Source organism: Electrona antarctica (assembly GCF_951216825.1).
Source record: "Electrona antarctica genome assembly, chromosome: 3".
Taxonomy (NCBI): Eukaryota; Metazoa; Chordata; class Actinopteri; order Myctophiformes; family Myctophidae; genus Electrona; species Electrona antarctica.
Window position 1 is genome coordinate 1,390,291 of NC_136808.1, and position 144,179 is coordinate 1,534,469.

General features: G+C 43.4%; 4 protein-coding genes and 2 pseudogenes across 13 annotated transcripts; 2 read left to right on the plus strand and 4 right to left on the minus strand.

The window, feature by feature from the left end:
* Window positions 1-1,397: 1,397 nt before the first annotated feature.
* On the plus strand, window positions 1,398-9,106 carry LOC306920612 (serine/threonine-protein kinase ULK3-like; the record flags this gene model as incomplete). Its single annotated transcript, XM_079497422.1, has 4 exons — window positions 1,398-1,460; window positions 2,410-2,488; window positions 5,521-5,561; window positions 8,921-9,106. 4 exons carry the CDS (start codon window positions 1,398-1,400, stop codon window positions 9,104-9,106), a joined length of 369 nt encoding a protein of 122 aa, XP_079353548.1.
* Window positions 9,107-10,468: 1,362 nt separating this feature from the next.
* LOC306920177 (ectoderm-neural cortex protein 1-like) lies at window positions 10,469-34,551 on the minus strand. Of its 6 annotated transcripts, none has more exons than XM_079496840.1 (16): window positions 34,385-34,551; window positions 34,151-34,273; window positions 26,548-26,617; window positions 23,977-24,193; window positions 23,661-23,795; window positions 23,212-23,403; window positions 21,022-21,165; window positions 20,342-20,510; window positions 19,665-19,817; window positions 19,081-19,158; window positions 16,270-16,356; window positions 15,802-15,969; window positions 14,766-14,837; window positions 12,394-12,570; window positions 11,306-11,483; window positions 10,469-11,216 (listed from the first exon to the last, which is right to left on the minus strand). In XM_079496840.1, exons 2-16 carry the CDS (start codon window positions 34,257-34,259, stop codon window positions 10,988-10,990), a joined length of 2,178 nt encoding a protein of 725 aa, XP_079352966.1. In that variant the 5' UTR covers window positions 34,260-34,273; window positions 34,385-34,551; the 3' UTR covers window positions 10,469-10,987. The 6 variants fall into 6 exon arrangements, with proteins under 6 accessions (XP_079352966.1, XP_079352963.1, XP_079352965.1 ...); XM_079496837.1 differs by having other exon boundaries at window positions 19,626-19,817; XM_079496839.1 differs by lacking the exon at window positions 34,385-34,551 and adding an exon at window positions 31,065-31,307 and having other exon boundaries at window positions 19,626-19,817; window positions 34,151-34,218.
* Window positions 34,552-35,205: 654 nt separating this feature from the next.
* Window positions 35,206-58,424, minus strand: LOC306920185 (threonine--tRNA ligase 1, cytoplasmic-like; annotated as a pseudogene). The gene is made up of 17 exons: window positions 58,132-58,424; window positions 55,267-55,374; window positions 54,903-55,090; window positions 53,909-54,028; window positions 53,145-53,269; window positions 52,145-52,262; window positions 51,631-51,695; window positions 51,437-51,515; window positions 48,710-48,856; window positions 46,706-46,804; window positions 41,932-42,098; window positions 41,237-41,399; window positions 40,836-40,973; window positions 39,693-39,770; window positions 39,492-39,592; window positions 38,738-38,852; window positions 35,206-36,532 (listed from the first exon to the last, which is right to left on the minus strand). The product of its transcript is annotated as a threonine--tRNA ligase 1, cytoplasmic-like (transcript).
* Window positions 58,425-94,418: 35,994 nt separating this feature from the next.
* Window positions 94,419-102,186, plus strand: LOC306920613 (serine/threonine-protein kinase ULK3-like; the record flags this gene model as incomplete). The annotated part of the gene is made up of 4 exons (XM_079497423.1): window positions 94,419-94,481; window positions 95,435-95,513; window positions 98,497-98,537; window positions 102,001-102,186. 4 exons carry the CDS (start codon window positions 94,419-94,421, stop codon window positions 102,184-102,186), a joined length of 369 nt encoding a protein of 122 aa, XP_079353549.1.
* A 1,351-nt stretch (window positions 102,187-103,537) lies between these two features.
* LOC306920179 (ectoderm-neural cortex protein 1-like) lies at window positions 103,538-119,826 on the minus strand. Of its 3 annotated transcripts, none has more exons than XM_079496846.1 (15): window positions 119,663-119,826; window positions 118,343-118,412; window positions 115,784-116,000; window positions 115,468-115,602; window positions 114,961-115,152; window positions 112,770-112,913; window positions 112,090-112,258; window positions 111,414-111,566; window positions 110,855-110,911; window positions 109,338-109,424; window positions 108,870-109,037; window positions 107,839-107,910; window positions 105,460-105,636; window positions 104,375-104,549; window positions 103,538-104,285 (listed from the first exon to the last, which is right to left on the minus strand). In XM_079496846.1, exons 2-15 carry the CDS (start codon window positions 118,375-118,377, stop codon window positions 104,057-104,059), a joined length of 2,010 nt encoding a protein of 669 aa, XP_079352972.1. In that variant the 5' UTR covers window positions 118,378-118,412; window positions 119,663-119,826; the 3' UTR covers window positions 103,538-104,056. The 3 variants fall into 3 exon arrangements, with proteins under 3 accessions (XP_079352972.1, XP_079352970.1, XP_079352971.1); XM_079496844.1 differs by having other exon boundaries at window positions 111,375-111,566; XM_079496845.1 differs by having other exon boundaries at window positions 111,375-111,566; window positions 118,343-118,429.
* Window positions 119,827-120,483: 657 nt separating this feature from the next.
* Window positions 120,484-142,262, minus strand: LOC306920186 (threonine--tRNA ligase 1, cytoplasmic-like; annotated as a pseudogene). The gene is made up of 15 exons: window positions 141,885-142,262; window positions 139,020-139,127; window positions 138,656-138,843; window positions 137,450-137,779; window positions 136,934-136,998; window positions 136,740-136,818; window positions 134,041-134,187; window positions 132,044-132,142; window positions 127,185-127,351; window positions 126,495-126,657; window positions 126,106-126,243; window positions 124,964-125,041; window positions 124,763-124,863; window positions 124,004-124,118; window positions 120,484-121,799 (listed from the first exon to the last, which is right to left on the minus strand). The product of its transcript is annotated as a threonine--tRNA ligase 1, cytoplasmic-like (transcript).
* Window positions 142,263-144,179: the final 1,917 nt, after the last annotated feature.

Consider the following 144,179-nt stretch of genomic DNA (forward strand, 5'->3'; position numbering starts at 1 on the left):
GCTAAAAGCTGGTTAGCTTCCCGCTCGAGCGGCAAGTTACCTGTGGAGAAAACTAGTTTCCGAAGCACATCAAACTAATAACTTGCTAGGGAAAAAAGCGTGTAAAAGTTTTTCTTTCTGTTATTCTGTACTTAAGTTCAGTATCCAGGGATGTCGGAGAGTCTCACGGAGCTCGAGGCCTTCTCTTGCCCGATTTTCGAGGCGTTAATCACTCCAAACAAACTTGGCTAAAAGTTCTTGCGGTACCTCTTGGCAGAAGGAAAGCGAATGAGAGCCGGTGACGTAGACGCCCCTTTTAAGCCCTCAGGGTATTGGCGTCTGACGTCACACATCTCCTAAACCCACAGGGCTCATTAAAATGAAGTTCTGCACCTCGGTTTTGCAAGGAAAACCTAGAGCGAAATATTTCGCGAACACAACTTAAAAGAACCACAGGTGTGAGTGCTTGTCACTGATTTGTATCAGCCCACTTATACCTCTATATATGCGTTGCTATATCTAATATACCTGACGAAGGCAACAGAGGCCGAAATGTTGTGTTTTTACCCCGCCTTGGTAAATAAAGTTTTTGGGGAGATTTAAAAACGGTGTGCAGACTTATTCTTCGTTTTTTAATTACAGTAACTGTAATTAGAATGCTGAATCATGATGATCAGGGTGTTTTCAATCTTATTTGGTTATGTTTTATATATACATAAGTTCTGTTTAAGTGGTTATATTCAATATAATATTTTGGTTCATCCATTTGGGGTCTTATTTGATCTTATCTTGAGACATGACAACATCATCAGAATCTGAATACCATACTTTACCGTAAATCACTAATACTATGTGAATTCTTTGTGATGAAAACGGTGTGAACTCTAGCTTCCCTATTCTAGGGTAGAATGTTCAGCGAAAATAGCTGATCTACAAGCTCACAACAGGTACCAACGGGGGGACCGCTGTAAGCTTGCGAATCGGTTATTTTCCGCCAAAATATTTTGTATGGACGAAAAACAGGAGGGGGCCGAGTATATAGAGACCCCTGAGATCTAGTATATACGATGGCCAACTAAGTATATAGGGTTTAAGTGGTTAAGCCTGATTTATACTTAGTCATATAAGCTGACATGGCATCGCATTGTGAGCTTGTAAATCCTGCTACCTTCGGCATGGGACATCGTCGTATAGCGGCGTATATCGTCTCTGTTGGATGGAAACCTTTCAGGATTCAACTAAAAAAAGATGGCACAACTATATTGTACTATACTATACTATTGATACTATATAGTATCAGATGGACAACTTTTGTGTGACACTGTAGTTGTATGACCAAGTAGGGCATTCATTTACAGGAAATTTGCCTGCTTGACAAATGATAAATTAGGCATTATTCTGTCTTGCTGTTTCCAGAAATGTCTGCTGATCATCCACGTCTTCGGGTTGCCCTCCAACTGGCCTCCACCGCCATAGCTAAGGTTAGATTATATGATTATCGCTGGGTGCCACTGGGATACGCACGCACGCGCGTGCGTGCGCACACACACACACACACACACACACACACACACACACACACACACACACACACACACACACACACACACACACACACACACACACACAGGTTTGTATTACTATGATTGTGAGGACATCAACATTTTAGGACACAGTTTTATCAACAATACTTTTACATGATATATTCTTTTGCCATTTTTAACCATGCCCTAAAGCCGGAAAATAGCAGATCTACGTTGTGAGCAGCTTGTAGATCAGCTATTTTCCGGTGGAGTTAAGCGCACAACTTAGAAGTATAAATCAGGCATAAATGTTCAACCATAAAACGTGAGTTTCTTGTGAGGACCAGGAAAATAGTTCTCACAACAACGTGTTTCCCATATTCTACTATACTTGTGGGGACATTTGCTCCCCACAAGTACAGTAACACACATGCGCAAGCACACATACGCACACACGTCAGAGGCAGGGCTAAGATTAAAAAGAAAAACAGCACAAGAAGACACATACCAGGACACAAAAACGCATCCCCTGCTTGTAGTTTCCCATCTGAACTGCATATTTTTAGATGGCTGGTGAACCAAATGTAAACATATAGTTTGTGTGTTGTTTGGTTGCTCTGTTATTATGTTGGCCATGTTCTCTTTCACATAACTCACTGCATCCGCTGTCAACACACTTTATTGCACAGATAGAAATAATATTTGCATTAGTGTCAGAAAAATAAAAACGTCAGCCAATACAAATGCATTTAGATTTTTATCAGTTTCAATTATATATGTGTAATGATTAAATATTGTTTAGTGCAAAATCAGGATCCTGGTGGCTAATAATCAGTTGAGAAACACTCTGTTGCGTGTGGTTGAATTTCAGCATGTTTTTCCCTAACGTTCCTGTGTTTCATTCCAGGAGCAAAGTGGACTGGATGAGAATGATGCACTGGACCTCTACCAGCAGTGTCTAGGAGAACTATTGCTAGCCCTCGCAGGTACAAAGACTAAAATTATTATTATGTTTAAGTTAATTATTTGACTGATTTCAGTCATTTGGATTCCATAGAAGTCAGCATGGGTCTTCTATCTATGGAAGTATGTCACACACCGAAAATAGGCTATCTACAAGCTTACAGTATAAGTCGTAAGAAAAAACCCTAATAGATGGATATTTCATAAAAGCAGAGCCTCAATCTGCAATTTCTTCAACTGGTTGACTGCATGGCTGCCAAAACAGTGTGTGATGAGTTTCACATTCATATTAACCACTGAACAACTCCAATGAATCACAACTTAATTCCTAATTACCTTATTGCACAACAATTATATATAAATAGCCGATATGACCCCCTGTGAGCTTGTAGATCTGTCATTTTCACAATTACTTTTACTACAATTACTACAATTTATGCCTATAATGACATCCCCAAAATAGGCACATCATGTTGAAAGTTGTTAAGTGCCTGATTAAAGGTCACATCGGAACTAGTCGCTGACGGAGGAAGCTGCGTCTAGCATGATTTATCCCATCACACGATGGCGTCCGTAGAATACATGCAAAGACCAATATCGCCCTGCCCTCCTGGCTTCCCTCCCCCGAACACGGTCCGATTGTGTTCGCATAGACGCCCGACAAAGCCAGATGCATCGTGGTGGATTCGAAGTCGAACCCACAACCTCAGTGGTGGTGGCCTGGGCAGGGACATTTACCACTGCGTCACCCGAACACTTTTGGGGTTATTTTAATGTCTACCGTACTCAGTGTCTTTTGTGAGAACCCCAGACAGTTTGTAAGTTGCTTTATTCAGTATTTAGATATTTGATATTCATTTTATCAGACCCTTCCTTATCCTTCCTATACAAACCCATTGTAACTTCACACAAATGTAACCATGATAGATTCGTCAAAAATACTCATCCTTCCTTGGTTCTGACTGATATTGTGCTTCTAATGCAATTACTTTTTTCAGTTATTTTTGAGTGGTGCAACCACTCCCTTACGGAGCTATGTGTGTGGCTGGGTGGCTGGCTGGGTGGGTGCCTGGGTATGAGCACGAAAATAGCATGGTTGTTTTTCACCGCCTGTGCGCAACCTAACACACACACAAACACACACGCACATATTAACTGTATATACAGTATGATGATTTTGGGTGTGCCAGTACAGTACAGTGTACAGTAGAGGGGGGGTCTGGGTGTTTTGGGGACCCCCCCGCGGACCCCCAGAGACCCCCACATGGTAACTCTCTCATTTCTCTACCGGTTCGGACGTGGGGCGGCTCGCCGGAACCGGGCCGGAACCCTGGCTGTGGTCCTGTGGGCCTGGAACTTCCGGGACCCCCACACAGAGTTGCACCACTCACTTCACACGGTGTGATTTTTTTATAATTTGTTGGGAAATTCTTAAACATTAAAATACAGTAAAAACATTCAAATAATGAAATAAGTCATAAAAACAAACATGGCAGATGGCAGTATGAGACACCAGAACCAAGGTACCATGGTTACACTATCATGTATAGTAGGGGACCGTGATAAAATGTATCAAGCAACTTAAAGTAGACTAACCCCATACAAAATATTGCAGACTGCAGTCCGCAATAAATTAATATAAATTGGGAGTTACACATAGGACCACAATGGAAACAAGTTCCCAGAACCTTTTTGTCCATTTAACTTTAATGCCTTACTGTACCACGTGCGGTTTTAATTTCGAACTAATTAAGTATTCAATAGATCAAAAACACCTTCTGGTTCAACTTTCCTGCATTTGGAATCTGCCATTACTGTGTGTGTGTGTGTGTGTGTGTGTGTGTGTGTGTGTGTGTGTGTGTGTGTGTGTGTGTGTGTGTGTGTGTGTGTGTGTGTGTGTGTGTGTGTGTGTGTGTGATTTTACACTGACTATGAGATGGGAGTTGAATGTATGTGTGCTTGTATTAGAGAGAGCCTGGCCAATGGCTGTCATTGTTATTAGAGATGGTGATGATGTTTAAATGATGGTTCCCTCTCTCCTCTCAGTCAGTCAGTCTGTCTGTCTGGTTGTTGTTTTTTTGGAGGGGGGGTTAGAAAAAGAGAGACCGAGAGTGGGATGGTATGAGAGTGAGTCTCTTCAAGAATGACAGAGCGTGAAAGAATGAGGGAGAGAAGACTGAAAGATACATACAGTGACAGGCAGACTCAAAGTCATGTGAGAGAGAGAGAGCGAGAGAGCATTCTCTTGACTGCACTGCAGCCTGGCGCCTATTAGCTCCGGCTCCGTCATGACCTCATGCGGGAGAGATGGTCCTAATGGAAGACGTTCGCTGGAGCCATCCATCCAGATGTGGCTCAGAGCCTGTGGATGAGTCCTTGTGCCAGCAGCCTGTGTGTGGTATCAAGAGCCCTGCCATCTGGTTCCCATTCACGGAGCACAGTTCATTTCTCTGTTATTACACACTGGAAACAAATAAAAACTATTATCTCTGTAGAGAAGTGCTCCAATCATTCTGCATTCCCTGTGCGACCCCCCCCCCCCCCCCCCCCCCACGATCAGGGGGCCGAGTCTATCTCTGTTCGGGACAGCACACAACACCGGAGTGTGTGTGTGTGGGGGAGTTGGGGGCTTTGTTTGGCCACCGGTGGGTCTTTTGTTGCGTGGCTTCCCAACATGCTTTGCTTTGCTACAAGAAAACCCCCACCTCTCTCTCTCTCTCTCTCTCTCTCTCTCGCTCTCTCGCTCTCTCTCTCTCTCTCTCTGCTCCAGGATGGCAGCCTAATTGATAAAAGACTGGCCCAGTTTAGAGCGATTTCCTCTCCCTCACGGAGCCCCCTGGTCGACTCGACACGCTAGCAAAACCCCAAACCCAGCTCTGTAAATTACCTCTCCTTGTGCAAACACAATGATTGGGTAGCCCAATGATCCATCTCTGTTTCTCTCTCTCTCTGTTCTCTCCCCTCCCCTCTCCTCCCCCTCCCCTCCAATCTCTCTCTGTCTGCGTCCCCTCATTATTCTCCATACCCTTGTTCTGTCTGTGTGTCTGTGCGCCAGCCGAGCCGCAGGGCCGCAGGAGAGAGCTGCTCCATGGCGAGGTGAGTGGGCGGGTGAGGGTGGGTGGGGAGGCCTTCTGCCTGAGTGCCCACTGTACCAAGAACGTCCATGTAATTTATGTCCTTGTCCTCCAAGCCCCCGGGAGCAGTGGTGGAAGAACTACTCACATTTCTATAGAAATACTCTGTTCCAAGTAAAAGTGCTGCGTTCTGAATTTACTTGAGTAAAAAGTACAAAGGTACTGGCATCAAAACTTGGAAGTACCAAACGTGAAAGTTCTCATTATGCAGAATGTCCCATTTCAAGTTTTCAAATGTATAAAATGTTTAACTCTTTGAGAGTTTCAAGGATTTCTATATAGTTTGTAGACTTCTCTATGGCAGAATGGCGTTTTTGAATGATGTTGATCTTGTGTTGGAAGCCATTTAAAAGAGCCTGCATTTACACTGTTTTCCGTTTCTAGGACAACCAAAAAAAGTTATGCCCGGTTGAAGTTTTATTTTCTAAATAACTTTTTTTCTGCTGGGCGTACATAGCCATGCAATATCTCATTTTAAAGGGTGAGTTGTCTAGTTCAATTAAAATAAAATGTTTCTCACATGTACCACTGTAGATATTTTGCCATCTATAAATAGCATGGTCAGTCATGATCAATCTGACCTATCCAGCTAAAAGTCCCCATAGCTCTGAAATTGGAACATCATATAAACTCAATTCTTTTTTGGGGTAAAATTAGACATTCTAACGCACATTTTGATATATACCATGTTTACATAGTCTTACCAGTACCTTGTCTATTCATGCATGTATCTCAAAAACCTGTTATGAAGAAACACAGTTTTGATAAAAAACACATCCAAGGACATTGTTTTGATATGACTTGGTGCCCATGATATGTATCAAAATATAGACTTGAATGTATACTGTATTATAAAAAAGAAATTGAGTTATTACCATCTACCGTTACAGAGTAAATCACAGTTGAAACTTGCTTAGTCATATACAATAAACCTCACAATAGTGAACAAAATAGTCATGACAGGTCTAACTCATTGTAAAAGCGTCTTTTATTTTTTACGACTACTAACATAATAAAATGATAAATATTACAGAAAATAAATAGGCCTACATACAAAACAGTTACTCCTCCCCTAGCTCTGATCCATAGCTCTAAATGCGCATTTAGAGCTATGGATCAGAGCTACTCCTCCCAAATGTCCCCAAACCCAGTCCTTGACGGTGTGTGTGTGTGTGTGTGAGTTAACCTGACTCCGCCAGATGGGGCAGCAGAGAGTACACTGTGTTCCCCCCTCCTGCTCCCATCTGGGAACTCTGAGGCAGACTTGATGCCCGGCCACAAAACGGCCTGGCCAATCAGCAGCAGCTTCTAGCAACTTCTAGCAGCAGCTTCTAGCTTCTAGCTGCTGCTGATTGGCCAGGCCGTTTTGTGGCCGGGCATCAAGTCTGCCTGAGAGTTCCCAGATGGGAGCAGGAGGGGGGAACCCAGTGTACTCTCTGCTGCCCCATCTGGCGGAGTCAGGTTATGTGTGAGTAGGCTAAATAAAAAAAACACCCAAAAACTGCCCCCCCCTGAAATGAATGAATGAATGAATCCGGTTCAGTGTCGGAGAACGCCATCGCAGTCTTGACTCTTCATCCTCCTCCTCCTCCTCCTCATCTGATGCCAGTTCTAAATATATAAAAAGAAATAAACATTTTAGCTGTAGTCAGTGCACGCTACTATTACATGGCGTTTTACCCGGCTGCTGGCGATCAAATGATTTTATTGTGCAGTGTCTTTGTGGGCCGAGTCGTGGCATGAAAAATACAAATAGATGCTTGTATAAGTAGTATCACGATAAAATAATATGGCGACGTTAGAATGAAACACCAATGAGTGATCGCTGGTAATGTAGCTAGCTGCCCAGGGTATATCCAGCACCATTGCGTCGCAATCATCCAGCAACATTGGTACTGGCTATTGCCCGGGCTTGTGGCCCGGCCAATAGCCAGTACCATTTGTGCAGCGTTTGTTAGCAACTACTACTAGCCAACAGCCAGTGGAATGTGGTGACGCGATGGTGCTGGATATACGCTGGGCAGCTACATTACGCACGATCACTCATTGTCATTCTAACGTCGCCATATTATTTTATCGTGATACTAATTATACAAAGATCTATTTGTATGCCACGATGCCACGATTCGGCCCACAAAGACACAGTACAATACATTCATTTGATCAGATGTTTTTGTTAGCTACGTCGATCACCTATAGTACCGACCCTTGTTATATATTCTCCGACTATGCCTGTCACGATGACTAAACCAGTTAGATCTATCCATATATGGTTCTACCACATCTATCTGATATCAGCACTAGGTCGGCTCGGGCCAAATATAGGGATCGTCTTACTAGACATGTCATATTAGGGCATTTTCGAATACAATAAAATTACCTTTTAGCGAAGGCATCAGCCTTGGTGGTAACTCCGGTGGGGAGAAGAAAAAACATTGCACACGTGTAATCCGCGAGGGTGGATGTTGCAGCCCGGCCAACGGTCTGGGACTGGAGAATGCCACTGGACACGGATGGATCATTTTTCAGATTGTTTTTTTTGCGGCGACTGCAAACCTGGCTGAAAAACTCTTCCTCCAGTTCCCACCTCGGAGGAGTCAACCAACGCCCCTGTTCACTGTTGGCTGGGCGTCAGTTTCCAATAGGAAAGCATACACGTGTGTCACGTGACACGGGAATTCTGGGAAATGTAGTTGATATTTATGCTCGATACTCTATACAGAGGTGCGGACCGAATTAATTTATTGGTATTAATAAAAAAAGAGAACTACGGAAAATCACGTACAAGTCAGACAGAACTAATGCAAAACTCCACGTGTTTTCCAGTAGTAATCTGTCTAAGGGTTAAAATAAAACACAAAATTAGCAGATCTGTTGCGACTTGCAACGCGTCATGAGCTTGTAGATCATCTATTTTCAAATAGTATATATGGGCTGACGTGGTTAATCAGTTTGGAGAATTACAGTACATTTCAAGCACAACTCAATACAAAACTGTTAACTGTGGACGACACCATAAAGCACTAGACTTGTTTACAATAGGGTCCACCATTTTCAATCCACCATAACATTTAGAGACGTACGTTACGGATAGCCTTAGATTAAGACTCTCGAGTCGTAGCTTATAACATAATAAGTATAATAACAAGTGTTTTCCTTTTTGGAAAGGGATGTAAATACGTTTCCCTTATAGACGTGTAATAATTGCCAATTTAGCCTTGGAGCCAGACTATCATATATGTATTTAGCCAAAGGCAAGGCTAAATTTACTATGTAATAATGTGATGCAATCAGTAAAGAAGATCTACCCTTTTCCGACAGCGATTTTGCCTTAACCTCGCGTCACCAGGCTTTCCACCTCGGAGGAAAATGCTGCCTGAATTACGAGTCACAACAACCGATAGGTCACAGATGTCAGCGTGCCACCGCTTGCCAGGAAGGCCCATGATAGTACTACCCCAGTCAGTCACTCTCACCTGCGTTCCTCGGCTTCTCCCTCGGCTGTGATCTCCATGGATGTGTCCTAAAGGTCCTACTCCTAATCCTTCCTTCCTTCCTTCAGCTCGGGGGGGAACCGAACAACGATCTCCAGCTATCAGCTTCCCCCCTGACGAAGATATGATCCAATTGTATTAGCGTCAGGACGATGGACTCGGGTCCCAAAAAACAATGAGCTCCATGAGACTCACTCCACAGCTCACACTGTTACGCCGACATGATGATATCTCTTCTGTCACATTCAAAACAGTGGAGGAGGAGGAGGAGGAGGAGGAGGGGCTATGGGGGGCGTACTACCCATGTACTACCGCATGACTTGGCCTGCATCAGCTAAATGGGCGGGGCTGACGCTCTAAATCACTGGGTCTCAAACAGTGGGCCGGGACCCCATTTGTGGGTCGCGGACAAATAAATAAATCATGAATTAAAAACAAATGCAATGATTTCAAGTAATTTCATGAATAAAAAAAGAAAAATCTAAGAAATTCGATACTTTTGAAAACAAATGGTAGTAGAAATAGAAGTAGTGAAAGTAGCCTAAATAGCCATCTACAAGCTGCAGTGCGAACTGCAAAGCACGCATTGTGAGCTTACATTTTATGAATTTATGAACAGTAGCGAAAGTAGCAGATCTATAATGCTCACAATGCTGCTAGAAGTTACTCGTTGTGCACTTGGGTCTCTTGGCTCTTTTGGGTCTTGACTCTTGAGCTAAAAAGTAACTGGGTTAGAATGCCCATGCGTCTTGTTGTGTTTATGTGAGACTTGAATGGGAAACTAATGAGTTTAAAACCCCAGACACAAATACCTTGGATGATGCTGCCATCTGCTGTTCCAAATATGATTCTGCACCACACCACACCACACTAGCTAATATCTTGTATAGCCTACTATTATACATGCATTATTACATTACATTATTAATATTTTATTTGTATTATTAATATTATTACCACCACCCTTTAATGCTGGAGCTGGCGAAAACTTCTGATTAAAAAGTGAGGATAAAAAATAAAAATTGAGGACAGAACAGTGAGGACGCCAAAAGTGATTGGCCGCAATGTGATGATGTATGATGAATGGAGGCTCTCACCATAATGGACTATGTATGAACTGTGTGAAAAGTATAATTGCTCTTCACCTGCCATCGTCTACAGTTCATCAGTGTCTGCCCAGATTGTAATCATTGATATACATAGATAGGCTATGTCATAATGTTTCAATAATGTGCCGACAAGCTGCTAGATCTTTTTTGTTCACCATTGTGGTGAGTGTTGTTTTACCGTCACAATATCATAGCACATGTTCTGTAGTTGCCAGAGAGACAGATGATATACCATCACTGAAATTGATTCATTGAGATGAGTTTTTGTTTTATTTTTGTATTTCTTTAAAACGTAACAACATTTTAACCAATAAACTCTATGAAGGTTGCACTGGTACATGCACATTGTGTGCTATATATCATTACAAAAATGTTATCAAAAGACACCTTTTTTATTTTATAAATCCTGTACCCCATAACTACCATGAGCAACATGGTATATCAAGTATACACAATACTTAACACATTGTACTTATACTCCTGTGCGTGTGTATAATAATAGACAAAAATAAAACACCCTCGGTAGCTAATTACCGTAATACACATTTTTACACACATAACGTGTGTCCCTCGATGTCTCAAAACATAAATATAAGTTCACAGCTAGACAAAAGAAACAAACAGGAAAGCATGTATTATCTATACAGTGCATAACCTACAAAGACATCACATTAGGCATGTGAAGCTATTGTGCAAGACACTTCCAGGGTTTGATTTGCTACAGTGCTCACCTCATATACACAGTATATGGCATCTTTTGCACCCATGAACGCATTTACTGGTCATTAATCGGAGTAGTAGGAACCGGAATCGTCTTCGTCAGACTCATGTGGATTAGGGTAAGGTACGTCATTTACATCTGTACTCCGCCAGAGAGAGACACAGCTGAAAAAGCTGCGACCTTTAGGTTCCGGCCCTCTTCTTTTATATGGGTAACTGGACCGTTGGGTGCGATAGTCGGGGAGCTCCCATGTGTCCGTCTGGTCACAGTACTCTTGGACGGCAAGGAGATCGCTAAACAAAGACAGAACCAATAGCAATGAGAGAAATGTTTGGTGGTGAACAGACACTTTATTTCCAGGTTATAGTAAATTGTCTCTTACTCGGCATAATCACCCAACCCGCCTAGTACGTAGATCTTTCCAGCCATCGCAACCACACCAGAATAGCAGCATGAACGCCACATCGACGCACACATGGTCCACTGGTTTGTCGTTGGGTCATAGCACTCCACCTTGTTCGTGATCTGAACACCAACTGATGTATCTAACAGCTTACCACCTGTTAGATAAAGAGGAATTAACACCCCGAACGCCCAGGGTTATTTAATCCATTAAATCATAGCGCCCGCAGCCCAGCCATTTATAGCAGCGGAGCACATTTAGCGACGGACCGGATGCTATCACGGATGTGGCTGAAGTAGCTTGATGTAACCAAAACCCTCTCGATCCGATCGACAACAACTGGAGGTATGATCAATTCTAACGTGACTAGCGATGGGACCGCGATGGGCCGTCTAACACATACGTTTTTCTTAGAATTGGACGGAATGATTTAGATCAAGAGTTATTCACGTTTTAAGATTTTCGATCTCGTCGGCTAAAATGAGGGGGAACATTTTCGATGACGTCCCACCGGAAAATAACATTGAATGTTGCGCAACAGACGCTCCCAGCCTGTGGAGCGATGCGATCGGTTTTGATATCAATAATCTCCGTCCTTTTGATCAATCTCCGTCCTGAGTGCTGGGCGTTACTAATCGATTGAACGGAGAACTCTGTCCTTCCCGCTCAGGGTATTAACCAGATATAGTCAGGGAATATAATACGCAAAACGTCCACAAACGGCCATGATTGATGATTGATTGAAAATTGTATTAACAGTCTGTAGATCAACATATCAACGAAAGTACAGGTCAATACAAAAACAGCGGTTTTGAGAGGCCAAGTAGTAGCCTAGCCAGTTTGTTTTGGGATGTATGGAGCCCTTTGAGGTGCTGTGGTACCATGAGTCAAAAAGAAAACTTGTAAGAAAAACTCCTGTTAGAGTCTTCAAATTATTTTTGCTGACCAGTGAGTAGATCATGTACAGCCACTTGTGATGACCTCATCACATTTGTGATGACGGCTATGGCCACTGCTGTGGCCTAAACAGAGAGTTTAAGACAAGTGGTTAAGAACAGGTATGATACCTATAACGTAGATCTTTCCATTGAGGGTGCAGGCAGCTGAAGCAGAACGTGGAACCTGCATAGCAGCCACTTCTGTCCATTCTGCTGTTTTGGGGTTGTACTTGTAGGCAGGGACGTATGTGGCACAGGGGACCTGTGCCACATACGACCTACGACCTAAATACGTCCACATACGACCTAAAAAAAAAAAAAAATACAAGATGTGTTTCACCATGTTAATGATTTTTTTCAGACCTCTAGTTCTAGGAAACACAGAATGGGGGGGTGCTTTATTATTTCCACACAACAGCTCTAAGGTATATTAATGACATAGTAAAATGTTGAAAATGAGTGGAATGCCCCTTTAAGTAGCAGCTCACAGTTATTCTGTCGCTCCTGTCCCATATGCCATGCAGCCTTTCAAGACCTTTTCATATTCCAGTGTGGTTCAGTCACTCCTCTTGCCCAGGTATGACATGAGGGCATCTCCAAACTCCTGTGCTGTATTCATCCTCCTCTTCCCACTGGGCAGTGCCATCTGGATTCGGAAGATAGGCAAACTGAACCTCCAACTTCATCCTCTGCCACTTTGCATTGTTGATCATCCACAAAGAACTACTCAACCTCCCCACTGTCAGTGAAGGGGCCACCTCTGGACTTCAGTGTGTCCAGCTTGTCTAGTCTCTTCCTATCCTTTCTTTGAGCCATCTCTTGTTTCTCAAATGTAGTCTTCATGAGTTTACTCCAGTTTAGTTCGACCTCCCTTTTTGCTTGGGCTGCTGCCTTGAAACCTCTGAAGGACGGAATCTGTCCAGCCCTAAACCCCTGGCTCTTCTGCAAAATGAATGACCTGCTGACTGCGTTTAATGTGCATAGCTTCTTCAGTCTGTAGTCCACCTTGCCACATTGTCTCTCCATTCCAATGTTGTGCACAGGGGTTTCATCTATCTTGCATGCCTGTTCGCTGACAGGATAGTCCATTGGGAAGGTCTCCTCATCAATGCCATAGTCCCTCCTCTGCCTGGCCAGGACAGTCTGCAGGTGGGGCTGCATGAGATTGGTCAGCTTCTTCACTTCCTCCAAGTGTTCAGCAGCCATGTCTGACACCGAGTTCAGGACCTCCTCTGTGTATGTCTTCTTTACAATACTGACAAGCTAGTAGAACTCCCTGAGCTGAGTATGGGTAGCATATTTCTCTATGGTTCTGCCATAGAAGGGCTGGCAGGCAAACACCACAAGGACCACCTTGAGGTAGAGAGCTCCATCACTTCTCTGACGAGGCAGGCCAGGCGGTTGTTTATGAGTGTTTATGTAAAGGTTCTGGAACAGGACCTCTGTCAGATGGCCAAAGTGGTAGGTTAGGACTGCTGCTGCCCTGGAGAGCCACCCAAACCTGCTGTCTTTGTAGGCAAACACACACTATACCTGCCTTTGCTCAAAGAAGCGGTTCCAGGGTTTGTGGGCATACTCAGGAGCCACCAACTTGAGGCACAGGTCCAGTGCCTGTCCAGCCACACTGGCATTCTTGCTGTCTACATCCAGATCCACCATGAAACTCTTTAGCACTTGCTCCACCTTCATATTACCTTATTCATGGCACTGCTAAAGCCCAGTGTAGGTGCCACAAAAGATCTGCCCTGCTGATGTTTCCAAGTTGTACATCTCTGCCAGCAGCTTTGAAAACCCTTTGTTGTGCTCTGTACTCAGTCATAATGTGTATCTACAATCTATCTCTATACACATCCTCTACACTGACTCCTCTGACCGACACCAGTATTTTGAACGCATATACACTTGCATTGCTATATATCTCCATGGATTGGTAAGATAGGCAGAGGAAATGGGTTCTCCTGTCCTGACCCACATGTAGCTCTTGCACCATAAACTGGCCTACACCTTTATCCTTTCTAAGATTTCATTTTATTTTTTAATAAAAGCATTTCATGCTAGGTACCAACTCCCAATACAAAATATCTCCCAAATGACCCAATGCACCATCACTGAAATGGGTGTAATCATTTTCCAATATTTGTATTTTTAGGCCATTTATCCCTGTGTGTTTTCATCATCATCTACTAGACCTGTGCCCATCTGCCACCGGCCTACTTGGGAACGATGCAAGTTGAGAACAATGGAAATCAGGAATGCATACCCCACCCCAATATGCAATACCGTTGTCATGGCACCCAATTTTAACTCTCCGTCTTTAAACTTTATGGAATAATATCAATAATGCATTTGAAGAGCCTAGGCAAGGCACCATCAGAAATGCTTTGTTTTTTAGAGAAAGTATTATATTATTGTTGTAGGTAGGTCCAGTTTTTGGAAAAAGCTAAAAACGAAAGAAAAAAAAACGTGGTGTAGAAGGAACCCACAAAAAAAGGTCACCCCACCTTGGTTGTCACCAATACGTCTCTGCTTGTAGCATTGCAATTTGGCCGTGTCTGTGTCAGGGGAACCAGCACCTAGGAACCAGGAGGACACAGGCCAAATCATTATGCATTGTCAACAGGAGAACTATGAATATGTAATAATAACAATAATCATTGTCAACAGGGATGTCACAATTACAAATTTAAGTGGATGATTAATTATTGTCACACAAATAATTGCAATTAACAATTGAATTGTGAATGTCAAATGACCGACAAATCTTTTTTTTTTAATGATTTATCTTCCCCCCAAGCTTTTTTATTTAACTACATTGCAAAAGTAGCATTACTTTTCATGTAAAATTACTTAATTTCTGTGCAACAACTGTAAACATGCTTTCATGTTTAAACCTAGCTCGAGTTAACATTTCTTATTTTCTTTGATGGCATCTTAGGATAGATGTAGACCTATTTGACAGTGCAGAAACATAATTGCCTTCCTTGATGTATTAACGACCATCACCTGTGTCACAGACACATACAGCTCCCCTCTGCAGGCCTCTACTACTGAAAGTGACTGCATAGAGTAATTTCTCTCCAAAAGCACGTGAATATGATGGAATATAATTACAGCTCACATTTCATTTATTTATTTATAATGTCCGTGCCATTTCTGCCTGGCTTCAGCTGTTCTGTAGAGCCCATTGACAATTGAATGGTGGTCGTAGCAAAAGTGGAAAGAGAAATATTCTCAAAGTGGATGGGAGGCGATTATTGCGACCATGTAGTTTTCTTGCTCTTGGCTTCACTGGGAGTTGAACGGTGGATCACAGGTTAGCCAAGAGGGCCATCTAATGTAAAAACCTGAAATAGCTCAAACTTGCCGTCCATGGCAGTGAATGTCTGAGTTTTTTAACATATTCTGTGCCAATCACAGATGTACGTGTTTTTTTCTGTTTTCCATTTTTAGATGGCACTCCTTGTTAACCTATGACACACCGTTCGAGTCCCAATTAAAAACAGGTGAACCTGCAAGGTGCATAAATGTGTCCCATACCAAAAACGTAGATCAGTCCATCCAGTGCGACCACAACAGGGTTGGAACAGCGTGGCATGTCCTGATTGAGCTGCCAGGTGTTGGTGCGGGGGTCGTAGCGCTCCGCAAAGCACCCACTGCAGCCCTGGCCACCCACTGCCCACAGATAGCCATCCAGCACCACCAGGCCTATGGACCATAGGGCTAGGTTAACATTACTCAGAAATTAATCTTGAATATTGTCTATAAAATTGGCCCCGATATCGAATATATCTGATGATGATGATGAATCCCCACAGAAAATGACTCATTGTACGTATTGTATTGTGGAAGAGGCTGCTTGAATCCAATAAAATGTTTTGTTTGTTTGTTTTTACAACTTGATACATTGGTTTTCGTACTTTATCGAAGATAAGTTATCCCGTATATTCAAGGAATATTCAATAATCAAATATTCATTTACGAGCCCTAATGGACAATCAGTCTTACCGAAGTCACAGCGTTTCTCATTCATGGAAGCCATCATGGTCCATGAGTCATCATGTGAAGGGTCGTAGCGCCACAACTTCTTACTGACTAGATAGATAGATAGATAGAATACTTTATTGGCAGTTTAAGAAAATTACAGAAAATGACATCATTTTAAAAAACGCCAAATGGACTTAGACACAAAAAAGCCTTCGCTTGTTTCCATTGTGGTCCACTTTGAAACATGAAACTATACACAAACATACTGTACAAACAAAAACAACCATGGAACATATAATAAATAATCCTTATATATAAGGCTGGGAGCTATATACATAGGACAAGAGGTACCCTGAGAGAATAGTCCAGAGCATGGGAGATGGGCTATCCAGGGTCGGAAGCTAACTATGACCAGTTAGTGTGTAGATGGAGCCATGATTTCAGGTCTTTCCTAAATCTTGCAATAGAATTTAGGGATTTCAGGGCTGGAGGGAGTGCATTCCACAGAGTAGTGGCTGCGTAGTAAAAAGCATTTTTTCCCTTGAGTGTCCTGAAACTGGGGGGAACTAGATCATATGGACTTCCTCTGGTTGAGTACCTGTGAGCATCCCTCACTCTGGGCAGGTAGCCCAGCAGGTACTTAGGAACAGAGGCATCTAGGATCTTGAAGACCAGACACAATGAGAGCTGAGATACTCTCTCCTCCACTCTTAGCCATCCCAGGCTACTAAAGTGGGCAGAGGTAAGATGAGACCTGGGGTTCAATTTTAGTAGTAACCTCACAAGCTTGTTTTGGGAGGTCTGCAGCTTTGTTTTCAATAGCTTGGAGATACCTCTGTACCATGAAGTACAAGCATAGTCAAAGTGGCACTGGATGAGGGCACCGGCCAAGATCCTCATAGCACTGCTGTTGACATAAGGGGATATCCTGCCCAAGAAACGAGTTCTCTGGTTGACCTTTGAGATCACTTTCATTGCCATTTTTTCACCCGTGAGTTTGTTATCTAGTATACAACCCAAGTAAGTGACCTCTTCCCTATTTGTGACCACACTGTCACCCACTCTAACTGTGAAGCCCGGGGACTTGTTGAGGTTATGACTTGAACCAAACAGAATAGACTCAGTTTTCCCAAGGTGCAGTGACAATTTGTTGTCGGAGAGCCAAAGACAGATGCTACCGAGCTCTGTGCTGAGTACTCTCTCGACCTGCGACTTATCTTTGTCCGAGACCAGGAGAGCTGAGTCGTCTGCGAACAAGAACAGATTGCATTTACATGCCGAGTTCATGTCGTTTACATAAATTAGAAACAGTAGAGGCCCTAGGATGCTCCCTTGGGGGACCCCACACTCTACTGGGAGGGAAGTAGACAGGGTACCATTCACATCGACCACCTGTTTCCTTCCCTCAAGGTAAGATCTCACCCAGTTTAACGATGGGCCATCAAAACCGATTGCCTTCAGCTTGTTTAGCAGTATGGAGTGGTTCACAGTGTCAAAAGCCTTTTGAAGGTCCAGCATGACCATGCCGCAGTACTTGCCTGAGTCAACCTCACGTCTGATGCTATCAGTCAAGTATAACAGACATGTATCAGTGGAGTGAGATTTTCTGAAGCCTGACTGGAATTCAAAAAGAAGCTTGTTATTAAGCAGATATGAATTTATCTGTTCATATACTAGTCTCTCTATGACCTTTGAGATGGAACAAAGGATGGACACAGGGCGGTAGTTCCCAGGGTCCAACTTGCTACCCTTTTTATAGAGGGGAACTACTCTTGCAAGTTTGAATTCCTGTGGGACATGGCCCTGTCTGATGGACAGGTTTGTAATGTGAGCCACAACGGGGGCAATAGAAACCGCTGCATCTCTGAGGAACCTAGTGGGGATACCATCATGGCCAGTAGCCTTAGTTGGCTGTAAGGCGCTGAGTTTTAGTAACACGTCCTCTGTCGATACGGACGAGATTTTGAAGCTGTCCTCAACAGCACCAAGACTTTTGTAAAAAGATCTTATATGCTGCTCTCCATAAAGGCCTGAATGGGAGGGCAACTTGTCCACCAGTGTGGAAGCTATGGTTGTGAAGAAACCATTTAGGCAGTTAGCCACGTTCAGCTTATCAGAGATGAGCGAGCCATTTATTTTAATGTTGAGATTTGTGATCTTTGTTTTGAGCCTGTTGTTACAGCCCAGTTCCTTAAGGGACTTCCAAAGTTTTTGGGGCTTTTTCTTGTTTTCTTCAATTTTCTCATTGAAGTAGGTTTGTTTGGCTGTCTTGATCATGCCATTGACCTTGTTACGCAATTGTTTGCAATTGTCGAACAGCTGCTCATCTCTGTTTTTTCGGAACTTGGCATAACTCTCATTTCTTATTTTCATGGCCATTAGGATGTCGGCATTCATCCATGGTTGAGTTCTCGCTTTCGCCCTAATGACTTTCATGGGAGCCAGGCTGTCAACCACTGATAGAAAGGCAGATTTAAAACGAGACCAGGCCTCTTCTGTAGATGTACAGTTAAGGACGTTTGACCAGTCCAGATTCTCCAGAGCTGTATTTAATGCTTCACAGGTGTAGTTTTTTAATGATCTGAATCTGATTGTGTTATGACAATTGACTGCAGATTTGTGAAGTTTGCGAGTACAATAAATGATATCATGATCACTTATACTGCACTGTATGACACCGCTTCTGGAGATCTTGGTCAGGTCATTTGTCAAGATGAGGTCTAAGATGGTTTGAGAGTCAGGGCATACCCTTGTATATTGAGAAATCAACTGAACCAGGTTATGCAGGCTACAGTAATTTCGGAAGGACTTGTAGATTGCTGTGTCTTTTACCAAAATGTTGGCGTTGACGTCGCCAATCAAGATTGACTGAAGGAAGTAGTTGTCCCCCGGCCACATACAAAGCAGTGCCTATGGTGGGAGAAGAGCAAAATTAACACGGCTTATGCCTTGATTGTTAAAGAAATGCACATTTTCAGACCTCAAGATAGATTGCCATTAAAGATAATATGCAGACCAGGGCTCACTTGAAAAACTTTGAATGCGTTCGTGCCCCCCCCCCCCCCCCCCCCCCCCATCTGACAGCGTATCTTACCGATTGCACTGTGAACAATGTCACAATTCTTTGCATTGCACTGATAGTACTGGTTACTCTGTTTGACAATGGCACTTTTCTGTTTTGTGAGGACAAACATGTTTTGTCTGCATCGTGCAGGAGGATATTTGTGTAGGTGTAAACCTTTGTAAACTGTTCCGTATCGAGGGTAGCCTTGGCCTCAGCCCTGAATCGCTAGCCACGCCCATTCAAAATGAAGTGAAATGAAATGAAAATGCAGTGTCGGGCTATATCGAGGGTGCTTCTTATTGTCATTTCTTACCGTTGTATTGCTGTATCTGACCCTGATGATCCTCCTCACCTAACACAGCCAGACCATGCATTTTCACTTTGAATCGCAGACTGGTCAGACTCTTGTAGATTGGTGCATTGGTGTCGCAATGCCCGGGATCCAAACACTCAACGCGGTCAAGCAGCTTGCCGACCCTCTGACCTCCCACCATCACAATCACCTCTTGAAATACAGAGAGAGTGAACATAGACACAACATGTTGTAATACAGAGAGAGTGAACATAGACACAACATGTTTTAATACAGAGAGAGAGAGAGAACATACAGTAGACACATCTTTTAATTCAGAGAAGAGGGGGGGGAGAGAGAATAAAAACTTTTTGTATGTACACATGACATGTTACTGTAGGGCAGCAGTGTACAGTTGGAGGCCATCGATATTGTCCTTTTCTTTTTGCTGAGGTTTGCGTGATCTGCGCAAAAGGACAGTTAACCCATTTTGGGCGGGAACCCCTTTTGGTGTTTTAAACATTGTTATAATTTAGCTATTGGAAAATAGCAGATCTACAAGCTCATAGCGCGCCACTCGGTGGCGCGCTACGAGCTTGTAGGTCTGCTATTTTTGAAAAATCGTGAAAATATTTATTTCAGAAAACTGGAGGATTTAGAAGGATTTTAAAAAATGTTGAGGTCAGGCCTAAATGGGTCAAATGATAAGGGACAATATCGGTGGCACCCAACTGTACCTTTGGTCCTACGTGGGTGTACTGCTTCACTGTAGGGCAGGTGATGCTGCTCCATGGCCTCAGAGATGAGCCTCTGGCAGCACGGGGATTCTTTCACCACCTCCAGAGACTCCATCGCATCGTGGAGGTACGAGGGACTGATCAGAGGAAGACGGATCAGCTCTAGGAACTTCAAGAACAAAAACTCATTTTTATACTAGTGTAAAAACTGGACATTGGGCGAAGACAACATTTCAAATCTCTACATCTGCCTCAAGACAGAGTCTTTACGTCTGTACGTACATAAACGTACACCTATTTTTGGAGGAACGTACGTACGGCAACATCGTGAACGTGATATCTCAGGTATGCCTTGAGGGAATTCCATGACATCTGGCAGGTTATTTATTAATTATTTATAATTTAATTTATTTACTTTACACATGCATATGGGTATAACGATATATTTGAACTGCATCGGAGAATGTTGTTTTGATCACATTCCAAAGCCAATAACTTGATGACAGACTCAATGGCCTACTGGAGACTCCGCTGGTCAAATTATTTAGGCTTAGGAATGCGTCAACAACTAAACACATCTCCACAAATTCAAGGCTTCACGCCGTGGGGTGTGTAATTGATAGAAAATAAGTCACTTAGTCTTTGCAGTAAATCAGGTGAAACATTGAGAAGTGACTGACCTTCTCAAAGTGCTGACTGCGTGTAGGACACTTATTGATCCACAACATGGCCGCCTCAAATACGGCCTCCTCTTTAGGAACGTTGAGATCTTCATCGGAGAGAATCTTTGTCACCTTATCCACCGGGAGAGAGGGGAACTCCTCCTAGAAACAGAAACACACACTAGATTAGTTTACAGTGCACTGTTGCGATGAAAACAGAGCTGTGCCAGAAGGAAAAGCTCTCGGTCTACTGAGCAATCTTCGTTCCTACTCTCACAATCTCTTGAGAAAACTAGTGTTGACTCATCTTTACAAGTTGCTCTTATTTTGAAGAGGAAGTCAGTTTCACTTGTAACAAAGCTGCGGATGTGGATTAAACACTTTTTGCCAAAGTTAATATATTCAGTTATTTACGATATGAAAACGATACATCTGTGACTTATAAAATGTACACTTTGAAAATGTGTTAATTCTTTCTTTCCCAAGTCTGTATATATACGTACGTCGACGCTAGGTGGCGTCATATCCCAAGTCCGTATATATACGTACCCCAACGTGGACTCTGTCTATATAATGGTTGATGCCTACAGAGGCCTTTAACATTGGTCCGGTTCCCATAACAACACCCCACCGTTCCAACTATGGGATTGCATATATATTCTCAGTGGAGAGCAGTGGAAGGGAAGATTTTCAAACATTCATAACTCTTCTTCTAAAATCGCTGTCCATGGTGGATTTTCTGCCATCCACATTTCGGATTTAATTTATGCCTTTTTTACCGCGATGCTGGCGCCATGTCAAAGCTTCTGACGAGAGGTAAGGAGCTTGCGTGTGTTCCAATGCTGCGGTGCTGTCTGTAGTGAGTGTGTGTGTGTGGGGGGGGGGGAGGGGCGGGCAAACACCGTCTATTTAAAGTGAATGTATGCTCTGGCGTATGGAGCTGGTGTTTATGCTAACAGCTAGTAGCAAAAAAATGAGTTAAACATGGAAAATCCACAGCATTGGTTGAGTAGTTCATTTTATCTGCACTGAGAGTTCATGTGCAATCAATCGCATGCTGGCTAAAGTAACGTTGTGGCAGAGTAGAGACTATCGCTGCAGAATTCATTGAGGAAAAGATCGAGATCTTGATTCAGTACCTACGCAATCTCATTTCTGAATTTGAGCAAGAATCATGCTAGCCTGGCTAATAAGCCAGACTCAAATCACACTGTCGTGTGGTATTTGAGTCTGGAGATGCTGTGTATGGATCTTGTTTCCCGGGGGGGCGGGTTCAAACATTTTCTCTTTGACGCAATTGGTCAGAGCTACTGTCAGTCAAAGGTCTCAAGCATTGAACGTCACTGACTGTACCAAAGCCCGCCCATATTGCATACCGTGTCCCCATTGGCCACACCAGTTCTCTGGTGTAGGAAATGGGCGTACAATTGAGCCTCTCCAGACCGTAATCCGCCGGCAGGCAATTTGTTTTTGCCAACGGCTGATTCGGTCTGGCTTATTAGCCCGGCTAGAATCATGCAGCACTAGTTGGCTGTCCAATTCATTGCAGTTGCTCTTTATGTTTTTGCTACAAGAGAGAGACTTTAAGAGAGGTATAAGTCAAGTACTCTTTGATGTTGTCTGTCTAAAGCCACAGTAGTTTGCTACATTTGGAATGTAGTAATATTTTCATGGGGGGAAAAAAGGGAATGTTGCAGTGTATAGTTTTAGTCGACTAAATAGGCCTATGTGGGCTCAACTGGGGAAATCTCGAAAGAACGGCTAAAAACCGAGTGAAATGTCAACGGCCTATGCACCCTAGAGGAGCAAAGGGCTTAAGTCAAGTAAGTCAAATAGGCCTATGAGATTTTAGTCGACTAAATCTACAGTTGCTTTCGTAGACTGAAATGTATTTTGACGGGCCTTGATGCCGTCGTAATGGAAGATTTTACACTGAAAATAGCTGATCTACAAGCTCACAACGCGCTGCAGTGGGGCGCATTGTGAGCTTGTAGATCTGCTATTTCCAGCATGCAACCAAGTGTAAAATGGCTTGTGTCTTTTACTTATACTGGATCTCTTGACGAAATTGTCAATATGTATAGTCTTCGTTTGAAGTCATCATAGATTAGTTTTCATTTAGTTTCCATTTATTTTGTCAGTGATAAAAGGTAGTCGACGGAAGAAAAAACAAATCATATCAACACTGCAACAAACAACTTCTCTGACCTGCATGTAGACATCTCCGAAGTGGTGGATGATGTAATGCATGCTGGATGTCTCCAAGTCCTCTAAGGAATGGGCCTCAGCAAAGCTGTTAATGCCTAAACAGTTGTTGTTGTCTATGTGACGTCGCATGTAATAACAGCACCGCTCTTGGACAGCCTTCACATCCAGCATGTGTGCTGCTGCTAGCACGTCCTAGATAAAAGAAACAACTTCATTAGATAGAGAGAGAGAGAGAGAGAGAGAGAGATAGATAGATAGATAGATAGATAGATAGATAAAATGGTAAATGGTGCATTTATATAGTGCCTTTATCCAAGGTGCTTTACATTCACCCATTCACACACACATTCATACACTGATAGCGGCGGAAGCCATGCAAGGTACCAACCAGCACATCGGGAGCATGTGTGTGTGTGTGTGTGTGTGTGTGTGTGTGTTCATTACTTCACCTGCACATGTTCTTTGGGGATGGCCACCTCTGATGTGTATGCATAGGTCAGCAACAGGTCCAGGATGTGAGCTTCTACTCCATGGACGTTAACCCTGTCCTGTCTGGACTCCAACATGCCACATGTAAACATGGCCTGTGGAGGACGAAAAGGTGAACGCCGGGTTGTCTTACAGTAGGTCTCTAAATGTACATTGTGTCAATAATAAATTAATTGATGAGTTGTTATAGCACGGTCTTCAGTTCACATGAAAGCCAAAGTCATTCCATTAACAGCACCAGGTCATTAAATGTTCACATGGAACGTTGAGGTTTACCTGAAAGTAGGAGCTAAATGATGCGAGCACAGCTCTATGACAGGGGAACTCCTGTCCCCCACAGCACAGAACCACATCACACAACTCTCTATTGAGCCGAAGACGGTTCAGGCCTTTTAGGACCGTGTCGGGATGCTTCTTGGTCTCCTCCACAAGCACACAGCTCTCCTTGACTCTCTCTCTCTCCCACTGTCTCTCTCGCTCCTCCTCAGACTGCCTGTACGTGTACGAGCAGATGGAATAAATGATTACACAGTGTTTGTGTGTTATTCCTATGAATTGAATATGACTATGGAAACAATAGGCTTTCTTGGGTTTTAGATAATCTTAGTGGACCTGGTATTGAACTGTACTTTCCTGTGCTTTTCTCTGCAAACTGTTAAAAAAAGTAATTGATTTATTTATTGATTGATTGATTGATTGATTGATTTGATTCATTATTCTTTTAGATAATCGCAATGGAAGTGGGGAAATAAAGAACATGGTTCCAGGGGGGTCACCAGCAAAATGTGTAAATATAGCATCAAAATCAGTTTAACCCTGTAGTGTACATTGACCATTTGATATAGAATCGAAGAACAAGCTCACAATGCGTTGTTGTGAGCTTCTAGATAAGATTGTTTTTCTGAAAACAAATTTGAATGCTTATGGAATATTGCTTATGTAATATTGTCCCTGGCAAAAACCTATTTTCAGATGGGGGTCCGTGGGGGTCCTTGATATGAAAATATTTGAGAACCACTAGTTTAAATGTATTTACTATCTTGCTGAAACTTAATGTATTGCCAAAATGTAAATCTACTTTACATTTCAAATTAAGATTCATGATAACCTTTGATTTATTGAATACTTTATTAACTCTTTTCCCCAAGTCCGTACGTACGTCGACGCTAGGTGGCGTCATATCCCAGGTCCCAGGTATATACATACCCCAACGTATACTCCATCTATATAATGGTCCTACGGAAGCTTTTAACATTGGTCCGGTTCCTATAGCAACGCCCCACCGTTCCAACTATGGGATTGAAAATATATTCACAGTGCAAAGCAGTTGAAAGGAGGATTTTCAAGCCTCCATGAATCGGATTCTAGGATCGCTGTCCTTGGTGGATTTTCTGCCATCCACATTTTGGATTTAATTTGTACCACGGTCCGCGGCGCTGCCGCCATGTAAAAGCTTCTGACGAAAGCTAAAGACTGTGTGCGTGTTCCAATGATACTAGAGTGTGTGTAGCGAGTGTGTGGTGGGTGGGGGGGGGGGGGGGGGGGGGGGGCGTGCAAACTCAGACAAGTGAACGCGTATGCTGGCACTGGGAACTGGGGTTTATGCTAACAGCTAGCGGTAGATATAGAGTTAACAGTTTGCAAAAGGAAAAAAAGCACAGGAAAGTCACTTCAATACAAGGTCTGATAATGCCGATGAGACATTTTGGCCGTTATCGATATCCGATATAATTAATTGCTGTTATGGCCGATGATAACCGGTATTACCAATGTCGATATGATCTCATTCTGTATTAAAAATATATACTAATTTTGTCCATGTAACAGGTTATCTGCAATGCAGGCTTAGGCAAGTCAGATGTAACTTTAATACCGTATATTTAATATTGTGAGCTTGTAGATCTGTTCAAGCTGTTACTTTGGGCTTGTTTATCTGTAAAGACAATCGATTGATTAATCGAACCGATGCCGATTAATCAAATAACTAGAATCGGCCGATACCGACGTGTTTGCCGATTAATCTCCCATCACTAATTAAAACCATATTGGTTAATTGCCGATCTGGTCCCACCTGGGTCCAGACTCCAGCCCTATAGAGCGTCGCAGTCCCACCCCCTCGAGAGACCCGGAAATTAAATCCCTGTTCATTTTCCTCAGACTTTTCAGAAAGTATTTATTTAAAGACGTTCACGCCGCGGACAAAGCCAACTCTTGCCGTGACAAATCATGACAACAAACACAATTTTTCGGGCTGAACAAATAATTAGAAAGAAGAAGAAAACGGCAGGTTACAACACTTTTTTTGTTGTTTTTCTTCTTAGTAATTATTTGTTTGGTCCAAAATATTGTGTTTGTTGTCATGATTTGTCACGACAAGAGTTGGCTTTGTACGACGCTTATAAGGTCTTTAAATAAATACGTTTTGAAATGTCTATGGGAAAAATGCATTGGGAATCATTTCCTGGGCCTGGCGTCGTCATGAAAGGGGGCGGGACTGCGACGCTCTATATATAATGAGTTTGTTGTTTAGTGTCTTGTTAGCCCTGATGGAAACATGATGGTTTAATAAAGATTCTTCTCCTCATTTAAATATTGAGTGCCCAGATCACCGGTTTCCATTGGGGTTATATATTAACCTGACAAATTAAAAGAAAAATAAATCTGTCTCCGCCGGTAATCAAATTAATGGCTGTGGAATGCCACAAAAACCAAATTGGAATTTCAAATTTCCATACTTTTTTCCAGACACATTTTGGACCCATTGGGTCGATCATCGGGCAAGCTGCGGACGACAAAACGAGGTGTCAGAGCGAAAAAGTGATCGGTTCTGTGTCTAGAGGGACTTACAGGAGCTGCATGCGTGAGGAGCTGCATGACGTCATGTTGTAGTTTCCGGTTGTCACCTTATCACCTAAAACTGGAGCATGAATAAGCCTTAAGGGGACAGCATAAGAAGGTATCACTGACTGCCGACCGGGCAGGGACCAGGAGCCTCCCCCTGAGCCTCCTGCCCAGGAAAACAGAACAGCAGTAATAGTTTTGGAAACAAAAAATATCCATACAATATTTTTCATTCCCCATACTTTAAGACCTGGAAAAGTATGAAATGAAATTGCATACTTTTCCATACTTAACATACAGTAGCATACGCACTTTGAAAAAAAAATCACACCCATGTGAAGTTTGATTGATTGATTGATTGAACAGTTTGCAGAATTACAGTACATTTCAAGCACAAACTCAATACAAAGGCTGTTAACTGTGAGTGGACGACCCAATTAAGCATTACACTTGTTTACAAGAGGGTCCACCATGTTCAATTCATCAAAACATTTAGAGACGTACAAATAGACACTTCTATATAGTCATAGAACAGAACAGATCATGAATTCATCATAAAGGAGGTAAAAAGGGAAAAGAAACATATAGTGAGGGGAAAAGGGGGGGGGGCGGTGGGGGGCGATTCAGATTTTACGGGGCCAGTTTCGAATTGCAGCCGTCCGTAGGTGCCCTTTGAGAGCGGTTTTGAAGGAGTCAAGGGATTCGCATGTCTTAATGACAGTTGGTAGGGCGTTCCACATTTTGGTGGCATAGGAGCGAAAAGAATTTAGTCCCTTGTTTGTGCCGAATCTGGGTTGTACATGGTTCGTTGCACTCCCTCTGGTGTTGTGGGTGTGGACTTCGTTAACATTAAGGAAGTATCTAGACAGGTACATGGGTATCTGGGTGGTGTATCGAATCTTGTGGACCAGACCCATTGCAAGTTGCTGTACTCTGTCGTCGACCCTAAGCCATTCCAGCCTGTCGAAGTGGGCAGGGGTGAGGTGGGTTCGGGGGGCTAGATCAAGTAGGAGCCTGACCAGTTTGTTTTGGGAAGTCTGGAGCCTGGTTTTAAGGGCCTTTGAGGTGCTGTGGTACCAGGAGGTGCATGCATAGTCAAAGAAACCCTGTACAAGGGCTCCTGTTAAGGTCTTCAAGGTGTTTTTGTTGACCAGTGAGGAGATCCTGTAGAGGAATCTTGTTCTATGGTTGACTTTTTTGATTACGTTGGTGGCCATTTTATCACCGGAAAGATTAGCCTCCAGGATGGAACCTAGGTAGGTAATTTCATCTTTACGTGTGATAACATTGTCACCCACTCTAACCAAGAAGCCATTTGCCTTGCTGAGATTACTAATAGAGCCAAAGAGAATGGATTCAGTTTTTCCCAGGTGTAAAGATAGTTTGTTATCAGCGAGCCAGGTGCAGATTCTACCGAGTTCAGAGCTGAGGGCATTTTCAACCTGCAGTTTGTCCCTGTCCGAGACCAGCAGTGCTGAGTCATCTGCGAACAGGAACAAGTTGCAGTCACAGGCTGAAGTCATGTCGTTTACATATATTAGGAACAGTAGAGACCCTAGTATGCTTCCTTGTGGAACGCCACAGCTCACTGGGAGGGGGGGGGACAGTGTTCCGTTCACTTCCACCATCTGTTCTCTCCCCTCCAGGTAGGATTGCATCCAGCTCACTGATGTGCTATCGAAACCAATTGCTTTTAGCTTGTTAACCAGTATGGAGTGGTTCACGGTGTCAAAAGCCTTTTGGAGGTCCAGCATGACCATGCCGCAGTATTTGCCAGCGTCCACCTCTTGTTTGATGTGGTCGCTTAAATAGAGAAGGCATGTGTCAGTGGAGTGGGATGTTCTGAAGCCAGATTGGAACTCGTACAATAATTTGTTAGTGGCAAGATACTTTTCAACCTGTTCATAGACTATTTTTTCCATCACTTTCGAGATGGAACTAAGAATAGAAATAGGGCGGTAGTTGCCGGGGTCTAATTTACTCCCTTTCTTGTGCAAGGGGGTTACTTTGGCCAGTTTGAAATCTTGGGGGACCTGTCCCTGTTTGATGGAGAGGTTTACTATGTGGGTGATGATTGGAGCTATAGAGATGGCTGAGTCTCTGAGAAATTTGGAGGGAATGTTGTCATGGCCTGTGGCCTTGTGGGGTTGGAGGGCACTCAGTTTCTTAATTATCTCATCAGTTGTTACCATAACTAGTTTAAAATCGTCTTTACAAACACCTAGGTTTTTGTAGAAGGTTGTAATGTGCTCTACACCAAAGAGCCCAGAGTGGGAGGGCAGTTTGTTAACCAGAGTTGTTGCTATGTTTGTAAAGAAGATATTCAAGTAGTTGGCCACATCAAGGTTGTCAGTGATGAGAGTGTTGTCAGATTTGATGTTTATGTTCGAAAATCTGGTTTTTAGTTTCTGACCATAGCTTAGTTGATTGTTTAGTAGCTTCCAGAGCTCATGAGGATTGTTTTTGTTTTCCTGAGCTTTATCATTAATGAAGTTACTTTTAGCTGATTTGGTCATGGCAGTTACACTGTTTCGTAGTTTGATTCGTTGTGTATTAAGGTTGTTCAAACGAGCTTGGCGAACACTGTCGAAGCGCTTGGCTAGCTTTGACTTGCATTTTAGAACTTCAGAGCATTTTTTGTCTCTGGCTTTCATTGCAGCCAGTATGTCCGAATTCATCCATGGTTCCGAGCGGGTTTTGCCCCTGGTGGTTCTCAAAGGAGCCATGTTGTTCAGTACTGATGTAAATTTGGTTTTGAAGCCAAGCCAAGCTTCTTCGACAAGTGTGCTTTTAAGCTCATCGGACCAATCCAGACTCTCCAATACTTGGTTAAAGACCTCACTAGAGTAGGTTTTGAGGTCCCTTGATATGACTGTTTTGTGGCAGCCGGTCTTAAGTTTTTGTATTTTGCGGGTACAGAATATCATAAAATGATCACTAAGCCCACATACAATAACCCCTTTCTTGGAGATTCTGGATTTGTCCGAGGACAGAATGAGATCAATGACAGTTTGAGTAGAATCACACACTCTAGTGGGTTGGGTAATTAGCTGACTGACACTATGGCAGTGATGTAAATAGGTTTTCAATGTAATGAGTCCCGGGATGCAGGGGTGGTCTTTTAGATGAGTCCCAGGGACATTTGATGAGTCCCACTTCAGCGACGTTTAAGAGTCATATTTTGCCATTTTTACAAATTGCAGCATTTAACTCCCATTTCATCTTATATGGTTATAATGTGGTTATATTCATGTAGAAAACGAAGAAGAAATTATTATTATAACTAAAGCTAGCAAAATAAATTATAATTAAAAAAAAACATTCATACTACATACATATTTCATATGATTTTGGCTATATGAAATCTATAATAATTCTGCCAGTTTTAACTGTTAATAAATCTTTATGTTTTCATGACACATTACACAATACATACAAAATAAAAATGAATGCTACAAAACTAACCTGGAGATTAAGTAGAAGCAGTCATGGAGGAGGTAGGCTGTGCACAGCAGCACACATCATCATCATTAGCAGATGATGATGTTAGATTTAGAAAATAGGGTTGCTAATATTTTTTGTTGCCCTGCAGTTGGCTTTGGCACTTCTTTTTTGGGGGGGTGGGTGGGGGCATGTTAATGTGTGGTGGCACCGGTCCACAACGCACAACATACAACAGTGTCGGCGTTTGTTACAGTACACATGTGTGTTTCCCATTCAATCGGGTCTACTCTGTTTGTCATGCTCAAATGTTCGCCTGTCTTTCTGTCGGAGGCAGCGCCGTGTAGATGAGAGAGTTGCGACAACCGCGTTCACTGTTTATTCACGGAGCTTCATGAGTCACTGAACGGTATGTTGTCGTCACTCTCTCTCTCTAAACGGCTCTGGTCTCCAGGCTGCGCTCCGCTCAGCGCTCGACTCTGAGCAAGATGGCGGCGCCCGTCAGACTGTGTTGTTGTTAACTTACAAACTAGTGGTTCTACAACGAGTCCTACGTGGATTTTATCGTTTATAACGTAGGATGAGGTCGCATGCGGCCATGCAAAATGATCGTGTCCGTAGATTATTTGTTTTACCGCATTTTTTTCCGCGATTTTTATTTCTCACGTGGATTATTATTACTGTACACTTGAGTACAGTAGTGCATCCCGTGGACGCACGCATGTTTTTGAAGTGCGGCCCAAAACTATAAAGTGCGTTTTGGGACGCAAAACGCACCCTATTTACATCACTGCTATGTAGATCACAGAACTTACTGAATGACTTAAACACAGGTGCTTCCTTACGTTGCATGTCTGTATTGTAGTCGCCAATCAGGATTTTCTCTACACATTCCTCCTCAGCTAAGCACCCCTCAAGTATATCATAGAACCCATGTTGGTCAGGCGGTCTGTAGACGGTGCCCACTAATACTGATTTAGCCTTTTTGAAAATTAATTCAACCCACACAGTTTCAATTTCATCATGCTGTAAGTCAGTACGAGTAACATATTCAGTGTCTTTGTGAATATACATACACACACGCCGGGTTGATCCAGAGGAGCGTCCCGCCGGGGCGGAGGGCTGCGGGGGTCTCCGGGCAGGCTGGCCGGCTTTCACACGGACCATGGTGAGAAATCAGGCTGGAACCCACGGACCACCAGTCCCAGCAGCACCGTACGGACCACCACGGACCACCACGGACCACAACAACAACAACCGCCGACCTCTGATATGTTGATATTAAAGCGTCCAGACGTTACACCGAACACGTTGTTGTTCCTTTTCTGCAAACCAAAACACACTGTCTGTAACTGACTGACTGAATGCACGCTAGAGTTATAAAGTTATATTATAAAGTTATAAAACACTGTCTGACTTCAACATAGAGTTATACAGTTAGTTATAAAGCCCTTTCACACGGTCTCTCTCTACTGACTGCTCCACCACAGTTAGAAATAATACTAAACTTATGAAATTCAAATACCGCATTCGTCGGAGAGGTGTAAAACAAAAATTGGCACCAGGGATTTCTGTCCAGCGTCCACTTTAGTCCACTGTAGTCTGGAAATGGGAAGTTTTTTTATGTTTTTTGACCTGTGACCTGGTGCCAATTTTTGTTTTACACCTCTGCTGCTTAGCGGACAGTGTGGTGTTGTAGAGGAGGTCTCCCCGGACACGTGCGTATGTCACACTAGTCGAAACATAGCAGGGATTTCTGTCCAGCGTCCACTTTAGTCCACTGTAGTCTGGAAATGGGAAGTTTTTTTATGTTTTTTGACCTGTGACCTGGTGCCAATTTTTGTTTTACACCTCTGCTGCTTAGCGGACAGTGTGGTGTTGTAGAGGAGGTCTCCCCGGACGCGTGCGTATGTCACACTAGTCGAAACATAGCAGGGATTTCTGTCCAGCGTCCACTTTAGTCCACTGTAGTCTGGAAATGGGAAGTTTTTTTATGTTTTTTGACCTGTGACCTGGTGCCAATTTTTGTTTTACACCTCTGCTGCTTAGCGGACAGTGTGGTGTTGTAGAGGAGGTCTCCCCGGACACGTGCGTATGTCACACTAGTCGAAACATAGCAGGGATTTCTGTCCAGCGTCCACTTTAGTCCACTGTAGTCTGGAAATGGGAAGTTTTTTTATGTTTTTTGACCTGTGACCTGGTGCCAATTTTTGTTTTACACCTCTGCTGCTTAGCGGACAGTGTGGTGTTGTAGAGGAGGTCTCCCCGGACGCGTGCGTATGTCACACTAGTCGAAACATAGCAGGGATTTCTGTCCAGCGTCCACTTTAGTCCACTGTAGTCTGGAAATGGGAAGTTTTTTTATGTTTTTTGACCTGTGACCTGGTGCCAATTTTTGTTTTACACCTCTGCTGCTTAGCGGACAGTGTGGTGTTGTAGAGGAGGTCTCCCCGGACACGTGCGTATGTCACACTAGTCGAAACATAGCAGGGATTTCTGTCCAGCGTCCACTTTAGTCCACTGTAGTCTGGAAATGGGAAGTTTTTTTATGTTTTTTGACCTGTGACCTGGTGCCAATTTTTGTTTTACACCTCTGCTGCTTAGCGGACAGTGTGGTGTTGTAGAGGAGGTCTCCCCGGACGCGTGCGTATGTCACACTAGTCGAAACATAGCAGGGATTTCTGTCCAGCGTCCACTTTAGTCCACTGTAGTCTGGAAATGGGAAGTTTTTTTATGTTTTTTGACCTGTGACCTGGTGCCAATTTCTGTTTTACACCTCTGCTGCTTAGCGGACAGTGTGGTGTTGTAGAGGAGGTCTCCCCGGACGCGTGCGTATGTCACACTAGTCGAAACATAGCAGGGATTTCTGTCCAGCGTCCACTTTATAAAGTCCATGCTCTCCAGTGAATAGCATTTATCCATTTAGATAACTTTTGAATTACTTATCTTTACACAGAAACATTACTTATTACTTATTTTTACACAGAAACATAATGTGTGTCCTATAGCATCGTTTAAATGCTTAATTTATAGTTTTAATGTGCAAATTAAACTTTTTTTCAATACTCTAGAGGGTACTCTTATTTTGAAGAGATCGTCCACCGGAAGTCTTATATTTGCTCACTAGATTTGCCAAAAGAACAGTGCTCGTAGGTGAGCGGTGAGTGGTGCATCTCCGTATTGGGGTCCCCGGGGGGGTCCACGGAAGCACAAATCTAAATTATGCAAAATTACTAATTATGGATAATTATAAGTAATAATTAGGTATACAATAAATAAGCGTTCACGTTCAACAACGGAACTCAACCGTTTTGTTTTTTTTGCACTTGCTCCATTTTACTCCCTTACATCTACATAAACGTTCAGATTTCAAATATAAAGTGCTCACCCCAGAGCCATGGATGTTACATTTCTGCTCGGGTGGGTAAAAGTATCCGTGTCTTCCTTATTGTTCATTAAAAAGCTCTTTAATCAGCTCGGCGGCCATTGTATCAATGTTTCGTCATACGCGTTCAACTACTCACCCCTATCGGTTGGGGGGTGTATTGCATGGCTGAAAAATGTTCTGAAACCATTTTCAGAACATTTTTGCCGTTCTGATTAAAATGCTTTTTTTATTGAACAATAGATACGGATAATTATACCCACCCGAGGACTTATGTAACATCCGTGGCTCTGGGATGAGCACTTTATATTTGATATATAAACGTTTATGTAGATGGAGTCAGTACGAGTAACATATGCTGTTTTTCTCTACACATTCCTCCTATTACTGTACACTTGAGTACAGTAGTGCATCCCGTGGACGCACGTATGTTTTTGAAGTGCGGCCCAAAACTATAAAGTGCGTTTTGGGACGCAAAACGCACCCTATTTACATCACTGCTATGTAGATCACAGAACTTACTGAATGACTTAAACACAGGTGCTTCCTTACGTTGCATGTCTGTATTGTAGTCGCCAATCAGGATTTTCTCTACACATTCCTCCTCAGCTAAGCACCCCTCAAGTATATCATAGAACCCATGTTGGTCAGGCGGTCTGTAGACGGTGCCCACTAATACTGATTTAGCCTTTTTGAAAATTAATTCAACCCACACAGTTTCAATTTCATCATGCTGTAAGTCAGTACGAGTAACATATTCAGTGTCTTTGTGAATATACATACACACGCCGCCGCCGCCAGACACACGCCGGGTTGATCCAGAGGAGCGTCCCGCCGGGGCGGAGGGCTGCGGGGGTCTCCGGGCAGGCTGGCCGGCTTTCACACGGACCATGGTGAGAAATCAGGCTGGAACCCACGGACCACCACCAATGGAAGGGACGGGTTGTAAATTGTTAATGGAGAAAGTGAAAAGAGAAGTAAACCATGGCTATCACATTAAAACAACCTCAACCATACCTCTGTGTCTTTCAACCAGATATGAATGAATGAGTGCAGTAGTCCTGGAACCCAGAAGTCTTCTTTAACACTGAAATGTGTGTTATTTATTTAGAACTATTAAAACTAACTTTCTGCTCCTCGCGCTTCGTCTTCAAAGTGAGTGTTGTTGTGTGCAACCACTAAACGTGTCCGTCTGAAAACACACGCTAGTATAGAAGGAGACAGGTTGTAACAGTCAGTGTGCAGTACACCACCCAGTGGCACCAACGGGCACTGCATACTGACTGTTACAACTTCCGCGTAAACCTCAAGGACACGTTCATTGTTGCCATGGTAACCTCGCGTGACCAGGCATTTCTCACATGATGCCTCACCAGAGTGGGGGACCGTGCGTGCAGTAACATATAGAAGTAACTTTTATTTTTATTTTAGGACCCCCCTGGGAGTCCCTGAACCACTTACTTGCCTTGGCCCTGAAATCAAATGACCAATCACAACACAAACACGGATCCTTTAGCTACGCCCAACATTTCCACTTTAACACAAATTACTATTTTACAGCAAATTAAAGACCTGACTGACATTATGTAATAGCAACTACAATGATTGCACAGATACCATTAGTATGATCTGTCATGATTTGCATATCACTTCATAACAAAGTTCCAAAGTGCTGTACAGAGACAAGTTAAAAACAGGTTTGTTAAACAAATTAAATTAATTAAATTAATTAAATTAGAGCTGTTATACCAAAGACAAGAGATATAAAGGAGATAAATATATACTGTATTATGGTTTAGTGTTTAAAGTGCAAGAGCTCAGAGTTCATATGAGTCTGATTGAATGAGGCATTGTTTTTATTTGAAGATTGTGCCAACCACCAAGGGCCGGGACGGACTTGATGGAAAAAAAGTCATTCTTACATTCACATACCTTCAAAAAAAGTCAATCTTACATTCACATAGCTTCAATTACAACCTAACAAACATTTCCATAGTACATTATCCTGATATACCGTATGAACTCACCATCCTTCTAAGGATTCTAACTGTAACAGAATTGTTCAACACATCTGGTCCTTTCTTAATGCTAAATTGCAAGATTCAGTAGAAATATAGTGCCAAACAAGATGAGAGCAAATACTTTAAACCAGGGGTATTCAGACCAAGGACCCCTTAGCTGAGAGAGAGCTCCACTTTTTCATATATTTAAAAGTTTTTCCTGATGCACTTGAACCTTTACTCTTGACTTGAGCCATGGCTCTGTACTTTTGATTTTTGTTTTTATGGGGTTTTTTTTGCCAAAAATAGCCACCTCACAGCACGAGGCATTTTCAGCTAATTTCCACCTCAAAATAGGGATGCCAGGGTTGAAGTGGTCAATGTAAAACAAGAATGTCTCAGTCATAATTGCCACCTGCAGCAAATTCTCGATTATGAACATCCATAATCAGTTTGTGTGCCGCAGCCTCTGCTCAGCTCACGGCTTTACGATGCAGTGTTCAGAGTATGCAGCCAATCACGTTGCGGCGTTCGGACTTCAAAGTATGGGTTTTATGCCGTTCAGACTATGGGTTTTATGGATAAGTCTCCCATTGGCTTAGAGGCAGCCTAGAGGCAGCCAATGATGAAAAAGTTTCCACTAGGTCGTTACTACAGTCACTAGTGACCATGTTCAAGCAGCTGGCCAAAACAAAACAACAAGTGGACCCCATGTTGAAGACCCCTGCTTTAAACCATTGTGTGATCTTGGCAAAATCACTATGGATACAGAATCTATAGACACAGGCCTCTCCTCAGCTCATTCCTTATCCTTGGCTGTTCAACTTTTACACATCCCCCAAACTCGTCTTCCTTCTTTTTTTGTTTCCCTTTACCCCAATACTACAATTGCGTGTTCCATCACATCTCCCTTCAGTGCTCCATTCACAAATTTCACATATGACAGTCAGGTACCGTTAGTACAAGTGTCCTAAACAGATCAGAAGTGTGTGTGTTCCATTCTGCCATCATGTGTCTCAGAACTCCTCCTCAGCGTTCTGACAGCGGGCCTGCTTGAGCAGGGTGAGGCGGGACAGCACCTCGGTGACAGACAGCTCTCCATGGACCTTGTTGTCCCTCGTACGCACGTTGACAGCGTTAGTCAGCCTCTCCTTCTCGCCAACCACTGTCAGAACACACAGAGCATTTCAATGTTGACTTACAGACAGACAGAGGGTTAGGAAACAATTTATATTCAAATTAAAATAATTTTAGAATACAAATGTAATCAACATTGAAGTAGCTTGATCCTCACTCATCATGGTTCATGATTTCCATCAAATAGCCACCTACACTGTGGGTGGCTGGGTTGCAAGGTTAGGAATCACATTTGCCTTCAAATCAAACTACATACTACAGTACTTTGTTTACAAATGCAATCTACATTGAAACTAGAAAAAGTGCCCCTCGGGGCACAGGTCTCCACCAGGGCAAGTCAGGTTGTGGCCTCCAGGTGGCGCTATAATAGGCCAATGTGAAAAGGGTGCCATTTCTTCTTACGCCTTGGATGGCATTTTGTTCCAAAAATGTGTTTTGCAAAAATCCACCTGTTGGTGGCGCTATAACAGGCCAATGTGAAAAGGGTGAGATATATTCCTCAGCCTAGTAGGAAAGTCTGTGAAAGATTTCACATAAATTGCACGCTTCATTCATGATTTGAGGCATTTTGTTCCAAAAATGTGTTTTGCAAAAATCCACCTGTTGGTGGCGCTATAACAGGCAAATGTGAAAAGGGTGGGATATATTCCTCAGCCTAGTAGGAAAGTCTGTGAAAGATTTCACGTAAATTGCACGCTGCGTTCATGATTTGAGGTTTTTTGTTCAAAACGGGCCAATCCTGCCAACTTCGAAAGCCAATGTTAGCCAATTAGGATGGAATATGAAATATCGGACAGATCCGGCTTGAACACATGACTATAGAGATAGTGTGTAATGATTTGCGGGATTTTTGGACAAAATATGGAGGAGCAATATCAAAAGTCGGCCTCCTAGTGGCGCTATAACCGGCCGTTCTGGAATATTTGTGCAGAGGTTCATCGTTGGCATCCAGGGAGTGTGTGTGCAAAATTTGGCATCAACCGGGTTAACGGTGCCGGAGATTAGCTGGTAACAGATGGACGGACACAGACACGGAGCTCCGAGCTCGTGGCAAAAACTGAGTGCCTACTGGACCCCCTCCAGTCTGCGTATAGGGCTGGAAGGGGTGTTCAAGATGCACTTGCCACCTTACTTAATCTCCTGCACAAACACCTTGAAGGTAGTAAAACCCATGCCAGGCTGCTCTTTATTGATTTTTCCTCAGCATTTAATACCATACAGCTACATACATAGATTTTAGACGTAATCCCACAATCCCCCCAGAAGAGACGTTCCCCACAATCCCCCCAGAAGAGTGTCAATGGACAGACTGTAGATATTGTACCCAGCTACAAATATCTAGGCACAATTATTGATGACAAGCTGAAATTCGACCTAAATACTGATGTGAGTGATGTATAAAAAAGGTCAACAACGCCTGTACTGTCTAAGGAAATTGGCTAAGTTCAATGTCGACAAGACTCTGATGAAACTGTTTTACAGTGCCTACATCGAGTCCGTCATTTCTTTCTCGATTATCTGTTGGTATGGTAATCTCTGCATCAGAGACAAGAATTCCCTAGGGAAAATTGTAAAATAATTGGCTCACAAATGAACAGCCTAGACCAGATCTTTAAGAAACAGGTGCTTAACAAAGCCCTGTGTATCCGATCTGATGCTGCTCAACCACTACACGGAGAATACATCCTTCTCCCATCCGGCCTTCGCTTGCGAGCCCCCTGTGCCACAAAAAACAGGCACAAACATTCCTTTGTCCCTGTCTCTATTTGCACACTAAATGCTGCTGTGGGTAGATCTAGGAGATAATCTTATGATAAGCACTTTTACTTTTTACTGTATTGGTCTCGTGCCTAATGTCTATGCACACGCACTTTCTATGACCTATCGCATAGCACTTTAACACCTGCACTTTAATGGTTATGTGCACCTTTGTACTTTGGTATCTGCCAAGTGAACCGTTTGTTTATTTGTACTGTTTCATTGTTTAATGTACCGTCTATGCTGCAACCCAATTTGCCCTTCGGGGACACTAAATAAACTTGAACCTTGAACGGACGGAGTGCAAAACATACTCTCTCCCCATGCCTTCGGCCTGGTGGAGACAATAAATCATGAATGTTCTGGAAATAAATTGAAAAAAAGAATGACCCTGACTGTAGTGGGTAGTTACAGTCGACCCAATTGCTGTCAGTCAGTGCTCATGTAATGGCATAATGGCGACAATCTTCCTTACCCAGAATAAAGTTGCACTGTGCCAACTGAGCATTGCGGATTTTCTTGTTGAGCAGGCAGCTGGAGTCCAAGTCAGCATCTGCCATGAAGCCAGCCTCCACAAACTGCTTACACAACTGACAGCAACACATACCACTCATAAAACACATGGATTAAGGCAATATAAAATCTCACGACTGAAAGAATGTGCAAGTCCTGATTCCTATTGTGCGATTTGTATGAAATATATGAAAGGAAAATAGCTTGTCTAGAACCTCTCAATTCATTTACAGTATAGACTGTCAAATGTGTATTTATACTACTTATGCTCAACCTTGTAGAACAACATATTCTAAATGAATTCTCTCACACCAAAACCCAAAGTGCTAGTTTGACTTGACTGCAACTGTCCCATCTGACATCGCCCATGGACTGCTAAACCTAAACTCTTCGTTAGCAATATCTGTTTTAGTAAATACACTGGTATACATACATGGACGTTCTTAAGTTAACCAGTAAGCATTATGATATAATGTAATATCATGTAGTAGTACATCCAGTTCATATTTATCACCATTTAGGGAGAGAATCTCAGTGTAGATGCAAGATGCCAGCCCAGGTCAGAAGGCCAGGAGTTCTGGGATTATTCTGCTGTTATTCTGTTTTTATGCTTGAATGTTCTTCAATAAATTGTACACTTCACCCGGTCTGGAATATTAACATTTTCCCATAATAACGTGTCAATGGTTTCATTGGTTTGATTAGGGCTGACTCACCCCACAAATGTCAGATTGAAGCGGATTGGAAGCTGGAAGTCCAGCTGAATAGTTGCACACTGATGGTAGCATCCAATCGCATCTTTGATCTTAATGTCAATCTGAAAAACAGCATGTATTATGTTTAGCTGGCTGAGCCCGCTCACTGATTTGAATATATTTTAATTTAAGGGAGAGGAAATACAGAGAAATCACACAGACCTTGGGTCCATAAAAAGCACCATCTCCTGGGTTGAGTTTCCATGGCTCCCCAAACTCATTCAAGCTGTTCTCCAGTTGCTGCCACAGAGGAGAAATAAATAATTTAAATCTGATTCAAGTACCTGTGTGGGACTATGAAGTAGCTACTTCAGTCACACACAGGTGCTTGAATTTGTTTGTTTGCAAGCAATTTCCTGAGGATCAAATGCAAGTTGGGAAACAAACAAATCAAGCACAAGTCATTAATGCTTCCCCGTTTTTACTACCCCGTTTCGCACCAGTGAGGGGAGGGAGGGGCTATCCCACACCGGGCCCGCCGCAGTCAGCACACACAGAAGTCAAGGCAGACGGCTGTGGAACGTGAAGCACAACTAAACGGAGCTGCGCTTATGACTGAAACAACACAAATAAAAACTTCGGCGAAAACATAAGCCCAACACAAAACATTCAGTCACAATGTCCAGTTTGCTAATTCACAACAGTCAATATAAGTAAAATAATATAGTCTTTCCATAGGAGTATCTTTTTATATTTTTCCAAGAAGAATACAGCCAGTAGCATATTAAGTAAAACAATATAGTGGCTATAGGCTATTATGGGAAATTTACCTCAGAGAATGTTTTCATTCTGGATAAAACCATAAAATACTCTTATGGTCGGTCTAATCTCATGGAATAAATGGATGATCAAATGTAGGAGTTTTCATGATAACTAACTGTAACTAGGGCCGTCGCCTTGCATCCCGCCCCTCCCTCCTCTTACTGGTGCGAAACGGGGTAGTAAAAACGGGGACGCATCATTGATGTGTAGACCACTGCAGAACAGAAATGTACTGGTGGCCGCTAAAGAGTTCTGTGTGTGTGCTCTCATGAACAGTACAGTAAGTTTGAGTGTTACTGTTAACCCATTAAGACCTGAGGCTGATTCTACAAATGTTTTCTAAACTAAGCTCTCAAACTTCTTTTGTGCCAAGGACCCCAAAATGATATGCGTTTGTCCACAGACCCCATATATATATATATACTGTATATAGCTAAAATCTAAAATGACAGATGCTTCCCCGTTTTAATGGGTTAACATAATTTTTAAAAATAATGATTTTTGGCTGGTGTTGGACCCTGATTAAACTGTGTACTACAGTACCTTCTCAGCCTGATCCCACACAGCAATGTCACCGAGGTACTTTTCTGGGCGAGTGGACAGGTGAAGCTGGAAGGAGAAGCCAAACACATGGTAGACGCAGCGCAGGAAGTCGAGACAGCCTTTCATCTCAGACTCAATCTGTAGGACACAAGAGGGGAGGTACGGGGGGACGGGGGGAGGAGAGAGAGAGAGAGAGAGAGAGAGAGAGAGAGAGAGGGGTCAGAAACCTAGGTATCTCAGTTCAGAGTAAATATTGCCTGAAAACTGCAGTGTGAAACCCAGTAGTACTTCAGGTCACAAGAGGAGTAGGAGTTATGAACATTAGCTTTACAGTGGTACAGTCACCTGATCCATGGTGCAGTAGGAGTTATGTAGATTTACAGCGGTACAGTCTGAGTCACCTGATCCATTGTGCAGAAGATGTGGGCATCATCTTGCTGGAAGCGCCGCACTCTGGTCAGGCCAGTTAAGGTTCCAGACAGTTCATTTCTGTGGAGGACTCCAAAGTCTGCCAGCCTCAGAGGAAGCTCCCTCCACGACCGAGGTCTGTGGCTGAACATCAGACTGACACAGAGAAAGAGTAGATAAAGAAGGGGGGGGGGGGGGGGGGTGTTAAAGATAAAGAGGGGGGTTATTATAATTCTCAGTTCACAGTCGACAGGAAAGGTTATTCATTTAAACAATATAGACAATAATGACATTCACAAAATAGAGATGAGGGATTGGAAGTGGTTAAACTGGCACAATACAATGTATTATACATTGAAATATGCACAGAGTGCCACACTATGAGCTTGTAGATCTGCCATTTTTGAAAATGTGGCGCAACTCTTTGAATATTATTTCAGAGCGAACGTTTTAAACTCAAATCTTTGCTTCTGGGGGGGTCCCTGGAACTACATATTTTCAGATGGGGGTCCGCAGCCAAATACAGATAATCCTGGGGATCATTGACATGAAAAAAGTTGATCACTGACATAGAAACATGAGGTTTTTCAGAAAACTGTTTAGAAGCCATTTATTATAATTCCTAGGACATCTGGAGACGTCTTGGGCACAAATTGTGTTAACAATCGGTCAAAATGGGTTAATGTACCAGTGTCCGGGGCAGTTCATTGGCTTCAGTGCAAAGATGTCATCCTCCACAGGGAAGGAGAAGATGTTCTCGCTGTAGTGCTGCCAGTGGCCCGACGTCTCCCACAGCGTACTGTTATAGATGTTGGGGGTGGCCACTTCCTGGAAACCTCGTCTACAGTACTCCTCCTGAGGAGAGAGACAGACCTTTCAGACAAAAGCGCCTGATGGGAACCGGAAGGTTCCCAGTTCGATCCCAGGCTCCCCCTGAATGTGTGTCGAAGTGTCCTTGAGCAAGACTCTGAACCCCTAATTGCTACCGATGAGCAGGTTGGTGCCTAGGCTAGGGCAAGTGCTACGGGCCATGGTGGAGTCTGAAAAGGTGGGTTTTCAGACTTCCGCCGTAGTCTGAAAACCCACCTCTTCAGACTCCACCATGGCCCGTAGCACTTGCCCTAGCCTAGCCCCTTAGATAGCACATTATGTAGACTTAGATAGTATTTTAAACAGACTTATAGCTTGTTACGTAGACAGCTCTAGAATTGCATTTTATGTAGTCATAGTACACATGTATAATATATTATATAGTATAGTATCATGTATAGTTTACATAGATACTCCACTGTTACGTTCTTAGTTTACACATGATTCATGATAACTACTTTTTTATATATGTGATGTATGCCATGCTTTTGTTATTGCTTAATGTAAATCGCTCTGGATTAAGAGCGATTTAGGCATTTAGCGTCTGCTAAATGCCTAAATTGTAAATTGTCTTCTATGGTTTCCTCCGCCATTGGTGTATGAATGTGTGTGTGAATGGGTAATGCACAATGTAAAGTGCCTTGGATAAAGGCGCTATAATAAATGCACCATTTTCTCCCATGAAAATCAGTCGGGGTGGTACAAGTCAAGACCCTGTCGCTGTATGAGGCTTAGGTCCTATGATGGCAGTCATTCAGTATGGTAGGATCTGCCAAGAGCTACATACCGACTTGTAAGCAACTCAAAGGAAAATATGGAAATTTCCATGTAACGTTTCTATGGAAATTCCCCATGCGAACACGGAATGACTTTTAAACATAGTACATTTTGTACTTCAATTAAAAATAATTATAATTGCAAATTCCAACTACTGTAAGTAAATAGAAGTGAGTATAGAAAAAAACTTTATTTTTGGCCACACCAGAAAAAAATGTGTTTTGGCATGTGGCTTCCTCAGTGCATCAATTACACTGTACGAGGACAGTCTGTTGTCTTTAAACTTGGTGGCTCCCAAGGGACATTAGTCTCAAACCTCAGTTTAACAAAAGGGCGTACCACCAAGCGTGGTACCACGTGATGCACTTGTTTTCTTATGGTTGAAATTCCTCTTCTGAGAAAAGCAATTAAAGATTCTTATTGCGGCCCTTTTATGTCTCTGGCTATGAGTAGGTACATTACTAGTGTGAGGAACAAAAGAAAATGTCTGGGAAAAACATGTGAGTCACTGCAGCAAGGTTATATCTGAGCCATTTGAACAAGAGGCCCTTTAATAGATTCTAAAGGGGTTCTTGTTCAAATGGCTCCCAAAGAATACCAGAGAAGTATTTATTTAAAGATGTTTACGCCGCGGACAAAGCCAACTCTTGTTGTGACAAATCATGACAATAAACACAATGTTTTGGGCTGATCAAATAAATAGAAGGCCCAGGATGTTCTTTCAACATGGTCCGACTCTGCACTCACAGCAATCAGCAATAATGTAGACAGGTCAGACAAGTCTATCAACAGTTCAGGGCTGCAACACCAACAATTGATTATCTTGTCCACGCCTCCACGGGGTGTGTGGACTATGTATTCGCTCCCGTGAGTCTGTCACTCTGGCCTGGGCCGTGGCTCAGTGGTCCAGGCACCTTGGCTGGTGATCCAGTCTGGCAGTGTGCCACGGGTTCGATTCCCGATCCCGACGACCTTTACTGCATGTCACTCCCCCATCTCTCTCCCCATTTCCTGTCAGCCTACTGTCTGTCCCTCCATAAAAAATATAAAATAAAGGCGAAAGCCACAAAAAAACAAAACATTTAAAAGAGTATGTCACTCTGTCAGTCTGAGTTTGCCGGTTCAGGTTAAAAACAAAGGCAGGGAAAAAAACAAAAAAAACACTGCAGGCCGCATAAGGCTGACCTAAGGGCACAGTCACACACATTCGTTTCATATGTGTTGTAGCCAGCAGCAATTAACATGGGGAAAGTCAATTTCCCCATGTTGTATTGCGGGGCTGTGCGCAGCTGACAGGAGTGAGTGTTTTCTGGTGTGTAGTTTGTTTGACTTGTTGGCCCACTGAAGGAAAACTATAAGCGAAATGGCTGCCAAGTGGGGTCAACCACAGCACTTCCTTGCCTTCCTAGTGGTTGACACTAGATTGTCATGCACATTTCTGTTGTCTGTACTGTACTGTTCGTTGGATGACTTAAGCAGGGTTTTGGTGGGTGATGCTTATTTTGGTTTCCTTTTTTTCACCTCCTTATATATATATATATATATACACACACACACACACACACACACTATACAGTGTGTGTGTGTGTGTGTGTGTGTGTGTGTGTGTGTGTGTGTGTGTGTGTGTGTGTGTGTGTGTGTATATATATATATATGGGCCATTCTACTGAATTGGTTCAAATTCATAGTTGGAAATTGTGTGAAATTTGTAAGCTATTTTGGAAAAACTTTTACCATATTCATGTTGCACCAGATCTAAGGGACACATATTTAGTAAAAGGCACACTCAATTATCATATTGTATTTTAATAATTTATTGGAATCTCTTTCCTCTCCCAACATTTGTCACTACCGAAACAGACTTTTACCTTTGAATAAAGATACTTTTTTTTTGTTTTTTAATTCCCCCCTGTACAGACTATTTTTAAGAATGTATGTAGGTGGTTCCACAATTAAATACATTTAAATTGATATGTTTTTTTTATGTTGAATTATTGAGAGTAATCAAAATCTAAACGCAATATTCTTTGTAAAATGTATAAAGCCTGTCTAATTACTGTACCCTATCAATAAAGGCCAAAAAAAATATCTTATCCATTAGTGTAGATTTTCGTCTTACACAAACATTAAATTCCCATTGACAATGAATGGAGAATTTACGTCATATGTGGACGAGCAAATCGACATGTTACGTCATGATGATGTACGATGATAAGAGTGCCCCTCACTTCACACAGGTTTTCTATAATGTACACTTTTTCAATGTATACAACAGTGAATATGATTTATTTTATTTTGCATAGAAATGTATATCTGTATGTCTTGGAGGACCCTTATAAGTCTTAGTGCTTTTTTCTGGTTTTATCCTCTTAACAGATTTTGTATTTCCTTGGGTCATTCTACAAACAAAGTTTTATCATATATAATATTGCTCCACGACAAACCACAAAGTCTGTCAAGATGTACTGGTCCATGTTAAACACAGGGTTAGGGTCCTTGAGGACTTGATTCATCATCAAATGTGACTGTGGCTGTGACAAATGTGGTTTAAAGTGTGGCACTGTCTGGACCCTCCATGAGTCCTGAGTACAGAGTAGGTGGTAAAATAATCACTTATCCAGCCATTCAGACTGCACAAGTTGTGTATCCGGGTTTACTAAATGACTTGCATGCTCTTGTCTTAAATGTCAAGTTTAACAAAAAAAAAGTGCAATCCTCGCTTTCTTGATTACATTGTCAATTTTAAAAACATATGGCTGAAATCGTTGTTAACCCATTGCAACTGTGAAGGCATCTGTGTCCTTTTAGAGTTTAACCACAACCATGCTGTTTTCGTGCTCACACCCAGACACCCAGGCACCCAGCCAGCCACCCACCAACCCACACACAGTCACTTAAGGAAGTGGTTGCACCACTTAAAAAAAGTACGATATTACATGAAAATGTATAATATCGTTGCTGTCGTAAAAATCGTAAATTAATGCCCTACTTGATTTTACTACAGCATCACACAAGAGCGTCAAAAGTAGCAGATCCGCAAGCTCGAAACGTGGCGTGGCACATTTTGAGCTTGTAAATCTGCTACTTTTGCTGCTTTTAAATTGGAATCCTGGTCCCGGGCGGCTGGCGTAGCTGTCTGGGCACCTTGGCTGGTGGTCAAGTCTGGCAGTGTGCCGCGGGTTCGACTCACGATCCCGACGGCCTTAACTGCGTGTCACCCTCACCCCCCTAACCTCTCTCCCCGTTTCCTGTCAAGACTACTTTCATCTATCCCTCTATCAATAAAAAAGACAAAAGGTGAAGGCCAAAAAATAAATCTTAAATTGGAATCCTGAAAATAAATAGTTTGGAGGATACATTTCCGGCAATTACATTACATTACCTTCCAATCAAATTAGCACACATAAATGACTAGTTGACTTTTTTGGGGCTTTTATGGCTTTATTGATAGGACAGTAGACTGACTGGAAATGGGGAGAGAGATGGGAAGTGACACGCAGCAAAGGTCATCAGGATTGGGATTCAAACCTGCGACACGCTGTCAGGCTGGCATTGCAGTCTAGGGTGCCTGAACCACCACGCCGGTGGCCCGGGCCAGCAGGGGTACCCCTGTTTATTATTGGAGGGAACATGTTCCCCCCCTCCTGCTTCCTATGCCCCTGTGAACTCATGTGTTAAGGCAGGGTTGTGTAATCAAGCAGTCCTACTTATGCATTAAGGGTTGTGTAGTCAAGCAGTCCTACTAGTGCGTTAAGGGTTGTGTAATCAAGCAGTCCTACTCGTGCGTTAAGGGTTGTGTAGTCAAGCAGTCCTACCCTGATGAACTCTGTGAGGGTGTTGTAGATGTAGGCTCCCCGTGGCAGGAAGAAGCAGCTTCCGGGGCTGAGATCATGGAAGAAGAACAGTTCTTGATCCTGTGGACAGAGACAGAAGGACGTGTTAATGACTTCACAGATACAAAGTGTCCACAAACTCCTCTCCACACAGCGGGGGAGCCACCTAATCAACACGCGTACTCACTGTACAAATACCAGCTGAACTGACAGGCCAGAAGGTTCGCAGTACTTCGCACGCACACACACACGCACGCACACACGTCTGGTATGCAATCCATGTCCTCGCAACAGCGTTGTGTCCAAATGTGACTCATGACTTTGAGCCTTCTTCCCTCACTAGGTGGTCCATTTAGAAACCCCCTAAAGAACCCTGGTGGTCCCTGGACTCCACTTTGAGAACCACTGCTGTGGTTATAATAAAAAGGTACACATGTATTTAAATCACTAATTGAAATCTAACAGAAATTACTATTGTTGGTTTGGGGCTGTACCAGAGAACCATCTTTAACCACTTAAACCCTATAAACAATACTTTGTTGACTGGGGTCCCCCAGGATCTATACTAGTAGGCTCCTTACTCTACATCAAATCTCTGAGTTGAAAATAGCTGCTCTACAAGGCAAGCTCACAACGTATCAAGACACTTGAGCTTGTAGAGCTGCTATTTTCGCCTAATATGGCATGGTTCCATGTGGGGCGGGAACCCCTTTTGGTGTTATAACCCTCCTGGACGGGAACCCCTCTTGGGGTTCTGTACAGTATTCAAAAATGTAAAATATTTGATGCTGCTATATAAATATTTGAAGTTTTTCAGAAAACTTAGGTCAGGATTTAGAAGGCTTTTTAGAAGATGCCTCAGTCCAAAATGGGTTAAAAGAACATGGCCCTCCTTACGGGCTTTCACCAAAGGAGGCCTTGGTTTGGGGGGTGATGGAAAGCATTTGAATCAGAGCTGCCGTCTGTTTCTCCCATGGTGACAACAGATTCAGCCTGGGCAACCAGCTGAGTCAATTAATTAATCACATGTCATCAGTGGAGTGATAAGTGGAGGCCTCGCACCCTCAACCGGTGTCAAACCAGAGACATAATGTACGTAGACGCCATATTGCAGGCGCTATATCTGTGCAGTAAGATAAAAGTGGTATACAGTAGGGCATTCACAAAAGAAATCGATGCATCGATTTATCAATGTCATTAACACAAGTCGATTCAGATTAGGAGAAGTCGAAAGTTAAAAAAATCAGTCGATTCTGATTAGGAGAAGTCGAAAGTTTAAAAAATCAACTGCAGCAGGTGTCCCACTATTGACTGGCTGACTTTGAACTGCGCTGTGTCAGAGAAGTAACAGGTAGACGCGCGCAAACTTTATCCCCAAACGATACCCACAGGGCTCTTCAACTGGCGCTCCACGGGCCAAATGCGGCCCGTGGAGCGCCCCCTAGTGGCCCTTGGAAAACCCTTTTTTTTTTAAGAGAGAAAGTTACAGGTATGATGTGTGCGATATATAAAGTGCTAGATTATCATAATGACAGTAATCCTAAATTATATTCTATTATATTCAAGGGCGTTTGGAGAGAAATTAGACACTCCTGCAGCGTGTGTGTGTGTGTGTGTGTGTGTCAGTGTGTATGCTCGTTGACGCTCGTTCTGTCAAATAGGTCTATTCTAAGGTATAGCATATACTTGTATAGACATATCACCCTGTGCTCATACTGTGCACAAATGTATTAGTCTACATAAATCTTTGTGTTTGAACACAAAATGCATTTGTAGAATCCAAAAAAATGTGTGCTTCGCTCGCACGCTGTGTGGCCCTCCACACACAATCATTCTACAGTTGTGGCCCCGGACCTAATCTAGTTGAATACCCCTGATCTACAAGCTCACAGCTCACAGCACATTGAAATACAGGTGTGCCTTTCGGCTATTTTTATATAAACGTTATAAACGTTTGAAAGCCAGTGCACTAATAATAATACTCACTTTTCCGATCTTGCGGTGGTCTCTGTTCTTGGCCTCTTCCTGGAAGCGTTCCCACTCCTTGAGCATCTTGGAGTCGGGGAAGGAGATCCCATAGATCCTCTGCAGGGTCTCCATGTCAGAACGCCCCTCCCAGTAGGTAGAGGAGTTCTGGTGATGACACATGGTAAAACCGCAAAACCATCAGTGTCATTTTAGTTTTTAGTCCGGACCGGGGATATATATAATACAAAGTCGGGGTGTGGGCTGTGTTATTTACTGTATAGGCTCGTTTGTCAGCCTTTTGGTTTCATAATCATCTCATGTATAATCATTTGGCCTTTTGCATTTAGTCCTCTGTACATGTACCATCTGCAATGTCCCTCACTGCTCCCTGTGGCACTGGCAGAAGTCAGAAAATAAACCGTCCACTTGTAGCACTCCTCTCATCCATGTGTCATTCAAGGCATAGAAATATTTCACAGGCTTTTAAAGTGCGTTGCACTGACTAAAAGGTACCAAAACACCTACATCACAAAGCACACACGCACAGACACCAGGAGTACGCACTGTACTTCTATTTCACTTGGTCTCTGGCTGTCCTAATCGTTGATGCTCCAAAATAGAGCAGAGCTCTGAAAGACCACAGTCTGATGACATGCATGTCTGACGCTTTCAATGTATCAGGGCCTTTATATTCTTCTGTTCACTCTATAACTTGAGGGAATATGCACAGCAGCTGATATTGTGCATGTTGGCTCACTGGACAGACAGACGGACGGACGGATGGACGGACGGACGGAGAGAGAGAAGGTCCAAACCTTTGGCATGGTTCCTCAGAGGCAAGGCATCTATAGGGGGGTCGGTCCATCTGTCTGTGTATGTGTGTCAGTGTCTGGAGCTAGTCTCACAAACCGCTGGACCAATCAGCGCTACATTTCTTGTGCCTCTGATTGGGGGGAAACCGTGCCCATATTTGAAGTCATATCTCATAGATACTGTATGTTATGATACCTGACCTACACACACACACACACACAGCATTAACACATTTTTACACAGAACGACAAAAAAGCCCCATGTCAGATTTTACATAGCATGCTGCCATTCCAGAATCAGAAGTGTACCACTAGACTAGAGCATCCACATCTAGTGATATTTGTTTCTAAACACAGTCCTTCTAACTACAGCAGAGCACATTCACAGACACTCCAGGACAACTGTGTAAGCCTGTACAAATAGCCTGTAAACACAGTAACTAATCACAGTGACTGTAATCATAGTGACACATGAATGTGTTTGTGTGATCAGAAATACTCTGAAGGAGACATTCCTTGGGTGGTAAAGTGCCTGCCCACCACCGCAGAGGTTGAGGGTTCGAATCCACCGTGGTGCATCCGGCTTTGTTAGGCATCATTTGGCCCGTGTTCGGGGGAGGGAAGCCGGGCAGGGAGGGTGAGGAGAGCAGACCATATCACACCCATCTTCCCAAGTCAACTGTGCCTTTTACATGGATGTCAATTTGACTCTGCGACTACGTGTGCTGTTTAACCACTTAAACCTGCTACTCTTAGTAAAATGGACCTGGGTTTCAACTGTACTTGGCAAGCTTTGTTTTCCCTCTACACCAAATATCTTTGTTGAAAATACATCTGCTATTTTCGGCAAATGTTCCCCCGCAGAATAGGGATGCCGAGGCTCGAGTGCAGCAGAACAACAGTGCTCTCCAATTCCATGTCTGTACTACTTAATGTAAAAGAGCTAATGACTATAGCACTGAATATTGCCCACATAGTCTACAGTATACTGAATCCTAGATTATATGTTGTATTGAACGTACATGTTGTACTTGCTTGTAAACATGTAATAATTGGCATAGATGGGGGGAATTATCGTGTAGTACAGCGTGCTAGATGCCAGCATGTTAATTCCATGCTGGACATCATCTGTTAAATATCCTTTTTGTTGTTGTTGCTTAGGAACAGTAGATACTGGTCACACAGATTTCTGACCAACTGGTGTGACTTGGAACCGAGTTCTGGGGCAGTATAAAGCCCAACACACACCGTCTGTGAAGCGGGTGCGCAGCCACGCCCACGGATTCCCGGATGGAGGCCGCGTGGCAACGCCTGGAAAATAGAACAGCGGCGTATCGGAGCGTCAGGCGAGGCGTGAACGCGCGCCAGCGCGCGTCTGACGCCGCCGGGGTGGGATAGGTTCATTGAAAATAACGGAGGCGGCTGTTTTGACGGGCGGCGTTCACAGACGGTGTGTGTTAGGCTTCAAACACCTTTCTTTTCTTTCTTTCTTCGATTCAGCAAGCCCTTCTGATTGATTGATTGATTGATTGAAGTATTGATTAACAGTTTGCAGAATTACAGTACATTTCAAGCACAACTCAATACAAAAACTTTCTGAATCTAAACAAAGGTCTTGTTCGTTTGGAGTGCGTTCCCGACACATTCAATGCCAGAATAAATTATCGTTTAATTCACCCAATGCCACAATATTTCTTATGTCTTATTTTGAAGGCGAAAATCTCACGGGCCAGAAACCGGAAGTAAAAGTGGCTATGTAATTAAAATGTCTACCGCAATGTTATTTTAATTCATCCATAACAAACGCTATCATCAACGCTTCAGTTATATAGAATGAGTTAAAACAAGTCAACGTTGGAGCATAATCGCTGGGCAGTTTAATTTGTCAACGTAGACAAGTGGTTCAAAAGACAACCCAGTCTCATTCACTTACCTTGTAGATCTTCATGGCTTTAATCTTTCCAGTGTGTCTGACATGGGGTCCCCTGCACAGGTCAATCAAAGGTCCGCACCTGTAGATTGTGAAAAATGCTATTAGAAATGGCAGTTCCACTGTGCGGAAACAATTAAATCATGTGTTCTCTGGATTAAATCAAGCCATCTCAGTAATATCACTGACTCACTAACCTGTAGACAGTGGTAGTGGGTGTGGTGACTTTCTCGTTCAGAATGCGACACTTGAATGTGTTGTACTAAAAGACAAATGGCTCACATTAAGAGACATTCCGAGTAGAGGAATGCCATCATAGGCAAAGAATTATATAAAAAATATATTGTTTTTCATTTCAATATCATATTGTTCTGGATTCCTTACACATTTTGAATGGCATCATAGGCAAAAAAAATTGTGACTACATCATCATCATCTTTTATTTTTATGCTTTGATAAATATACAGACTTTATACATTCTCTTCTGTTCCCATTTCTTGATTGCATTGCATATATTTTTATTTGCACCATTGTTTCATTCCGTTTCCATGTCCGTGAAGCACTTTGTAAATTTGTTTTTTTTAAAGTGCTATATAATGTTCATTATTATTATCCATTATTATAAGAGATGGAAGTAATGTCATATTTTATTCCAAAGATTTCCAGAGCATTGCAGGAACCGGACAGGTTGTGCAAGAATGGGTTTCTCACCTTAAACATCTTCAGAAGTGTCTCCTTGCTGACCTCCAGCCTCTCGAAAGCCTGTTTGTCCTTCACCACGGCCTTACACAGTGTCTCCAGGTCCCCAAATTCATTGCTGGACACACTCCTAGAACAACATATAACATATTGTCGCTGTCGCGAAGAAATATCTTATCTCCATATTTTAACTGTTTTTGCCCGTAAATGAACACCCTTTTTGATCAGACTATAGCGTCACACAAAAACATCAAAAGTAGGCTGGGCCGTGGCTCAGCAGTCCAGGCACCTTGGCCGGTAGTCCATGTCTAGCAGTGTGCCGCGGGTTCGACTCCCGATCCCGACGGCCTTTACTGCATGTCACCCCCCCATCTCTCCCCATTTCCTGTCAGCCTACTGTCTGTCCCTCTATAAAAAAATATAAAATAAAGGCGAAAGCCAAAAAAACAAAAAAGTAGCACTTGAATGTGTGTAGTAGGCTTGAAATGTGGTGCCAAGTGAAGCTTGTACTTTTGAATTTGAATTCTGAAAGGTAACAGTTTTTGGACATATGAGGTTTCTACCCGACAGAGACAATATACTCTGATTCTGCAAACTATATGTTTGCTAAATTATATAAATTAATTCTGTGGAAAGTGGAAGTGGAAACAACAGCATCAACTGGGATAAATACGCGTTAATTACAGTAAATAACTCAATAAATGAGACCTGCAGGTTTTGCAGTCGGACCAGAATTCTGCACTGACCAGGTTCTTCTAATAATCCACTCCTGGTCTGCAGCCCTGCTAAAACATCATTGGGCACACAGTGTGCTCTGCATGAGACACACACTCACCATCCTGTGTTTAGTATCTCACTTAGCAGTCAAGAAAATGCTTATGCCTGATTTATCCTTAGTTGTGCGCCGGCATTGCGCATCACCAGAAATAGGCGATCTACAAGCTCACAACATGTCACAGAGCGTCGGGTTGTGAGTATAACTCAGGCTTTATGGTGATTGTACTTTGCTTACGTGTGCTCATCCATGTACATGTCATAGTAGAAGCCATTCTCAATGGGGGGTCCATAACATAAGCAGCCTCCATAGTAACACTCCATTGCTTCCCCCAGGATGTGAGCACTGGAGTGCCAGTATACCTGAAAGACGAAAAAAAATGACACTGTCAAATTAGATGATGCTCCTCATGTTAAAATGGATGCAATTACCTAGTTAGTTGGAATTGTGTTATTTAACACAGAAACGTCACTGCTGAAATAAATTCAATTATTTCACTGAAAACTGTAATAAATAAATTGAAAGGTCACTCAGATTGTTCAGCTGGAGCACACTGGAATATGTTCTCTAACATTCATCCAAAACATCCATATCTTTTGACAAAAACATTTTAAAACACTGACATTGAACATGGCACAGGTTGTGATCGTGATTCATTATGCTTTATTTTAGTCAGAGAGTGAATAGAGACAAGGACTATTAGTATAATAGAGCCCTTTTTATGTGGTACGAGCTCTTATTCGGTGAACTACAGAGGAGTGCCATTTACGGTTGATTTTAATTGGAGGGCCACAGAGTGATTTCCTCCTAAAAACGCACGCACGCACGCACGCACGCACGCATGCACGCACGCACGCACGCACGCACGCACGCACGCACGCACGCACGCACGCACGCACGCACGCACGCACGCACACACACACACTTAACATTGTTATTAAGCTACACAACACATTTTCACTGCCCACTTCTCACCAAAGCACTGCGTCAGTCCTACTCACCGCCTGGGCATCCTCGTTGTCAAAGCGGAGAATCTCCAGAGAGCAGTTTTTCTCCAAAGGTCTGTCCAGGTCCCACAGCTCCCCACTCACCCGAGAAATCACTGCGTTGTCGGCAAGGCCCTGAATAATCGACAAAACACATTAGTGTCTGAAAGAGCTTTTTGTTGTGGGAGTATTTGCTACAGTACATTTTGCACATGTATTGTACGTAGAATTTTGTTCTCTGCATTTACCCATTAGGAGCAGTGGCTATATCATTAACACAAGATGGGGGGGGGGGATTAGTTAGAATGTAGACAGATGCCAGGTTCATTAATTTGACCTGGCATCCAATAGTGTCAATATACATATCATTTATCATTTATGTTTTGATAATTATACTTAGACTGATGCTAGGTTCACCTATGATCCTAGATTACACTGATTACACTGTCTCTATTAAAGCATGCCATAAGGAAGATCCTAAGTGGTCTATAACTGGCTGCAATGGTCACAGGACAAATCTAAATAGTACCAGTGTATTCCTCATCCTTGAAAATGTAAATTAGTCACCAGAATCAAGATCCTAGGTGGTCTAGAACCTGAATTTGTAAAATAACAGCAGGTGATGGCCATTTTGGAAAATGGCTGTCATGGTCACCACAGGACAAATCTGCGATGGCCCTATAGCCAAAAATGTTCCTTATGGCATGCTCTAACTGTGTGCCAAATTTCATACATTTATCGTAAAGTGGAGGCGCTACAGTCTGCTAAATTCCACAATTGTAAATTGTAATGCCCACTATAGATACAATAATGACTAGATAGAATGAACATCTAATTGTTACTAACAATCAAGACATTCTTGATTGATTGATGTAATAATTGAGTAAAAAATAAACAGCATGTGGTACAGTCAGACATTAAGATTAAGGCTAAAAGGGGACTTGTTTCCATTGTGGTCAAAACATCTATTAGACAAAAAAAAACATATCCAGCAGGTGTCCTACAATACCTGATACCACAGGCTAGCTGGTAGGGGGTGCTGACCCAGGCCAGTCCCTCCACTTTGCGACCGTCCGGAAGCTCAATAGTGATTGGCTTTCCGTCCGCAGCTCTTCTCGCCTGCAGGGCATCGCTCTCCTTCTTCAGCTCCTCGTACATACTCAGTCGCTCTGCTATGTAGCCAGGCAATGGCTTCACCTGGGGACACAACACACGAGAATGAGTCACACACGCGCGCACGATTGTAGATCTGCTATTTTCAATATTTATCATACAAGGAATTATATGGGGATTATTTGGTTAATATGAACACAAGCAAGCAGTTGGTGGATGTAGAGAAGGATTCTATGTGATGGTGTAGTAGTTGAACACACTTTTTTTCCACCTCCGGCTTCCTGTCCTTTATTGTCCTTATTGTCCTTCTTTTCCTTCTTGCCCTTGTCAGCTGGCTTGTCACCTGGCCTGGCATTAGGGATCACCACCTGTTAAGAGCACGTGCATAACGTATATCAATTTAATTTGTATGATAAACATAATCAACACCACATCACATTTCATTAGTACAAAAGTACAAAACATTAAACAATAAAGTTATCACACATTTAGCACTGCTCTGATTGTATTTAAACAATATAAACAACGTTAAACTCACGAACATTGCAGCTGTACGGAAAGCTTGAATTATCCTCTATCTGCAAAGTGTTTGTTTCATAAATATCCACTGTAGACATAATTATTATGAGCTACTTTCTGCCTGTTTGGAAGCACTTGTTTTCAATAACGCAATGTCCTGTCTCCTGCTGCCTTCTGCATTATGTGCAATTTTGAAACAGGTGGTATGCAAGATTAAGAACGTTGAGTGATTTCCAACGAGCGCTTCCAAACTTTAACACTTGCAACACTGCAATCACCTGCACCGAATTTATTGATAGAAAGTAGTTCATATGTCTATGGTGGATTTCTTTGAAACAAACACTTGCAGATAAAGGATAATTCAAGCTTTCCGTACAGTTGCAAATTAATGTTGGTGAGTTTAACGTAGTCCTATCTAATAATGAATTGCATTTTTATAGCGCTTTTCTATGCACTACGTGCCTACTCAAAGCGCTTACAATGATTCATTCATTCATACATTGGGAGGTGAAGCGGCGAACAGTCGACGCCAGCGTCCTCACTTCCCACACCAATGGTGGCAAGCTCACACCGACCGACTCATTGGAGGCAATGTAGGGTTCAGTGTCTGTCGGGATTCGAACCGCCGACCCATGGATCATTGGACGACCTGCTCTACCTCCTGAGCCACAGCCGCCCAATACAATCAGATAGGACTTCTGTGCTGTCAAAGGTTGGTAATTGGTATTGCAAATCTAGTTTCCAGATATTAAAAATAGGATCTTAGAGTTACTTGTGGCTAGCTGATATGATGGTTCTGTGTATTCTGGGGACTTCATGTATTGTCTTGGCATTATGGGTTATGTGCTATGTTGTTTTGTGCATTATGGTTATGTGTTTTCTGTTGGAACAGAGTAACAGACTGTGAAGATGAATATCCCAGAGGGGACAAATGAACAATGCATACTACCAGTAAGACGCCTGAGGGCGAGAAGCGACCTCGCCCTAAAGGAAGAGGTCACGTGCACACATCCGCCTGGGTGACAGCAGACTGCTTGGTGAGCGCTGGCACTTTAGAATGGGGGTCAGATCAACATATCCGCCTGGGTGACAGCAGACTACTGGACAAGCGCTGGTGCTTTGGCATGGGGAGTAAGATCTTAATTTTCGGGCCTGTTGAGAACTCCCAGTTTTCGCTGGCTACCGGGCCATTCCATAGGATCAACATATGGAATGTCAGAACAGGTCAGCTCTATATATATGGAGATCTAAGGGTTTGAGGTCAGATGTAGAGTTGTTGAACAATATTGATGACATCAGGGATCTCCACATATGGGCTTAATATTGATGACATGATCAGGGATCTCCATCCCTGATGATGTCACATGTTCCATCCCTGCTGTCACGTGACAGGAAATGCACGATTCCATAGTTAACTGTGACCTTCGGTCGCAACTAATCTACTATTATTATTAAAAGGTGCCAAGCCCAAGAGAACATGATGCAATTGATTGATTGATTGAAGTGTTTATTAACAGATTGGAGAATTACAGTACATTTCAAGCACAACTCAATACAAAACTGTTAAACTGTGGACGACACCAAAAATAGCCAGGGAGCCATAGGCCCAAAATGCTATCAAAAGTTCAAAACCAATTGCTTTTAGCTTGTTAACCAGTATGGAGTGGTTCACGGTGTCAAATAGCCCGTCTCCGGACCCCCCGGGTTGAGCTCCTTTGGACCCCTAACCCGTAGGGTCCGGTATCACCGGCTTCAAGCGACATGGGATGCAATCTGATTTACCCTGATTTACCCCTGTGCTGCGGTGTGGGTGTCACACTGACATATTCCAAAAGAAGCATATGAACGCTATAGGAGACAACGAACCTTTGGCAGCTCTGAAATTCTCTCTTCGGTCCCTCCTTGTTGACATCTCGGTTGGCTAGCTGCGCCTACGAGGCGCGTAGGGAGGCGCAGCTAGCCAACCGAGATGCTGGAGGCGGTACAATGGGATGTCAACAAGAGAGAATTTCAGAGCTGCCAAAACGGTCGTACAAACATTAAAAATACTTAACGGCTTCTGAGCCGTTCGCGGGGGGGGGGGGTCAGAAGGTTCGTTGTCTCCTATAGCGTTCATATGCTTCTTTTGGAATATGTCAGCGTGACACCCACACCGCAGCACAGGGGTAAGTCAGGGTAAATCAGATTGCATCCCATGTCGCTTGAAGTCGATGATAAGGAACCCTACGTAAAGTCATCAAAATGTCAGAAACTTTAACGTAGGGTTCCGAAAGGAGCTAGGTGTCAAACGCCTTTGAGGTCCAGCATGACCATGCCACAGTATTTGCCAGCATCCACATTTTGTTTGATATGTGGTCGCTCAAATAGAGAATTCAAAGCAAACACCCTTGGTCTGCATGGTTGTGGCACTGGGTAACACAGGGTGTCACTGCTATTTCTAGAAAGGGGGAGTAGAGTAGCCAGGGGGCGTGGCAAAGAGAGAGTAGTCAGCAGCTGCATTCTTATTACTACTTTTCCTTATATTAGATAATTATATTATTATAATGACGTGGTACAATAACAGAAGTAAACAGATCTAGCCAGGAGGCGTTGCCGCGTTCCTCTACCTTGTTATCTGGTGGGTTCTTGCTAGTGTTCCTATGTGGAGCTTTGACAGTGACAGTGGCTGCTGGTGACTGCCGCTGCTGGGCCTCCAGCTGCAGCTCTGCCTGCAGACCTCGGCGGAGGTGCACCAGCCGGTATGTGAGCTTCTCATTCTCGCTGCGGAGGCTCTCCAGCTCCGGGGAGACGACGGGGACGGGGACACAGGCGATATTCAGACCTCCGTTCACCAGGCCGTCACGAAGACTCGTTATCTCCTTAGTGAGGAGCTGAATTTGGTGCAGGCGTGCAGCCATGCACTCCGCCATCTTTAAAATCTCTTGGAGAAAGAAACAAACGTCTTGATCAGCTGCGTGGGGGAGAACAGCGCCCTCCTGTGTTGTTGTGGTTGTTGTTGACGACTGTGTCGCTCACATTTTAGAACCCCAAACAGTTTACATTGATGTTCTTAATTACATTCTTAAAGACCAATAACAAATTATTTAATTCATATGTCTGCCTTTTAAAATGAATTTCAACCGACAGACAATTGGCCCCGTCACCTCATCTGCAGTACCGGGTACAAACATTAGAGAGGGCAGTGCCACATTTTGCTGACACTATACATAAGTTGACAGTTCACCAGCATGCGCTGTCATTTCCTAGGGTAGTTTTTACCCTTTTATTTTATTTTGTTTGTTGTTTTTTTTATTTTTATCATGATTTACGTCAGGATAGCAACAACCAGATAAATTTCGTGTAGGCCTACTCTGGTGTCAAAAGTATTACCACATTTTGAAAACTATAACAAACTATTAATCACGATAAACCAATGATACAATTTATGTTAAAACTTAAAACGTAAAGGAGAGCAGTCTGCCTTACAACCCTAAACTACGGCAAAAGTGCCATATGTTCTCGTCGTGTAGCGTGTGATCCTGGTGTGAGGCTGTGAGCATGTAAACATTGGCTAAACATTAACCGTAACGTGTGGATTCCTGGTGGATTCACGATCGAACAGGTAATCATTCGTTTCTATTGAAACATTCTGAAGAAAGGTGAGACAGTTTTAAATAGTAAATCGTACATTTTAAAACTATTCTAGTTGTGCTTTAAGAGAAGACTGCTGTTCTGTGATGTTTTATTAGTACACATTGATTGTCTAACAACACTACAACAGCACTGCATAAAATCCAATGAAACATGTTTCTTGTAGTCTACCATTAAGCATAAACTTTGCACTACACGGAACCTGCCCTGCTCTTTTAGGACATTTGATGCAGCACCAGTTACAGCACCATGGCTGCGACTTCCAGCTTCGCCCCTCCGAAACTAGCTGACTTCATCCTGACAGAGAAGCTGGGGAGTGGGACCTATGCTACAGTTTACAAAGCCTACAGCAAGGTACTATGCTACAGTTTACAAAGCCTACAGCAAGGTACTATGCTACAGTTTACAAAGCTTACAGCAAGGTACTATGCTACAGTTTACAAAGCCTACAGCAAGGTACTATGCTACAGTTTACAATGCCTACAGCAAGGTACTATGCAATACAAAGCCTACTACAGCAAGGTACTATGCTACAGTTTACAAAGCCTACAGCAAGGTACTATGCTACAGTTTACAAAGCCTACACTACAGCAAGGTACTATGCTTACAAAGCCTACTACAGCAAGGTACTATGCTACAGTTTACAAAGCCTACAGCAAGGTACTATGCTACAGTTTACTTACACCTCCTGGTACCACAGCACCTCAAAGGCCCTTACAACTAGGCTCCAGACCTCCCAAAACAAACTGGTCAGGCTCCTACTTGGCCTCACCCCCCGAACCCACCTCACCCCTGCCCACTTTGACAGACTGGCATGGCTTAGGGTCGGCGACAGAGTACAGCATCTTGCAATGGGTCTGGTCCACAAGATTCGATACTCCACCAAGATACCCATGTACCTGAGTAGATACTTCCTTAATGTTAACGAAGTCCACACCCACAACACCAGAGGGAGTGCAACGAACCATGTTCAACCCAGATTCGGCACAAACAAGGGACTAAATTCTTTTCGCTCCTATGCCACCAAAATGTGGAACGCCCTACCAACAGTCATTAAGACATGCGAATCCCTTGACTCCTTCAAAACCGCTCTCAAAGGGCACCTACGGATGGCTGCAATTCGAAACTGGCCCCCGTAAAATCTGAAACTCATCTTAAAGTGAGTTGCGAGCCCTGCCCCCTGCTTAATATTATGTTGACTGTTTCTACAGTTTTGGCTCAGCACCAGTGGAGGATGTGTGTTACATATCTTACTCTGACTGACTACTACTACTTATATTAAATGTTAACATTTTTCTTTTGCTTTGTTTTTTTGCCCTTTTAACTAGTTTTTTTCCCTTTAAAGTTGTTTGCATTTGTTGATTTATTTAATCTCTGTTCTGTCGTATTTCGTATAATAAAAATCACACCCATGTGAAGTGAGTGGTGCAACTCTGACAGAGTTGCACCACTCACTTCACATGGGTGTGATTTTTATTATTACTACAGTAGAAGTTTTTTTCTTATGAAAGCAGAGAGTCTTCTGTTTCATACGGTATATAGTATTTATATGTCGCTATAGGCCTTATTTTGTGAATATTGAGGAGTTCACGTCCATGTCTTCTCTGAAGTTATCTGGTGGGCACAAGCTGCATTCAATAACCAATTACTGTCTAACTGTACATGGGATCAATGTTTACTCTTTTCCTCGTAAAAGTACACATTCAGGGCTTTCATTCGGTGTATAGGATGTATAGGATATTTATTGGGTTCAATTTTATATCTGCCTGTCAATGTCTCTGACTTTAAACCATCCATAACTCTGCTCGCTGTTCAAGATAACCACTTCCAGGCAAATGCAGGTGTTGCAAAAAGGTCAATATCTCCAGAATGGAACATGGTAAAATCAAAATGTATTTTTTTAATTGAAGTGGACAAGTTCAGCTTTCTTTTGATGTAGGCGTGTGATTCTCGCTATAAGAGAACATTTTACTGTGGGCCCCCGAACAAGGCCTTTGTGCAATGTTAAATGGCAGCAACATCCAAATAGGCCTGTTGAGATCTTCCAGCAATCAAAGTGTTAAAGTGGTCAGGAGGTGCACGCACATCCCGGGTAAATTCAGCGGGTGCTCGAACAAAAAAGAACAGACTGAAAAAGGAAGAATAAGTGCACACCGTTTTGAAAGCTCCCCAAAAACTGTATTTACCAAAAACACAAAGTTTTGGCCTCTGTTGCCTTTGTCAGGTATATTAGATAGAGCAACGATAGTACAGGTATATATAGAGGTATAAGTGGGCAGATACAAATCAGTGACAAGCACTCACACCTGTGGACGGTCCTTATTTGGGCTTGAACTCGGCTATGACACTCAGGACAGAGAATGCAGCCAGGGGAAGGAATCATACACACATATACAAACATCATATCAATACCCGATCTAAGTTTTCGGTGACAGGTTAGACAGCTCGATGGGTTGCTATGGTTACTATTAAGAGATTCTCTTACCAAACCCAGTACTGCATGTGTCACTGCACTCACTGAATTAGTGTTGACTACGAACTATTTTCTGTACAAGAATGATTTTTATTTGCAAACCAAAGGGACAGCGATGGGTAGCACAATGGCCCCAAATTACGCAAATGTATACATGGGCTGTTTTGAACAACAGTTTGTGCTAGATCCTACTGTTAACCCTTATCATTCCAACATTCTTTATATCGACGCTACATTGACGATTTGTTTATTTTATGGGCTGGTACGGCAGAAACTCTCTTACAATTTCATGCCTATTGGCAGCGGTGGCCGAACGGATTGCGGAGCGGTCCTGATACCGGAAGGTCGCCAGTTCGAATCAGCGGTCCGACACGTTAAAATTACCACCGCTGAAGTGCCCTTGAGCAAGGCATTGAACCACTACCATGAAATGTTCTATGAGCAGGGCCTGGCTGGAAACAAGTTCTTGAGCTTAGCCCAGATACCCTGGGTAAATATAGTAACTTTGCTCTGCTTTGCTATGCGGTGAACGGACATCTCCAATTTACGCTGGAGTTCAGTGATACACAAATTAGCTTTCTGGATGTGTTGGTCATCAAACATGATAACACGATACAGACAGATCTGTATCGCAAACCTACAGACAGAAACACTATTTTACAAGGGGACAGTTTTCACCCTACTCATCTGGTTAAAACTAAAAGTTTACCTATTAGCCAATTTCATCGAGCTAGAAGGGTTTGCAGCACAGATGCTGGTTATCATGCACAAGTTACAGATCTCACCAACAGATTTTTAGAAAGAGGGTATAAGCAGGAATGGTTGGATGTCGCTGCCGACCGTTTAAAAAAAAAAAAGACGCAAGAGGAATGCCTTGCTCCCAAAATTAAAACCAAAAAGCTAATGCTCCCTTCTGTGTGCTCAGATACTCTCCTAGTATTTAAGCACCCTCCAAATTTAAGAGACCAGCTGGTCAGATCTTATACTCCTGAGCCGGGAAAAAAAGTACATTTTTAGATCATTCCAGAGGGGAACTTTAGGTGCGGTAACTGTGCACAGTGTGGGTTCACTACCAAATGTCAGACATATACGCATCCCCACAGTGGTAAATCACTAAAGATCTGTGGGGTGATCACATGCAGTTCCACTAATGTGATCTATCTGATTAAATGTCCCTGTGGCTTGGGATACGTTGGCAAAACTAATCGAGCCCTCCGTACCCACATGAGCGAGCATCGCTCCAATATTAGATGCGGGGACGAGCGTAACCTTCGGGTTACTTCAGTAACCTCAGTTGTATAAGTGACTCGAAGAAGAGAGTCATATGGGTCCGAGCCACTTGGTGGCGCTGGAGCACAGAACAAAACATAAACTCACGAGCTAATTCATTGGTTCATGGAGCTGTCACTCAGAGCGGTGTCCCCGGTCCCAACCCTCAGGTATAAAACCGGTGGGCGTGAACGCTCGAGTCATTCCTATCAACCATTTTTCTGCCGCCTGCCAAAGCAGACGGGCAGTTCGATGACTCTCTTCTTGGAGTCACTTATACAACTGAGGTTACTGAAGTAACCCGAAGTTGTCTTAAGTGCCTCTCTCGAAGAGAGTCATATGGGTCATCATAAAACTCCTGTATGATCACCCCGGCTGACAGGACCGCTCCACGGTCCCCCTTTTCCCAGAGACACAGACACACGAGACGTCACCATCACGTGAATGTGTGTCCCTTTCGCAAGGGAGACTGAGAGGGTTAGCCAGGTTACTGACCTGGCACCAAGAGAAGGTCCCTCCTCGGCCGCCGGGCCAACTCCCCGATGGCCCAAAGTTCCTCTAACAGGTAAAACTAAAACACTGATAGAGAGGTGAGGGGAAACCCCGGGGAGCCAACAGTGCCACTGTCCCCTGCTCTCCAGGAGGTTTCCCCCCCTACAGACGCAACCGCTCCAAGAGGCCGGGATCCCAGGAACCTCCACCAGGCTCCGCCTGGTGGTCAAGGGATCCCTCAGAAGAGCCGACAGCTATGCTGCCTTATGTGCTCCCCCTAGTCTGCAGGGTTCATGTCTTACGTGACTAACGTGCGGCAGCTCCCAGGACTGCATGGGCCAGGTTCACGGGAGCTACATCGAGATTGTAATATGTGGCAAAATTGACGAAGTCGACCAACTCACCGCCGCACACACATCCAGTATGGGAACGCCCTTCGCTAAGGCCCAGGATGCTGACATGCCCCTTGTGGAGTGAGTCCCTCGGGGAGATCCACACCACTGGCAGCGTAAGTCAGTTGTATGGCCTCCACAATCCATTGTGAGATCCGTACTTTCGTGACGGGTTTCCCCTTCCGCTGTGCTTGAGGGGCCCAATCAACGAAAAGCTGATCCCCCTGTCTGAAGGGGGCTGTCCTGGCCTTGCACAGCTTCAGCGCCCTGACTGGACATAGGCTATTCAACCGCCTGTCCTCCTCCAAGGCAAAGGGCGGTGGATGGAAAGCCACCAATTCCACTGGCTCACAGCCAGAAGGAAAATTCTTCGGGAGGAACGACAGGTTCGGCCTGACCGTAACCCTAGTGTCATCGCCACTGAATCTCATGCAGCTCACGTTGATCGAGAGCGCGTGAATGTCGCTCGACCTCTTAGCTGTCGTCAACGCGACCAGCAAAGCGGTCTTCAGAGAGAGGAACTTCAGGTCCACTGTGTCCAACGGCTCAAAAGGTTCCTTTGTGAGCACGTCTAGTACAACCGTCAGATCCCAAGCTGGAACCAGGGATCTAGTAACTGGCCTGAGATGCATGACACCCTTCATGAACTGTCGGACCAGTGGGAGCTCGCTCACCGGACCGTTGTTTATGCCCAAGTGGTAGGCGGAAATAGCCGCCAGGTTGACCTTCACCGAGGATAAACCTAGACCTCTGTCCAGGAACTCCTGTAGATAGGACAAGATGAGAGCCACCGGAGCTTGGAACGGGAGGATCCCTCCTGGCCTATTCGAACACCAGCGCACAAACAGCTGCCATGCTGTGTTGTAACGCCGTCTGGTATACGCGGCTCAGAATGGTCTCCATGACGTTCTGTGGCAAGCCGGCTATTCCAAGAGGGGCCCCCTCATGGGCCAGACCCATAGGTCCAGGTCCTGGGGGCGCGGGTGGAATATTTCTCCGCCGGCCTGCGTCAGTAAGTCCCGCCTCAGGGGAAGTTGCCACAGTTCGTGGTAAAGGAGGGGGACAACGTCCTGCCTCCATGATCCCCAGGCCGGAGCTACCAGCAGGAGTTGGACGTCCTGCAATCTCACTCTGGCCAACACATGCGGGATTAGTTCCAGTGGCGGAAACGCATAGAGCAGACCCTGTGGCCACTGGTGCGCCAGTGCGTCCAGGCCCAGCGGTGGTTCGCCCTTCAGTGAGAAGAAGAGAGGGCGTTTCGCGTCCTCTCTTGTGGCGAACAGATCCGCCTCCGGAAACCCGAAGTTGTGCCATATCTGGTTCGCCACCTGAGGGTGGAGAGACCAGTCGCCGTAGCGGAGTGGCCCCCTCGAGAGGAGGTCCGCCGCTGAGTTCAGCAGGCACGGTACGTGACATGCTGTGAGGGAAAGGAGACGACTGTCGCACCACACCAGCAGCCTGTGTGCCAGTGTGCACAGACGTCTGGAGGTGAGACCTCCCTGTCTGTTGATGTAGGACATCATCGTCGTGTTGTCCGTGCGGACCAGGACGTGGTGTCCCTGAAGAAATGGTTCGAACACCCTCAGAGCGAGGAAGACCGCCATTAATTCCAAGTAATTGATGTGGGAGGTCCTTCTCAGGTATGTGTCCCACAAACCCCTGGCCGACCTGCCCTCGTGTGTGGCACCCCATCCCGAGAGGCTGGCGTCCGTGGTGACGACCTTCCTGGATAGGAGAAGGCCCAAGGGCACCCCTTCCATCAGTCTGTGTCTGTCCGACCAGCACCTCAGTGCTAGTGTGCAAGCCGGAGACACTATCACACGGCGGCGTACGTACTTGGTGGGAATGTGCAGGGAACCAAGCCATCGCTGGAAGGGTCTCATGTGCAGTCTCCCCAGACGTACCAATGAGATCGCCGACGCCATAATGCCTGCCATCCGTAGGCATGTGCGTAATTGAAGAGTGCGTCCCGGTGTGAACAGTGACACACACTTCAGTAGGTCGTTGAGTCTGTCTGCCGACAGTCTCGCCGTATACACAACTGAATCCAGCCTGATGCCTATGAAGTCTGTTAACTGCGTAGGCACCAGCATGCTCTTGGCGTGGTTCACAACGAACCCTAAGGAGGCCACGTGGGTCAACACTCTGGTTGTGGCCCTCGTTACCTCTTCCCTCGAGCTGGCCATCAGGAGCCAGTCGTCGATATAGCTCGCCACCCGAATGCCCTGTTGACGCATGGGAGCGAGGGCGGTTTCTGTGCAGCGCAAAAACACCCTGGGGCTTAGGGACATCCCGAAGGGAAGGACCGTGTACTCGTACACTCTCCCCTGGTACCTGAACCGCAGGAACTTCCTGTGAGGTGGGTAGATGGGCGGCGGTGGCTCAGGGGTAGAGTTTCCGGATGGTAACCGCAAGGTCGCCAGTTCAAACCCCGGGATCCCCCAGAGTTAGTGTCGAAGTGTCCTTGAGCAAGACACTGAACCACTAATTGCTCCTGATGTGCTGGTTGGTACCTTGCATGGTTTCCGCCGCCATCGGTGTATGAATGTGTGTGTGAATGGGTGAATGTAATGCACAATCTATGTAAAGCGCCTTGGATAAAGGCGCTATATAAATGCACCATTTATCATTTACCATTTAGATGGGGATGTGGAAGTATGCGTCTTAAGTCTATGGACGTAAACCAGTCGCCTGGGCGTATGGTACGTACTAGAGACTTGGCCGTCAGCATTTTGAACGCAAACTTCTTGAGGTGTCCGTTGAGTGCCCGGAGGTCCAGAATGACCAAGAAGTAGCGGGAGTAGAACCCGTTGCGACATTGGCTCTGGGGCACCTCTCTGACGGCTCTTTTCTCCAGCAGAGAAGCTATCTCTTGTTGGAGAACTTGACCCGCTTGACCCCGCGAGTCGGTGAAGAGGACTCCACTGAACGCGGGGGGTCTCATTGCAAATTGGAGTCTGTATCCCTTTGCTAAGGTGCGTAGGACCCAGGGGGACGCATTGTAGCGTTCCCACTGGGCTACGCACTCGGTCAAGGGACTTGGTCATCCCCTCCAGACGAGGTGGTCCTCGTTTGGTGGTGGTACCCACTGGATGACCAAAGAAAATTTCGCCATGACCCGTCTCCCTGGTGGCGTTTAAGCCTGCCACAGGCCTCATATCCCACCGCTCTGCTTCGGGCAGCACTTTGGCTGTCCCTAACAGAGGGTTCATGGTCCCCCGACAGTGTGATTTTTGTTGTTTTTTTTGTGCATTTGTGCAAACCTTGTGCGGCTCGGCGACAGACCCACCCGTGGTGGGGATCTGTGCCACGAGCTTTAGCCTTTTGGGGGGCGGTCCCGGTGTGCAGCCCAGGGCTGCTACACTCTGGCCGAGGCCCAAGGCGGTGGGGGAGTGGGGAAGCATCCGAGCTCGCTTCCCCTGGAGACGAGGTCGAGGGGTCACTTCCGCTGCTGGGATCCGCCGGCCCTGGGGACTCCTCTCCTAGGCCCGAGGTCGAGGCGGCGGGGGGTCGGCGACATTGGTCACGGTTGCGTTGCTGTCGTCTGCCCCTGCCTTCAGCTGGCTGATCACCCAGTGGAAGCGCCGGTGGATCTGCTCTGGGTTGGCGAGCACGGTGCGGGGCCTGGCGACCCGTATCGCGGTAGTCTACTCGTCGCTGGGGCCACTGTCGTTGGCGGTGGTCCGTGCGTGGGGGCTGCCCACGCTGTTGCAGGAGGACTGGGCGAGGGGCGAGAGCAGCGAGGGCCTCGCAGCCAGGCCTCTGTTGCATTCCATTCTTTCTAGGGCCCCCTTGAAGAGGCCACCAGGTTCGATGGGGCCGTCCAGTAGCTCCTTCCTGGCCGCGGTGTCGAGCTTGGGGCTGACGTCGAGCCATCTGATCCGTTCGGACATGATTACTGCCGTTCCCATCCTGCCGACCAGTGCTGTGGAGCTGCAGACGAACTTTATCATCTCCTGATGGAGCCTCTTGATTTCGGCAATCTCGTCAGGGGTGGGGACATTCCCCAGACCGTCGAGTATGACCGTGAGGGAGCCCTGTAGCAGCGCAAGGGTGTTGTGGTGCTTGCCAGCTGCGGCGATGAGGGAGAAGAGCTTACCGCTAGCAAGGCTGGCGTCCTTGTCCCTCTTGGTGGGCAGGGCGGGTTCCTTGGCCAAAGGTGTGATGCGTGGGGCGGTGGGGTCCAGCAGGTAGGCTCCTACTGTCGAGCCGATGGTTGGCATCTCCCCAAGACCTACTGACGGCATGTCAATCGTGTCCATTGGCACCTTGGTGTGGCGAAGTGTTGGGGGAGTCAGGCTGGGTTCTCTCCAGTTCGCCGTGAAGGTGGACTGGAAGCCTTGGGCCAACGGAAGGATAGCTCTCCGCGTGGGGGCCCTGCTTTCCGCTCCAGGCCAAGTGTCCTCTGGGTTTGGGGGAGGTGCCACCTCCGGCCAATCCCGTTTGCACCTGATGGCGGCCTGGTGTAGGAGTTCGGTGAGGTCCCATTCCTTGACGGGTGGGCGTGGGGCAGCTGGGGCCCCCTCGGGGGCCTCAGGGGGTCCATTGTGCGTCGGCATCCAGGTCTCCGTCGTCCTCATAACCCACCTGGTCTACGACCCTGTACTCTCCAGGAGGTTCCTGGAAGGAGCGCGGTTCGTCCAGGGGTTCCTGCCGTTCCATGATGTCCGCCCATGCTATACCAGCTGGCAGCTGGTAGGGGTGAGGGAGGGGTTCGTAGTCTGGGCTGGGTCGCCTGTAGGCTTCGGAAGTGTCGTCAAAGTCGTCATGGTAGCGATCCAGGTCGTCTCTGGAGCGAAAGCGGGAGCCGAAGCTCCTCTCTGTCCTAAAGGAGGAGAAGGAGAAGGAAGCAGCGGGTTGGCGGCGTGAACCGTCTAGTGCTGCTGCTTTGTAAGCGGTTGTGGTGTAGCTTGCGTTGGCCCTGGGGGCCTTCCTGACAGGGGAGGGGCATCCAGGGTCGTCCATGTGCCGCTGTACTGCCGCTGGTGCGGGAGGCCTGGTGCCTGTAGACGCATCGCAGGGACCTGCGATGCGTCAGGGATCATCTGGAGACAGGAGGTTGTTACAAACCCTGTTGAAACAGAGCTTTGGAAGGGGTCCAGTGTCATCGTGGTCATCTCTTGTAGTCATGGTGGAGATGGCCTATTCCTTCCCCTGTTCACAAACCTTTTTTTTTTTTTTTTAAATATAAACTATATTTATAAAATATATATAAAATATAAACACTTAGCTCCCCTACTACGGGGGTAAAGGCGATGTGTGGAGCTCACAGTGGTCAGCTTACAGCCGATGGCTGAAGGCTGCACCACGTGTTGGCCTACCGTAGTGTAAAGGAGGGAGGCCTGTTTGTTGTCCACGTTGTGGGGAAGGGTTGAGAAGTCTAGCCTGCGGTAGATGTAGATAACGAGGCGACGGGGGATCGGTTGACGTCGGCCCGCTGTTACCGAGGGTTGTAGCTACAAGAAGCGAGGCTGCGGGCCTAGAAGGAGTTTAGTCAGCGACTAACGAGAGGCTAGCGGAGGAGAAAAAAAGCGGCAGCAACGCTGAAGCTGAGCCAATGACAAGCTAACAAACGCTAGCTACAAGCTAACAAACGCTAGCTACAAGCTAACAAACGCTAGCTACAAGAAGCAACGAGAGGAGCGGTAACGTAGAGAGCAGACAAAACAACAAGTCGCCGGGCGGGCTCACTTGTGTTATTAGTCTTAAATAAACTTATCTTGAGAAGAGTTAGCTCGTGGAAAGAACACCGTCTTGCGGCTGCGAATCCCCACGGTGCAAGTCAGTTCTAGACTCGTCTAAAAAAATATATTTTTGAGACTTTGGTGTACTCGCTGTGCTGTGTGCATCCAAGCGCATTTTTTTTTAGGAATGACTCGAGCGTTCACGCCCACCGGTTTTATACCTGAGGGTTGGGACCGGGGACACCGCTCTGAGTGACAGCTCCACGAACCAATACATTAGCTCGTGAGTTTATGTTTTGTTCTGTGCTCCAGCGCCACCAAGTGGCTCGGACCCATATGACTCTCTTCGAGAGAGGCACTTAAGACAACCCACATTTCAAACAAGCTGGCCACAACATTAACCAATTTCGCTATATAGGCATCGGAAAAGTGGACAAACCCCCCAGAGGGGGAAATCAGGAGCGCCGCCTACTCCAAAGAGAAATGTTCCACATTTAAAATCTTAACACTATGGCCCCATACGGTCTAATTGAAGAGTTTGATATCAAACCATTACATTGTAAATGTAAATATGTATGTTTTTGGTCTTGTCTTTTTGAAGTGTGTTTTGAATACGTTATTACATGGAAATGACAATGCATTATGTAGGCTACTCTCTGTATAGCTCAGTGAGTTGTGTTTACACTTAGATCGGGTATTGATATGATGTTTGTATATGTGTGTATGATTCCTTCCCCTGGTGGCCACACAGGGATAGCCTAATGGCTGCATTCTCTGTCCTGAGTGTCATAGCCGAGTTCAAGCCCAAATAAGGACTGTCCACAGGTGTGAGTGCTTGTCACTGATTTGTATCTGCCCACTTATACCTCTATATATACCTGTACTATATGCGTTGCTATCTAATATACCTGACGAAGGCAACAGAGGCCGAAACGTTGTGTTTTACCCCGCCTTGGTAAATAAAGTTTTTGGGGAGCTTTCAAAACGGTGTGCAGACTTATTCTTCCTTTTTTAATTACAGTAACTGTAATTAGAATGCTGAATCATGATGATATATGAAGCAAGGCCTAATTTTGTATAATAAACAAAATATAGTCGATTCATTTAAACTATTCCATTATTGCATTCAATATTTCAGGTTCCTTAACAATTTGCTAATTATTAGTCATCTTTCTGTTGGTGAATTTTCTAACTATTCCAACCATGTGTTTTCTCTTTTCATGACTGATGAATGTGAACGTGAACTAGTCCGGAGTGAGTATCAAATCAATTCTACTTCATGGCCTCCAATGTGTTTTCAGATTTACATCAGGTTTTCTCCATAGCAGAATACAAACTGAATGAGTCTAAACCAATGAAACCCTCTAGTCTATACTTAGTGAAACAGACCTGACCACGTTTGGACCACGTTTTCCCTCTACACCAAATCTCTTTGTTAAAAAATAGCAGGTCTACAAACTCACAGCGCTTTGTGAGCTTGTAGATCTGTTATTTGTATTAATGTTCCCACTGAATGTGGATTTCTGTGTTCAAGTGTTAAATCTTATTCTCGCTATTGCTTGAGATTTTAAAGTCTAATGTTTATTTAAATGGATTGTTTGTGTACTTTGCATAGATAACCCCAAATCCCGCAGGTAATTCTTAACCCATTCTGGACGGGAACCCCTTTTGGTGTTTTAAGCATTATGTTATACTATTGAAAAATAGCAGATATACAAGCTCATCCCACAATTTATTACGTTCATGAGCTTCCCAAGTATACATTATTTATACATTATGCATTATTATTTATGTAAAATGTAAATGAGGTCAACAACTATTACAGTATTGGACTCTATCATAGTGATGCTACTCTATAACAGTGACTGATAGTCAGTCTCATATCAATGAGCAGCTCCAGTCATCAGTGGTGGAAAGTAACTAAGTAAGTACTTAAGTACTGTACTTAAGTACAATTTTGAGATATTTGTACTTTACTTGAGTATTTGCAATTTCCAATACCTTTACTTCTACTGCCCTACTGTACATTCAGAATTATTTGAAAGCTTTAGTTACTAGTTACTTTGTAGATTTTGATTATTATTACAAATCATACAGTAACCACTTCAGCCCTATATACATTTCGGCCATTTAAAAATAGCTGATGTACACACTCACAATGCGTCGCGATGCAATGCATTGTGAGCTTGTATAGATCTGCTATTATCTAAATATTTTATACATTTGAAAACTTGAAATGGGGCATTCTGCATAGTGAGTTATTTCTACTTTTGGTAATTTAAGTACATTTGGCGCAAATACTTTTGAATTCCGGACTTTTACTTTCAGTACGAAGTAGTTCTACATTGCAGTATTGATACTTTTACTTAAGTAAAACCATTGACTACTTTTTCCACCACTGCCAGTCATGTTGCTGGTAAAGTACTGTGGCGATGCAATGCATTGTGAGCTTGTATAGATCTGCTATTTTCAAAAAAAACTTGAAAAACTTTCAAAACTTGAAATGGGGCATTCTGCATAGTGAGTTATTTCTACTTTTGGTAATTTAAGTACATTTGGCGCAAATACTTTTGTACTTTTACTCAAGTACAATTTGAATTCCGGACTTTTACTTTTAGTACGAAGTAGTTCTACATTGCAGTATTGATACTTTTACTTAAGTAAAACAATTGATTACTTTTTCCACCACTGCCAGTCATGTTGCTGGTAAACTAAGAAGACATTTAAACCCTCTTAGGCCCGACTCACACCTTTACATCTAGCATACAACATTGATGCATGCTTGTTGTATGAGATGTATAGCTGATGCAAGCTCGCAATGCATTTCCAATGGAAATCACATGGTTTGACACAACATTTGTGTTGTACGGCTTTCGGCTGTGTTTCGACTGCCCCCCACCCCCTCATACAACACAAATGTTGTGTCAAACCATGTGACTCCCATTGGAAATGCATTGGGGCAAGATGTATCACACCCTTTGTATACAACAAGCATACATCAATCTGTTGCGACCGTGTGAGTCGCCCCTTAGGCCTGACTCACACCTTTGCAACAGATTGATGTATGCTTGTTGTATGAGACTTATTGACTGATGCAAGCTCACAATGCATTTCCAATGGGAGTCACATGGCAGTCGAAACACAGCCGAAAGCCATACAACAGCTTGTAGTCCAAAATGTGGAATACAAACCATGTGACTTCCATTGGAAATGCATTGGGGCGGCCATGACACTCACAACATTCATACAACAAGCATGCATCAATGTTTTATGCTAGATCGAAAGGTGTGAGTGAGGCCTTAGTAAAACTGACCTGAGTTGCAACTGTACTTGGTACGCTCTTTTTTACACTACACCAAAGATAGCCGATCTACAAGCTCACAATGCGTCGCAACACGACACGTTGTGAACTTGTAGATCGACTATTTTTGGCAAACGTTCCATTCAGAATAGGGATGCTGGGGTTCAAGTTGTAAGCTGACATTTAATCACTTCACACATTTGGGACTCTATTGTAGAGCCGACCTTTAAGTAAAGTGTTAACTGGTAGTTATAATGTGCAGTTCCACTGAGTTTATAATGCATTATGACCAGCACTTATAAATTATATTATGATACGTTACAATACTTCATAAACATTGTTATAAGCTGTTGTGCACAATTACAAACATTATACATTAAGTGTAGCCTTATAAGTGCATTATAATACACTCAACCTTAATATAATTTATGTCTCTAAGTACATATTTAGTCACTTCACAAATTAAATTAGAATGTTGAAAATAGATTGCTGAATCATTATGATATATGAAGCAAGGTCTAAGGTTAGCAATTTGCTAATTATTGTTTGTGAAGGATCAGTTTTCTAACTATTCCAACCATGTGTTTTCTCTTTTCATGAATGATGAATGTGAACGTGAACTAGTCCGGAGTGAGTATCAAATCAATTCTACTTCATGGCCTCCAATGTGTTTTCAGATTTACATCAGGTTTTCTTCATAGCAGAATACAAACTGAATGAGTCTAAACCAATGAAACCCTCTAGTCTATACTTAGTGAAACAGACCTGAGTTAACGCTGTACTTGGACCACTTTTTCCCTCTACACCAAATCTCTTCGTTAAAATAGCAGGTCTACACATTCACAGAACTTTGTGAGCTTGAGCATTTTGGGTAAATGTTCCCAATGAATGTGGATTTCTGCGTTCAAGTCTTTAAATCTTCTTCTCGCTATTGCTTGAGGTTTTAAAGTCTAATGTTTCTTTAAATTGATTGTTTTGTGTAATTTGCATATAGATAAACCTAAATCCCACAGATAATTCTTAACCCATTCAGGACGGGAACCCCTTTTGGTGTTTTAAGCATTATGTTATAGTTTAGCTATTGAAAAATAGCAGATCTACAAGCTCATAGCGTGGCATCGAGTGCCGCGCTATAAGCTTGTAGATCTGATATTTTTGAAAAATCGTGAATGTGGCTCAAATCTTTGAATATATATATTCTTTCAGAGCAAACGTTTTTAAGTCAAATCTTTGCTTCTGGAGGGTCCCTGGAAAAAAATATTTTCAGTTGGGGATCCACAGCCAAATACAGATAATTCTGGGGGTCCTTGACATGAAAAAGGTTGAGCACCACTTACTGTACATAGAAACATAGGTTTTTCAGAAAACTTTTAGGATTCAGAAGAAGACATTTCTTTTAGAATCGGCCTCAGTCGTCATGATGTACAAAAGTCATCTCTTTGACTGATTTCTTAGAATGAAGTTTTAATACAAAACAAGACCTATTTCATTAAGAATGCGCTGTTGCTGCCGTTGGATATTGATCGCTTGGAATCACAGTTGTCAGTGTGCGTGGAGACAGACAGAGACGTCACGTCAATACTAGATTATATAGTTGGATTATAGTACCCGAACGTTCGCCGCTCCGCGTGGAGCGGACTTTTCATTCTGTGTGGATTATGAGGAACTTTAAAAGACTCTATAGTCGTGTGCACGTGAGAAGAGGAACGACGCGGGTGATATTCATAATACTGTGGGCGAGCGGTAGCGTGCCGCTAGCGCCGTATGAACTCTGTTTATTGTTTATATTTGATATTGTGACCTAAAGAGGTTACAGAGGACTGGGACTCATTTGGGTTGGGTGGGGGTTTGAGTTGTGATTTTGATTGTTGATTTGAGTTGTTTCCCAAAGTGAACTGTGTATGTTGCTTGCCATTTTGTTTCGTCAATATCCTTTTGTGGCTTCTACATAAAATGCCACAGAGTTAACCCGACGATCCCGTTGTTTTTTCCTTTAGCAATAATTATCCTTTCAATGTCAAAGGCCGATTGTTACAATGTATTTACGCACGCACGCACGCACGCACGCACGCACGCACGCACGCACGCATACTACTCTATAACAGTGATTGGCAGTCAGTCTCATATCAATGAGCAGCTCCAGTCATCAGTGGTGGAAAGTACATTTACTTAAGTAATGTACTTAAGTACAATTTTGAGATATTTGTACTTTACTTGAGTATTTGCAATTTCCAATACCTTTACTTCTACTCCACTACTGTACATATCAGAGGCAAATTTTGTACTTTTGCTTCACTATAATTATTTGAAAGCTTTAGTTACTAGTTACTTTGTAGATTTAGATTATTATTACAAATCATACAGTAACCACTTCAGCCCTATATACCCTATATACCGTCCTGTAGCTCCTTCCTGGCCGCGGTGTCGAGCTTGGGGCTGACGTCGAGCCATCTGATCCGTTCGGACATGATTACTGCAGTTCCCATCCTGCCGACCAGTGCTGTGGAGCTGCAGACGAACTTTATCATCTCCTGATGGAGCCTCTTGATTTCGGCAATCTCGTCAGGGGTGGGGACATTCTCCAGACCGTCGAGTATGACCGTGAGGGAGCCCTGTAGCAGCGCAAGGGTGTTGTGGTGCTTGCCAGCTGCGGCGATGAGGGAGAAGAGCTTACCGCTAGCAAGGCTGGCGTCCTTGTCCCTCTTGGTGGGCAGGGCGGGTTCCTTGGCCAAAGGTGTGATGCGTGGGGCGGTGGGGTCCAGCAGGTAGGCTCCTACTGTCGAGCCGATGGTTGGCATCGCCCCAAGACCTACTGACGGCATGTCAATCGTGTCCATTGGCACCTTGGTGTGGCGAAGTGTTGGGGGAGTCAGGCTGGGTTCTCTCCAGTTCGCCGTGAAGGTGGACTGGAAGCCTTGGGCCAACGGAAGAATAGCTCTCCGCGTGGGGGCCCTGCTTTCCGCTCCAGGCCAAGTGTCCTCTGGGTTTGGGGGAGGTGCCACCTCCGGCCAATCCCGTTTGCACCTGATGGCGGCCTGGTGTAGGAGTTCCCCCAGTGTAGGAGTTCCCCCAGGGCCAGGTCGTCTCTGGAGCGAAAGCGGGAGCCGAAGCTCCTCTCTGTCCTAAAGGAGGAGAAGGAGAAGGAAGCAGCGGGTTGGCGGCGTGAACCGTCTAGTGCTGCTGCTTCGTAAGCGGTTGTGGTGTAGCTTGCGTTGGCCCTGGGGGCCTTCCTGACAGGGGAGGGGCATCCAGGGTCGTCCATGTGCCGCTGTACTGCCGCTGGTGCGGGAGGCCTGGTGCCTGTAGACATTCCTTGACGGGTGGGCGTGGGGCAGCTGGGGCCCCCCCGGGGGCCTCAGGGGGTCCATGGTGCGTCGGCATCCAGGTCTCCGTCGTCCTCATAACCCACCTGGTCTACGACCCTGTAGTCTCCAGGAGGTTCCTGGAAGGAGCGCGGTTCGTCCAGGGGTTCCTGCCGGTCCATGAAGTCCGCCCATGCCATACCATCTGGCAGCTGGTAGGGGTGAGGGAGGGGTTCGTAGTCTGGGCTGGGTCGCCTGTAGGCTTCGGAAGTGTCGTCAAAGTCGTCATGGTAGCGATCCAGGTCGTCTCTGGAGCGAAAGCGGGAGCCGAAGCTCCTCTCTGTCCTAAAGGAGGAGAAGGAGAAGGAAGCAGCGGGTTGGCGGCGTGAACCGTCTAGTGCTGCTGCTTCGTAAGCGGTTGTGGTGTAGCTTGCGTTGGCCCTGGGGGCCTTCCTGACAGGGGAGGGGCATCCAGGGTCGTCCATGTGCCGCTGTACTGCCGCTGGTGCGGGAGGCCTGGTGCCTGTAGACGCATCGCAGGGACCTAGGAGCTGCCTCCCAGGCTGGGTGGGGGGAGGGGGGCCCGTCCCTCCAGACGGGCCTTGACTCTAGACAGCCTGCGTCCCTTCTCTCTGTCTGATAGCTCAAGGCAGCATGGGCAGAGGCCCACGATCTCAAAGGCATTCCTCGCATGTGTTAAACCCAGACAGTGCATACACATGGAGTGGCCATCATCTGGAGACAGGAGGTTGTTACAAACCCTGTTGAAACAGAGCTTTGGAAGGGGTCCAGTGTCATCGTGGTCATCTCTTGTAGTCATGGTGGAGATGGCCTATTCCTTCCCCTGTTCTCAAACCTTTTTTTTTTGAGTGGTGTAAACCACTCCTACAACTGGCTTTTGTGTGCATAAAAAAATGACCGTGGTTGCTATGTTCAAAATAATTTCTGACGTAATTAAATCACACCCGGGTGAACTGGATGACCGTAGCAACCGTGGTCATTTTCTCTGCGCAAAAACAGCCAGTTGTGAAATCACATCCGGGTGTGATACATACATTTATCAAAAATGATAGCTTTTTTTACTTAACATATTTTGTGTGATTTCATTACGTCAGATCGGAGCTGATCAGGGTATATAATACCTTACCTTATATAATACTTCACATCGGACAAAAACTCCAGGTGAATCAACTTCATGGTCACAAATCATCACATCAGAAGACGAGTCTACTTAGCGAAAGATATTGCCGAGACAGACCCTCCTGACCAGACCCGAAGACGACCCTATCAGAATCAAACAAGGCCAATAGACGAGACGGCTGCTTTTTGCCGGGACAGACCCTCCTGACCAGACCCGATCTTTAAAGACGGTGGGAGCCCAATAGACAAGACGGCTGCTTTTTGCCAAGATAGACCCTCCTGACCAGACCCCAGCCAGACCCTCCTGACCAGACCACAGTTCATAGCTGATTAGGCTGACGAGTCTACCACCGAGTCTACCTAGCGAAAGATATTGCTGAGACAGACCCTCCTGACCAGACCCGATCTTTAAAAACGGTGGGAGCCCAATAGACAAGACGGCTGCTTTTTGCCAAGATAGACCCTCCTGACCAGACCCCAGCCAGACCCTCCTGACCAGACCACAGTTCATAGCTGATTAGGCTGACGAGTCTACCACCGGGTCTACCTAGCGAAAGATATTGCCGAGACAGACCCTCCTGACCAGACCCGATCTTTAAAGACGGTGGGAGCCCAATAGACAAGACGGCTGCTTTTTGCCAAGATAGACCCTCCTGACCAGACCCCAGCCAGACCCTCCTGACCAGACCACAGTTCATAGCTGATTAGGCTGACAAACACCCCAGTTGAATCAACTGCATGGTCACAGATCATTTTCAAGGAAAAGAACATCAGAAGACGATACTTTCCATTCACATAAAATGAAACAACATAAAATTGATATTAAAAAAAAAGCCACTCTGCTCCAAATTAAAACTACAGACAGAAGTGACGAAGAAAAACGTCAAATTCAGCGATTACGAAATTCAATAAGAAGAGTAGAAAAAGAAAGACCAAAGAAGAAAAAAATGACACAGAAAGAGGTTAGAAAGAAAAACAGAGAAAGGACGACACTCGGAAGAACTAAAAGGAAAATACTTGGAAGACCTAAAAGAACACCTCAACACAAAGAACTTGAAAACAAAAACATTGTAACACATATGAAAACCACTCTGCTCCAAATTAAAACTACAGACAGAAGTGACGAAGAAAAATGTCATATTCAGCAGTTACAAAATTCAATAAAAAGAGTAGAAAAAGAAAGACCAAAGAAGAAAAAAATTACACAGAAAGAGGTTAGAAAGAAAAACAAAGAAAGGATGACACTTGGAAGGACTAAAAGAACACCTCAACAAAAAGAAAACATTGCAACACACAGGAAACAAGCCAGGATGCAGAAAGGGCAAACACGACAAGACAGGCTAGAAAATTTCAGAAGGTATGTCAAATATGGTCCAGTCTTCCCGTGCTGTTGTTGTGAACAAATGATGTTTGAAAATGGAGTTACCATCATTGATGACAATATCATTAGTTCTATTGAAAGAACATGCAATGATAAAATTGTCAATTTATTTGAAGACATTTTTGAAAAGAAATTGAAGAATCCTAAATTCAGTGTCTACATTGATCTTAACGCAAACTGGTATCTCTGTCACACTTGTAAGAAATATCTTCATAAAGGAGAAATGCCACCCATGTCAGCTGCTAATGGTCTGAAGGTTATCTTTGTACCGAGCCATCTCCAACTGTCAGAATTGTCAAATAATCTTATTTCCAAGAAGATCTTGTTTCAGAAAATATTCAGACTTCCAGTTTCGTTGATGCCAGCTGTGAAAGACAGACTTATTAACATCCCCATAGGAGACGATGATGTGATGAACACTTTGCAAACTCTTCCCAGGACTCCATCTGACGCTGGTATAATTATCATTGATGTGAAGCTGAAGCGCAAGAAGACATACGAGAATTATGTTCATCACACAACTATAAATCCTGTACAACTGTTCGAAGCAATGCAGTTTTTGAAGGACAGTGCAAACCCTCATTATCAATTCTACTCAGATCCTTCCATCTTCCGAAAGAAATGTGAACAGAGGGACCTTCTAGGATCACACCTTCTCTACATAAATGAAGATGCAATTATGGATGAAAGTCTTGATGAGGTTAATGATATAATTATCTCCGATGATATTGATGACATATCCATCATTCAACAACACGTATCACAAAACAGTAGGGACACCAATGGGCAGGATGTTGATACAGCAGACTCGGTAGAGACAAATGAAATACAAAATGATGAAGAGAAAGAAGAAGCAGAATACAGAGAGAATGACCCGATCAGAAAGTTTCAAATTGATTATGACGATTCAGTCTGTGTAACGGCAAGATGTCCAGAGGCATTTCACGATGAAAACCAGCAGAGAGATTCAAATGTGCTTGTATTTGCGCCTGGTGAAGGAAAAATTCCAGAAAATATCCTATATAGTAAAGACTGGGATTCCATGGCTTTTCCAATGAAGTATCCAGATGGAAAATTCAACTTACACTATCCAAGAGAAGTTAAACTCACTGATCAATATTACTTTATTCAAAGATTGAGAAATATGGATTCAAGATTCAGAGATGATCCCAGCTACCTTTTTGCAGCTCTTTCTTATATTGAAAAGAAACAGCTTCAGAGAAACATAAATATTTCCTTCATGAGAGGAAAGAAGTCCATCTCAACATCGGGAGAAACTATGTATAACCTTGAGAATGCTTTCTCAGTGTTTGACAGTATCTCCAACACTCCTAGTTACCACAAGAAAGGCAAATATGAAATGATGGCCAGATTGGATAATCTTGGTCCATTCCAATTCTTCTTCACTTTGAGTTGTGCAGATATGCGCTGGGAAGAAAATATCACTCCTATTCTAAGAGAAAGGGGTTTGAGGATTGAATATATACTGCAAAAGAAAATCAAAGAGAGTGATGGAGAAGAAGAGGAAGAAGAAATAACTATTGTCCATTTCAATGGAGGTCAGTCTTCTCTTCCTTTGTATGAGTATCTACAAACAGAAGAAGGACAGTCAATCCATGAGATTCTTCGAAACAATGTTGTCACTGCCACAAGAAACTACAAGCATAGAGTGCAGGCCTTCATTAGAGAGATTATGCTAAATCCTCATAATCCAATGTCCGTGGAATACTACTCAACCAAGCTGGAGTTCCAAGGCAGGGGAGCAGGTCATAATCATGGAGTTATCTGGGTGGATATGGAGAAAATGGAAATGAAAATCCATAATGGAATACATATTCGTGACATTGAAGATGTGTTTACGAAGAATGAAACTGTGGACATCCATATAATAATCAAAGAACTTCTTCACACTGTCATTGTTAAGAAGGACAGTGTAGAAGAAGATAAGAGACAAACTTTGATTCATATTCTTAATAAACTTCACTTAACCACTTTGACCTCAGAAGATCTTCTCAACACTTTCAAATTCTTTGGCCTGAAGTCGGCTTTCAAGAAATTTCAAACCCTCGATGACTTACACGAATATGAGGAAAGAGCCGTTATCAACTTTGCTAACACGTTTACTTCCGTCACCCTCAGTCCTGCTGTTGTCGGAGAAAAAGTATCTAAAATTGTAAAAGCAGTAAACTGCCACAAACACACAAAAGCCTGTAGAAAATATAAAACCACCTGCAGATTCTCTTTCCCGAAATTCCCTGTATGGACCACAGTGATAGCTTCACCCTGTAAAATGATAGGTGATGCATTCAAAGCAGATACAATAAACAGAAAGAAACGCAAAGACTTACTTGAAGCAGTGAAGGAAATATTGCTTGATGACAAGGTTGTGTCCAAAATCTTTATGCAATTTCCCACCATCAATCCACATGACAAACAGGAATATGAAACAAAACGAGAGAAGAGGATTAAGGAAGTCCTCAAAATGGCCGGTCTGAATGATACCAACTTTGATTCCTATCTCGAAGCTTTGAAGACAAGTACAGGAGGCTACTCTCTCATTATGGCAAGGGACATAGACGAAATCTTTGTCAATAATTACAATCCTGAGTGGACTGAAGCCTGGAATGGTAACACTGATCTGCAAATTACATTGGACTACCATGCTGTGATAACCTACATCTCTGAATATTACACAAAGGATGACACTGGAACAATGAAGTTTCTCCTTGATGCCTTAAAAGAAACACAATCAAGTACTCTAAAAGAAAAGATGTTAACACTCATGAATACCTTCATTTTACATCGACAAATGGGAGAAGCAGAAGCAGTCTATAAGTTATTCCCAGACTTCCATTTTAGAGACTCCAATATAATTTCAGTCTTTGTTCCCACAAATCGCAGAGAAGAGAGATACAAGTTTCTCATTAGAGTTGACGATGATCCACAGTACACTCACATTCCAAAGGTTAATATTCCAGGAAAGGAAGGGGAATATGTAGAGAAACATGACATTGTGTCCAAATATGAAAGAAGGGCAGTAGATATGGAAGATATTTGCTTGGCCCAATTTGCCAAAATGTACAGTACTGCTTGGAAATTCGCAGCAGACGAAGAGCATCCACAACGAATTTCTCCATCATCTGCCAATCCTAAAGATAAGCTACATTTCTTCATCACTTCCCGGGAAGGAATATCTGATAAACCCCTTCCACCAATTTTCCCATTAACACACATACATCCAGATGAACCACCATACATGAAGAAGAGGAGCAAACCTGCTGTAATGAGACTTCACAAGTTCAAGAAAATCACAGATACACACTCATATTGGTTTTCAGAACTGCTCCTATATAGACCATACAGACAAGAGGAAGACATTGACAAGATATTTCGAAGAATTGATAGTATTTTAGATGAAAATGACAAAAATGCAGAATACACAAAGCTACAGCAAGAGATAATAATGGTTAAGAGACATGTCATGGAACACCTAAACAGCGTGGAAGAAGCAAGGCTGGCAGTACAAGAGTCTGCACGAAATACAGAGGTGGAGGCCATGTTAAATCCAGAAGGGGAGCAAGACATTCTTGACTGTAATCTGCTAGGTCCTCTACCTCATCCAGATTTTCATCACCTTGATCCTGATAATCATGCACTACCACAAGAATGTAATCAATCGGAAAAAGTATTTCGACCTATTGAAATAGACGCTATAGACATCCTTTGGACAAAAACAAGAAACCTTGACTATCATCAGAGGAAGGTTGTGGAAAAGGGCATAAAATATGCAAGAGATCTTGTTAAGGCATTAAAAGAGAAAAATCCTCTACCAAAATCTCCAATGCTGATGGTAAATGGTGGGGCAGGTTGTGGAAAATCTACTGTCATCAATATCCTGAAACAATGGCTTCATCAGATTCTACATAAGACTGGTGACAACCCAGAATACCCACATGTGTTGATCACTGCCCCAACTGGAACAGCAGCCTCTAAAATCAGAGGTCAAACACTACACACAACGTTTGGGTTCAACTTCGGTAATCAGTACTATCCATTGAGTGATAAGAAACGCGACAACACAAGGATAGAGCTTAAGAACCTTAAGGCGATCATTGTGGATGAAATTTCCATGGTCAAAGCAGATATGCTCTACATGCTTGATTTTCGACTTCGTGAAATCATGCTGCAACCCGAAAAGATATTTGGAGGTCTTGCAATGTTCTTCTTCGGTGATATAATGCAGCTCAAACCATGCCAAGCAAGGTATATTTTTGATGAACCCCAGTGTGAGGACTACAAAATACCCTTTCAGATCCGACCTCATTGGGAACTGTTTGAAATCATCACATTAGAGGAGAATCACAGACAAGGAGATGACCATACATATGCTGATATTCTCAACAGACTCAGAGTGGGTCACCAGACTGAAGAAGATCTAATAGTTCTAGCTACCAGAATCAGACCTGAAGGCCATTCCGACACAGTTGGTGCAACATACATTAGCGCTACTAATGCAACAGTGAACAAACAAAATAATCTGAGACTAAATGAACTTAAAACAGAAATGATAGAAATTGAAGCCATTAATCATCATCCAACAATTCCAAACTTTGAACCTAAACTCAATGTAAAAGGAACAGTTGGAAATTCAGCGTTTCTCCAAACCTTGAGGCTCAAGATCGATGCTCCGGTGATGCTCATTCACAATCTGGATACTCTTGATGGTTTGACCAATGGTTCAAGAGGAACCCTTGCTGCAGTCATCAAAGACGAACAACAAATATGAACAGTGAACATAACTTAGAAACAGTTATATTAATTAGTTATTTTGGAACGATTACTGATTTTAAGTTGGAAGATTCGTCAATGGGTAAATGTAAAAGTTGTGATGATACTGTCATTGCATTGAAGAATAAACAGTACTTTTGTTTTGGATGCAATGTCAAATCTGTGACCTGTAAATCAGGATTAAAGATAATTTTAAAAACACAAGATATAGTAATGAAGAATGAAGAGCTATGGATAACTTGTCAACATGATATTATTGCCAAAATGTTGGGTGAGTCCGAAGATTATTTAATTGAATTGAATATTAATAATAGAAATAAGTTTATTGAACATTTAGATGAATTAAAATCAGAGATTGTTTCGTTTAGAATTAGTATTAAAATAAACACAAATAACACAAAGAAAAATGTAAGTATCTCAGCATTAGAAATAAATAAAATCGATAAAAAACAATGCAAGTTAATTGATTCTTTACATAAATAAATGTGATTATAATAACTGATATATTTTTTTTTTATATAATTTTTTTTAATATTTTTTTTATATACATTTATCAAAAATGATAGCTTTTTTTTACTTAACATATTTTTTTTTCAACTAACCACCAGAGAAACAGAGATGCTCAATACTGAACTCAATAGCCTAGATCTAGGAAAGTGGTCACTCAGTTCACGCGGCTGTGATTTCATTACGTCAGACATTACGTCAGACCACAACTGATCATGCTATATAAAACCTTACACCACTCAGTTCACACGGGTGTGATTTTTTAAATATAAACTATATTTATAAAATATATATAAAATATAAACACTTAGCTCCCCTACTACGGAGGGTAAAGGTGATGTGTGGAGCTCACAGTGGTCAGCTTACAGCCGATGGCTGAAGGCTGCACCACGTGTTGGCCTACCGTAGTGTAAAGGAGGGAGGCCTGTTTGTTGTCCACGTTGTGGGGAAGGGTTGAGAAGTCTAGCCTGCGGTAGATGCAGATAACGAGGCGACGGGGGATCGGTTGACGTCGGCCCGCTGTTACCGAGGGTTGTAGCTACAAGAAGCGAGGCTGCGGGCCTAGAAGGAGTTTAGTCAGGGACTAACGAGAGGCTAGCGGAGGAGAAAAAAAGCGGCAGCAACGCTGAAGCTGAGCCAATGACAAGCTAACAAACGCTAGCTACAAGCTAACAAACGCTAGCTACAAGAAGCAACGAGAGGAGCGGTAACGTAGAGAGCAGACAAAACAACAAGTCGCCGGGCAGGCTCACTTGTGTTATTAGTCTTAAATAAACTTATCTTGAGAAGAGTTAGCTCGTGGAAAGAACACCGTCTTGCGGCTGCGAATCCCCGCGGTGCAAGTCAGTTCTAGACTCGTCTAAAAAAATATATTTCAACAGCCGGTTGTGAGACTTTGGTGTACTCGCTGGTTGATAGGAATGACTCGAGCGTTCACGCCCACCGGTTTTATACCTGAGGGTTGGGACCGGGGACACCGCTCTGAGTGACAGCTCCACGAACCAATAAATTAGTTCGTGAGTTTATGTTTTGTTCTGTGCTCCAGCGCCACCAAGTGGCTCGGACCCATATGGCTCTCTTCGAGAGAGGCACTTAAGACAACCCACATTTCAAACAAGCTGGCCACACCATTAACCAATTTCGCTATATAGGCATCGGAAAAGTGGACAAACCCCCCAGAGGGGGAAATCAGGAGCGCCGCCTACTCCAAAGAGAAATGTTCCACATTTATAATCTTAACACTATGGCCTAAATGAAGAGTTTGATATCAAACCATTCCTGTAAATGTAAATATGTATGTTTTTGGTCTTGTCTTTTTTAAGTGTGTTTTTAATACGTTATTACATGGAAATGACAATGCATTATGTAGGCTACTCTCTGTATAGCTCAGTGAGTTGTGTTTACACTTAGATCGGGTATTGATATGATGTTTGTATATGTGTGTATGATTCCTTCCCCTGGTGGCCACACAGGGATAGCCATAATGGCTGCATTCTCTGTCCTGAGTGTCATAGCCGAGTTCAAGCCCAAATAAGGACTGTCCACAGGTGTGAGTGCTTGTCACTGATTTGTATCTGCCCACTTATACCTCTATATATATACACGTGTACTATATGCTTTGCTATCTAATATACCTGACGAAGGCAACAGAGGCCGAAACGTTGTGTTTTTACCCCGTCTTGGTAAATAAAGTTTTTGGGGAGCTTTCAAAACGGTGTGCAGACTTATTCTTCCTTTTTTAATTACAGTAACTGTAATTAGAATGCTGAATCATGATGATATATGAAGCAAGCTATTATTTTGTATAATAATCAAGATAGTCTATTAATTTACCATCCATTATTGCATTTGATATTTCAGGTTCCTTAACAATTTGCTAATTATTAGCTGTTCTGTTTGTGAATGATCAGTTTTGTAACTATTCCAACCATGTGTTTTCTCTTTTCATGACTGATGAATGTGAACGTGAACTAGACCGGAGTGAGTATCAAATCAATTCTACTTCATGGCCTCCAATGTGTTTTCAGATTTACATCAGGTTTTCTCCATAGCAGAATACAAACTGAAGGAGTCTAAACCAATGAAACCCTATAGTCTATACTTAGTGAAACAGACCTGAGTTAACTCTGTACTTGGACCACTTTTTGGATTCTAGGACTGTCCACAGGTGTGAGTGCTTGTCACTGATTTGTATCTGCCCACTTATACCTCTATATATACCTGTACTATAGACCAATTATTTGTTTACAAACATTGGGACTGGGCGCACGGGTGACTGTTTCATGTAATCAATTCCCAACAGATCTCCAAACCTGTTGTTTTGGGGAGCGCTGGTTTCAGTCCATTCAACCTCCTCTTGTGTGTTGGCTAGTGAGATGCACCCTAGGAGACATTTATACTTCAAAGCGCAACGGTGTTGTGCACAGAGAACAGCTGATATACAAGCTCACATCGCATCGCGGATGCGACTATTGTGAGTGTAGAGGTCTGCGTGCGCGACACCATCGTGGGACGAAGCATACCTTATACTTGATGGGCTGCAGGTGCGCGTGCAGCCATGGACAAACAGGCTCTGCTGCCGTGATCATGAGCGCACCTCCCGTTCTCAGCGACTGGAGATGTGGTTTTGAATTGCTATTATTGTTCACACACAACAGAAACCAATGGATTATATATTTCAAGAGTGAGAGAATACAATAAAAAATCCTAATCATTCTTCCTCCACACTGGGAGAAAAACAGAATCTGAAAGTTTGATGGGGCATTTTTTACACGTGAGTGCAGTTAGAACTTTTCCATTGCATCTTATGAGAGGAAGGGTTCTTCTGCTGCCGGTATGCACGCGCATGCTGTTTCTTATCAGTGTGACGTCGTCTGTTAAGGCGTCTATATGCGTTGCTATCTAATATACCTGACGAAGGCAACAGAGGCCGAAACTTTGTGTTTTTACCCCGCCTTGGTAAATAACGTTTTTGGGGAGCTTTCAAAACGGTGTGCAGACTTATTCTTCCTTTTTTAATTACAGTAACTGTAATTAGAATGCTGAATCATGATGATATATGAAGCAAGCTATTATTTTGTATAATAATCAAGATAGTCGATTCATTTAAACCATTCCATTATTGCATTCGATATTTCAGGTTCCTTATAACAATTTGCTAATTATTAATCATCTTTCTGTTTGTGAATGATCAGTTTTCTAACTATTCCAACCATGTGTTTTCTCTTTTCATGAATGATGAATGTGAACGTGAACTAGACATATGTGAGTATCAAATCAATTCAACTTCATGGCCTCCAATGTGTTTTCAGATTTACATCAGGTTTTCTCCATAGCAGAATACAAACTGAATGAGTCTAAACCAATGAAACCCTCTATAGTCTATACTTAGTCAAACAGACCTGAGTTAACTCTGTACTTGGACCACGTTTTCCCTCTACAACATATCTCTTCGTTAAAAAATAGCAGGTCTACAAACTCACAGCGCTTTGTGAGCTTGTAGATCTGTTATTTTTATTAATGTTCCCACTGAATGTGGATTTCTGCGTTCAAGTGTTAAATCTTATTCTCGCTATTGCTTGAGATTTTATTCATTTTAAAGTCTAACGTTTCTTTAAATGCATTGTTTGTGTACTTTGCATAGATAACCCCAAATCCCACAGGTAATTCTTAACCCATTCTGGACGGGAACCCCTTTTGGTGTTTTAAGCATTATGTTAAAAATAGCAAATATACAAGCTCATCCCACAATTTATTACGTTCATGAGCTTCCCAAGTATACATTATTTATACATTATGCATTATTATTTATGTAAAATGTAAATGAGGTCAACAACTATTACAGTATTGGACTCTATCATAGTGATACTACTCTATAACAGTGACTGACAGTCAGTCTCATATCAATGAGCAGCTCCAGTCATCAGTGGTGGAAAGTAACTAAGTACATTTACTTAAGTACTGTACTTAAGTACAATTTTGAGATATTTGTACTTTACTTGAGTATTTGCAATTTCCAATACCTTTACTTCTATTCCACTACTGTACATCTCAGAGGCAAATATTGTACTTTTGCTCCACTAGAATTATTTGAAAGCTTTAGTTACTAGTTACTGTGTAGATTTTGATTATTATTACAAATCATACAGTAACCACTTCAGCCCTATATACATTTCGGCCATTTAAAAATAGCTGATGTACACACTCACAATGCGTCGCGATGCAATGCATTGTGAGCTTGTATAGATCTGCTATTTTCTAAATATTTTATACATTTGAAAACTTGAAATGGGGCATTCTGCATAGTGAGTTATTTCTACTTTTGGTAATTTAAGTACATTTGGCGCAAATACTTTTGTACTTTTACTCAAGTACAATTTGAATTCCGGACTTTTACTTTTACTACGAAGTAGTTCTACATTGCAGTATTGATACTTTTACTTCAAGTAAAACAATTGATTACTTTTTCCACCACTGCCAGTCATGTTGCTGGTAAACTTGAGGGGGTCCTTGAGGGGGTTCCAGGTGGTCCCCAGCTAAATGATGGAGAGTTGGTAACCAAATGGACCCTTATAGATCTCTTGAGAGCGTAAAATTAAACAATCATTTTATGCTCTGTCAACGCTTTATATTTTATATTAGAATAAATAAATTAGAACATATTCTGACTTAGACAAAATCAAAACATTAACACTATTATGATCTGACTCACAATCAGAAAATATTCTATCATCATAACAGTTGAAGGGATACAGTACTGTAGAATAATGACCTTATTATTGATATGATGTGTTTAAACTGACATTTAATCACTTCACACATTTGATCTACATGTTGTGTCTAAGTGTTAATGTGTTGAAGAGTTTAGCTGTTTGTAAATATTACAGATAAACACTATCTAAAGATTAGCAGAAACAGTAGCAGGTCTTACTGCATACCATAGACTGTACAAGATTATAGTGTCATTTAAAATAACAGGGAATTAGTCAAGATGATTTATATTACTGACAGATTATTACTATTGACACAGCAGATTTATTTATTTAATGTTATGTTCCATGTCATTTTACAATTTGTAAAATCATCTCTGTTTAAAATCGCAGTTTTCTAAACAAATGTGTTTTGTTTTTCTTTTCAATCATGAATGTGACGATCTACTAGGGGGTGAGTATCAAACATATTCTACTTCATGTCCTCCTGATGTGTAATTACAGTAACTTAAAGTGGTCAGGAGGTGCACGCACATCCCGGGTAAATTCAGCGGGTGCTCGAACAAAAAAGAACAGACTGAAAAAGGAAGAATAAGTGCACACCGTTTTGAAAGCTCCCCAAAAACTGTATTTACCAAAAACACAACGTTTTGGCCTCTGTTGCCTTCGTCAGGTATATTAGATATAGCAACGATAGTACAGGTATATATAGAGGTATAAGTGGGCAGATACAAATCAGTGACAAGCACTCACACCTGTGGACAGTCCTTATTTGGGCTTGAACTCGGCTATGACACTCAGGACAGAGAATGCAGCCATTAGGCTATCCCTGTGTGGCCACCAGGGGAAGGAATCATACACACATATACAAACATCATATCAATACCCGATCTAAGTTGTTGGTGACAGGTTAGACAGCTCGATGGGTTGCTATGGTTACTATTAAGAGATTCTCTTACCAAACCCAGTACTGCAATGTGTCACTGCACTCACTGAATTAGTGTTGACTACAAACTATACAGCCATGGGTAGCACAATGCCCCCAAATTACGCAAATGTATACATGGGCTATTTTGAACAACAGTTTGTGCTAGATCCTACTGTTAACCCTTATCATTCCAACATTCGTTTATATCGACGCTACATTGACGATTTGTTTATTTTATGGGCTGGTACGGCAGAAACTCTCTCACAATTTCATGCCTATTTAAATGCTGTGAACGAACATCTCCAATTTACACTGGAGTTCAGTGACACACAAATTAGCTTTCTGGATGTGTTGGTCATCAAACATGATAACACGATACAGACAGATCTGTATCGCAAACCCACAGACAGAAACACTATTTTACGAGGGGACAGTTTTCACCCTACTCATCTGGTTAAAACTAAAAGTTTACCTATTAGCCAATTTCATCGAGCTAGAAGGGTTTGCAGCACAGATGCTGGTTATCATGCACAAGCTACAGATCTCACCAACAGATTTTTAGAAAGAGGGTATAAGCAGGAATGGTTGGATGTCGCTGCCGACCGTTTTAAAAATAAGACACAAGAGGAATGCCTCGCTCCCAAAATTAAAACCAAAAAGGCTAATGCTCCCTTCTGTGTGCTCAGATACTCTCCTATGGGTTTTGAATTTATAAAAATAATCTCTAAACATTGGCATATTATCCAGTCAGACCCTAGACTGAACACTGTGTTCACACAAGCCCTAGCAGTAGTATTTAAGCACCCTCCAAATTTAAGAGACCAGCTGGTCAGATCTTACACCCCTGAGCCGAAAAAAAGTACATTTGTAGATCATATTCCAGAGGGGAACTTTATGGTGCGGTAACTGTGCACAGTGTGGGTTCACTACCAAATGTCAGACATATACGCATCCCCACAGTGGTAAATCACTACAGATCCGTGGGGTGATCACATGCAGTTCCACTAATGTGATCTATCTGATTAAATGTCCCTGTGGCTTGGGATACGTTGGCAAAACTAATCGAGCCCTCCGTACCCGCATGATCGAGCATCGCTCCAATATTAGATGCGGGGACGAGTGTAACCCCACATTTCAAACAAGCTGGCCACAACATTAGCCAATTTCGCTATATAGGTATCGGAAAAGTGGACAAACCCCCCAGAGGGTGAAATCAGGAGCGTCGCCTACTTCAAAGAGAAATGTTCCACATTTATAATCTTAACCCTATGGCCCCATACGGTCTAAATGAAGAGTTTGATATCAAACCATTCCTGTAAATGTAAATATGTATGTTTTTGGTCTTGTCTTTTTTAAGTGTGTTTTTAATACGTTATTACATGGAAATGACAATGCATTATGTAGGCTACTCTCTGTATAGCTCAGTGAGTTGTGTTTACACTTAGATCGGGTATTGATATGATGTTTGTATATGTGTGTATGATTCCTTCCCCTGGTGGCCACACAGGGATAGCCATAATGGCTGCATTCTCTGTCCTGAGTGTCATAGCCGAGTTCAAGCCCAAATAAGGACTGTCCACAGGTGTGAGGGCTTGTCACTGATTTGTATCTGCCCACTTATACCTCTATATATACCTGTACTATATGCTTTGCTATCTAATATACCTGACGAAGGCAACAGAGGCCGAAACGTTGTGTTTTTACCCCGCCTTGGTAAATAAAGTTTTTGGGGAGCTTTCAAAACGGTGTGCAGACTTATTCTTCCTTTTTTAATTACAGTAACTGTAATTAGAATGCTGAATCATGATGATATATGAAGCAAGCTATTACTTTGTATAATAATCAAGATAGTCGATTAATTTACCATCCATTATTGCATTTGATATTTCAGGTTCCTTAACAATTTGCTAATTATTAGCTGTTCTGTTTGTGAATGATCAGTTTTGTAACTATTCCAACCATGTGTTTTCTCTTTTCATGACTGATGAATGTGAACGTGAACTAGTCCGGAGTGAGTATCAAATCAATTCTACTTCATGGCCTCCAATGTGTTTTCAGATTTACATCAGGTTTTCTCCATAGCAGAATACAAACTGAAGGAGTCTAAACCAATGAAACCCTCTAGTCTATACTTAGTGAAACAGACCTGAGTTAACTCTGTACTTGGACCACTTTTACCCTCTACGTCTCATACAACAAGCATACATCAATCTGTTGCAAAGGTGTGAGTCAGGCCTAAGGGGCGACTCACACGGTCGCAACAGATTGATGTATGCTTGTTGTATACAAAGGGTGTGATACATCTTGTCCCAATGCATTTCCAATGGGAGTCACATGGTTTGACACAACATTTGTGTTGTATGAGGGGGAGGGGGGCAGTCTCATGATTGAGACGGCGGAGCTCAGCCAGTTGCTCTGGTTCGGACTTGTTCCCCATCTCAAGCAGGAGCTTCTCTGCAGATCCCTGTAGGAGAGCTCCAGCATTAACTGCTTTGGCCACGAAGCACAGGTGGCCATGCAGCCATTTGTTGATTTTGGAGGCCTCTTTATCTGCTGTGGTGGAGAAAGTAGGCTCTCTGTCCATGGGGACCACCCGTGGGACTGAAGGGTTGGCCAGGTAGGAAGCCACGGCCTTGTCCATGGGAGGCATAGAATTCAGGCACATGTCTTCCATGCCCACCACATCCATAACGCCCCTGGTGCTGCGGGAGGAGCACTCTGCTTCCACCAGGGGTTTTTCCCAGGCCATGGTGATGGTTTCAAAGAAGCCCAGACCCTGGGGGAGTCTCTGCTTCTTTGGTGGGGGGGGGGAGATGTTTCTCATTCCTACCTTCCCACTTCAGCCTTTTGGTGGTGGATTCATGCCATTCGTGGTTGCAGCGCTGGACCGCCTTCTTGTAAATGCCCATGATGTTGGAGTCATCCATGAGCATGTCAGTGGGGTCCTGTGCCTCTGGCTGCTGCTGCTGCTCGACCTGCATGGTGCCGTCATCATCCTCGTCGAAGGGGAGACAGGGCATGTCGTCGTCATGGCCATCATGTTCCTCATCGTCGTTGTAGTACTCATAGTCATGGTAACTAGCCTCGTCGACGATAAGGAAGTCCTCGTCATAGGGCGCCTGGTAGGAAGGGACATATTCACCTTCTTCTTTCTGCTCCTCGGCCCAGTGTGGTGGGGAAGGATCCAGGCGAGCCGTGACAGCGGGTGCTGCGCGTTTAGGCGGGGGTTCCACCGTGGCTCTGACGAGCAGCTGGCGAGGTCTGGCCACTGGAGCGGGAGGAAAATCCTCCGCGGGCTTTGGCTGCCCTGTTGGAGGAAGGTTATTCCCGCTGGCTGGCTGGCGAGTCCTGGTTGTCACTTTAGGCCTCGCTCCCAGAGCCTCGTAGTCGGGGGCGTTGGCAGCCCTGACTTCCAACGCCTGGGAGGAGGTGGCGGTGGCTGGAGCGCGGGTCCGTGGGGCCGGGACAGGATGGCGGTGACGGCCCGAGCTAAACTGTTAGCTAAAAGCTGGTTAGCTTCCCGCTCGAGCGGCAAGTTACCTGTGGAGAAAACTAGTTTCCGAAGCACATCAAACTAATAACTTGCTAGGGAAAAAAGCGTGTAAAAGTTTTTCTTTCTGTTATTCTGTACTTAAGTTCAGTATCCAGGGATGTCGGAGAGTCTCACGGAGCTCGAGGCCTTCTCTTGCCCGATTTTCGAGGCGTTAATCACTCCAAACAAACTTGGCTAAAAGTTCTTGCGGTACCTCTTGGCAGAAGGAAAGCGAATGAGAGCCGGTGACGTAGACGCCCCTTTTAAGCCCTCAGGGTATTGGCGTCTGACGTCACACATCTCCTAAACCCACAGGGCTCATTAAAATGAAGTTCTGCACCTCGGTTTTGCAAGGAAAACCTAGAGCGAAATATTTCGCGAACACAACTTAAAAGAACCACAGGTGTGAGTGCTTGTCACTGATTTGTATCAGCCCACTTATACCTCTATATATGCGTTGCTATATCTAATATACCTGACGAAGGCAACAGAGGCCGAAATGTTGTGTTTTTACCCCGCCTTGGTAAATAAAGTTTTTGGGGAGATTTAAAAACGGTGTGCAGACTTATTCTTCGTTTTTTAATTACAGTAACTGTAATTAGAATGCTGAATCATGATGATCAGGGTGTTTTCAATCTTATTTGGTTATGTTTTATATATACATAAGTTCTGTTTAAGTGGTTATATTCAATATAATATTTTGGTTCATCCATTTGGGGTCTTATTTGATCTTATCTTGAGACATGACAACATCATCAGAATCTGAATACCATACTTTACCGTAAATCACTAATACTATGTGAATTCTTTGTGATGAAAACGGTGTGAACTCTAGCTTCCCTATTCTAGGGTAGAATGTTCAGCGAAAATAGCTGATCTACAAGCTCACAACAGGTACCAACGGGGGGACCGCTGTAAGCTTGCGAATCGGTTATTTTCCGCCAAAATATTTTGTATGGACGAAAAACAGGAGGGGGCCGAGTATATAGAGACCCCTGAGATCTAGTATATACGATGGCCAACTAAGTATATAGGGTTTAAGTGGTTAAGCCTGATTTATACTTAGTCATATAAGCTGACATGGCATCGCATTGTGAGCTTGTAAATCCTGCTACCTTCGGCATGGGACATCGTCGTATAGCGGCGTATATCGTCTCTGTTGGATGGAAACCTTTCAGGATTTAACTAAAAAAAGATGGCACAACTATATTGTACTATACTATACTATTGATACTATATAGTATCAGATGGACAACTTTTGTGTGACACTGTAGTTGTATGACCAAGTAGGGCATTCATTTACAGGAAATTTGCCTGCTTGACAAATGATAAATTAGGCATTATTCTGTCTTGCTGTTTCCAGAAATGTCTGCTGATCATCCACGTCTTCGGGTTGCCCTCCAACTGGCCTCCACCGCCATAGCTAAGGTTAGATTATATGATTATCGCTGGGTGCCACTGGGATACGCACGCACGCGCGTGCGTGCACACACACACACACACACACACACACACACACACACACACACACACACACACACACACACACACACACACACACACACACACACACACACACAGGTTTGTATTACTATGATTGTGAGGACATCAACATTTTAGGACACAGTTTTATCAACAATACTTTTACATGATATATTCTTTTGCCATTTTTAACCATGCCCTAAAGCCGGAAAATAGCAGATCTACGTTGTGAGCAGCTTGTAGATCAGCTATTTTCCGGTGGAGTTAAGCGCACAACTTAGAAGTATAAATCAGGCATAAATGTTCAACCATAAAACGTGAGTTTCTTGTGAGGACCAGGAAAATAGTTCTCACAACAACGTGTTTCCCATATTCTACTATACTTGTGGGGACATTTGCTCCCCACAAGTACAGTAACACACATGCGCAAGCACACATACGCACACACGTCAGAGGCAGGGCTAAGATTAAAAAGAAAAACAGCACAAGAAGACACATACCAGGACACAAAAACGCATCCCCTGCTTGTAGTTTCCCATCTGAACTGCATATTTTTAGATGGCTGGTGAACCAAATGTAAACATATAGTTTGTGTGTTGTTTGGTTGCTCTGTTATTATGTTGGCCATGTTCTCTTTCACATAACTCACTGCATCCGCTGTCAACACACTTTATTGCACAGATAGAAATAATATTTGCATTAGTGTCAGAAAAATAAAAACGTCAGCCAATACAAATGCATTTAGATTTTTATCAGTTTCAATTATATATGTGTAATGATTAAATATTGTTTAGTGCAAAATCAGGATCCTGGTGGCTAATAATCAGTTGAGAAACACTCTGTTGCGTGTGGTTGAATTTCAGCATGTTTTTCCCTAACGTTCCTGTGTTTCATTCCAGGAGCAAAGTGGACTGGATGAGAATGATGCACTGGACCTCTACCAGCAGTGTCTAGGAGAACTATTGCTAGCCCTCGCAGGTACAAAGACTAAAATTATTATTATGTTTAAGTTAATTATTTGACTGATTTCAGTCATTTGGATTCCATAGAAGTCAGCATGGGTCTTCTATCTATGGAAGTATGTCACACACCGAAAATAGGCTATCTACAAGCTTACAGTGTAAGTCGTAAGAAAAAACCCTAATAGATGGATATTTCATAAAAGCAGAGCCTCAATCTGCAATTTCTTCAACTGGTTGACTGCATGGCTGCCAAAACAGTGTGTGATGAGTTTCACATTCATATTAACCACTGAACAACTCCAATGAATCACAACTTAATTCCTAATTACCTTATTGCACAACAATTATATATAAATAGCCGATATGACCCCCTGTGAGCTTGTAGATCTGTCATTTTCACAATTACTTTTACTACAATTACTACAATTTATGCCTATAATGACATCCCCAAAATAGGCACATCATGTTGAAAGTTGTTAAGTGCCTGATTAAAGGTCACATCGGAACTAGTCGCTGACGGAGGAAGCTGCGTCTAGCATGATTTATCCCATCACACGATGGCGTCCGTAGAATACATGCAAAGACCAATATCGCCCTGCCCTCCTGGCTTCCCTCCCCCGAACACGGTCCGATTGTGTTCGCATAGACGCCCGACAAAGCCAGATGCATCGTGGTGGATTCGAAGTCGAACCCACAACCTCAGTGGTGGTGGCCTGGGCAGGGACATTTACCACTGCGTCACCCGAACACTTTTGGGGTTATTTTAATGTCTACCGTACTCAGTGTCTTTTGTGAGAACCCCAGACAGTTTGTAAGTTGCTTTATTCAGTATTTAGATATTTGATATTCATTTTATCAGACACTTCCTTATCCTTCCTATACAAACCCATTGTAACTTCACACAAATGTAACCATGATAGATTCGTCAAAAATACTCATCCTTCCTTGGTTCTGACTGATATTGTGCTTCTAATGCAATTACTTTTTTCAGTTATTTTTGAGTGGTGCAACCACTCCCTTACGGAGCTATGTGTGTGGCTGGGTGGCTGGCTGGGTGGGTGCCTGGGTATGAGCACGAAAATAGCATGGTTGTTTTTCACCGCCTGTGCGCAACCTAACACACACACAAACACACACGCACATATTAACTGTATATACAGTATGATGATTTTGGGTGTGCCAGTACAGTACAGTGTACAGTAGAGGGGGGGTCTGGGTGTTTTGGGGACCCCCCCGCGGACCCCCAGAGACCCCCACATGGTAACTCTCTCATTTCTCTACCGGTTCGGACGTGGGGCGGCTCGCCGGAACCGGGCCGGAACCCTGGCTGTGGTCCTGTGGGCCTGGAACTTCCGGGACCCCCACACAGAGTTGCACCACTCACTTCACACGGTGTGATTTTTTTATAATTTGTTGGGAAATTCTTAAACATTAAAATACAGTAAAAACATTCAAATAATGAAATAAGTCATAAAAACAAACATGGCAGATGGCAGTATGAGACACCAGAACCAAGGTACCATGGTTACACTATCATGTATAGTAGGGGACCGTGATAAAATGTATCAAGCAACTTAAAGTAGACTAACCCCATACAAAATATTGCAGACTGCAGTCCGCAATAAATTAATATAAATTGGGAGTTACACATAGGACCACAATGGAAACAAGTTCCCAGAACCTTTTTGTCCATTTAACTTTAATGCCTTACTGTACCACGTGCGGTTTTAATTTCGAACTAATTAAGTATTCAATAGATCAAAAACACCTTCTGGTTCAACTTTCCTGCATTTGGAATCTGCCATTACTGTGTGTGTGTGTGTGTGTGTGTGTGTGTGTGTGTGTGTGTGTGTGTGTGTGTGTGTGTGTGTGATTTTACACTGACTATGAGATGGGAGTTGAATGTATGTGTGCTTGTATTAGAGAGAGCCTGGCCAATGGCTGTCATTGTTATTAGAGATGGTGATGATGTTTAAATGATGGTTCCCTCTCTCCTCTCAGTCAGTCAGTCTGTCTGTCTGGTTGTTGTTTTTTTGGAGGGGGGGTTAGAAAAAGAGAGACCGAGAGTGGGATGGTATGAGAGTGAGTCTCTTCAATAATGACAGAGCGTGAAAGAATGAGGGAGAGAAGACTGAAAGATACATACAGTGACAGGCAGACTCAAAGTCATGTGAGAGAGAGAGAGCGAGAGAGCATTCTCTTGACTGCACTGCAGCCTGGCGCCTATTAGCTCCGGCTCCGTCATGACCTCATGCGGGAGAGATGGTCCTAATGGAAGACGTTCGCTGGAGCCATCCATCCAGATGTGGCTCAGAGCCTGTGGATGAGTCCTTGTGCCAGCAGCCTGTGTGTGGTATCAAGAGCCCTGCCATCTGGTTCCCATTCACGGAGCACAGTTCATTTCTCTGTTATTACACACTGGAAACAAATAAAAACTATTATCTCTGTAGAGAAGTGCTCCAATCATTCTGCATTCCCTGTGCGACCCCCCCCCCCCCCCCCCCCCCCCCCCCCACGATCAGGGGGCCGAGTCTATCTCTGTTCGGGACAGCACACAACACCGGAGTGTGTGTGTGTGGGGGAGTTGGGGGCTTTGTTTGGCCACCGGTGGGTCTTTTGTTGCGTGGCTTCCCAACATGCTTTGCTTTGCTACAAGAAAACCCCAACCTCTCTCTCTCTCTCTCTCGCTCTCTCTCTCTCTCTCTCTGCTCCAGGATGGCAGCCTAATTGATAAAAGACTGGCCCAGTTTAGAGCGATTTCCTCTCCCTCACGGAGCCCCCTGGTCGACTCGACACGCTAGCAAAACCCCAAACCCAGCTCTGTAAATTACCTCTCCTTGTGCAAACACAATGATTGGGTAGCCCAATGATCCATCTCTGTTTCTCTCTCTCTCTGTTCTCTCCCCTCCCCTCTCCTCCCCCTCCCCTCCAATCTCTCTCTGTCTGCGTCCCCTCATTATTCTCCATACCCTTGTTCTGTCTGTGTGTCTGTGCGCCAGCCGAGCCGCAGGGCCGCAGGAGAGAGCTGCTCCATGGCGAGGTGAGTGGGCGGGTGAGGGTGGGTGGGGAGGCCTTCTGCCTGAGTGCCCACTGTACCAAGAACGTCCATGTAATTTATGTCCTTGTCCTCCAAGCCCCCGGGAGCAGTGGTGGAAGAACTACTCACATTTCTATAGAAATACTCTGTTCCAAGTAAAAGTGCTGCGTTCTGAATTTACTTGAGTAAAAAGTACAAAGGTACTGGCATCAAAACTTGGAAGTACCAAACGTGAAAGTTCTCATTATGCAGAATGTCCCATTTCAAGTTTTCAAATGTATAAAATGTTTAACTCTTTGAGAGTTTCAAGGATTTCTATATAGTTTGTAGACTTCTCTATGGCAGAATGGCGTTTTTGAATGATTTATTGAAAATTCTCTGTTGTGAATGTGTGACAACGAAAGACCTTCAGAGAAAGCTTGACTTGTCTGCTTCCAGGAAAAAAATGAACTGAGTTGATAAAATATTTAGTTCTTGTGTTGGAAGCCATTTAAAAGAGCCTGCATTTACACTGTTTTCCGTTTCTAGGACAACCAAAAAAAGTTATGCCCGGTTGAAGTTTTATTTTCTAAATAACTTTTTTTCTGCTGGGCGTACATAGCCATGCAATATCTCATTTTAAAGGGTGAGTTGTCTAGTTCAATTAAAATAAAATGTTTCTCACATGTACCACTGTAGATATTTTGCCATCTATAAATAGCATGGTCAGTCATGATCAATCTGACCTATCCAGCTAAAAGTCCCCATAGCTCTGAAATTGGAACATCATATAAACTCAATTCTTTTTTGGGGTAAAATTAGACATTCTAACGCACATTTTGATATATACCATGTTTACATAGTCTTACCAGTACCTTGTCTATTCATGCATGTATCTCAAAAACCTGTTATGAAGAAACACAGTTTTGATAAAAAACACATCCAAGGACATTGTTTTGATATGACTTGGTGCCCATGATATGTATCAAAATATAGACTTGAATGTATACTGTATTATAAAAAAGAAATTGAGTTATTACCATCTACCGTTACAGAGTAAATCACAGTTGAAACTTGCTTAGTCATATACAATAAACCTCACAATAGTGAACAAAATAGTCATGACAGGTCTAACTCATTGTAAAAGCGTCTTTTATTTTTTACGACTACTAACATAATAAAATGATAAATATTACAGAAAATAAATAGGCCTACATACAAAACAGTTACTCCTCCCCTAGCTCTGATCCATAGCTCTAAATGCGCATTTAGAGCTATGGATCAGAGCTACTCCTCCCAAATGTCCCCAAACCCAGTCCTTGACGGTGTGTGTGTGTGTGTGAGTTAACCTGACTCCGCCAGATGGGGCAGCAGAGAGTACACTGTGTTCCCCCCTCCTGCTCCCATCTGGGAACTCTGAGGCAGACTTGATGCCCGGCCACAAAACGGCCTGGCCAATCAGCAGCAGCTTCTAGCAACTTCTAGCAGCAGCTTCTAGCTTCTAGCTGCTGCTGATTGGCCAGGCCGTTTTGTGGCCGGGCATCAAGTCTGCCTGAGAGTTCCCAGATGGGAGCAGGAGGGGGGAACGCAGTGTACTCTCTGCTGCCCCATCTGGCGGAGTCAGGTTATGTGTGAGTAGGCTAAATAAAAAAAACACCCAAAAACTGCCCCCCCCCCCTGAAATGAATGAATGAATGAATCCGGTTCAGTGTCGGAGAACGCCATCGCAGTCTTGACTCTTCATCCTCCTCCTCCTCCTCCTCATCTGATGCCAGTTCTAAATATATAAAAAGAAATAAACATTTTAGCTGTAGTCAGTGCACGCTACTATTACATGGCGTTTTACCCGGCTGCTGGCGATCAAATGATTTTATTGTGCAGTGTCTTTGTGGGCCGAGTCGTGGCATGAAAAATACAAATAGATGCTTGTATAAGTAGTATCACGATAAAATAATATGGCGACGTTAGAATGAAACACCAATGAGTGATCGCTGGTAATGTAGCTAGCTGCCCAGGGTATATCCAGCACCATTGCGTCGCAATCATCCAGCAACATTGGTACTGGCTATTGCCCGGGCTTGTGGCCCGGCCAATAGCCAGTACCATTTGTGCAGCGTTTGTTAGCAACTACTACTAGCCAACAGCCAGTGGAATGTGGTGACGCGATGGTGCTGGATATACGCTGGGCAGCTACATTACGCACGATCAGTCATTGTCATGCTAACGTCGCCATATTATTTTATCGTGATACTAATTATACAAAGATCTATTTGTATGCCACGATGCCACGATTCGGCCCACAAAGACACAGTACAATACATTCATTTGATCAGATGTTTTTGTTAGCTACGTCGATCACCTATAGTACCGACCCTTGTTATATATTCTCCGACTATGCCTGTCACGATGACTAAACCAGTTAGATCTATCCATATATGGTTCTACCACATCTATCTGATATCAGCACTAGGTCGGCTCGGGCCAAATATAGGGATCGTCTTACTAGACATGTCATATTAGGGCATTTTCGAATACAATAAAATTACCTTTTAGCGAAGGCATCAGCCTTGGTGGTAACTCCGGTGGGGAGAAGAAAAAACATTGCACACGTGTAATCCGCGAGGGTGGATGTTGCAGCCCGGCCAACGGTCTGGGACTGGAGAATGCCACTGGACACGGATGGATCATTTTTCAGATTGTTTTTTTTGCGGCGACTGCAAACCTGGCTGAAAAACTCTTCCTCCAGTTCCCACCTCGGAGGAGTCAACCAACGCCCCTGTTCACTGTTGGCTGGGCGTCAGTTTCCAATAGGAAAGCATACACGTGTGTCACGTGACACGGGAATTCTGGGAAATGTAGTTGATATTTATGCTCGATACTCTATACAGAGGTGCGGACCGAATTAATTTATTGGTATTAATAAAAAAAGAGAACTACGGAAAATCACGTACAAGTCAGACAGAACTAATGCAAAACTCCACGTGTTTTCCAGTAGTAATCTGTCTAAGGGTTAAAATAAAACACAAAATTAGCAGATCTGTTGCGACTTGCAACGCGTCATGAGCTTGTAGATCATCTATTTTCAAATAGTATATATGGGCTGACGTGGTTAATCAGTTTGGAGAATTACAGTACATTTCAAGCACAACTCAATACAAAACTGTTAACTGTGGACGACACCATAAAGCACTAGACTTGTTTACAATAGGGTCCACCATTTTCAATCCACCATAACATTTAGAGACGTACGTTACGGATAGCCTTAGATTAAGACTCTCGAGTCGTAGCTTATAACATAATAAGTATAATAACAAGTGTTTTCCTTTTTGGAAAGGGATGTAAATACGTTTCCCTTATAGACGTGTAATAATTGCCAATTTAGCCTTGGAGCCAGACTATCATATATGTATTTAGCCAAAGGCAAGGCTAAATTTACTATGTAATAATGTGATGCAATCAGTAAAGAAGATCTACCCTTTTCCGACAGCGATTTTGCCTTAACCTCGCGTCACCAGGCTTTCCACCTCGGAGGAAAATGCTGCCTGAATTACGAGTCACAACAACCGATAGGTCACAGATGTCAGCGTGCCACCGCTTGCCAGGAAGGCCCATGATAGTACTACCCCAGTCAGTCACTCTCACCTGCGTTCCTCGGCTTCTCCCTCGGCTGTGATCTCCATGGATGTGTCCTAAAGGTCCTACTCCTAATCCTTCCTTCCTTCCTTCAGCTCGGGGGGGAACCGAACAACGATCTCCAGCTTCCCCCCTGACGAAGATATGATCCAATTGTATTAGCGTCAGGACGATGGACTCGGGTCCCAAAAAACAATGAGCTCCATGAGACTCACTCCACAGCTCACACTGTTACGCCGACATGATGATATCTCTTCTGTCACATTCAAAACAGTGGAGGAGGAGGAGGAGGGGCTATGGGGGGCGTACTACCCATGTACTACCGCATGACTTGGCCTGCATCAGCTAAATGGGCGGGGCTGACGCTCTAAATCACTGGGTCTCAAACAGTGGGCCGGGACCCCATTTGTGGGTCGCGGACAAATAAATAAATCATGAATTAAAAACAAATGCAATGATTTCAAGTAATTTCATGAATAAAAAAAGAAAAATCTAAGAAATTCGATACTTTTGAAAACAAATGGTAGTAGAAATAGAAGTAGTGAAAGTAGCCTAAATAGCCATCTACAAGCTGCAGTGCGAACTGCAAAGCACGCATTGTGAGCTTACATTTTATGAATTTATGAACAGTAGCGAAAGTAGCAGATCTATAATGCTCACAATGCTGCTAGAAGTTACTCGTTGTGCACTTGGGTCTCTTGGCTCTTTTGGGTCTTGACTCTTGAGCTAAAAAGTAACTGGGTTAGAATGCCCATGCGTCTTGTTGTGTTTATGTGAGACTTGAATGGGAAACTAATGAGTTTAAAACCCCAGACACAAATACCTTGGATGATGCTGCCATCTGCTGTTCCAAATATGATTCTGCACCACACCACACCACACCATACTAGCTAATATCTTGTATAGCCTACTATTATACATGCATTATTACATTACATTATTAATATTTTATTTGTATTATTAATATTATTACCACCACCCTTTAATGCTGGAGCTGGCGAAAACTTCTGATTAAAAAGTGAGGATAAAAAATAAAAATTGAGGACAGAACAGTGAGGACGCCAAAAGTGATTGGCCGCAATGTGATGATGTATGATGAATGGAGGCTCTCACCATAATGGACTATGTATGAACTGTGTGAAAAGTATAATTGCTCTTCACCTGCCATCGTCTACAGTTCATCAGTGTCTGCCCAGATTGTAATCATTGATATACATAGATAGGCTATGTCATAATGTTTCAATAATGTGCCAACAAGCTGCTAGATCTTTTTTGTTCACCATTGTGGTGAGTGTTGTTTTACCGTCACAATATCATAGCACATGTTCTGTAGTTGCCAGAGAGACAGATGATATACCATCACTGAAATTGATTCATTGAGATGAGTTTTTGTTTTATTTTTGTATTTCTTTAAAACGTAACAACATTTTAACCAATAAACTCTATGAAGGTTGCACTGGTACATGCACATTGTGTGCTATATATCATTACAAAAATGTTATCAAAAGACACCTTTTTTATTTTATAAATCCTGTACCCCATAACTACCATGAGCAACATGGTATATCAAGTATACACAATACTTAACACATTGTACTTATACTCCTGTGCGTGTGTATAATAATAGACAAAAATAAAACACCCTCGGTAGCTAATTACCGTAATACACATTTTTACACACATAACGTGTGTCCCTCGATGTCTCAAAACATAAATATAAGTTCACAGCTAGACAAAAGAAACAAACAGGAAAGCATGTATTATCTATACAGTGCATAACCTACAAAGACATCACATTAGGCATGTGAAGCTATTGTGCAAGACACTTCCAGGGTTTGATTTGCTACAGTGCTCACCTCATATACACAGTATATGGCATCTTTTGCACCCATGAACGCATTTACTGGTCATTAATCGGAGTAGTAGGAACCGGAATCGTCTTCGTCAGACTCATGTGGATTAGGGTAAGGTACGTCATTTACATCTGTACTCCGCCAGAGAGAGACACAGCTGAAAAAGCTGCGACCTTTAGGTTCCGGCCCTGTTCTTTTATATGGGTAACTGGACCGTTGGGTGCGATAGTCGGGGAGCTCCCATGTGTCCGTCTGGTCACAGTACTCTTGGACGGCAAGGAGATCGCTAAACAAAGACAGAACCAATAGCAATGAGAGAAATGTTTGGTGGTGAACAGACACTTTATTTCCAGGTTATAGTAAATTGTCTCTTACTCGGCATAATCACCCAACCCGCCTAGTACGTAGATCTTTCCAGCCATCGCAATCACACCAGAATAGCAGCATGAACGCCACATCGACGCACACATGGTCCACTGGTTTGTCGTTGGGTCATAGCACTCCACCTTGTTCGTGATCTGAACACCAAATGTATCTAACAGCTTACCACCTGTTAGATAAAGAGGAATTAACACCCCGAACGCCCAGGGTTATTTAATCCATTAAATCATAGCGCCCGCAGCCCAGCCATTTATAGCAGCGGAGCACATTTAGCGACGGACCGGATGCTATCACGGATGTGGCTGAAGTAGCTTGATGTAACCAAAACCCTCTCGATCCGATCGACAACAACTGGAGGTATGATCAATTCTAACGTGACTAGCGATGGGACCGCGATGGGCCGTCTAACACATACGTTTTTCTTAGAATTGGACGGAATGATTTAGATCAAGAGTTATTCACGTTTTAAGATTTTCGATCTCGTCGGCTAAAATGAGGGGGAACATTTTCGATGACGTCCCACCGGAAAATAACATTGAATGTTGCGCAACAGACGCTCCCAGCCTGTGGAGCGATGCGATCGGTTTTGATATCAATAATCTCCGTCCTTTTGATCAATCTCCGTCCTGAGTGCTGGGCGTTACTAATCGATTGAACGGAGAACTCTGTCCTTCCCGCTCAGGGTATTAACCAGATATAGTCAGGGAATATAATACGCAAAACGTCCACAAACGGCCATGATTGATGATTGATTGAAAATTGTATTAACAGTCTGTAGATCAACATATCAACGAAAGTACAGGTCAATACAAAAACAGCGGTTTTGAGAGGCCAAGTAGTAGCCTAGCCAGTTTGTTTTGGGATGTATGGAGCCCTTTGAGGTGCTGTGGTACCATGAGTCAAAAAGAAAACTTGTAAGAAAAACTCCTGTTAGAGTCTTCAAATTATTTTTGCTGACCAGTGAGTAGATCATGTACAGCCACTTGTGATGACCTCATCACATTTGTGATGACGGCTATGGCCACTGCTGTGGCCTAAACAGAGAGTTTAAGACAAGTGGTTAAGAACAGGTATGATACCTATAACGTAGATCTTTCCATTGAGGGTGCAGGCAGCTGAAGCAGAACGTGGAACCTGCATAGCAGCCACTTCTGTCCATTCTGCTGTTTTGGGGTTGTACTTGTAGGCAGGGACGTATGTGGCACAGGGGACCTGTGCCACATACGACCTACGACCTAAATACGTCCACATACGACCTAAAAAAAAAAAAAAAATACAAGATGTGTTTCACCATGTTAATGATTTTTTTCAGACCTCTAGTTCTAGGAAACACAGAATGGGGGGGGGCTTTATTATTTCCACACAACAGCTCTAAGGTATATTAATGACATAGTAAAATGTTGAAAATGAGTGGAATGCCCCTTTAAGTAGCAGCTCACAGTTATTCTGTCGCTCCTGTCCCATATGCCATGCAGCCTTTCAAGACCTTTTCATATTCCAGTGTGGTTCAGTCACTCCTCTTGCCCAGGTATGACATGAGGGCATCTCCAAACTCCTGTGCTGTATTCATCCTCCTCTTCCCACTGGGCAGTGCCATCTGGATTCGGAAGATAGGCAAACTGAACCTCCAACTTCATCCTCTGCCACTTTGCATTGTTGATCATCCACAAAGAACTACTCAACCTCCCCACTGTCAGTGAAGGGGCCACCTCTGGACTTCAGTGTGTCCAGCTTGTCTAGTCTCTTCCTATCCTTTCTTTGAGCCATCTCTTGTTTCTCAAATGTAGTCTTCATGAGTTTACTCCAGTTTAGTTCGACCTCCCTTTTTGCTTGGGCTGCTGCCTTGAAACCTCTGAAGGACGGAATCTGTCCAGCCCTAAACCCCTGGCTCTTCTGCAAAATGAATGACCTGCTGACTGCGTTTAATGTGCATAGCTTCTTCAGTCTGTAGTCCACCTTGCCACATTGTCTCTCCATTCCAATGTTGTGCACAGGGGTTTCATCTATCTTGCATGCCTGTTCGCTGACAGGATAGTCCATTGGGAAGGTCTCCTCATCAATGCCATAGTCCCTCCTCTGCCTGGCCAGGACAGTCTGCAGGTGGGGCTGCATGAGATTGGTCAGCTTCTTCACTTCCTCCAAGTGTTCAGCAGCCATGTCTGACACCGAGTTCAGGACCTCCTCTGTGTATGTCTTCTTTACAATACTGACAAGCTAGTAGAACTCCCTGAGCTGAGTATGGGTAGCATATTTCTCTATGGTTCTGCCATAGAAGGGCTGGCAGGCAAACACCACAAGGACCACCTTGAGGTAGAGAGCTCCATCACTTCTCTGACGAGGCAGGCCAGGCGGTTGTTTATGAGTGTTTATGTAAAGGTTCTGGAACAGGACCTCTGTCAGATGGCCAAAGTGGTAGGTTAGGACTGCTGCTGCCCTGGAGAGCCACCCAAACCTGCTGTCTTTGTAGGCAAACACACACTATACCTGCCTTTGCTCAAAGAAGCGGTTCCAGGGTTTGTGGGCATACTCAGGAGCCACCAACTTGAGGCACAGGTCCAGTGCCTGTCCAGCCACACTGGCATTCTTGCTGTCTACATCCAGATCCACCATGAAACTCTTTAGCACTTGCTCCACCTTCATATTACCTTATTCATGGCACTGCTAAAGCCCAGTGTAGGTGCCACAAAAGATCTGCCCTGCTGATGTTTCCAAGTTGTACATCTCTGCCAGCAGCTTTGAAAACCCTTTGTTGTGCTCTGTACTCAGTCATAATGTGTATCTACAATCTATCTCTATACACATCCTCTACACTGACTCCTCTGACCGACGCCAGTATTTTGAACGCATATACACTTGCATTGCTATATATCTCCATGGATTGGTAAGATAGGCAGAGGAAATGGGTTCTCCTGTCCTGACCCACATGTAGCTCTTGCACCATAAACTGGCCTACACCTTTATCCTTTCTAAGATTTCATTTTATTTTTTAATAAAAGCATTTCATGCTAGGTACCAACTCCCAATACAAAATATCTCCCAAATGACCCAATGCACCATCACTGAAATGGGTGTAATCATTTTCCAATATTTGTATTTTTAGGCCATTTATCCCTGTGTGTTTTCATCATCATCATCATCTACTAGACCTGTGCCCATCTGCCACCGGCCTACTTGGGAACGATGCAAGTTGAGAACAATGGAAATCAGGAATGCATACCCCGCCCCAATATGCAATACCGTTGTCATGGCACCCAATTTTAACTCTCCGTCTTTAAACTTTATGGAATAATATCAATAATGCATTTGAAGAGCCTAGGCAAGGCACCATCAGAAATGCTTTGTTTTTTAGAGAAAGTATTATATTATTGTTGTAGGTAGGTCCAGTTTTTGGAAAAAGCTAAAAACGAAAGAAAAAAAAACGTGGTGTAGAAGGAACCCACAAAAAAAGGTCACCCCACCTTGGTTGTCACCAATACGTCTCTGCTTGTAGCATTGCAATTTGGCCGTGTCTGTGTCAGGGGAACCAGCACCTAGGAACCAGGAGGACACAGGCCAAATCATTATGCATTGTCAACAGGAGAACTATGAATATGTAATAATAACAATAATCATTGTCAACAGGGATGTCACAATTACAAATTTAAGTGGATGATTAATTATTGTCACACAAATAATTGCAATTAACAATTGAATTGTGAATGTCAAATGACCGACAAATCTTTTTTTTTAATGATTTATCTTCCCCCCAAGCTTTTTTATTTAACTACATTGCAAAAGTAGCATTACTTTTCATGTAAAATTACTTAATTTCTGTGCAACAACTGTAAACATGCTTTCATGTTTAAACCTAGCTCGAGTTAACATTTCTTATTTTCTTTGATGGCATCTTAGGATAGATGTAGACCTATTTGACAGTGCAGAAACATAATTGCCTTCCTTGATGTATTAACGACCATCACCTGTGTCACAGACACATACAGCTCCCCTCTGCAGGCCTCTACTACTGAAAGTGACTGCATAGAGTCATTTCTCTCCAAAAGCACGTGAATATGATGGAATATAATTACAGCTCACATTTCATTTATTTATAATGTCCGTGCCATTTCTGCCTGGCTTCAGCTGTTCTGTAGAGCCCATTGACAATTGAATGGTGGTCGTAGCAAAAGTGGAAAGAGAAATATTCTCAAAGTGGATGGGAGGCGATTATTGCGACCATGTAGTTTTCTTGCTCTTGGCTTCACTGGGAGTTGAACGGTGGATCACAGGTTAGCCAAGAGGGCCATCTAATGTAAAAACCTGAAATAGCTCAAACTTGCCGTCCATGGCAGTGAATGTCTGAGTTTTTTAACATATTCTGTGCCAATCACAGATGTACGTGTTTTTTTCTGTTTTCCATTTTTAGATGGCACTCCTTGTTAACCTATGACACACCGTTCGAGTCCCAATTAAAAACAGGTGAACCTGCAAGGTGCATAAATGTGTCCCATACCAAAAACGTAGATCAGTCCATCCAGTGCGACCACAACAGGGTTGGAACAGCGTGGCATGTCCTGATTGAGCTGCCAGGTGTTGGTGCGGGGGTCGTAGCGCTCCGCAAAGCACCCACTGCAGCCCTGGCCACCCACTGCCCACAGATAGCCATCCAGCACCACCAGGCCTATGGACCATAGGGCTAGGTTAACATTACTCAGAAATTAATCTTGAATATTGTCTATAAAATTGGCCCCGATATCGAATATATCTGATGATGATGATGAATCCCCACAGAAAATGACTCATTGTACGTATTGTATTGTGGAAGAGGCTGCTTGAATCCAATAAAATGTTTTGTTTGTTTGTTTTTACAACTTGATACATTGGTTTTCGTACTTTATCGAAGATAAGTTATCCCGTATATTCAAGGAATATTCAATAATCAAATATTCATTTACGAGCCCTAATGGACAATCAGTCTTACCGAAGTCACAGCGTGCCTCATTCATGGAAGCCATCATGGTCCATGAGTCATCATGTGAAGGGTCGTAGCGCCACAACTTCTTACTGACTAGATAGATAGATAGATAGAATACTTTATTGGCAGTTTAAGAAAATTACAGAAAATGACATCATTTTAAAAAACGCCAAATGGACTTAGACACAAAAAAGCCTTCGCTTGTTTCCATTGTGGTCCACTTTGAAACATGAAACTATACACAAACATACTGTACAAACAAAAACAACCATGGAACATATAATAAATAATCCTTATATATAAGGCTGGGAGCTATATACATAGGACAAGAGGTACCCTGAGAGAATAGTCCAGAGCATGGGAGATGGGCTATCCAGGGTCGGAAGCTAACTATGACCAGTTAGTGTGTAGATGGAGCCATGATTTCAGGTCTTTCCTAAATCTTGCAATAGAATTTAGGGATTTCAGGGCTGGAGGGAGTGCATTCCACAGAGTAGTGGCTGCGTAGTAAAAAGCATTTTTTCCCTTGAGTGTCCTGAAACTGGGGGGAACTAGATCATATGGACTTCCTCTGGTTGAGTACCTGTGAGCATCCCTCACTCTGGGCAGGTAGCCCAGCAGGTACTTAGGAACAGAGGCATCTAGGATCTTGAAGACCAGACACAATGAGAGCTGAGATACTCTCTCCTCCACTCTTAGCCATCCCAGGCTACTAAAGTGGGCAGAGGTAAGATGAGACCTGGGGTTCAATTTTAGTAGTAACCTCACAAGCTTGTTTTGGGAGGTCTGCAGCTTTGTTTTCAATAGCTTGGAGATACCTCTGTACCATGAAGTACAAGCATAGTCAAAGTGGCACTGGATGAGGGCACCGGCCAAGATCCTCATAGCACTGCTGTTGACATAAGGGGATATCCTGCCCAAGAAACGAGTTCTCTGGTTGACCTTTGAGATCACTTTCATTGCCATTTTTTCACCCGTGAGTTTGTTATCTAGTATACAACCCAAGTAAGTGACCTCTTCCCTATTTGTGACCACACTGTCACCCACTCTAACTGTGAAGCCCGGGGACTTGTTGAGGTTATGACTTGAACCAAACAGAATAGACTCAGTTTTCCCAAGGTGCAGTGACAATTTGTTGTCGGAGAGCCAAAGACAGATGCTACCGAGCTCTGTGCTGAGTACTCTCTCGACCTGCGACTTATCTTTGTCCGAGACCAGGAGAGCTGAGTCGTCTGCGAACAAGAACAGATTGCATTTACATGCCGAGTTCATGTCGTTTACATAAATTAGAAACAGTAGAGGCCCTAGGATGCTCCCTTGGGGGACCCCACACTCTACTGGGAGGGAAGTAGACAGGGTACCATTCACATCGACCACCTGTTTCCTTCCCTCAAGGTAAGATCTCACCCAGTTTAACGATGGGCCATCAAAACCGATTGCCTTCAGCTTGTTTAGCAGTATGGAGTGGTTCACAGTGTCAAAAGCCTTTTGAAGGTCCAGCATGACCATGCCGCAGTACTTGCCTGCGGCAAGATTGACTGAACGATGTAGTTGTCCCCCGGCCACATACAAAGCAGTGCCTATGGTGGGAGAAGAGCAAAATTAACACGGCTTATGCCTTGATTGTTAAAGAAATGCACATTTTCAGACCTCAAGATAGATTGCCATTAAAGATAATATGCAGACCAGGGCTCACTTGAAAAACTTTGAATGCGTTCGTGCCCCCCCCCCCCCCCCCCCCATCTGACAGCGTATCTTACCGATTGCACCGTGAACAATGTCACAATTCTTTGCATTGCACTGATAGTACTGGTTACTCTGTTTGACAATGGCACTTTTCTGTTTTGTGAGGACAAACATGTTTTGTCTGCATCGTGCAGGAGGATATTTGTGTAGGTGTAAACCTTTGTAAACTGTTCCGTATCGAGGGTAGCCTTGGCCTCAGCCCTGAATCGCTAGCCACGCCCATTCAAAATGAAGTGAAATGAAATGAAAATGCAGTGTCGGGCTATATCGAGGGTGCTTCTTATTGTCATTTCTTACTGTTGTATTGCTGTATCTGACCCTGATGATCCTCCTCACCTAACACAGCCAGACCATGCATGTTCACTTCGAATGGCAGACGGGTCAGACTCTTGTAGATTGGTGCATTGGTGTCGCAATGCCCGGGATCCAAACACTCAACGCAGTCAAGCAGCTTGCCGACCCTCTGACCTCCCACCATCACAATCACCTCTTGAAATACAGAGAGAGTGAACATAGACACAACATGTTGTAATACAGAGAGAGTGAACATAGACACAACATGTTTTAATACAGAGAGAGAGAGAGAACATACAGTAGACACATCTTTTAATTCAGAGAAGAGGGGGGGAGAGAGAATAAAAACTTTTTGTATGTACACATGACATGTTACTGTAGGGCAGCAGTGTACAGTTGGAGGCCATCGATATTGTCCTTTTCTTTTTGCTGAGGTTTGCGTGATCTGCGCAAAAGGACAGTTAACCCATTTTGGGCGGGAACCCCTTTTGGTGTTTTAAACATTGTTATAATTTAGCTATTGGAAAATAGCAGATCTACAAGCTCATAGCGCGCCACTCGGTGGCGCGCTACGAGCTTGTAGGTCTGCTATTTTTGAAAAATCGTGAAAATATTTATTTCAGAAAACTGGAGGATTTAGAAGGATTTTAAAAAATGTTGAGGTCAGGCCTAAATGGGTCAAATGATAAGGGACAATATCGGTGGCACCCAACTGTACCTTTGGTCCTACGTGGGTGTACTGCTTCACTGTAGGGCAGGTGATGCTGCTCCATGGCCTCAGAGATGAGCCTCTGGCAGCACGGGGATTCTTTCACCACCTCCAGAGACTCCATCGCATCGTGGAGGTACGAGGGACTGATCAGAGGAAGACGGATCAGCTCTAGGAACTTCAAGAACAAAAACTCATTTTTATACTAGTGTAAAAACTGGACATTGGGCGAAGACAACATTTCAAATCTCTACATCTGCCTCAAGACAGAGTCTTTACGTCTGTACGTACATAAACGTACACCTATTTTTGGAGGAACGTACGTACGGCAACATCGTGAACGTGATATCTCAGGTATGCCTTGAGGGAATTCCATGACATCTGGCAGGTTATTTATTAATTATTTATAATTTAATTTATTTACTTTACACATGCATATGGGTATAACGATATATTTTAACTGCATCGGAGAATGTTGTTTTGATCACATTCCAAAGCCAATAACTTGATGACAGACTCAATGGCCTACTGGAGACTCCGCTGGTCAAATTATTTAGGCTTAGGAATGCGTCAACAACTAAACACATCTCCACAAATTCAAGGCTTCACGCCGTGGGGTGTGTAATTGATAGAAAATAAGTCACTTAGTCTTTGCAGTAAATCAGGTGAAACATTGAGAAGTGACTGACCTTCTCAAAGTGCTGACTGCGTGTAGGACACTTATTGATCCACAACATGGCCGCCTCAAATACGGCCTCCTCTTTAGGAACGTTGAGATCTTCATCGGAGAGAATCTTTGTCACCTTATCCACCGGGAGAGAGGGGAACTCCTCCTAGAAACAGAAACACACACTAGATTAGTTTACAGTGCACTGTTGCGATGAAAACAGAGCTGTGCCAGAAGGAAAAGCTCTCGGTCTACTGAGCAATCTTCGTTCCTACTCTCACAATCTCTTGAGAAAACTAGTGTTGACTCATCTTTACAAGTGGCTCTTATTTTGAAGAGGAAGTCAGTTTCACTTGTAACAAAGCTGCGGATGTGGATTAAACACTTTTTGCCAAAGTTAATATATTCAGTTATTTACGATATGAAAACGATACATCTGTGACTTATAAAATGTACACTTTGAAAATGTGTTAATTCTTTCTTTCCCAAGTCTGTATATATACGTACGTCGACGCTAGGTGGCGTCATATCCCAAGTCCGTATATATACGTACCCCAACGTGGACTCTGTCTATATAATGGTTGATGCCTACAGAGGCCTTTAACATTGGTCCGGTTCCCATAACAACACCCCACCGTTCCAACTATGGGATTGCATATATATTCTCAGTGGAGAGCAGTGGAAGGGAAGATTTTCAAACATTCATAACTCTTCTTCTAAAATCGCTGTCCATGGTGGATTTTCTGCCATCCACATTTCGGATTTAATTTATGCCTTTTTTACCGCGATGCTGGCGCCATGTCAAAGCTTCTGACGAGAGGTAAGGAGCTTGCGTGTGTTCCAATGCTGCGGTGCTGTCTGTAGTGAGTGTGTGTGTGTGGGGGGGGGGGGAGGGGCGGGCAAACACCGTCTATTTAAAGTGAATGTATGCTCTGGCGTATGGAGCTGGTGTTTATGCTAACAGCTAGTAGCAAAAAAATGAGTTAAACATGGAAAATCCACAGCATTGGTTGAGTAGTTCATTTTATCTGCACTGAGAGTTCATGTGCAATCAATCGCATGCTGGCTAAAGTAACGTTGTGGCAGAGTAGAGACTATCGCTGCAGAATTCATTGAGGAAAAGATCGAGATCTTGATTCAGTACCTACGCAATCTCATTTCTGAATTTGAGCAAGAATCATGCTAGCCTGGCTAATAAGCCAGACTCAAATCACACTGTCGTGTGGTATTTGAGTCTGGAGATGCTGTGTATGGATCTTGTTTCCCGGGGGGGCGGGTTCAAACATTTTCTCTTTGACGCAATTGGTCAGAGCTACTGTCAGTCAAAGGTCTCAAGCATTGAACGTCACTGACTGTACCAAAGCCCGCCCATATTGCATACCGTGTCCCCATTGGCCACACCAGTTCTCTGGTGTAGGAAATGGGCGTACAATTGAGCCTCTCCAGACCGTAATCCGCCGGCAGGCAATTTGTTTTTGCCAACGGCTGATTCGGTCTGGCTTATTAGCCCGGCTAGAATCATGCAGCACTAGTTGGCTGTCCAATTCATTGCAGTTGCTCTTTATGTTTTTGCTACAAGAGAGAGACTTTAAGAGAGGTATAAGTCAAGTACTCTTTGATGTTGTCTGTCTAAAGCCACAGTAGTTTGCTACATTTGGAATGTAGTAATATTTTCATGGGGGGAAAAAAGGGAATGTTGCAGTGTATAGTTTTAGTCGACTAAATAGGCCTATGTGGGCTCAACTGGGGAAATCTCGAAAGAACGGCTAAAAACCGAGTGAAATGTCAACGGCCTATGCACCCTAGAGGAGCAAAGGGCTTAAGTCAAGTAAGTCAAATAGGCCTATGAGATTTTAGTCGACTAAATCTACAGTTGCTTTCGTAGACTGAAATGTATTTTGACGGGCCTTGATGCCGTCGTAATGGAAGATTTTACACTGAAAATAGCTGATCTACAAGCTCACAACGCGCTGCAGTGGGGCGCATTGTGAGCTTGTAGATCTGCTATTTCCAGCATGCAACCAAGTGTAAAATGGCTTGTGTCTTTTACTTATACTGGATCTCTTGACGAAATTGTCAATATGTATAGTCTTCGTTTGAAGTCATCATAGATTAGTTTTCATTTAGTTTCCATTTATTTTGTCAGTGATAAAAGGTAGTCGACGGAAGAAAAAACAAATCATATCAACACTGCAACAAACAACTTCTCTGACCTGCATGTAGACATCTCCGAAGTGGTGGATGATGTAATGCATGCTGGATGTCTCCAAGTCCTCTAAGGAATGGGCCTCAGCAAAGCTGTTAATGCCTAAACAGTTGTTGTTGTCTATGTGACGTCGCATGTAATAACAGCACCGCTCTTGGACAGCCTTCACATCCAGCATGTGTGCTGCTGCTAGCACGTCCTAGATAAAAGAAACAACTTCATTAGATAGAGAGAGAGAGAGAGAGAGAGATAGATAGATAGATAGATAGATAGATAGATAGATAGATAGATAGATAGATAGATAGATAGATAGATAGATAGATAGATAGATAGATAGATAGATAAAATGGTAAATGGTGCATTTATATAGTGCCTTTATCCAAGGTGCTTTACATTCACCCATTCACACACACATTCATACACTGATAGCGGCGGAAGCCATGCAAGGTACCAACCAGCACATCGGGAGCATGTGTGTGTGTGTGTGTGTGTGTGTGTGTGTTCATTACTTCACCTGCACATGTTCTTTGGGGATGGCCACCTCTGATGTGTATGCATAGGTCAGCAACAGGTCCAGGATGTGAGCTTCTACTCCATGGACGTTAACCCTGTCCTGTCTGGACTCCAACATGCCACATGTAAACATGGCCTGTGGAGGACGAAAAGGTGAACGCCGGGTTGTCTTACAGTAGGTCTCTAAATGTACATTGTGTCAATAATAAATTAATTGATGAGTTGTTATAGCACGGTCTTCAGTTCACATGAAAGCCAAAGTCATTCCATTAACAGCACCAGGTCATTAAATGTTCACATGGAACGTTGAGGTTTACCTGAAAGTAGGAGCTAAATGATGCGAGCACAGCTCTATGACAGGGGAACTCCTGTCCCCCACAGCACAGAACCACATCACACAACTCTCTATTGAGCCGAAGACGGTTCAGGCCTTTTAGGACCGTGTCGGGATGCTTCTTGGTCTCCTCCACAAGCACACAGCTCTCCTTGACTCTCTCTCTCTCCCACTGTCTCTCTCGCTCCTCCTCAGACTGCCTGTACGTGTACGAGCAGATGGAATAAATGATTACACAGTGTTTGTGTGTTATTCCTATGAATTGAATATGACTATGGAAACAATAGGCTTTCTTGGGTTTTAGATAATCTTAGTGGACCTGGTATTGAACTGTACTTTCCTGTGCTTTTCTCTGCAAACTGTTAAAAAAAGTAATTGATTTATTGATTGATTGATTGATTGATTGATTGATTTGATTCATTATTCTTTTAGATAATCGCAATGGAAGTGGGGAAATAAAGAACATGGTTCCAGGGGGGTCACCAGCAAAATGTGTAAATATAGCATCAAAATCAGTTTAACCCTGTAGTGTACATTGACCATTTGATATAGAATCGAAGAACAAGCTCACAATGCGTTGTTGTGAGCTTCTAGATAAGATTGTTTTTCTGAAAACAAATTTGAATGCTTATGGAATATTGCTTATGTAATATTGTCCCTGGCAAAAACCTATTTTCAGATGGGGGTCCGTGGGGGTCCTTGATATGAAAATATTTGAGAACCACTAGTTTAAATGTATTTACTATCTTGCTGAAACTTAATGTATTGCCAAAATGTAAATCTACTTTACATTTCAAATTAAGATTCATGATAACCTTTGATTTATTGAATACTTTATTAACTCTTTTCCCCAAGTCCGTACGTACGTCGACGCTAGGTGGCGTCATATCCCAGGTCCCAGGTATATACATACCCCAACGTATACTCCATCTATATAATGGTCCTACGGAAGCTTTTAACATTGGTCCGGTTCCTATAGCAACGCCCCACCGTTCCAACTATGGGATTGAAAATATATTCACAGTGCAAAGCAGTTGAAAGGAGGATTTTCAAGCCTCCATGAATCGGATTCTAGGATCGCTGTCCTTGGTGGATTTTCTGCCATCCACATTTTGGATTTAATTTGTACCACGGTCCGCGGCGCTGCCGCCATGTAAAAGCTTCTGACGAAAGCTAAAGACTGTGTGCGTGTTCCAATGATACTAGAGTGTGTGTAGCGAGTGTGTGGTGGGTGGGGGGGGGGGGCGTGCAAACTCAGACAAGTGAACGCGTATGCTGGCACTGGGAACTGGGGTTTATGCTAACAGCTTGCGGGAGATATAGAGTTAACAGTTTGCAAAAGGAAAAAAAGCACAGGAAAGTCACTTCAATACAAGGTCTGATAATGCCGATGAGACATTTTGGCCGTTATCGATATCCGATATAATTAATTGCTGTTATGGCCGATGATAACCGGTATTACCAATGTCGATATGATCTCATTCTGTATTAAAAATATATACTAATTTTGTCCATGTAACAGGTTATCTGCAATGCAGGCTTAGGCAAGTCAGATGTAACTTTAATACCGTATATTTAATATTGTGAGCTTGTAGATCTGTTCAAGCTGTTACTTTGGGCTTGTTTATCTGTAAAGACAATCGATTGATTAATCGAACCGATGCCGATTAATCAAATAACTAGAATCGGCCGATACCGACGTGTTTGCCGATTAATCTCCCATCACTAATTAAAACCATATTGGTTAATTGCCGATCTGGTCCCACCTGGGTCCAGACTCCAGCCCTATAGAGCGTCGCAGTCCCACCCCCTCGAGAGACCCGGAAATTAAATCCCTGTTCATTTTCCTCAGACTTTTCAGAAAGTATTTATTTAAAGACGTTCACGCCGCGGACAAAGCCAACTCTTGCCGTGACAAATCATGACAACAAACACAATTTTTCGGGCTGAACAAATAATTAGAAAGAAGAAGAAAACGGCAGGTTACAACACTTTTTTTGTTGTTTTTCTTCTTAGTAATTATTTGTTTGGTCCAAAATATTGTGTTTGTTGTCATGATTTGTCACGACAAGAGTTGGCTTTGTACGACGCTTATAAGGTCTTTAAATAAATACGTTTTGAAATGTCTATGGGAAAAATGCATTGGGAATCATTTCCTGGGCCTGGCGTCGTCATGAAAGGGGGCGGGACTGCGACGCTCTATATATAATGAGTTTGTTGTTTAGTGTCTTGTTAGCCCTGATGGAAACATGATGGTTTAATAAAGATTCTTCTCCTCATTTAAATATTGAGTGCCCAGATCACCGGTTTCCATTGGGGTTATATATTAACCTGACAAATTAAAAGAAAAATAAATCTGTCTCCGCCGGTAATCAAATTAATGGCTGTGGAATGCCACAAAAACCAAATTGGAATTTCAAATTTCCATACTTTTTTCCAGACACATTTTGGACCCATTGGGTCGATCATCGGGCAAGCTGCGGACGACAAAACGAGGTGTCAGAGCGAAAAAGTGATCGGTTCTGTGTCTAGAGGGACTTACAGGAGCTGCATGCGTGAGGAGCTGCATGACGTCATGTTGTAGTTTCCGGTTGTCACCTTATCACCTAAAACTGGAGCATGAATAAGCCTTAAGGGGACAGCATAAGAAGGTATCACTGACTGCCGACCGGGCAGGGACCAGGAGCCTCCCCCTGAGCCTCCTGCCCAGGAAAACAGAACAGCAGTAATAGTTTTGGAAACAAAAAATATCCATACAATATTTTTCATTCCCCATACTTTAAGACCTGGAAAAGTATGAAATGAAATTGCATACTTTTCCATACTTAACATACAGTAGCATACGCACTTTGAAAAAAAAATCACACCCATGTGAAGTTTGATTGATTGATTGATTGAAATATGTAACAGTTTGCAGAATTACAGTACATTTCAAGCACAAACTCAATACAAAGGCTGTTAACTGTGAGTGGACGACCCAATTAAGCATTACACTTGTTTACAAGAGGGTCCACCATGTTCAATTCATCAAAACATTTAGAGACGTACAAATAGACACTTCTATATAGTCAAAGAACAGAACAGATCATGAATTCATCATAAAGGAGGTAAAAAGGGAAAAGAAACATATAGTGAGGGGAAAAGGGGGGGGGGCGGTGGGGGGCGATTCAGATTTTACGGGGCCAGTTTCGAATTGCAGCCGTCCGTAGGTGAGCGGTGAGTGGTGCATCTCCGTATTGGGGTCCCCGGGGGGGTCCACGGAAGCACAAATCTAAATTATGCAAAATTACTAATTATGGATAATTATAAGTAATAATTAGGTATACAATAAATAAGCGTTCACGTTCAACAACGGAACTCAACCGTTTTGTTTTTTTTGCACTTGCTCCATTTTACTCCCTTACATCTACATAAACGTTCAGATTTCAAATATAAAGTGCTCACCCCAGAGCCATGGATGTTACATTTCTGCTCGGGTGGGTAAAAGTATCCGTGTCTTCCTTATTGTTCATTAAAAAGCTCTTTAATCAGCTCGGCGGCCATTGTATCAATGTTTCGTCATACGCGTTCAACTACTCACCCCTATCGGTTGGGGGGTGTATTGCATGGCTGAAAAATGTTCTGAAACCATTTTCAGAACATTTTTGCCGTTCTGATTAAAATGCTTTTTTTATTGAACAATAGATACGGATAATTATACCCACCCGAGGACTTATGTAACATCCGTGGCTCTGGGATGAGCACTTTATATTTGATATATAAACGTTTATGTAGATGGAAGGGACGGGTTGTAAATTGTTAATGGAGAAAGTGAAAAGAGAAGTAAACCATGGCTATCACATTAAAACAACCTCAACCATACCTCTGTGTCTTTCAACCAGATATGAATGAATGAGTGCAGTAGTCCTGGAACCCAGAAGTCTTCTTTAACACTGAAATGTGTGTTATTTATTTAGAACTATTAAAACTAACTTTCTGCTCCTCGCGCTTCGTCTTCAAAGTGAGTGTTGTTGTGTGCAACCACTAAACGTGTCCGTCTGAAAACACACGCTAGTATAGAAGGAGACAGGTTGTAACAGTCAGTGTGCAGTACACCACCCAGTGGCACCAACGGGCACTGCATACTGACTGTTACAACTTCCGCGTAAACCTCAAGGACACGTTCATTGTTGCCATGGTAACCTCGCGTGACCAGGCATTTCTCACATGATGCCTCACCAGAGTGGGGGACCGTGCGTGCAGTAACATATAGAAGTAACTTTTATTTTTATTTTAGGACCCCCCTGGGAGTCCCTGAACCACTTACTTGCCTTGGCCCTGAAATCAAATGACCAATCACAACACAAACACGGATCCTTTAGCTACGCCCAACATTTCCACTTTAACACAAATTACTATTTTACAGCAAATTAAAGACCTGACTGACATTATGTAATAGCAACTACAATGATTGCACAGATACCATTAGTATGATCTGTCATGATTTGCATATCACTTCATAACAAAGTTCCAAAGTGCTGTACAGAGACAAGTTAAAAACAGGTTTGTTAAACAAATTTAATTAATTAAATTAATTAAATTAGAGCTGTTATACCAAAGACAAGAGATATAAAGGAGATAAATATATACTGTATTATGGTTTAGTGTTTAAAGTGCAAGAGCTCAGAGTTCATATGAGTCTGATTGAATGAGGCATTGTTTTTATTTGAAGATTGTGCCAACCACCAAGGGCCGGGACGGACTTGATGGAAAAAAAGTCATTCTTACATTCACATACCTTCAAAAAAAGTCAATCTTACATTCACATAGCTTCAATTACAACCTAACAAACATTTCCATAGTACATTATCCTGATATACCGTATGAACTCACCATCCTTCTAAGGATTCTAACTGTAACAGAATTGTTCAACACATCTGGTCCTTTCTTAATGCTAAATTGCAAGATTCAGTAGAAATATAGTGCCAAACAAGATGAGAGCAAATACTTTAAACCAGGGGTATTCAGACCAAGGACCCCTTAGCTGAGAGAGAGCTCCACTTTTTCATATATTTAAAAGTTTTTCCTGATGCACTTGAACCTTTACTCTTGACTTGAGCCATGGCTCTGTACTTTTGATTTTTGTTTTTATGGGGTTTTTTTTGCCAAAAATAGCCACCTCACAGCACGAGGCATTTTCAGCTAATTTCCACCTCAAAATAGGGATGCCAGGGTTGAAGTGGTCAATGTAAAACAAGAATGACTCAGTCATAATTGCCACCTGCAGCAAATTCTCGATTATGAACATCCATAATCAGTTTGTGTGCCGCAGCCTCTGCTCAGCTCACGGCTTTACGATGCAGTGTTCAGAGTATGCAGCCAATCACGTTGCGGCGTTCGGACTTCAAAGTATGGGTTTTATGCCGTTCAGACTATGGGTTTTATGGATAAGTCTCCCATTGGCTTAGAGGCAGCCAATGATGAAAAAGTTTCCACTAGGTCGTTACTACAGTCACTAGTGACCATGTTCAAGCAGCTGGCCAAAACAAAACAACAAGTGGACCCCATGTTGAAGACCCCTGCTTTAAACCATTGTGTGATCTTGGCAAAATCACTATGGATACAGAATCTATAGACACAGGCCTCTCCTCAGCTCATTCCTTATCCTTGGCTGTTCAACTTTTACACATCCCCCAAACTCGTCTTCCTTCTTTTTTTGTTTCCCTTTACCCCAATACTACAATTGCGTGTTCCATCACATCTCCCTTCAGTGCTCCATTCACAAATTTCACATATGACAGTCAGGTACCGTTAGTACAAGTGTCCTAAACAGATCAGAAGTGTGTGTGTTCCATTCTGCCATCATGTGTCTCAGAACTCCTCCTCAGCGTTCTGACAGCGGGCCTGCTTGAGCAGGGTGAGGCGGGACAGCACCTCGGTGACAGACAGCTCTCCATGGACCTTGTTGTCCCTCGTACGCACGTTGACAGCGTTAGTCAGCCTCTCCTTCTCGCCAACCACTGTCAGAACACACAGAGCATTTCAATGTTGACTTACAGACAGACAGAGGGTTAGGAAACAATTTATATTCAAATTAAAATAATTTTAGAATACAAATGTAATCAACATTGAAGTAGCTTGATCCTCACTCATCATGGTTCATGATTTCCATCAAATAGCCACCTACACTGTGGGTGGCTGGGTTGCAAGGTTAGGAATCACATTTGCCTTCAAATCAAACTACATACTACAGTACTTTGTTTACAAATGCAATCTACATTGAAACTAGAAAAAGTGCCCCTCGGGGCACAGGTCTCCACCAGGGCAAGTCAGGTTGTGGCCTCCAGGTGGCGCTATAATAGGCCAATGTGAAAAGGGTGCCATTTCTTCTTACGCCTTGGATGGCATTTTGTTCCAAAAATGTGTTTTGCAAAAATCCACCTGTTGGTGGCGCTATAACAGGCCAATGTGAAAAGGGTGAGATATATTCCTCAGCCTAGTAGGAAAGTCTGTGAAAGATTTCACATAAATTGCACGCTTCATTCATGATTTGAGGCATTTTGTTCCAAAAATGTGTTTTGCAAAAATCCACCTGTTGGTGGCGCTATAACAGGCAAATGTGAAAAGGGTGGGATATATTCCTCAGCCTAGTAGGAAAGTCTGTGAAAGATTTCACGTAAATTGCACGCTGCGTTCATGATTTGAGGTTTTTTGTTCAAAACGGGCCAATCCTGCCAACTTCGAAAGCCAATGTTAGCCAATTAGGATGGAATATGAAATATCGGACAGATCCGGCTTGAACACATGACTATAGAGATAGTGTGTAATGATTTGCGGGATTTTTGGACAAAATATGGAGGAGCAATATCAAAAGTCGGCCTCCTAGTGGCGCTATAACCGGCCGTTCTGGAATATTTGTGCAGAGGTTCATCGTTGGCATCCAGGGAGTGTGTGTGCAAAATTTGGCATCAACCGGGTTAACGGTGCCGGAGATTAGCTGGTAACAGATGGACGGACACAGACACGGAGCTCCGAGCTCGTGGCAAAAACTGAGTGCCTACTGGACCCCCTCCAGTCTGCGTATAGGGCTGGAAGGGGTGTTCAAGATGCACTTGCCACCTTACTTAATCTCCTGCACAAACACCTTGAAGGTAGTAAAACCCATGCCAGGCTGCTCTTTATTGATTTTTCCTCAGCATTTAATACCATACAGCTACATACATAGATTTTAGACGTTCCCCACAATCCCCCCAGAAGAGACGTTCCCCACAATCCCCCCAGAAGAGTGTCAATGGACAGACTGTAGATATTGTACCCAGCTACAAATATCTAGGCACAATTATTGATGACAAGCTGAAATTCGACCTAAATACTGATGTGAGTGATGTATAAAAAAGGTCAACAACGCCTGTACTGTCTAAGGAAATTGGCTAAGTTCAATGTCGACAAGACTCTGATGAAACTGTTTTACAGTGCCTACATCGAGTCCGTCATTTCTTTCTCGATTATCTGTTGGTATGGTAATCTCTGCATCAGAGACAAGAATTCCCTAGGGAAAATTGTAAAATAATTGGCTCACAAATGAACAGCCTAGACCAGATCTTTAAGAAACAGGTGCTTAACAAAGCCCTGTGTATCCGATCTGATGCTGCTCAACCACTACACGGAGAATACATCCTTCTCCCATCCGGCCTTCGCTTGCGAGCCCCCTGTGCCACAAAAAACAGGCACAAACATTCCTTTGTCCCTGTCTCTATTTGCACACTAAATGCTGCTGTGGGTAGATCTAGGAGATAATCTTATGATAAGCACTTTTACTTTTTACTGTATTGGTCTCGTGCCTAATGTCTATGCACACGCACTTTCTATGACCTATCGCATAGCACTTTAACACCTGCACTTTAATGGTTATGTGCACCTTTGTACTTTGGTATCTGCCAAGTGAACCGTTTGTTTATTTGTACTGTTTCATTGTTTAATGTACCGTCTATGCTGCAACCCAATTTGCCCTTCGGGGACACTAAATAAACTTGAACCTTGAACGGACGGAGTGCAAAACATACTCTCTCCCCATGCCTTCAGCCTGGTGGAGACAATAAATCATGAATGTTCTGGAAATAAATTGAAAAAAAGAATGACCCTGACTGTAGTGGGTAGTTACAGTCGACCCAATTGCTGTCAGTCAGTGCTCATGTAATGGCATAATGGCGACAATCTTCCTTACCCAGAATAAAGTTGCACTGTGCCAACTGAGCATTGCGGATTTTCTTGTTGAGCAGGCAGCTGGAGTCCAAGTCAGCATCTGCCATGAAGCCAGCCTCCACAAACTGCTTACACAACTGACAGCAACACATACCACTCATAAAACACATGGATTAAGGCAATATAAAATCTCACGACTGAAAGAATGTGCAAGTCCTGATTCCTATTGTGCGATTTGTATGAAATATATGAAAGGAAAATAGCTTGTCTAGAACCTCTCAATTCATTTACCTCTCAATTCATTTACAGTATAGACTGTCAAATGTGTATTTATACTACCTTGTAGAACAACATATTCTAAATGAATTCTCTCACACCAAAACCCAAAGTGCTAGTTTGACTTGACTGCAACTGTCCCATCTGACATCGCCCATGGACTGCTAAACCTAAACTCTTCGTTAGCAATATCTGTTTTAGTAAATACACTGGTATACATACATGGACGTTCTTAAGTTAACCAGTAAGCATTATGATATAATGTAATATCATGTAGTAGTACATCCAGTTCATATTTATCACCATTTAGGGAGAGAATCTCAGTGTAGATGCAAGATGCCAGCCCAGGTCAGAAGGCCAGGAGTTCTGGGATTATTCTGCTGTTATTCTGTTTTTATGCTTGAATGTTCTTCAATAAATTGTACACTTCACCCGGTCTGGAATATTAACATTTTCCCATAATAACGTGTCAATGGTTTCATTGGTTTGATTAGGGCTGACTCACCCCACAAATGTCAGATTGAAGCGGATTGGAAGCTGGAAGTCCAGCTGAATAGTTGCACACTGATGGTAGCGTCCAATCGCATCTTTGATCTTAATGTCAATCTGAAAAACAGCATGTATTATGTTTAGCTGGCTGAGCCCGCTCACTGATTTGAATATATTTTAATTTAAGGGAGAGGAAATACAGAGAAATCACACAGACCTTGGGTCCATAAAAAGCACCATCTCCTGGGTTGAGTTTCCATGGCTCCCCAAACTCATTCAAGCTGTTCTCCAGTTGCTGCCACAGAGGAGAAATAAATAATTTAAATCTGATTCAAGTACCTGTGTGGGACTATGAAGTAGCTACTTCAGTCACACACAGGTGCTTGAATTTGTTTGTTTGCAAGCAATTTCCTGAGGATCAAATGCAAGTTGGGAAACAAACAAATCAAGCACAAGTCATTAATGCTTCCCCGTTTTTACTACCCCGTTTCGCACCAGTGAGGGGAGGGAGGGGCTATCCCACACCGGGCCCGCCGCAGTCAGCACACACAGAAGTCAAGGCAGACGGCTGTGGAACGTGAAGCACAACTAAACGGAGCTGCGCTTATGACTGAAACAACACAAATAAAAACTTCGGCGAAAACATAAGCCCAACACAAAACATTCAGTCACAATGTCCAGTTTGCTAATTCACAACAGTCAATATAAGTAAAATAATATAGTCTTTCCATAGGAGTATCTTTTTATATTTTTCCAAGAAGAATACAGCCAGTAGCATATTAAGTAAAACAATATAGTGGCTATAGGCTATTATGGGAAATTTACCTCAGAGAATGTTTTCATTCTGGATAAAACCATAAAATACTCTTATGGTCGGTCTAATCTCATGGAATAAATGGATGATCAAATGTAGGAGTTTTCATGATAACTAACTGTAACTAGGGCCGTCGCCTTGCATCCCGCCCCTCCCTCCTCTTACTGGTGCGAAACGGGGTAGTAAAAACGGGGACGCATCATTGATGTGTAGACCACTGCAGAACAGAAATGTACTGGTGGCCGCTAAAGAGTTCTGTGTGTGTGCTCTCATGAACAGTACAGTAAGTTTGAGTGTTACTGTTAACCCATTAAGACCTGAGGCTGATTCTACAAATGTTTTCTAAACTAAGCTCTCAAACTTCTTTTGTGCCAAGGACCCCAAAATGATATGCGTTTGTCCACAGACCCCATATATATATATATACTGTATATAGCTAAAATCTAAAATGACAGATGCTTCCCCGTTTTAATGGGTTAACATAATTTTAAAAATAATGATTTTTGGCTGGTGTTGGACCCTGATTAAACTGTGTACTACAGTACCTTCTCAGCCTGATCCCACACAGCAATGTCACCGAGGTACTTTTCTGGGCGAGTGGACAGGTGAAGCTGGAAGGAGAAGCCAAACACATGGTAGACGCAGCGCAGGAAGTCGAGACAGCCTTTCATCTCAGACTCAATCTGTAGGACACAAGAGGGGAGGTACGGGGGGACGGGGGGAGGAGAGAGAGAGAGAGAGAGAGAGAGGGGTCAGAAACCTAGGTATCTCAGTTCAGAGTAAATATTGCCTGAAAACTGCAGTGTGAAACCCAGTAGTACTTCAGGTCACAAGAGGAGTAGGAGTTATGAACATTAGCTTTACAGTGGTACAGTCACCTGATCCATGGTGCAGTAGGAGTTATGTAGATTTACAGCGGTACAGTCTGAGTCACCTGATCCATTGTGCAGAAGATGTGGGCATCATCTTGCTGGAAGCGCCGCACTCTGGTCAGGCCAGTTAAGGTTCCAGACAGTTCATTTCTGTGGAGGACTCCAAAGTCTGCCAGCCTCAGAGGAAGCTCCCTCCACGACCGAGGTCTGTGGCTGAACATCAGACTGACACAGAGAAAGAGTAGATAAAGAAGGGGGGGGGGGGGTGTTAAAGATAAAGAGGGGGGTTATTATAATTCTCAGTTCACAGTCGACAGGAAAGGTTATTCATTTAAACAATATAGACAATAATGACATTCACAAAATAGAGATGAGGGATTGGAAGTGGTTAAACTGGCACAATACAATGTATTATACATTGAAATATGCACAGAGTGCCACACTATGAGCTTGTAGATCTGCCATTTTCGAAAATGTGGCGCAACTCTTTGAATATTATTTCAGAGCGAACGTTTTAAACTCAAATCTTTGCTTCTGGGGGGGTCCCTGGAACTACATATTTTCAGATGGGGGTCCGCAGCCAAATACAGATAATCCTGGGGATCATTGACATGAAAAAAGTTGATCACTGACATAGAAACATGAGGTTTTTCAGAAAACTGTTTAGAAGCCATTTATTATAATTCCTAGGACATCTGGAGACGTCTTGGGCACAAATTGTGTTAACAATCGGTCAAAATGGGTTAATGTACCAGTGTCCGGGGCAGTTCATTGGCTTCAGTGCAAAGATGTCATCCTCCACAGGGAAGGAGAAGATGTTCTCGCTGTAGTGCTGCCAGTGGCCCGACGTCTCCCACAGCGTACTGTTATAGATGTTGGGGGTGGCCACTTCCTGGAAACCTCGTCTACAGTACTCCTCCTGAGGAGAGAGACAGACCTTTCAGACAAAAGCGCCTGATGGGAACCGGAAGGTTCCCAGTTCGATCCCAGGCTCCCCCTGAATGTGTGTCGAAGTGTCCTTGAGCAAGACTCTGAACCCCTAATTGCTACCGATGAGCAGGTTGGTGCCTAGGCTAGGGCAAGTGCTACGGGCCATGGTGGAGTCTGAAAAGGTGGGTTTTCAGACTTCCGCCGTAGTCTGAAAACCCACCTCTTCAGACTCCACCATGGCCCGTAGCACTTGCCCTAGCCTAGCCCCTTAGATAGCACATTATGTAGACTTAGATAGTATTTTAAACAGACTTATAGCTTGTTACGTAGACAGCTCTAGAATTGCATTTTATGTAGTCATAGTACACATGTATAATATATTATATAGTATAGTATCATGTATAGTTTACATAGATACTCCACTGTTACGTTCTTAGTTTACACATGATTCATGATAACTACTTTTTTATATATGTGATGTATGCCATGCTTTTGTTATTGCTTAATGTAAATCGCTCTGGATTAAGAGCGATTTAGGCATTTAGCGTCTGCTAAATGCCTAAATTGTAAATTGTCTTCTATGGTTTCCTCCGCCATTGGTGTATGAATGTGTGTGTGAATGGGTAATGCACAATGTAAAGTGCCTTGGATAAAGGCGCTATAATAAATGCACCATTTTCTCCCATGAAAATCAGTCGGGGTGGTACAAGTCAAGACCCTGTCGCTGTATGAGGCTTAGGTCCTATGATGGCAGTCATTCAGTATGGTAGGATCTGCCAAGAGCTACATACCGACTTGTAAGCAACTCAAAGGAAAATATGGAAATTTCCATGTAACGTTTCTATGGAAATTCCCCATGCGAACACGGAATGACTTTTAAACGTAGTACATTTTGTACTTCAATTAAAAATAATTATAATTGCAAATTCCAACTACTGTAAGTAAATAGAAGTGAGTATAGAAAAAAACTTTATTTTTGGCCACACCAGAAAAAAATGTGTTTTGGCATGTGGCTTCCTCAGTGCATCAATTACACTGTACGAGGACAGTCTGTTGTCTTTAAACTTGGTGGCTCCCAAGGGACATTAGTCTCAAACCTCAGTTTAACAAAAGGGCGTACCACCAAGCGTGGTACCACGTGATGCACTTGTTTTCTTATGGTTGAAATTCCTCTTCTGAGAAAAGCAATTAAAGATTCTTATTGCGGCCCTTTTATGTCTCTGGCTATGAGTAGGTACATTACTGTGAGGAACAAAAGAAAATGTCTGGGAAAAACATGTGAGTCACTGCAGCAAGGTTATATCTGAGCCATTTGAACAAGAGGCCCTTTAATAGATTCTAAAGGGGTTCTTGTTCAAATGGCTCCCAAAGAATACCAGAGAAGTATTTATTTAAAGATGTTTACGCCGCGGACAAAGCCAACTCTTGTTGTGACAAATCATGACAATAAACACAATGTTTTGGGCTGATCAAATAAATAGAAGGCCCAGGATGTTCTTTCAACATGGTCCGACTCTGCACTCACAGCAATCAGCAATAATGTAGACAGGTCAGACAAGTCTATCAACAGTTCAGGGCTGCAACACCAACAATTGATTATCTTGTCCACGCCTCCACGGGGTGTGTGGACTATGTATTCGCTCCCGTGAGTCTGTCACTCTGGCCTGGGCCGTGGCTCAGTGGTCCAGGCACCTTGGCTGGTGATCCAGTCTGGCAGTGTGCCACGGGTTCGATTCCCGATCCCGACGACCTTTACTGCATGTCACTCCCCCATCTCTCTCCCCATTTCCTGTCAGCCTACTGTCTGTCCCTCCATAAAAAATATAAAATAAAGGCGAAAGCCACAAAAAAAAAAAACATTTAAAAGAGTATGTCACTCTGTCAGTCTTAGTTTGCCGGTTCAGGTTAAAAACAAAGGCAGGGAAAAAAACAAAAAAAACACTGCAGGCCGCATAAGGCTGACCTAAGGGCACAGTCACACACATTCGTTTCATATGTGTTGTAGCCAGCAGCAATTAACATGGGGAAAGTCAATTTCCCCATGTTGTATTGCGGGGCTGTGCGCAGCTGACAGGAGTGAGTGTTTTCTGGTGTGTAGTTTGTTTGACTTGTTGGCCCACTGAAGGAAAACTATAAGCGAAATGGCTGCCAAGTGGGGTCAACCACAGCACTTCCTTGCCTTCCTAGTGGTTGACACTAGATTGTCATGCACATTTCTGTTGTCTGTACTGTACTGTTCGTTGGATGACTTAAGCAGGGTTTTGGTGGGTGATGCTTATTTTGGTTTCCTTTTTTTCACCTCCTTATATATATATATATATATATATACACACACACACACACACACACACACTATACAGTGTGTGTGTGTGTGTGTGTGTGTGTGTGTGTGTGTGTGTGTGTGTGTGTATATATATATATATATGGGCCATTCTACTGAATTGGTTCAAATTCATAGTTGGAAATTGTGTGAAATTTGTAAGCTATTTTGGAAAAACTTTTACCATATTCATGTTGCACCAGATCTAAGGGACACATATTTAGTAAAAGGCACACTCAATTATCATATTGTATTTTAATAATTTATTGGAATCTCTTTCCTCTCCCAACATTTGTCACTACCGAAACAGACTTTTACCTTTGAATAAAGATACTTTTTTTTTGTTTTTTAATTCCCCCCTGTACAGACTATTTTTAAGAATGTATGTAGGTGGTTCCACAATTAAATACATTTAAATTGATATGTTTTTTTTATGTTGAATTATTGAGAGTAATCAAAATCTAAACGCAATATTCTTTGTAAAATGTATAAAGCCTGTCTAATTACTGTACCCTATCAATAAAGATAAAAAGGCCAAAAAAAATATCTTATCCATTAGTGTAGATTTTCGTCTTACACAAACATTAAATTCCCATTGACAATGAATGGAGAATTTACGTCATATGTGGACGAGCAAATCGACATGTTACGTCATGATGATGTACGATGATAAGAGTGCCCCTCACTTCACACAGGTTTTCTATAATGTACACTTTTTCAATGTATACAACAGTGAATATGATTTATTTTATTTTGCATAGAAATGTATATCTGTATGTCTTGGAGGACCCTTATAAGTCTTAGTGCTTTTTTCTGGTTTTATCCTCTTAACAGATTTTGTATTTCCTTGGGTCATTCTACAAACAAAGTTTTATCATATATAATATTGCTCCACGACAAACCACAAAGTCTGTCAAGATGTACTGGTCCATGTTAAACACAGGGTTAGGGTCCTTGAGGACTTGATTCATCATCAAATGTGACTGTGGCTGTGACAAATGTGGTTTAAAGTGTGGCACTGTCTGGACCCTCCATGAGTCCTGAGTACAGAGTAGGTGGTAAAATAATCACTTATCCAGCCATTCAGACTGCACAAGTTGTGTATCCGGGTTTACTAAATGACTTGCATGCTCTTGTCTTAAATGTCAAGTTTAACAAAAAAAAAGTGCAATCCTCGCTTTCTTGATTACATTGTCAATTTTAAAAACATATGGCTGAAATCGTTGTTAACCCATTGCAACTGTGAAGGCATCTGTGTCCTTTTAGAGTTTAACCACAACCATGCTGTTTTCGTGCTCACACCCAGACACCCAGGCACCCAGCCAGCCACCCACCAACCCACACACAGTCACTTAAGGAAGTGGTTGCACCACTTAAAAAAAGTACGATATTACATGAAAATGTATAATATCGTTGCTGTCGTAAAAATCGTAAATTAATGCCCTACTTGATTTTACTACAGCATCACACAAGAGCGTCAAAAGTAGCAGATCCGCAAGCTCGAAACGTGGCGTGGCACATTTTGAGCTTGTAAATCTGCTACTTTTGCTGCTTTTAAATTGGAATCCTGGTCCCGGGCGGCTGGCGTAGCTGTCTGGGCACCTTGGCTGGTGGTCAAGTCTGGCAGTGTGCCGCGGGTTCGACTCACGATCCCGACGGCCTTAACTGCGTGTCACCCTCCCCCCCCCCCCCCCCCCCCCCCCTAACCTCTCTCCCCGTTTCCTGTCAAGACTACTTTCATCTATCCCTCTATCAATAAAAAAGACAAAAGGTGAAGGCCAAAAAATAAATCTTAAATTAGAATCCTGAAAATAAATAGTTTGGAGGATACATTTCCGGCAATTACATTACATTACCTTCCAATCAAATTAGCACACATAAATGACTAGTTGACTTTTTTGGGGCTTTTATGGCTTTATTGATAGGACAGTAGACTGACTGGAAATGGGGAGAGAGATGGGAAGTGACACGCAGCAAAGGTCATCAGGATTGGGATTCAAACCTGCGACACGCTGTCAGGCTGGCATTGCAGTCTAGGGTGCCTGAACCACCACGCCGGTGGCCCGGGCCAGCAGGGGTACCCCTGTTTATTATTGGAGGGAACATGTTCCCCCCCTCCTGCTTCCTATGCCCCTGTGAACTCATGTGTTAAGGCAGGGTTGTGTAATCAAGCAGTCCTACTTATGCATTAAGGGTTGTGTAGTCAAGCAGTCCTACTAGTGCGTTAAGGGTTGTGTAATCAAGCAGTCCTACTCGTGCGTTAAGGGTTGTGTAGTCAAGCAGTCCTACTAGTGCGTTAAGGGTTGTGTAATCAAGCAGTCCTACTCGTGCGTTAAGGGTTGTGTAGTCAAGCAGTCCTACCCTGATGAACTCTGTGAGGGTGTTGTAGATGTAGGCTCCCCGTGGCAGGAAGAAGCAGCTTCCGGGGCTGAGATCATGGAAGAAGAACAGTTCTTGATCCTGTGGACAGAGACAGAAGGACGTGTTAATGACTTCACAGATACAAAGTGTCCACAAACTCCTCTCCACACAGCGGGGGAGCCACCTAATCAACACGCGTACTCACTGTACAAATACCAGCTGAACTGACAGGCCAGAAGGTTCGCAGTACTTCGCACGCACACACACACGCACGCACACACGTCTGGTATGCAATCCATGTCCTCGCAACAGCGTTGTGTCCAAATGTGACTCATGACTTTGAGCCTTCTTCCCTCACTAGGTGGTCCATTTAGAAACCCCCTAAAGAACCCTGGTGGTCCCTGGACTCCACTTTGAGAACCACTGCTGTGGTTATAATAAAAAGGTACACATGTATTTAAATCACTAATTGAAATCTAACAGAAATTACTATTGTTGGTTTGGGGCTGTACCAGAGAACCATCTTTAACCACTTAAACCCTATAAACAATACTTTGTTGACTGGGGTCCCCCAGGATCTATACTAGTAGGCTCCTTACTCTACATCAAATCTCTGAGTTGAAAATAGCTGCTCTACAAGGCAAGCTCACAACGTATCAAGACACTTGAGCTTGTAGAGCTGCTATTTTCGCCTAATATGGCATGGTTCCATGTGGGGCGGGAACCCCTTTTGGTGTTATAACCCTCCTGGACGGGAACCCCTCTTGGGGTTCTGTACAGTATTCAAAAATGTAAAATATTTGATGCTGCTATATAAATATTTGAAGTTTTTCAGAAAACTTAGGTCAGGATTTAGAAGGCTTTTTAGAAGATGCCTCAGTCCAAAATGGGTTAAAAGAACATGGCCCTCCTTACGGGCTTTCACCAAAGGAGGCCTTGGTTTGGGGGGTGATGGAAAGCATTTGAATCAGAGCTGCCGTCTGTTTCTCCCATGGTGACAACAGATTCAGCCTGGGCAACCAGCTGAGTCAATTAATTAATCACATGTCATCAGTGGAGTGATAAGTGGAGGCCTCGCACCCTCAACCGGTGTCAAACCAGAGACATAATGTACGTAGACGCCATATTGCAGGCGCTATATCTGTGCAGTAAGATAAAAGTGGTATACAGTAGGGCATTCACAAAAGAAATCGATGCATCGATTTATCAATGTCATTAACACAAGTCGATTCAGATTAGGAGAAGTCGAAAGTTAAAAAAATCAGTCGATTCTGATTAGGAGAAGTCGAAAGTTTAAAAAATCAACTACAGCAGGTGTCCTACTATTGACTGGCTGACTTTGAACTGCGCTGTGTCAGAGAAGTAACAGGTAGACGCGCGCAAACTTTATCCCCAAACGATACCCACAGGGCTCTTCAACTGGCGCTCCACGGGCCAAATGCGGCCCGTGGAGCGCCCCCTAGTGGCCCTTGGAAAACCCTTTTTTTTTAAGAGAGAAAGTTACAGGTATGATGTGTGCGATATATAAATATATAGATTATCATAATGACAGTAATCCTAAATTATATTCTATTATATTCAAGGGCGTTTGGAGAGAAATTAGACACTCCTGCAGCGTGTGTGTGTGTGTGTGTCAGTGTGTATGCTCGTTGACGCTCGTTCTGTCAAATAGGTCTATTCTAAGGTATAGCATATACTTGTATAGACATATCACCCTGTGCTCATACTGTGCACAAATGTATTAGTCTACATAAATCTTTGTGTTTGAACACAAAATGCATTTGTAGAATCCAAAAAAATGTGCGCTTCGCTCGCACGCTGTGTGGCCCTCCACACACAATCATTCTACAGTTGTGGCCCCGGACCTAATCTAGTTGAATACCCCTGATCTACAAGCTCACAGCTCACAGCACATTGAAATACAGGTGTGCCTTTCGGCTATTTTTATATAAACGTTATAAACGTTTGAAAGCCAGTGCACTAATAATAATACTCACTTTTCCGATCTTGCGGTGGTCTCTGTTCTTGGCCTCTTCCTGGAAGCGTTCCCACTCCTTGAGCATCTTGGAGTCGGGGAAGGAGATCCCATAGATCCTCTGCAGGGTCTCCATGTCAGAACGCCCCTCCCAGTAGGTAGAGGAGTTCTGGTGATGACACATGGTAAAACCGCAAAACCATCAGTGTCATTTTAGTTTTTAGTCCGGACCGGGGATATATATAATACAAAGTCGGGGTGTGGGCTGTGTTATTTACTGTATAGGCTCGTTTGTCAGCCTTTTGGTTTCATAATCATCTCATGTATAATCATTTGGCCTTTTGCATTTAGTCCTCTGTACATGTACCATCTGCAATGTCCCTCACTGCTCCCTGTGGCACTGGCAGAAGTCAGAAAATAAACCGTCCACTTGTAGCACTCCTCTCATCCATGTGTCATTCAAGGCATAGAAATATTTCACAGGCTTTTAAAGTGCGTTGCACTGACTAAAAGGTACCAAAACACCTACATCACAAAGCACACACGCACAGACACCAGGAGTACGCACTGTACTTCTATTTCACTTGGTCTCTGGCTGTCCTAATCGTTGATGCTCCAAAATAGAGCAGAGCTCTGAAAGACCACAGTCTGATGACATGCATGTCTGACGCTTTCAATGTATCAGGGCCTTTATATTCTTCTGTTCACTCTATAACTTGAGGGAATATGCACAGCAGCTGATATTGTGCATGTTGGCTCACTGGACAGACAGACGGACGGACGGATGGACGGACGGACAGAGAGAGAGAAGGTCCAAACCTTTGGCATGGTTCCTCAGAGGCAAGGCATCTATAGGGGGGTCGGTCCATCTGTCTGTGTATGTGTGTCAGTGTCTGGAGCTAGTCTCACAAACCGCTGGACCAATCAGCGCTACATTTCTTGTGCCTCTGATTGGGGGGAAACCGTGCCCATATTTGAAGTCATATCTCATAGATACTGTATGTTATGATACCTGACCTACACACACACACACACACACAGCATTAACACATTTTTACACAGAACGACAAAAAAGCCCCATGTCAGATTTTACATAGCATGCTGCCATTCCAGAATCAGAAGTGTACCACTAGACTAGAGCATCCACATCTAGTGATATTTGTTTCTAAACACAGTCCTTCTAACTACAGCAGAGCACATTCACAGACACTCCAGGACAACTGTGTAAGCCTGTACAAATAGCCTGTAAACACAGTAACTAATCACAGTGACTGTAATCATAGTGACACATGAATGTGTTTGTGTGATCAGAAATACTCTGAAGGAGACATTCCTTGGGTGGTAAAGTGCCTGCCCACCACCGCAGAGGTTGAGGGTTCGAATCCACCGTGGTGCATCCGGCTTTGTTAGGCATCATTTGGCCCGTGTTCGGGGGAGGGAAGCCGGGCAGGGAGGGTGAGGAGAGCAGACCATATCACACCCATCTTCCCAAGTCAACTGTGCCTTTTACATGGATGTCAATTTGACTCTGCGACTACGTGTGCTGTTTAACCACTTAAACCTGCTACTCTTAGTAAAATGGACCTGGGTTTCAACTGTACTGTTTTCCCTCTACACCAAATATCTTTGTTGAAAATACATCTGCTATTTTCGGCAAATGTTCCCCCGCAGAATAGGGATGCCGAGGCTCGAGTGCAGCAGAACAACAGTGCTCTCCAATTCCATGTCTGTACTACTTAATGTAAAAGAGCTAATGACTATAGCACTGAATATTGCCCACATAGTCTACAGTATACTGAATCCTAGATTATATGTTGTATTGAACGTACATGTTGTACTTGCTTGTAAACATGTAATAATTGGCATAGATGGGGGGAATTATCGTGTAGTACAGCGTGCTAGATGCCAGCATGTTAATTCCATGCTGGACATCATCTGTTAAATATCCTTTTTGTTGTTGTTGCTTAGGAACAGTAGATACTGGTCACACAGATTTCTGACCAACTGGTGTGACTTGGAACCGAGTTCTGGGGCAGTATAAAGCCCAACACACACCGTCTGTGAAGCGGGTGCGCAGCCACGCCCACGGATTCCCGGATGGAGGCCGCGTGGCAACGCCTGGAAAATAGAACAGCGGCGTATCGGAGCGCCAGGCGAGGCGTGAACGCGCGCCAGCGCGCGTCTGACGCCGCCGGGGTGGGATAGGTTCATTGAAAATAACGGAGGCGTTCACAGACGGTGTGTGTTAGGCTTCAAACACCTTTCTTTTCTTTCTTTCTTCGATTCAGCAAGCCCTTCTGATTGATTGATTGATTGATTGAAGTATTGATTAACAGTTTGCAGAATTACAGTACATTTCAAGCACAACTCAATACAAAAACTTTCTGAATCTAAACAAAGGTCTTGTTCGTTTGGAGTGCGTTCCCGACACATTCAATGCCAGAATAAATTATCGTTTAATTCACCCAATGCCACAATATTTCTTATGTCTTATTTTGAAGGCGAAAATCTCACGGGCCAGAAACCGGAAGTAAAAGTGGCTATGTAATTAAAATGTCTACCGCAATGTTATTTTAATTCATCCATAACAAACGCTATCATCAACGCTTCAGTTATATAGAATGAGTTAAAACAAGTCAACGTTGGAGCATAATCGCTGGGCAGTTTAATTTGTCAACGTAGACAAGTGGTTCAAAAGACAACCCAGTCTCATTCACTTACCTTGTAGATCTTCATGGCTTTAATCTTTCCAGTGTGTCTGACATGGGGTCCCCTGCACAGGTCAATCAAAGGTCCGCACCTGTAGATTGTGAAAAATTCTATTAGAAATGGCAGTTCCACTGTGCGGAAACAATTAAATCATGTGTTCTCTGGATTAAATCAAGCCATCTCAGTAATATCACTGACTCACTAACCTGTAGACAGTGGTAGTGGGTGTGGTGACTTTCTCGTTCAGAATGCGACACTTGAATGTGTTGTACTAAAAGACAAATGGCTCACATTAAGAGACATTCCGAGTAGAGGAATGCCATCATAGGCAAAGAATTATATAAAAAATATATTGTTTTTCATTTCAATATCATATTGTTCTGGATTCCTTACACATTTTGAATGGCATCATAGGCAAAAAATTGTTTGTGACTACATCATCATCATCTTTTATTTTTATGCTTTGATAAATATACAGACTTTATACATTCTCTTCTGTTCCCATTTCTTGATTGCATTGCATATATTTTTATTTGCACCATTGTTTCATTCCGTTTCCATGTCCGTGAAGCACTTTGTAAATTTGTTTTTTTTAAAGTGCTATATAATGTTCATTATTATTATCCATTATTATAAGAGATGGAAGTAATGTCATATTTTATTCCAAAGATTTCCAGAGCATTGCAGGAACCGGACAGGTTGTGCAAGAATGGGTTTCTCACCTTAAACATCTTCAGAAGTGTCTCCTTGCTGACCTCCAGCCTCTCGAAAGCCTGTTTGTCCTTCACCACGGCCTTACACAGTGTCTCCAGGTCCCCAAATTCATTGCTGGACACACTCCTAGAACAACATATAACATTGTTATTAAGCTACACAACACATTTTCACTGCCCACTTCTCACCAAAGCACTGCGTCAGTCCTACTCACCGCCTGGGCATCCTCGTTGTCAAAGCGGAGAATCTCCAGAGAGCAGTTTTTCTCCAAAGGTCTGTCCAGGTCCCACAGCTCCCCACTCACCCGAGAAATCACTGCGTTGTCGGCAAGGCCCTGACTAATCGACAAAACACATTAGTGTCTGAAAGAGCTTTTTGTTGTGGGAGTATTTGCTACAGTACATTTTGCACATGTATTGTACGTAGAATTTTGTTCTCTGCATTTACCCATTAGGAGCAGTGGCTATATCATTAACACAAGATGGGGGGGGGGGGGGGGGATTAGTTAGAATGTAGACAGATGCCAGGTTCATTAATTTGACCTGGCATCCAATAGTGTCAATATACATATCATTTATCATTTATGTTTTGATAATTATACTTAGACTGATGCTAGGTTCACCTATGATCCTAGATTACACTGATTACACTGTCTCTATTAAAGCATGCCATAAGGAAGATCCTAAGTGGTCTATAACTGGCTGCAATGGTCACAGGACAAATCTAAATAGTACCAGTGTATTCCTCATCCTTGAAAATGTAAATTAGTCACCAGAATCAAGATCCTAGGTGGTCTAGAACCTGAATTTGTAAAATAACAGCAGGTGATGGCCATTTTGGAAAATGGCTGTCATGGTCACCACAGGACAAATCTGCGATGGCCCTATAGCCAAAAATGTTCCTTATGGCATGCTCTAACTGTGTGCCAAATTTCATACATTTATCGTAAAGTGGAGGCGCTACAGTCTGCTAAATTCCACAATTGTAAATTGTAATGCCCACTATAGATACAATAATGACTAGATAGAATGAACATCTAATTGTTACTAACAATCAAGACATTCTTGATTGATTGATGTAATAATTGAGTAAAAAATAAACAGCATGTGGTACAGTCAGACATTAAGATTAAGGCTAAAAGGGGACTTGTTTCCATTGTGGTCAAAACATCTATTAGACAAAAAAAAACATATCCAGCAGGTGTCCTACAATACCTGATACCACAGGCTAGCTGGTAGGGGGTGCTGACCCAGGCCAGTCCCTCCACTTTGCGACCGTCCGGAAGCTCAATAGTGATTGGCTTTCCGTCCGCAGCTCTTCTCGCCTGCAGGGCATCGCTCTCCTTCTTCAGCTCCTCGTACATACTCAGTCGCTCTGCTATGTAGCCAGGCAATGGCTTCACCTGGGGACACAACACACGAGAATGAGTCACACACGCGCGCACGATTGTAGATCTGCTATTTTCAATATTTATCATACAAGGAATTATATGGGGATTATTTGGTTAATATGAACACAAGCAAGCAGTTGGTGGATGTAGAGAAGGATTCTATGTGATGGTGTAGTAGTTGAACACACTTTTTTTCCACCTCCGGCTTCCTGTCCTTTATTGTCCTTATTGTCCTTCTTTTCCTTCTTGCCCTTGTCAGCTGGCTTGTCACCTGGCCTGGCATTAGGGATCACCACCTGTTAAGAGCACGTGCATAACGTATATCAATTTAATTTGTATGATAAACATAATCAACACCACATCACATTTCATTAGTACAAAAGTACAAAACATTAAACAATAAAGTTATCACACATTTAGCACTGCTCTGATTGTATTTAAACAATATAAACAACGTTAAACTCACGAACATTGCAGCTGTACGGAAAGCTTGAATTATCCTCTATCTGCAAAGTGTTTGTTTCATAAATATCCACTGTGGACATAATTATTATGAGCTACTTTCTGCCTGTTTGGAAGCACTTGTTTTCAATAACGCAATGTCCTGTCTCCTGCTGCCTTCTGCATTATGTGCAATTTTGAAACAGGTGGTATGCAAGATTAAGAACGTTGAGTGATTTCCAACGAGCGCTTCCAAACTTTAACACTTGCAACACTGCAATCACCTGCACCGAATTTATTGATAGAAAGTAGTTCATATGTCTATGGTGGATTTCTTTGAAACAAACACTTGCAGATAAAGGATAATTCAAGCTTTCCGTACAGTTGCAAATTAATGTTGGTGAGTTTAACGTAGTCCTATCTAATAATGAATTGCATTTTTATAGCGCTTTTCTATGCACTACGTGCCTACTCAAAGCGCTTACAATGATTCATTCATTCATACATTGGGAGGTGAAGCGGCGAACAGTCGACGCCAGCGTCCTCACTTCCCACACCAATGGTGGCAAGCTCACACCGACCGACTCATTGGAGGCAATGTAGGGTTCAGTGTCTGTCGGGATTCGAACCGCCGACCCATGGATCATTGGACGACCTGCTCTACCTCCTGAGCCACAGCCGCCCAATACAATCAGATAGGACTTCTGTGCTGTCAAAGGTTGGTAATTGGTATTGCAAATCTAGTTTCCAGATATTAAAAATAGGATCTTAGAGTTACTTGTGGCTAGCTGATATGATGGTTCTGTGTATTCTGGGGACTTCATGTATTGTCTTGGCATTATGGGTTATGTGCTATGTTGTTTTGTGCATTATGGTTATGTGTTTTCTGTTGGAACAGAGTAACAGACTGTGAAGATGAATATCCCAGAGGGGACAAATGAACAATGCATACTACCAGTAAGACGCCTGAGGGCGAGAAGCGACCTCGCCCTAAAGGAAGAGGTCACGTGCACACATCCGCCTGGGTGACAGCAGACTGCTTGGTGAGCGCTGGCACTTTAGAATGGGGGTCAGATCAACATATCCGCCTGGGTGACAGCAGACTACTGGACAAGCGCTGGTGCTTTGGCATGGGGAGTAAGATCTTAATTTTCGGGCCTGTTGAGAACTCCCAGTTTTCGCTGGCTACCGGGCCATTCCATAGGATCAACATATGGAATGTCAGAACAGGTCAGCTCTATATATATGGAGATCTAAGGGTTTGAGGTCAGATGTAGAGTTGTTGAACAATATTGATGACATCAGGGATCTCCACATATGGGCTTAATATTGATGACATGATCAGGGATCTCCATCCCTGATGATGTCACATGTTCCATCCCTGCTGTCACGTGACAGGAAATGCACGATTCCATAGTTAACTGTGACCTTCGGTCGCAACTAATCTACTATTATTATTAAAAGGTGCCAAGCCCAAGAGAACATGATGCAATTGATTGATTGATTGAAGTGTTTATTAACAGATTGGAGAATTACAGTACATTTCAAGCACAACTCAATACAAAACTGTTAAACTGTGGACGACACCAAAAATAGCCAGGGAGCCATAGGCCCAAAATGCTATCAAAAGTTCAAAACCAATTGCTTTTAGCTTGTTAACCAGTATGGAGTGGTTCACGGTGTCAAATAGCCCGTCTCCGGACCCCCCGGGTTGAGCTCCTTTGGACCCCTAACCCGTAGGGTCCGGTATCACCGGCTTCAAGCGACATGGGATGCAATCTGATTTACCCTGATTTACCCCTGTGCTGCGGTGTGGGTGTCACACTGACATATTCCAAAAGAAGCATATGAACGCTATAGGAGACAACGAACCTTTGGCAGCTCTGAAATTCTCTCTTCGGTCCCTCCTTGTTGACATCTCGGTTGGCTAGCTGCGCCTACGAGGCGCGTAGGGAGGCGCAGCTAGCCAACCGAGATGCTGGAGGCGGTACAATGGGATGTCAACAAGAGAGAATTTCAGAGCTGCCAAAACGGTCGTACAAACATTAAAAATACTTAACGGCTTCTGAGCCGTTCGCGGGGGGGGGGGGTCAGAAGGTTCGTTGTCTCCTATAGCGTTCATATGCTTCTTTTGGAATATGTCAGCGTGACACCCACACCGCAGCACAGGGGTAAGTCAGGGTAAATCAGATTGCATCCCATGTCGCTTGAAGTCGATGATAAGGAACCCTACGTAAAGTCATCAAAATGTCAGAAACTTTAACGTAGGGTTCCGAAAGGAGCTAGGTGTCAAACGCCTTTGAGGTCCAGCATGACCATGCCACAGTATTTGCCAGCATCCACATTTTGTTTGATATGTGGTCGCTCAAATAGAGAATTCAAAGCAAACACCCTTGGTCTGCATGGTTGTGGCACTGGGTAACACAGGGTGTCACTGCTATTTCTAGAAAGGGGGAGTAGAGTAGCCAGGGGGCGTGGCAAAGAGAGAGTAGTCAGCAGCTGCATTCTTATTACTACTTTTCCTTATATTAGATAATTATATTATTATAATGACGTGGTACAATAACAGAAGTAAACAGATCTAGCCAGGAGGCGTTGCCGCGTTCCTCTACCTTGTTATCTGGTGGGTTCTTGCTAGTGTTCCTATGTGGAGCTTTGACAGTGACAGTGGCTGCTGGTGACTGCCGCTGCTGGGCCTCCAGCTGCAGCTCTGCCTGCAGACCTCGGCGGAGGTGCACCAGCCGGTATGTGAGCTTCTCATTCTCGCTGCGGAGGCTCTCCAGCTCCGGGGAGACGACGGGGACGGGGACACAGGCGATATTCAGACCTCCGTTCACCAGGCCGTCACGAAGACTCGTTATCTCCTTAGTGAGGAGCTGAATTTGGTGCTCCTGTGCGGCCAGGCGTGCAGCCATGCACTCCGCCATCTTTAAAATCTCTTGGAGAAAGAAACAAACGTCTTGATCAGCTGCGTGGGGGAGAACAGCGCCCTCCTGTGTTGTTGTGGTTGTTGTTGACGACTGTGTCGCTCACATTTTAGAACCCCAAACAGTTTACATTGATGTTCTTAATTACATTCTTAAAGACCAATAACAAATTATTTAATTCATATGTCTGCCTTTTAAAATGAATTTCAACCGACAGACAATTGGCCCCGTCACCTCATCTGCAGTACCGGGTACAAACATTAGAGGGCAGTGCCACATTTTGCTGACACTATACATAAGTTGAAAGTTCACCAGCATGCGCTGTCATTTCCTAGGGTAGTTTTTACCCTTTTATTTTATTTTGTTTGTTGTTTTTTTTATTTGTTATCATGATTTACGTCAGGATAGCAACAACCAGATAAATTTCGTGTAGGCCTACTCTGGTGTCAAAAGTATTACCACATTTTGAAAACTATAACAAACTATTAATCACGATAAACCAATGATACAATTTATGTTAAAACTTAAAACGTAAAGGAGAGCAGTCTGCCTTACAACCCTAAACTACGGCAAAAGTGCCATATGTTCTCGTCGTGTAGCGTGTGATCCTGGTGATGATGACATCACTAAGACAACCCGGTAGAGACGCCGCGGTGCTTCTGTCAAACCGGCGGGAGAGTCCTTGCGTTCAAGACCCGGATGGTGTTTGCTGCGTCTTGCGGGAAAATTGAATTTGGTCATAGCGTGATATTAATAATAGTGAGGCTGATACGAAGGGATGGCGGAGGACACAGGAGGTAGGCGAAAAGGGAGGAAGAAGGGGCGACCCCAGCCGTCGAGGTCCAGGAGTCCGTTCTACAACCCGACCATGACCGACGAGGATCTGGGACAAATGAGGAAAATTAGTCCGGTTTACAACCCGACCATGACCGACGAGGATCTGGGACAAAGGAGGAAAATTAGTCCGATTTACAACCCGACCATGACCGACGAGGATCTGGGACAAAGGAGAAAAATTAGTCCGATTTACAACCCGACCGTATCCAGTTCTGAAGAGTCGGAGACGGAGCGCGAGACACGAAGAAGGGGAATGGAAGAAGACAAGAGAGGAGTTGACAAGAATAGCTCGGGAAGTGAAAAGCAACAGAAAGAGAGCGAGTCAAGTGGGTCAGTCGGGGGAATAGAAAAGTTTGCTGTGGGGATGATTGCTGAAGGACAGAAGGATGGCATCTTTAGCAATGCAAGTGCAGTGGGGCAGTTTGTAGAGAGACAAATTGGGAAGGTGAAGTTGGTAAGGGTAACAAGGACTGGGATGGTCATCATTGAGTGCAGGGATAAGGACCAGAAGGGAAGGGCAGTAAAGATGGTCGACTTTGAGGGGTGCCCAGTAAGGTGCTTCGGGCTAGGAGAAAGAGAAATAAGGAGGGGAGTAATCAGTGGGGTCCCTCTGACAACGGACACAAAGGTATTCCTTGGGGTGGGGGGGATAAATGAAGTAAGAAGGCTAAGCAGGTACCGAGAAGGAGAGCGGGAGGAAACGAAGTCAGTGCGACTGACGTTTGAGGGAAGTGTTTTGCCAGAAAGAATATATGTTGACTATTTGTGTTACAGGGTTAGGCCATTCGAAAGGGCGCCACTGAGGTGCTTCAAATGCCAGGAGTACGGGCATGTGGCTGCGGTGTGTGGGGGAATCAGAAGATGTGGGAGGTGTGGGAAAGACAATTGTGAGGGAGGGTGTAAAGAACAAGAGGAAGGAGTTAGGTGTTTTCACTGCAGTGGTGAGCACTATGCAGGGGCACCACAGTGCCCAAGGAAAGAGACGGAGGTTAAGGTGAAGAGAATGAGAGAAGAATCCAGGGGAATGTCGTACGCGGAAGCGGTTAAGAGAGTGAACGAGAGAGTGACAGCACAACCAGCACATCCAGAAGGGGAGAACACAGAAAGGTCGGCAGATAAGAACGTGCTATTCATGGACAAGAG

What these genes read in the sequence shown, in the direction of transcription:
- LOC306920179 (XM_079496844.1), bottom strand. Translation starts at nt 118,377, where the DNA reads ATGACGTCATGCAGCTCCTCACGCATGCAGCTCCT. An exon ending in TCCCCAAAGAACATGTGCAG is followed by an intron (nt 115,153 to 115,467) that starts GTGAAGTAATGA and finishes TCTTTTATCTAG; the next exon opens with GACGTGCTAGCAGCAGCACA. An exon ending in TGGACTGATCTACGTTTTTG is followed by an intron (nt 107,911 to 108,869) that starts GTATGGGACACA and finishes CCTGGTTCCTAG; the next exon opens with GTGCTGGTTCCCCTGACACA.
- LOC306920177 (XM_079496837.1), bottom strand. Translation starts at nt 34,259, where the DNA reads ATGGTCCGTGTGAAAGCCGGCCAGCCTGCCCGGAGACCCCCGCAGCCC. An exon ending in TCGGAGATGTCTACATGCAG is followed by an intron (nt 21,166 to 23,211) that starts GTCAGAGAAGTT and finishes TTCTGTTTCTAG; the next exon opens with GAGGAGTTCCCCTCTCTCCC. An exon ending in TGAGAAACGCTGTGACTTCG is followed by an intron (nt 15,970 to 16,269) that starts GTAAGACTGATT and finishes TATGGTCCATAG; the next exon opens with GCCTGGTGGTGCTGGATGGC.